This window comes from Zosterops lateralis (genome assembly GCF_965231275.1).
Source record: "Zosterops lateralis genome assembly, chromosome: 21".
Lineage (NCBI taxonomy): Eukaryota > Metazoa > Chordata > Aves > Passeriformes > Zosteropidae > Zosterops > Zosterops lateralis.
Window position 1 is genome coordinate 2451679 of NC_139781.1, and position 142231 is coordinate 2593909.

A 142231-nucleotide genomic window follows, 5' to 3' on the forward strand; every position below is an offset into this window, starting at 1 on the left:
GCCTTGTGTCTCCATTGCACCATATTCCTGAAGAACCAGCAGCCCATTCTGATGAATAGGGCGAGTTACACGGATGGTTGTCAGCTCCATTTCCTGCCCAGAAATCCTGAAACTGCTTCTGAATGCTGCTCCCTTCAGCTCTTGGACACCTACTCACACTGAGCTGGGAAAAAAATCCCCTGGCCACCGGCTTACAAGGTGAGCAATACCAAAGTCAGAGCTTTATCCATCCCTATCCATTTAATATATCTGTACATGGGGTGTGCTTGGATGTGTTTTGTACAGAAGGGAAGGAGTGTGCAAGAAACCTGACTGACACTTCCACTCTTCATGTTCGTTATATACCCATGGGTACAATGGCAGCATGGAAACCCTTGTACAGACAGACTTTTCTGCCCATGGATAGAGACATCCCATCCCAGAGCCCCTGGCACACACAGGCCCTTCTGTCCATGGACATAGAGACATCCCAGAGCCCCTGGCACACACAGGCCCTTCTGTCCATGGACATAGAGACATCCCAGAGCCCCTGGCACACACAGGCCCTTCTGTCCATGGACATAGAGACATCCCAGAGCCCCTGGCACACACAGACCCTTCTGTCCATGGACATAGAGACATCCCAGAGCCCCTGGCACACACAGGCCCTTCTGTCCATGGGCACAGAGACATGCAGGAACCTCTGGCACAGACAGACCCTTCTGTCCCTGTAGGGCGGCTGGGAACGGTTGGTGGGCAGCAAGTGCAGGACAGCAGGTGAGACCAGCAGGGGCAGGAGGGCAAGACTTGTGCCTTGGAAGGGGAGGACTGGGGAAATCTCGTTCTGACACGGTTGATTGGAGAGCAGGGGCGTTTCTAACTCTGCCCTGCCCTGGGAGTGGTTTCCAGCTGTGGCAGTTTGTTCTTTGGCGAGTCGGCAGCGCTCTCGTGTGGTTGTTCTGGTGAGCGCTGACAGTGCCCAGGAAAAAGCCAAGCGCTTTTCTGGCCCGGTCCCGTTCGTGTGGGGGCAGTTCGTGCAGGAGCTGCGGATTCTGGCTCTTGGAGACTGACACAAGGTTATCCTGCATCCAGCAGCGAAGAAAGATGAATAGTTTCATTGTTGGCATTGCAGTTTATAGGCTGCAAAAGAAAAGGCATTTCTGGCACAGCCTCTTTCTTTAGAAGCTTTCCTGTGTGATCAGCGTCTCAGCGTGTAACACACACCCACTGAACTCATCAAACTCCCTGGAGAAATGCACTTTCTGCCAAGCTGTGTGTACCTTCTGACCCTCTCACTCCTGCAGATCCCAACCCCACTTCAAAGCATCCAGCAGCTGTGCCCAAAGAAATAGTCCTGGAACAAGAGGGCAGTGCTGGCTTTTGTAGTCCCTTTAGAGTCTGTGAACTAGGCAAAGCACCCTGGTGATCCACACTTTCCCTCTCAACTCTATACAGAGCATCCTCACACTCTCTCGAGCTGGCAGAGTCCATCATTACAGCGAGGCGTTTCCAGTTCAGGCTGAGAGATGTGCCAGGACAGAGACCATTCGCTGACCTTCCGTCCTCCCTGTAACCTGATTCCCACTGATTCTCCGCTGCATCCACCATCGTGTTCTCTGCATCTCAGCCTCGAAAGCAAAGCGCAGTTTTTTCCACAGAGGGCTGGAAGAGGAAGAGGTGGCTGTGGTTGAACTTCCCCACTTGTGACTGCTAACTTGAATTCAGCAGCCACGCTGCTCTTGCAGCCTGTTCACTGCGCACACGAGGACAGACAGTGCCCTGCAGCTTCTTTCTTTGCCTTTTGGAGCATGTGGTGCTTTCCTTCTGGATGAGAATTTTCTAGTTCTTGCACAGAATAAAGACTGTGCTGGCACTGAGCACCCTGGGATCTGACGGTGCTGGGCAGGATGTAAAGGAAAAAAACTGCCCTGAGAATGTGGTGCAAATTTAATTTTCCAAGCATCAGGGGCAAACTCTGGGCAAGCCTGTAGTCCTGGCACAGTTCTCTGGGTGAGACACAGCCAGAAAGTTTTGTGTGTATATTCAGACTGCAGGAGAGGCTGACTGTGGTGCTGTGTAGGAATAAAGGGCCTGGCCCAGGTGTCTTTGGGCAGAAGCAGCACACATGAGCACTTCACTGCCACAGTGTTCTCTGCAGGAGCTGGACAGTTATTCCTCTTAGTGCTCAGGGGGTGGTGGGCATTCCAGTATCTGCTGATCCTTTTCCCTGTGATGAAAATACTGACTTCACTGTCATGAAAGCACCGTGGATAGCCCTGATTGGAAGAGGCAATTGCAGTTTTGCTGAAAAAATTCATGTGGCAACCAGAAGAGGTGCAATAGCAGCCATGATCTACAATTCACAGGGCAAAGGCAACAACACCCTCCTGATGGCTCATCCAGGTGAGTGAAAGGGTTCTCCTGCTGTTCATTGACACAGGTAGAAAAGCCAACTAGTTTGGATCCTGAGTCTGTCAGAGCAGGTGAACTTTGCCATGTTAAGCCATGACACAGAGTCTTGACCCCTGTACAGTGTCCTGGGAATCACCTTTGTTGCTGCTGTATGTTGTCACTGCTGAGGGTGAAATACTGTGGGAGAACATGCCCTGTCTTTATAACCCACAGCCAAAAGTGCTGTGCTCTAAAATCTTGCATTTGCAGGTTCTTGGTGTCTCCAGCATTGCTTTCAAAGCAAAACAGGGAAAGGGCAAACTGTGTGTAGCTAATGATACTGTAGTGTGTAAAACTTGCCAAGTCCCAGGTCTTTGAGGCAAGATCGGTTTGGAATTGCTGTGATGCAGAACTAGTGCAACACAAAAAAGGGGAGAATATAAGGAAGGGAATTCATAGTAGATGTGAACATCTTGGATTGTTTATTTCTGTTTTCATTTCACATCTGGAAAGCTCTTTGTCTTTTCCAAGACTCTTCACAGTGATGTTTGCTCTTTTCAGGACCCTTTCCTGGAGAACTAGCTCAAGCTCCTGTCACAGGATGTGCCTCCAAATTGCAGCTTCTCTTGGCTTTCCACACTGTCCATGCAGCACAACTCTTGCAGCAAACCATGACAAAGGCTTGGAGAACTTGACAATTTGTCTTTTCTTTTCCTGGTGGATCAGAGGGTTGTGCCATGGGTAAGGTTTTCATTGCTACTGTTCTATGTTGAGAAAACAAGAGGTGGTAGCAGGAATTTTTAGGGAATACCAGCCTGGCTGAATTCAGAGAATCTCCAGAGCCTGCAGCCAGAAGTGGAGAGTTGTGTGATAATTATTCCAGCCTCTCAGTGGACACCTTGCAAGTGATGTGGAATGTGAAAATGGTCTGACAGAAGCTGTTTGTTTATGAGTTCATTGTAGATGATCCCACATCTCGTGTATTGGTGCATCAATCAAGAGTACAGCCTGTTCATTCAGAGCCCCAGAACAAGCTGTGCCTCTCTGAGTAGACAACTGAAAAAATTTGAAAAGGAGAAATGCAGAAATTACTTGGTTAACCTCGCCTGGAAGAAGGGTAATTTTTTCCCTAATAATTACTAATACATTCCCTTTACTTTTGACCTTCTTAACAAAGCCATTTGCATCACAGATTCACCCTGAAGTGAGAACCCTGAGCTTATGTAACTGCGTGAAAGACGAGCTGCTCCTCCGCAGGGACGCTCAGGTGGAAACAGGAGCCTGAGCGTTCTCTGGGGAAGCATCGGGCGAGGTGGAATTTGCACCGTGCTGGGAGACGAGGAGGAGGAGGAGGAAGGGAAGGATGGGCGCTGCGTGGCAGGATCAGGAAGGCGCAGGGCTCTCCCTCCGCGCCGCTGCCCCGCGATCTCCGGGCGTGTCCCCGGGACTCCGGACCCGCCACCGCGGGCACTGAACTCCCGGCACCGCCGGAGCTCCCCGGCCGTGTCACAGCCCCGCCGGCCCTGGGCAGCGTGCTCTGCTCTCACCGTGCTCACCAGCAGTGGAAAATATCTCCGGACATCTCCGTTTCCTGCTGCTGGGAGGAGGCGATGAAGCGAGTCGAGAAGTTCTGGTTTCTCTTTCTCCTGATGGATTTTTTAATTTGGTTCCACACTACAGAGACAATTTCTGTGACGGCCTCTGTCAGTTTATTCTACTACAACAGCACCAGCAACAGGACTGTGTTTGAGCGCTGTGAATGTGGCCAGTACGGCTTTAATTCTCCTCTCCTCGGTGCCCAGGGGGTGGTGGGCATTCCGCTATCTGCTGACCCTTATGCCTGTGACAAAAATACTGACTTCAGTGTCACCGAGGCACCGTGGATTGCCCTGATTGAAAGGGGCAATTGCACTTTTGCTGAAAAAATCCAGGCGGCAACCAGAAGAGGTGCAATAGCAGCCGTGATCTACAATTCACAGGGCAAAGGCAACAACACCCTCCTGATGGCTCATCCAGGTGAGTGAAAGGGTGCAGGCACCCCATCGTTTCTTTCTCTCAAGTTTGTGCTTCAGGGCAGCACAGCCAGGCTCTGAGGAGCCCGGGGTGTCTGTGGGCGATTGTTGTTCCAATCAAGAGATTCAATTAGAAAAGTAACGTGTTATGCAACTTGAGTCTTGACTCCAGTGCTTAGTCAGCAAGACCCTGCTGTATGTTCTGTGCTTGGTACAGTGCAGGCAAAGGGCTGAGTGTCTGAAGTTAGTCCTGCTTTTCACCTGTACAAGTTGCAAATTAATTAAGACTGTGGTGCAGAGCAACTCTTAGTGTTTGTTTTGAAGACACCAGTGTATTTTTCGAGGTGAGAGGACACGAGTGAACCTACAGGTATCTGCAGAATAGGTGTGTGCTTTGCAGATTGCCAGACAGATTTTTTCTTTTCCCCTGGATTTTCCAAATTGTGAGAGCCAGGAAGTTCCCAGTGTGAGATATGTGGCTTCAAATAGGTACAACTGGCAGGTGGGTTTTAAAACACATCAGCCCTGCTGGGGATTCCCAGGCTGAGCCACTCCTTGCTGAGCAGGCCGGGCTGCACAGGGACTGCTGGCCCCTGCAGCTGGTTCCCTGCCAAACCGAGCAGGGCTTGAGCTTCTCCTCAATCAACACCCTTCCTTCCATCACCAATCCTTCTCAGGGCTGCTCTCAATCTGTTCTTCACCAGGCCCGTGTTTGTGCTTTTTATCACACAATGTACTGTAATGCACACATGTATAAGAGACTGTGGCTGAGCCCTGTGCTCACAATCCCCAGATCTGTAGGAAATTTTGTATTCTGAGAGGGGTCCAACCTTTGACTCTGGTCCAGTTTTGTCTGGGTGAAAATGCTAGAGCTGAACATCCCTAAAGTTTTGTAGGCATTTGAGTCTGAGTAGATTGACTGCTGTTGATTGTATAAAGCTTGGCTGTATTTTCAGAGGTGTGTTGAGTTTTTCCCTGCCCCTACATGGAACAGGTTTCACACAAAACCCCATTTCTCTGATTGCTTATGGATTTACTTCTCATTATAGCTGGAGCTATTACTGTTGAAATAAGTTGTCTGCTTAGATGTGGAATGGGAAAACGAAGGTTTGTTTAGGTTACAAAAGTGTTCACTTAGTAAGCAATATTGATATTGAGCAAATTGAGATAAAATGAGCTTTATCTGCTCTTCATTACTTGCTCTGCACACTGTTGTTGCAGCAGCACAACCAAACCAGTCTCCCTGTGACTGAGCTGCTGCAGCTGCTCTGCTGGGGGGTGGATGCTGCTGGAGGGGCTGGGTTTGTGTTTCTGGCCTCAGCCTGTAGTTGCCACAGGTGATGGATGCCGAGATTTTTGGCCTGTTGAGACTGTGGAATTGATTTTGGCTCTAAAGCAGGCTGGGTTTCCGTGCTCAGGCGCTGTTTCTCCTGTACCCTGCTCACTGACCAGCTCAGACACCCGCAGAGCACAAGACTTCTGTAGGTGACTTTTCAGCAGTAAAATGCCGCTTCTAATGCAAGTAGCTGAAGGTCTTTAAAGGTTGTTTTCCAGTTTGCACAGGCTGATGGCAGAGCTCCCAGGAGGTCCGCTCCCGGAGGGGTTCCCCTTGCGGTGCCGGTGTGGCGGTGCGCGATCCCGCGCGGTGCTGCGGTGCGGTGCGCTGTGATGGTGCCGGTGCGGTGTGCGCGGTGCGGTGTGTGCGCGGCTGGCGGTGCCGGTGCGGTGTGCACGGTGCGGTGTGCACGGCTGGCGGTGCGGTGTGCGCGGTGCGGTGTGCACGGGTGGCGGTGCCGGGGTGGCGGTGCCGGTGCGGTGTGCACGGCTGGCGGTGCGGTGTGCACGGTGCGGTGTGCACGGCTGGCGGTGCCGGTGCGGTGTGCACGGCTGGCGGTGCCGGTGCGGTGTGCGCGGTGCGGTGTGCACGGCTGGCGGTGCGGTGCGCACGGCTGGCGGTGCGGTGTGCGCGGTGCGGTGTGCACGGCTGGCGGTGCCGGTGCGGTGAGCACGGCTGGCGGTGCCGGGGGCGGGCCGCGGCGGGGGCGGCCCCGCTCCTCCCCCGGGCGGCGCGGCGGCGCCTTTAGGCGGGTCGGCGGCCGGGCCGGGCCGAGCTGTGATGCCGTCGAGGGCCGCGCTGCTGGCGCTGGCCGCGTTGCTCGGCGCCGTCCCGCCGCTCGGTCCCCGCGGGGCGGCGGCGGCGGCGATAGCGGCGTGGACGGCCTGGCTGAACGTGTCGTGGGAGAGCGGAGCCGACCGCAACCGGAGCGGCTGGGAGGCGGCGGAGAGCGGCTGGGAGGCGGGCGAGGGCGGCCTGTACGGGCTGGACTCCCCGCTGCAGCCGGCCGAGGGGCTGCTGGTGCTGCCCGACAGCCCCGACGCCTTCAACGCCTGCGACGCGCTGACCAACTTCAGCGGGGCCCCCGCGGGCTCCCGGGGCTGGCTCGCCCTGATCCAGCGCGGCGGCGGCTGCTCCTTCGCCGACAAGATCCGCCTGGCCGCGCAGCGCGGCGCCGCCGCCGCCGTCATCTACAACTACCGCGGCACCGGCAACGAGGTGCTGCCCATGTCCCACCACGGTGAGCGCCGGGGGCGGCGGGACCGGCCCCTTCCCTCCCTCCCTCCCTCCTGTCGGGGTGCGGGGACAGGGGACAGGCCCCCGCGGTCCCGGGGCTGTCAGCCGGGAGTGTCGCTGCCTCTCCCGCAGCACAGGAGGTTCTGCCCGGACTGGCCGGTGCTGTTTCGGCCGCTGATGGTGTTGTTTTTTTCTCGGATTAATGAGTAACCGTGTCCGAAATGTGCGGCCGCTGCCGGGGCCGGGGGCGGTGGGCGCTCGGGGTGCGGGAATCGCCACCTCCGCCTGGTTTGTGTTTCTGGCCTCAGCCTGTAGTCGCCACAGGTGATGGATGCCGAGGTTTTTGGCCTGTTGAGACTGTGGAATTGATTTGGGCACTAAAGCAGGCTGGGTTTCCGTGCTCAGGCGCTGTTTCTCCTGTGCCCTGCTCACTGACCAGCTCAGACACCCGCAGAGCACAAGACTTTCTGTAGGTGACTTTTCAGCAGTAAAATGCCGCTTCTAATGCAAGTAGCTGAAGGTCTTTAAAGGTTGTTTTCCAGTTTGCACAGGCTGATGGCAGAGCTCCTCTTCTCTTGCTACAGAAAGTCTCCTACTTGTGGAAGGTTTTCCTGACTTGTCTGTCTTTCAAATGGAGAATGAGATTTGGCTGGTTTAGGCTGATGTTACCTGAGGAACAGACCTGAAAGCTGTGTAAATGCCTTGTGGTGACAGTCCAGGCAGGTGCCCTGTGTGTGACAGGGTGAGTGGCTTTGGTGGCTCTGTCCAGCTGTGGGACAGACATGGAGCCTCCTGGGTGTGTTGGAGCTCTGTGAAGTGACACTGCTTTGGGAAGCCCCATCTTCTGAGAGAAACTGAACAATGAAAATGAATACTGAGTGGTTTGAGAAATAATTATATCCCTGCAGCAACCCTCTTAGAAGGGGTGGAGAGGATTTCTGTTAGCAGTGGAGGCAAGTGTTCTGGTGAGACAAGGAAACAGTAGCTGCCTCTGGAGGTTTGCTGTCTTAGTGAGCTTGCAATCTTAAGGAGCTGTAGGACTGTTGGTACTCTGCTTTAAGAATTCAAAACACATAGTCTGGAAAGGCTCTGGCCTTGCTGAGGCAAGGCTTTCTTATGTAATCAAATAAGCAGCTGACAAATGCTATTGAGATCTGGCTATTGCTGGGCGAGTTCCTCCTGCTGAACTGACAGAGCCTCCCTGCCCTGAGCCCTGTTCCCTGTGCCTGCCTTGTCCTGCAGCTCTTGCAGAGCTCCCCTGGCACTGCTGGCCTGGGTAGGTCACTGCTGAACCTGTTCTGAGGGGCAGGACCATGTGCTCCTGCCCCTCCTCCAGCCTGGCTGCTGGATTTACAGCATCTTAACCTTGCTGGGAGCTGCCTCTGGGAATGAGCCGTGGGCTCCTGGCAGGGTTTGCTCCAAGAGGAGCTCCCTCCTTTCCTGTGCTGTCCTTATGCTTCCTGCTGAGGCATTTACATCAGAGTGGCTCTAGCTGTCCTGATTATCCTGCATGATGGGATGGATACTCCAGGGCATGTTGAAACTTCCCAGCTGAACTGCAGACAAACAGGACAGGGACTCCTTGGAGAAGACAGCTTCTGTCAAACCACTTATTCAATCTGCCCAACTCCTCCTTGCCATGTCATAGCACAATTACTAAGCTAAGCTTGGGCTAAGCTTGTTGCTGCTGTTGCTTTTATTGCTTGTCCTTGTTTTAGTCCCTCACTTTCCTTTCCTGTTCCACCCTCTTTCTTTTTCTCTGGACTTGAGTTCTTTTTCCTATCATTGCATCTGTTTGCCAGTCCCTGTTCTTGGCTCTTCCCACAGTCATGCTCCTCCTGCTCACGGGGCTTTGAGGACACTGTCCCCAGAGTGACCACTGCCTATGCTCGGGCCACCCCTGCCTTGTGGCCCTGCTGGGGCTCTCTGGTCAAATTGGACAAACCTTGCAGGCTTTGAACACAGCATGGCCAAGATGGGTCAAGCCACAAGTCATCAGCCTCACTGGGTTTGCCAGGTGCAGGATATTCCCTGTGCAGAGCTGATGAGCTCAGCCTACAGCACTGCCCCTCAAACCCAGGAGGGAAGAGCTGGTCATGCTGCCCTGTGCTGGGCTGTGCTTTGGGGTGGCTCCCCTCTGCTGGCCTCACTGCTGGCACTGGGTGCTGTGGCTGTCCTGGGGCCAGTGGGGAAGGTGGCTGTGCTCCTTAGAGAGTGGCCTTTGTGCAGAGCTCCTGCCATGGCTGTGATGGCTGTAGCTGTGCTGGTCATGACTTTGCAGTCTGGGTTTCCTGTTTGGCTTCATTTCTGCTCTGACTGGGGCCATGTGAAACCAAACAAGGTCAAACACTTCCTCCAAGCTGAGGCAGTGGGAAGTAGCCAGGAGATGGCTTTGCTGGGGTGAAGGGGAATTGAGCAGCAGCACTGAGCACTCTCACCTGTGGGACAATGGAGCTGTCACCTGCCTGGCAGAGAAGGAAGATTTCTGTGGGTGGGCTCTGATGAAGTGTATGCCACAATACACTTTTCTTCAAAGAACCTTGGTAGTTCTTTGATAGAACTTTGAAATTTGGTAGAACTTTGAGGAACAGCACAAAGTTACTAACAGAAGCTTATCTAAAATTGTAGTATGCCTTTTTCTGGGGAGTTCAAACTTGGCTTTTGAAGCAACTTTCTTGTTTAGAGACTTAAATGGACCTGTATTTGTAGCAGTGTTTGTCCTAGTCATCCTGCTTACAGAGACTTTTTTTTTCTTATAATCATAATGTTTAGTCTGCTGAATTCTTTATTGCATCAGTGCTCCATATAACCTTTTGGTGTGCTAAAAAAAATGAAACAACAAAAACAACCCAACAAAAGCAAGCCACTCTGGCAGTTAATACAACAGAATGCAGTGAGTAACCAAATCAGATGTGATCAAATCCTCCCTAATCATCTTCAACATGTAGAATGTCAAGAATTTAATGGAGTCCAAAGTAAAATTTGCTTTGTGGTTTACAAGCACAAACCCATATCAATTAGCAAACTTGAGTTTTAACTGTGCACATTTTAAGATGGTACCACTCTGTGTCAGGCTGAGCAGGGTTTCAAAGTACAGTTCTGTGTGCTCATAATTGCACCTCTCTGTAATCTCTATTGACCTCCTGAAAAAGGCATTTGATTGGAGAGAACCAGCAGCATGGGGGGAAAAAGTGCAGGGCAAGAGTTGGTTTGTGCTAAAGGTGGACCTTGCCTTAAGGTAGAACCAGGCTGTGAGGTGGCTTTGGCTTGAGGGCATGGTGGTGCCATGGGAGGCATTCTTTGGTGTTCAGTATTTCCTTGCAGCTGGTGAAGGAAGATTCTTTGCAGGTCAAAAAGCAGCTGTGATAATTTTCTTTCTTGTGGTGTAACTCTAGACTGGAGAAGCACATCCCCTGATCTGCAGACAGCTTATTCTGGGGGAACACAGCTAAATGATTCTGGCTCAAGCAGTAGCAGCGTGTCCCAGGCTAGCAAGGTCTGGTTCAAGTGTAAACTTGCATCAGTGGGTGAAAGAGAAAGGAAAGGTTCAATATGTAGCACTTCTACTTAACTTATTCTGCAGGAATTTCACAGAGATGAAGCCTTACCTCCATATGCTTAGAGAAAACAGAGCATGGCAGAGGTGTCTGGATGTGCTCCAGTGCTTTTTGTGAGGTATGATCTTCAGAAACAAGCTAAAACTTTTCCAAGGTATTAAAAGGCTGATGTGACCTGTAAAACCATTAAAGATTGAGTCAGAATTGCAATCCCAAGGCAGGCTGTGCTGAGACTTTGTAAGCTTGTGTAAACAAATGGTGCAGCTCTCTTGGCAGTGAGGGAAGACTTGTGCTGAGGACATGTGAGGAGAGGAATGAGGATGGAGGATCTAATTAATGACACTTCCTCTCTCATGTTCCTTGGCCACGCCAAACGAGCCTCTGCAGATCATTTGGCCTTTCCTACAGTTCCTTTTTGTGAAGGACCCTGCATGCACCTCCTGTGCCTGGATAGTGTTTGCAGTCTGTAGTGCTTGGGGTTTGTAGCTCTTTGCATCCAGAACAGCTTTTTGATGTGTATGTGCTGCAACTTTGTCTTTATGCACTCAAACTCAGTTTGGTTCTCCTGGCTGCCTGGTTTAGAGTAAATCAGTGTCACAGCTGTAGTGGCTTTCAGATAAGCAGCTGCAGTACCTGGGTCTGGCTGGTGACCCTGATCTCCCACTGTCAGGGGATGCTGGGCTGTGACAGTGCCTGGGGCTGCCTCCAGCACAGCAGGCTGTGAGCAAGCAGGAGGGGCACTGAGAAACTGGATGAGACTGTCTGGTGCTACTGACAGCTTCTGATCCCTGCCCTTGCTCTTTATGATATAATTTAGGTATCTCTGTGCTATGGAAAATGTAGGGTCAGCATCATCCCTTGGATAGCCTGGAATAGTCTGTGAAGTGCCCTTGCACTTTGGGTTTACTGGGCTGCTGAAGTGTGAAAGGATGAATTATAGTCCCAAGTGACAGCTGTGGTAGCAGAGGCTTCATTGTGAGGGACACCATGTCACTAAAACAATGACAGAGCTTGTTTGCCTCCAGCCCTGAGTGTGCTGGTGAGCACACAGCAGCAGGGTCAGCACAGTCCCCCACTGTGCCCACTGTGAGCTGTCATCTTTTCACAGACAGATGCTTTCTGCCTGAGACTCTGCCCACTTTACATCATTTCACCACTGGCTTTCTCAAACTTGCTTGTTCCCAGGGAACACTTGGCTGCCACCAGCATGTGCTGAGCTCATTCTCATCCAGAGAGGGTGAGCAATGTATTTACTGCAGCAAAACTGCTGAAAACTGTTGAGTAAACTCACCAAAGAATTCTCATCAGGAATTTTGCTTGCTGTTTCTCCAGGAGGTTTTAGTTGCTGTTTGCCATTCAGGGAGGGCTGGAGAGCTGGGCAGAGAGGAACATAATGAAGTTCAGCTGCACCTGGGGAGGGATAACCCCAGCCAGCCCTACAGGCTGGGACTGATCTGTTGAAAAGCAGCTCTGTGGAGAAAGCCCCACACACCCTGGTGGACTCCTGTCCATGACCAGCAGCGTGTTCTTGTGGCCAGGAAGGCCAGTGGGAGGCTGGGGTGCTTTAGGAAGAGGTAAGGGAGATGATTCTGCCCCTCTGCTTTGCCCTGGTGGGGCCTCGTCTGGAGCTGTGTGCAGCTCTGGGCTCCTTGGATCAACACAGACATGGAACACTGCAGTGAGCCCAGAGAAGCCTGTGAGGATGGTGAGGGACTGGAGAATCTGTCACACAACCAGAGGATGTGGAATACTGCAGTGAGCCCAGAGAAGCCTGCGAGGATGGTGAGGGACTGGGGCATCTGTCACACAACCAGAGGAGGGAGCTGACCCTGTTCAGGTGAGAAAAATGATTGAAGTCCTCATCAGGGCACACAAATGTGCTGAGGATGGATGTCAGGAGGATGGGACCAGGCTCTGTTCAGGGGTGCCCACAGCAGGACAAGGGACAGTGGGCACAAACTGAAACACAGAAAGTTCCATCTGAATAGGAGGAGAAAGTTCCTTTGTGTGAGGGTGACTGAGCACTGGAACAGGGTGCCCAGAGAGGTTGTGGAGTCTCCCTCACTGGAGATACCCAAAACCTGTCTGGATGTGATCTGGGTGAACCTGCTTTAGCAGGGGGGCTGGACCGGGTGATCTCCAGAGGCACCTTCCCAGCCCTGGCATCCCATGGTTTGGTGTGAATACTTGCCCCTGTGTGCTGAGAGGCTTGTGTGTTCAGGAGGAAGAGATCAGACCATGTGCCATATGTCAAGTAAAGCAAGCTGAAAGTAGATTTAATTAAGCTTAGGTAATAGTGTGAGGAAAAAAGCACTTCAGTCAAACAGTTTAGATCCTAAGGGACTGTAGCTTTAAATAATTGCAAAATAACCTGAATGTGAATTTTTTTTTTTATCTTGGTGCCAGGTGATGCTTGGGGTGGAGAACATGCAAGCAGGGGGAGAAGGAGCGAGCCTACTGACTCAGTTTATCCAGGCTTATATTGCTGCTGAACTCTGAGTTCAACCACCCTCCCCCTTGCACAGGGGAGAGCTTATCTCAGGGCAATGGAGGCGTTTCCTCTGACAGTGTCTGCGATGGAGGCTGATTGTGGGGATGGGCACATTCCTGCTCAGGTTTTGCCTTGTGCTGTGGATGACAGCAATCAACACTTTATTTTTTAACCTCACTGTACCGTGGATGAGAGCAGAGCTGGCCTGCAGTGCCTGGTTTCACTGAGGACAGGGAGAGCCCTCAGACTGGGGGGTGCTGCTGAAATTTGATGGCTTTTATGTGCGGAGCTGGCCTGTCATCTGAGGTGAATTACGTAACAGGTAATACCAGCTCAGTCTGTGTACACTCTTAGTTTATTTTTCCTCCTACTGTAACAGATAACAGCAAGCTTGTACCAGCCTGTTTGATAACCAACAGAAATCCCGTTTCTTGCTCCTCAAGTACAGCGAGATAAGCAATGTTCAAGACATTATGTTACTTTTTTTCTATACATGAAAGATAGGCTATCAGGTACCTGAGGAGCCAGGTGTGATAAACTGGTATGAAGTGGTTGGAGTGTGAACTGCAGTGTCTTTTGTGTTAAAGAACAGGAGGCAGCTTGATCTCCTAATGCCTTTTTTGCTGATGGTGGGGTTGGGGGGGTGCCAGGGGAATCCCTCTGGCTCCTTTGACTAAAGCATAAGGCACAACTATCACTGATCTGTGCTGCCAGCACCATATCTTAGAGATAAAAACAGTGATCCAGGCACCAAGGCTAGAGTTGAAGGCTCTTGGAACAGCCTTCAGTTGGCATTTCTGCTGTGGTTAAGGTCAACCTGTCTGTTCTCTGAGAATTCAAACTCCAAAGTCTGCACTTTCCTATTTATTTTTTTTTAAGTCTATGAAACATTCAAAATCAGAAGTAATTTTTGAGTGAGGGCAGAGGAAGTGACTTGGAGTTCTTGAGTTGGCTTTGGTCAGTGGGTTTGTTTGGCCTTGAGATCTCTATCTTGCCTTGATGTGTTTTAATGCATTAATAGATGGTGATTTTATAGTGAGAAGTCAGCATTTTTAAGGCACAGATTAGGTACTATTGCATTCTAAATATTGTGGGGCAAGTGTTCTCCAGGCCCTACAGCTTGCTTGGTTCAGGATAGACTTATCTGTAGCGCACAAAAATGTAGCCCTGGATGACAACAATCACCTTAAATGAATGTGAGAAGGCAGGTGTGTACTATGCAAAAGTTAATGCTCCCTGCTCTATGCCCCCCTTGCACATCTTATTTCTCTGCTGAATTGTCAAAGCTGTAACTTCATGTTTAGGGGCAGAAAGTGAACTGGCAGAACAAGTGAAGTCTTTGCAGGGCACATTTTTGTACAGGTATTGATACTGCTATAAATAGATGCAACTGTGCTCTACATCCAAGTCAAACTGATCCAGAGGGGTGAAACTTTGATCTCGGTCATGCAATCTCCTTGTGGGCCCAGTGTGCTGTGCCCCAGCTCTTCCCTGCCCCAACAAACCCTTGGAGTTCCTGTGCTTCATCCTTTCCTTTAGGTTTTGACCAGCTGCTGCCTTACAATTTGGGAGGTGCCCAAAGAGGCAGGTTGTGTTTTGCTAAAGAGTTGAGTAACTTTCCCTCTCCATTTTCACAGAAAATGGGAAAGAGGCTGGGAAATGTTTAACTGAACAAGTCTTGCTTCTGTTTAGCAATGAGCTCATTATCAGCTAAACAGGCAGTAGATTAATTTCACCTTCTAGTGTCCCTTAAAAACCATTTCAGAAGCTTCAGTTGAACCACAAAAGCTGACACCTGGACAAAGAACTTGGGTTTCTCTGAGGTTTTTGCTGTGTGCAACTAACTGACTTCCCTCTGTTTTGCTGGAGTCTGTGGTGGGGAAAAAAGCTGAGAGCAGCTGCTGTGCCTGAGATCCCTCTGCAGGTGTCCCCTCAAATACATCCTTTCCTGCATGATGATGTCCTGTCAGGAGCCTCTGTCTGGGCTGGTGGCTTCAAGGCCACCATTACATATTTCAGTGCCTGCCATACGGGGACCCAGGTAGCAGCTCAGGAGATGTTGGGTGGGGATGATCCTCTTTTTTCTTACAGAAACACAAAAGCTGTCACAAACATGTGCTGGTGGAAATGGCCACTCACTTCTGCCCTCCTCGTGCCAAAGCCACCAGCTTTGTGCTCGTCTAAAGCAGAGCTGAAACTGCAACAGAAATCTCTGAGAAGAGTCAGTGAGGATTAAAGCTGTCATGTGATCACATCCTTGTGAACTGTGCAGTCTGAAACTTAAATGGAATGTGTTTCTTTCTTTAAGGATAATTAAACCTTGTTCACAATGGATGGCTTAGTAGCTGTGATGGTTTTGCAGGCTGATGGTGACATTTCATTAATAGGAATTAAGGCTATGCTGTGTCTTGTGTTGTGCATAACCACAAGGTAGATTTACTGTGAGACAAACAGAAATATAGATGAATAGGGTAGAGCAACCTTTTCTGCTTTTTTTGGCAGCCTTTTTGTTTTCTCATTGTTGCAGCCTGTTCTTCCACACTTTCTTCTATGCTTATTAAAGCAAGTCTCAGCTTCTGACTTCTTTGCTTGCTGCTAACACCTGACTCCAGCTCATTTTATATATCATGTATAACCCCTAGCTCATCCTGAAGAGTAGTTGCAGTTTGGGGACTGTTTTATTTTCTCTTCTCTGTGTGATGTTGTTGTCTTTACAAGGAGCTTTCTGAATAAAAGATGAGTTTTGTCCCACTGAGGAAAGCTGCTTGCTGTGTTGGATCAGAAGCATTATGTGAACAAGCTGGAAAACTAATAAACACTTTCTCTAATGACAGCCTTTGTGGTTTAACACTAGTTCTAGGGATTTTTTTTGGTAGCTGAGAATTGAATAACTTTCAGCAAAGGGAAATAACTTGAGTAACTCAGACGGAAAAACAATTGGTGTTACCATTAAAGAGTGTTTGGCCGGGGGGGTTAGCTAAAAATAGCATTTTGTAACAGGCTTTATTCTTCCCCATGCAATGTCTACTATGAATGTTGTACAGTTGATGCTTTAATGCACTTGATGCTTTAATGAGACTTCTGATTAGCTGGTCTCAAAACTGCTTTTCTTGTATTTAGTTAAGAGAGAGAGCAGTGATAATTTACTCATCACCCTTTCTCCCCTTTAATTTTATTTTTTTTTCCTCTTGAGAGCCTCTCTGTTATATTGAGACTTTCTAATGTTTCTACAAATGATATCAAGTGTCCTCAAGCCCTTGCATGTCACTGAAAGGAAACCAGCTTGCTCTTGTCTGTGCTTGGTGACTGCAGTTGCTTGAAACTTCTTCCTACCATAAACACCTTTGTTCCTTTGACTTGTTGTGATGTTCAACTAAGCCAATAAACCTGTTTTAACCTGTTGTTAAAATCAAGATAGCATTTGGCATCTTGCCCCCGACTGTTTAAAAGTGGGGCACACCTCCCTTCATATTTGCTTCCCTCTGAATCTGCAGTAGAAGCTCACAAAACCACTTAGAATTCACAATGCAGTTTCCCTCAATCATTTCTTTATTGCTGCTGAAAATACAGAAGTGGAGGATGATCTGTCTTTGATTGCTCAGTGTCTGGGGAAGTACTCAAAAGTACTGTCAAATTTAGAAAAGAGGTGTTAAGAAGCAGCAGTGGAGCATTGGATCCATTACAGGAAGCAATACCTATACAGATATCACAATCCCCAGCGACCTAACTCTGCAGATGATTTATTTTTAACTTCTTGTAGTTCAAAGGCATGCCAAAGTGTTGTGTCTAAAATAGGAGAGTCTGTGTCCTGTGTAGGAGTGAGGAATGCTGTGGAAAGGCATGAATTCTAAACATGGTTCATTCACCTATGCTGCTCTCAGGTAATGGGACATACTTCCAGCTGGATAAACATGTAGTGTGACACTTGTTCCATCAGTTCATATTGAGTCTATAAATGCCATTTAGAAACTTCCCACCCCCATTTCTTCAGCATTTGAAGCAGGATATCCAAGACAATGCCTGTGATACAGCACCTGGGAACTGAGCGTGGCTTCCCCTTCTTTTGCAGGTGCTGAAAAGATTGTTGCAATTATGATTGGCAACCTGAAAGGGATGGAAATCCTGCACAGGATCCAGAGCGGCATGAAGGTCACCATGGTCATCGAAGTGGGCAAAAAGCGCAGCCTGTCCATGAATATCTTCACCATCCTCTTCATCTCTGTGTCATTCTTCATCGTGGCAGCAGCAACTGTGGGCTGCTACGTCTCTTACTCTGCTCGGAGGCTCATTCTGGCAAGGGCCCAGTCCAGGGAGCAGGTGAGTTTTATGTGGTATTTTTATACCCCCATCCCTCTGTGGTGTGGATCCTGAGGTGTTTGTAAGTTTTGGTTAAGTACCAAAATGACTGAATTTGTTTGTTTGATCTTTAAAATGCTAAGAGATATATCTTTGCTTAAAGCTTAAGCTTAGCTGTTTTTTTTTTGTGTTGGGGCTTTTATAGTCCTTAATGTAATTCATGTTTCACATTTGCTTGAAAAACTTCACAAAATGCTTTGACATTACAAGCTCGAGTATCCTGGTAGACTATTCAACATAAAGCTTCTTCTGCAACCTTTCTCCATCCCCTGGAGGAGTGTTCTGCTGTACTTGCCAAAATCAGTGTTAAAGGTGACTTTGCCATTGATGCATTTAATGAGAAGCAATTAAACTGGTGCCCGTGCAAAACTTAAAATATTGTTTCAAGTGAATTATTAACAGTGCAGCCAGTTGGGTCCTGTCTAATATGCTTGGCCTGACATTATATGTGTAGACGAGATACTGTATGAGGGAGTACATTCTTAAAAAGTTCAGTTTTCAGTTAATAACAAGTAGTGAGTGGTGACAGTTCTGGCCATGTATGAGAAGTTCTTATATTGCTGCATTCCTGCTCTGTTGATGTTGCCATGTTTGCTGCTCAGACTTTGGGGGGCCTCAGTAAACAGCTGTATCTGGCTGCTGCTCTGTGGCTTCAGTCTCAAACCTTGACAAGGGCAACATCATTTCAAAGTTAGCTATAAGTGACAAACAGGAACATATACTGATGTCTTCAGCAGAACTTCACAAACTTCCAAGAAAACCTCAATAGTTCTTGTTTCTGAACAAATCTGCATGTTTGCATCCCTCACCTTTGCATTGTATGTGTCTCTTCCTTGATAGCTGTCAGCTATTAAACTCTTAAAATATGTACATGGATACTCTCATCTTAGGGCACAAAAACAATGCTAATACAAAAATAGCTCGTTTTGTGCCAGGATTATTTGGCAGGGTCCCAGGGGGATGTAAAAATGAACTTTTTTTGCTGCTTCAGCACAAGGAATCTTATGTAGATTGAATGGCCAGTACTTGCAAGAGTGTTGGGTGTCAGCAGCAGACCTCCTCCCACTTGTCCTTCTGCACTTGGGCCACCAGTACTGCACTTGGAAAAGTTTCATGTAACTGAGCTAAAATGCCCAAGGAGATGGAATGCTGGAAAGCCAACAGTGCAGAGCTCCTGCGTGCAGCGGTGGGATTGGGAAGAGGCTTTTGGGTCAGCTGCAAGGCTTGGGTCTAGCTCTCACCACGAGGTGGGTGTTGTGTTATGTCTGACACTGCCAGAGCTGCCTGAAGTGGAGTGGGTAGGGACAGGACAGCCCCGTTCTTTGAGTCAGTGGAACAGCACCAGTCTGTGACCTTTAAATAGGGGTTGGCTCCTGGGCTGAATTCCAGACACTGCAGGAACAGCTGGACAGCAATAGTTGCCAGGCAAGCTGTAAAGCAGTGCAAGCAGAGGAGTAGTTCAGGGTATATTGGTGCTGACTGGTAAAGAATCTCTCTCACCTTTCACCAGAATGTTTGTGACAGAAAGGTGTCCTAAAGTGAGTATAACATAAAACAGTTAATTGTTGAACTCAATGTTCAGTCTTCTGTACTAAGTCAGCCTGAAGGTTTCTGTTTGTTTTGGCTGGGTCTAATATGATCAAGGTATTACCTTGCATCCTCTCAAATTAGAAAACCATTACAATTCCTGTGCTTTGTGAAAAGGTTAGGTATAACCAAAGCAGGTGTAAGTTCCATCTTGGTTTGTCATCCAGTCAGTAACCACATCAGTATGTCCCAAAATTCTGTTTCACATTGTCTCCAAATAGAATGGTCATGCTTACTTGGCTTGTTTTGGTAAAATCTGGGTTTTAAAAGTGTTGCCTGCTTGCAGTCGGCGCCTGGGTGAGTACTGGTGAGGGAGCAGGAAATGTCTGTGTCTGACCAGGACTGCTTTGTGCTCTGTCACAGCGGCGCCTGAGGGCCAGGGCCAAGAAGGCCATTGAAGAGATGCAGCTGCGCACCCTGAAGGAGGGGGACAAGGTAGGACTGACCCTGGGGCCTCCCCTGCACTACAGCACAGCCTTTGCCTGGAACCCAGGCGTTCCCTGGCACTGAGCAGGATGCACAAGTCTCTCTGAGCCTGTAACTCTTGGTGGCAGAGACCAGGTCCTTTTCCAGGCCTCAAGATTTATATTCATATAAATCAGTTTTATTTTGTCAGCTGCTTCCTTGTAGTCTTGCTGATGTGAGAGGACCTGATTTGCTGGCATGGATGCTTAAACATAAACTAGACTCTAATCAGCTTCCCTGGCTCTTCTTGTAACTAAAACTGGAGGTAGCAGTTTCTAAACCTCTACACTAGTGCCTCCAGTAATCCAATAACAGTTTCAGCTGGAATTCTAAACCATGGGTTTAAACTTTCAATGCTTCTTTTGAAGTGTCAGCTTGACTGTGAGTAATCCACGAAGTGTGTTTATATAGGATTATATTTGGGAGCATCATAAGGGACTCTAGCTAGAACCCTTTGTCTGCAGTAAATCTGGCTGGGGTTCAGAGGGAGCTTTCAAAGTGTGTTAAAGCTGTAAATTCATTTCACTGTTTTAGGAAACTGGCCCAGATGGAGATTCCTGTGTCGTGTGCTTTGAGCAGTACAAGCCCAATGATGTGATGCGTGTTCTGACTTGCAAGTAAGTTGTCTTCCAAACTGCCCCTTTATCCAAACTTCTGCCATGTTTGTTAACAAACTTTCATCAAGTTGGTGGGCAGTGAGAATTCTTGAATATCTATCAAAACAATACTTGGAACAACAGAACACACATTTGTAGTGTGCCCCAATGGCCTGTGTTCATCACTTCCCCTGTGGGTGGATTGACACACGTAACTTGGCAGACCACAGTGATCCTCAATGGGATGCCAGGACTTTTCGAGGATTTTTTCCTTTGCTGCTATGTAAGAATGTTACCACTAACTTGCAGGTAATTGGCAAAATGTTGCCCTTTAACTTACGATTTACTAAGAGGGTTGGGTTTCTGCTAATTTGTTAAATCACACTGGCTTTTGTAGTTTAGGAGAAAGCATTTCTATTCTTGTGTACATCCTCTGCAACAGAGACCAAAATAGAGCTATAGCAGTTTATTTTTCTGGAATTCTCTCCTATTGTATCTCACTGCTGTGGAAGGCCAGTAGTGAAGCATTAAGGCTTTGATGTGATTGCTCCTAAGGTGAGCAATAAAGCTGCCTCAGGGCATAAGGAAACTTGTTCTGTGGGATTTCCCCCATGCCTGCTGACGGGAACTGCTCTGCCCAAGCTTCTAAAATCGGGGTTGTCACATGAACTGCCCAACTTGTGCAAAGAAAAGGTGTCATAACCCTTAGGGAGGGTTACAAAAAGCACTTGGAATCATTTTGATGTGGGAAAATGAAGTTTTGAAGAATAGAAAAATGAGTAGGTGCTGTTGTGTGCTGAGCAGTTCTGCCAAACACTGGCAAACCTCAGCTGGAGTTACCTGTGCACCAGTTTTCAGTTTTGCAAAAGCTTTCTCTGCTCCCAAGCAGCAGGACCTCTAAAGCTATTTTAGTAGTACAAAGTTGGTCTGCCAAGGTGTTATCAACCAACTCCCTTGATCCAATGCTTAATACTTTAAAAAAAACCACCCAAAGTGAATAACCTTTCAGGCATACATGTTAATGATTTTCCAGTTGTCCTGTCATGTTTATGCTCATGGGTAATTTTGTTTAGTAATAGACTAAGTACCACCAGTACAGAAACTTGTAGACAGGCTCCAGACACTTTGCCTGACAGGAGACCTGACTTCTCATTATTTCCCTATAAACCCTGCTAATCTTGGTATGACCCTGCAAACAAAGCATGACTTATTTGGGTAAGAGTGGAGTAACAGCTGTATATAAGGAACATTGTGTTCCTTATAAAGTATATTGTGTTCTTTTTAAAGTGTAAAGAACATTGTGTTCTTTATACACAAATTTGCTGCATTTGCTATGAGACTGCTTTCATGTACATTTGAGATGTTTTGTTCCTCTGTGACCCAAATGTAGCTCTCAGAGGCACACTAGCTTAAAATGACTACATGGACTTGATAATCTTCATGAGTGGTGATATCTGCCAGTATCAACCATATTAAATTCTCCCTCACATGAGTTATAAATGGATATTTACTGCAAGAACACGCTTGATTTTGGTGGTTGACCTCAACACTGAGACCCTACTTGTTGAAAGCATTTAACTGTGTCTATGAAAGAACCAATCAAAGGATTGTTCCTGTGAGTCACATTGGTGGTATCTGAGTTCCTGGGGTGTGAGTGTTTGCTGAGGACATTCTTGTCCAGAGAGTCAAACTGAAAGCAGTTACAGTTGCAGAGGTTCACAAGTCCAGTGTCAAGTTCATGGACTTAAAATAGGCATCAGGGAAGTTTCAGGTTTTATTCTAAACATGACTTTGGTGCAGCTGGAAGGAAGTGCCAGTTATGTGAGCTGAATTGGAGAATCCTTGGATCCTACTGGAGTGTGGGCTGCTCAGCACTGGATGTGATCTCTGCACTTAGCTCATAAAAGGGTTGATTAATACTGAGCAGTGCTTGTTTGCCTTGCTGTTTCTATTCAGGCTGAGGGAACAGACAGATTACAGGATTCCAAGTCATCCTCCTAAATCTGTGGCCTAATTTAAACCCATTGTGGCATTGAGTGTCTTAATAGAAGCACACATTTGCATCTGTGATGGCTGAGCTATATTTACTTTGAGTGTACAGCCTGCCAACTATCCACTTGGAATACACAGTGACTGCACAGACACAGTGAATGGGTGGGAGTACAGTTTAACTTGAGGACATAACTCTGAGATGCTTTGCCTATGCAATTACAGCAGAAACAAATGCTATTTAGTCATCTGCGTGACAGAAGTTAACCCTAAAGCTAAAGCTGAGATGTCAATAATTGTATCATTTAAATTATCAGCTGGGAATGCATTGTACACAGTTTTGGAAAATCAGCTTTGGACTGTTTAGGTGTAGCAAAAATGATAATGCTGAATTCTAGCAAATTGTATCAGGGTGCTAATAAGCACAAACCAGCTAAAGGCTGAAACATCAACTCTCCATAACTTTCAGCTGAAACTTGTGGCAAAATAAGGTCATCCGTTCTAGAAGGAACAAATTCTTGGTGTTACAAAAGGGTCCTTCATAGCTGGCACATGAGCAGTGTCCCTGGTATGAACCCTAACCTGTTGGCTGCCTTCTTCCACCAGCCATGTCTTCCACAAGACCTGTATTGACCCCTGGCTTCTGGAGCACGGGACGTGTCCTCTGTGCAAATGTGACATCCTCAAAGTCTTGGGTGTTGAGGTAAGCCAGCAGCCTGTCCTGGTGGCAGCTGCCAGTCACAGTGTCACACTGGTGTCCTGACCACCCCTGGAGCTTTTTCATGCTGCCTCTAGAGTGCAGGTGATAAGCACAGGTGTTGCCATGTCGGCCAGATGCTGTAGGAATAATTCCCTTTTAGGGAAGCCTGCAGCTGACCTGGTGTGAGTTGGTATCACCTCAAGGCTTGGGCAGAATGTCAGCCAAAGCTGACTCATGTCTGATGGAAGAATCACTCTCAGCTCTTATGCTCACTAAAGGTGTTTCTCAAACCTTCAGGCATACTTTGACAACTCATACTGGCCTTGAAACCAGCTCCTCTTCAGTTGCTCAGTGCTTGAAGCCTTTGAAAAGTGAATGTGTCAGCATGTAAGGCATTTCTGGAACTGCATGATTTCCTAGGATACATCAGGAGTCTCTGATGTGCTCTTTAATTGCTCATTGTTGCAAGTGCCAGAGGAAGATGCTGTTGCCAGTGCCTGATGCTGCCTGGACCAGCTAAAATGTAAGCCAGAGTGTGCCTGGGGGAGGCAGATCTGCACTGAGTGGAAGGAAGACTCTTGTCCTGATTCTGGGCAAACAATGCAGAAGCTGTGTCTGAACTTCCCACTCAATTAGGCAGTAACTGGTTTTCACCTCCGATGCTGGAGGTTAACAGCTGAGCTTTTATTCCATTTCATGTTTTTCCCTCTGCCTAAAAGTGCTACAGACTCAGTCCTTGCAGGCATTGTTCTCCCAGAAAGATGCACTCTCCTGCCAAGTTGTAATTTAACCATTTTCTTTTTTTTTTTTTTCCCCACAAAGATGGATGTAGAACCACGGTCTGAGCCTGTGCAAGCCACAGGATCCAGTGGCCAGAGACCTCTGTCCACTGTCACTATAGTTAATGAAGAGGACAATCTCAGTGAAACAGCATCATCTGGATATGATTCTGTCCAGGGACCAGATGAATCTGCTCAGGAGGCACATGCACCATCAGAAAGTATGTCTGCTGTTTCATCTGCCTTGCTAGATCATTTGTATTTGGCTGCTTAGGCTGGGAATTAGGGGGAGTTGCCTTCATAGCATCTCACAGGGCTCGAATACTTTGTTTTTCAGGGTTATCTTACTCCTCCCTTTTGTTTTAGCTCTTAGCTCTGACACTTGGTCTTTGTTCTCGAATGAAACACCACCTTAATGTGAATTAAAAGCCAAAGTCTATGAAAGAATAGTTCAAAGTCAGAGGCTTACTATTTCAAGAGCAAAGAGGTTTTTCCAAAGATGTCCTTTATCCCTTTGTCTCTTTGGACATTTTATTTGGATGAGTGAGTGTTGCTTTGCTACTAGATCTGTCTGCTTTAAGGAGTTACTTACAGAAAGCTTTGGGGGAGTCAATCTTGCAGTAGCTTGGATGGTGCAAGATAGAGAAGACAGACCCTTCAATTGAATTTCAGATTTGCCAGGTGTGAGTCATCCTTGAACACTTCAGAGTGTGTTAATTTGGAAAGAATATCAGATTTTCCAAATACTTTATCTTTTTGAACAAGAGCAAACAAATTGAAACTGTCTCTTTAGCGCTCAGCTTCACCAGCATATACTGAGTTGCAGTTGGCTTTAAAAATGAAAAGGTTGTAGGTAAACAAATGAAAGTAACTATCCCCTGAAATGTGCATGGCCTTAGGAAGGAGATACCCTATTTCCCATGGGAAACCTAACTGATGGGAAAATTTGGGATTTGCTGCTTGTCTCCCGCAGGACACATTGCTACAGCAAGTGGCAGGTGTTGGGAGGGCCCTGTTGAAGCACCCCAGTAGAGAAGAGGGCACTTCCTATGAGCTAAATCTCAGAAGTTGAAATTGCATCTCTCTAAGCAACTCCAGGCTAGCTGGGTTAGTTACATGGGTCATTCTGGTGTGTTCTCACTTGGAGTGGGAAGGACACACAGGGACATCAGCCAGACAAGGTCAGTCTGTAGGGAGAAGGCTGATTTCCTCTCCAAATCAGCACAGCCCCCCTCAGTTTATCCTGAGCCTGGTCTCTGGGAGTTGCTCTTGATGCCTGCCTTCAGCAGCCTAAAGATGCAAGACCTGCTAATATCCTCCTGGTTGGATTTTGTAGCCTTCTGTGGCTTTGGCACACAGCTTCAGCTTGCTCAGCACTACTGAGTTGAGCAGGCTTCTCCAGAAAGGACAGGCAGTGGCAAAAATGGGCTCCCAAACTAAAAAAAAAAAAAAGGAGCATGGCCTTGGATTTCCATCTCTGCAGGAAAAGTGCAGTTGAGCTTCCACAAATCAAGTTTGTTTGGTTTGCTTTGAGGTGGTAAACCTTGGCTGTGGCACTTTTTAACTTGTCTTGACTTGGTTTCCTTCTGTACAGGTGACAACATGCATCCTGTCAGTGATGAACCCCAGCCCTCCACTGAGACTGTCCTTTCACAGGGTGACAACCCGGGTTTTGAGGGAGATGAAACACAAGTTTCTGAAGGCAGGATTGTTTGTGAAGTCACCCTCTAAGGACATCCCCAGCCACATGGTGCAAGCCTTCTGCAAGGAGCTGCCTACTGCCATTCCACAGAAACCAAAAGCTGCAAGACTGTTGCAGAAAATACTGCATTGGCAATATTCAGATAAATAGACTTGTCCAAATCATAATTGTATGGTTTGCCTTTCTTAAAACTGTATTTCCCACAGGAGTCTTAACACTCTCCAGATAAAGCTGTCTTAAATATAAAGAAAACCAGCAGATTTTAACTCAAACAAAAATTCCATCTTCAGCAAAGCTTCTCTACCGTGTTTGAGTTAAGTGAGAAGATTTTTTTTTACATCATAGTTGTCTCCACTGGGAATTATTTTGAGTTGGGTTTTTTTGTTGTTTATTATTTTCATTCAAGTGGATTTTCATTGTAAACAAATTTATTTTGATCTGTTCTAATGCTTATTTATGAGAAGTTTTGTTTGAAGCAACATGGTATTTAATGTTTCCATGCACTAATTTGATAGGAGGAAGTACAAACTAATGCTTGTCAAACTGGATTTTGTCCACAGTGTCTTTGGTTCTCTAGTAACCGACTGATTCTCTACCTCTCAACTCCAACCTGCCAACCACACATTCCTAAAAGGGGAAGAAAAGGGAGCTGCAAGCTGACAGGCCAAATCTGACTTACTGTAAAGGGAACAACTGCAGGAACTTTTCAAACCTCGTTCATGTTAGTCTGGAAGATCCTCAAGTGATTTGAGGAGCTCTCACCATCTCAAGCACCAGCAATATGCCCGAGTCCTGGCCATGTGGGAGTCTGGGATGACTTCAAGATAGATTCTTACCAAAGGATCTGCTATGGTTTGTTCAGAGATGATCCAGCCTCTGAGAAATGCTGGACTGTTGTTGATTGTCTTGCTCACAAGCTGCAGGGAGAGCCGATGTCCTGTGAGTGTCACAGAGCTGGAGAAGCTGTCTGTCCTCTGTGTGGAGTTGAGATGGCCTCAAGTAGGAACACTGGGTGCCTCAGTAGTAAGTGATTTGGCCTTGTCCAGTGAAAGTAACTAAGGACATCTTATAAATGCACTTTATTTTTTTACCTCTGCATCTTTGACTGGTTTCTATTGTTTAGTAGGATTTTGTCTTAGAGCCTCCAATAAATAACTTAATCTTGGGGGAGGAAAGCAATGCGTTTTCTTAGCTTCGTAGTGCAAAAGAAATGGTTGTAAATATTTCATAATTTGTATTGAATTTGAATATGAAAATGTAAATGTAAATAAAACTCTATTTTTGATGATCCTGACTGACACAAAATATTACCAGCTCTCATGGAAGCAGATGCTGAATTTGCCCAGTCCCACAACCTTGAAACATATCCTTCTTTTGGGAGGCCAAAAAGAAGCAGCGTTTGCTCAAAGTAATTGTAATTAGGAGTGCTAATTATGTGCAGGATGCTACTGTTTCATGGATTGAGATTGTGTTGAGATGCTGTAACCTAGTAGCTGTACTCCATGTTAAAGAAAATCCAAGCACCTGAGGATGTGTTCAGTGAGCTGCTGAATTGTGCTTGTCGGCACAGACCAGACTGGCTGCATCTCACCTTTCCTTTGTCAGGTTGCTCAGCATCCCTTCCTTACTCCAAAGTCTATGTTTGCTTTGAGGAAAAAAACATTTTAAAAAGTTATTACTTGTCCTTTGTTCTGTTCTCTGCTGTGATTTACAGTAAAAGCTTGTTGCTCTCTTGGCTGGTTTGGGAGCAGTAAAGTCTTGTAAATTTTTATAGCTCAGTTCCAAGTCTAGTCTAGAAAATATCAGTTGGTTCTGAACTCCAGTTTTACAGCTGACTATAATCAGACTCCACTCTGAAGCTGTCATTTGCTGTGATTGCCTTTTTATTCTACCTCTGAAGTGCAGAGCAGTGAAAGGAACAGCCAAGCAGTAAATATGCAGCCCCTGATCACTTCATTCCATTTCCATATGACAAAGCTGGTATCAATTTATTGTGGTGTGTAAGCTCCAGTTTAGTAGTATCTTATGACTCATATGACAGTTTTGTGTTCAATAGGAGCAAAATTTGATGTTCAAGAGAAAAAAAGAAGAGATTCAGATCAACACATCGAAAGGCATTTTTTTGTGTTGCTTTGTTTGTAGAATTCAAGCTTTACATTTACTGCCTTTTAAGAGCAACAAACTTGCTTTTTCCCCAGTACTGGTATTTCTAAGGGTGATGTGAATGCACAGCCCTTTCTCAAGGAATACACTAGTGGAGAACTCAGGGAGAGGGAGATGCAGAAGCTCCCACTGATGAACCTGTACTGCTGTGGGATCAGATGATGTGTATGTGATCTCTCCAGGCAGGGGCTTGCTCAAGGCACTTATGCTAATTTTCAGAGAGAGATTTATTTCAGAAGGAAATTTTCAGAGGGATTCCTACATCAAATGTGACCCACTGCTAAAGGAACACATTCAGGTTAAGTACCTGAGCAACACTGGAATTACTGCTAGGCAGAACTTCATGGTTCCCCAGTTTTGCAGCTTAACTTGCAAGTCTCCCATGTTCTTACCTGTGCAGATTTGTTTGTAACTAGTAGCTATGCAAGGGATTTGGTTTAAAAATGAATGTGTAAATTTCATGAACACCATCTTGATACTAAATGTGGGTCTATCGCTGTCAGATTGCCTTAAAGAAACATCAAAGATCCACTCTAACTTTTTTTGTATTTCCAAGTTTCCATGGGTAGCAGCTGTCCTTACCAGCCCTACTTAGGGGACTGTGCAGCAAAATGTTCACTTGTTTTTGGTGATGCCACGGGCTAGAATGTCTCTGGGTGATGTGTATGTGTGTGTATGTGTGTGCACTGTGCCATGACAGACTCTCTCCTCTAAGCAAGAAGCCAGCAGGAACGTGCCAGGGGCTAGAGTTGTTCCTGAAAAGCAATAAAAACCTGTTATTGTGCAATAGTTTTGGGGTTTTCCATAGATAATGTGTAAGATAATGGAAATGAGCCCACATGTGGTACAGTTGCTAAAATGTCTGCCTGTTGACTCTGTTAATATTCTCGCTGAGTCACACAGACGTGTCAATTGTTCTGTCTCCAAAGAGCAAACTGAACAGGCTCTGGCATCACATCCAAGGGTTTACTCACTTCCCTCAGAGAAAGGGAAGGAGTTTATCCCTCTCTCTCAGGAATGCTCTGATTTAAACACTTCAGTCAAACACTTGTGTGCTCTCAAAGGGGGACTGGGAAAGTTTTTTAACCCTGCAGGAGAGGAAGCCTTGTTGCCTGGTGCTGGATTACTGTGCTCTCTTGTAAATCAGCCTTTACAACAGCAGGGCTTCATTTAAATTTCAAATCAAAATAATACCAGTTTCTCATCTTGAGGAAAATTTTCAGGTGTCCCTATAGAAATATAGTTTCAGATGGGAATTTTGTTTAAAGGGAAAAGCAAGACTTGTGATGAGGGCTGCAAACATATAAATGCAGTTTGTGTCATAAGAGCAGTTGGACTCTTGCCATAAAATTGAGAGAGACAGTCCATCTCAGTCTTCAGAGGGAAAATTCTGCACTTCTCAAGTGACCTAGCACTTGGACATAATAAATAAAGACATCTTCCTTGCCTGTATGATTTATTGTCATTTCTTTCCATGTGTACCACACCAGCACAGGAGGTAGCCCTGCCTTTTCACTCAAGTTTAGACTGGTGCCTTTTCTGTGCAGATGAGAATGGGGCTCCTCTCCTGCAGGAAGGAAAGATCTGCTCTCTGGAAGAGATCAAAGAAAATCTACTGGCTTCAGCAAATAATTTTGGTTTCAAGAGAAAATTGAAATCAAATTGCAGCATTCATGCCGTGTGAACTAAAAATTATGTAATACTCCTAGAGTAACTCTGCACTGGTTGTTCAACTGTTGGTTATACAGAGTAAAGCCAACATTTATTTATATAGCTATTTATTTATGTAATCTTGGCATGGTTGTTTGAGGGGAGTAATTTACAGTTTCTAGGATAAGTCTTGAATAGGTGAAATAAAAATTCTGCAGCAGTAAAGGGATCTGTGTTGCTGTAGAATGCATTGATTACACTGTAGCACGATTGTGCACTGATTAAGAAGGTTTTCAAGTGGCTATAAATAAATTCCTCCATGCCCACAGAGGAGCGCTCTTTGCATCTGAACAGTATTTGATTAAGAACCCAGTGCCTGAGGGAAATGGAAAAGAAAAAGACATTCAAGACCTTGAAACATGGAGAGAAATACAAAACAGACATTTTCCAAGCAGCAGCATTTTACTGTTAAATATTTATCCACTTAACAAAGTTTGAATGTTCCATAAGCAAGTAACACGGTGTCCTAACATGTCCAGTGTGTGTGTGAGTCACCAAACCAGGCAAGCTCTGGGTAGGAAATGCCAAGGGCATCTCTCCTTAAAATCAGCATCAGAATTAGAAGATCTGTGTTAGGTCCTTAATTTCTTGTATCCAGGGGCTTGTCTAATTGGGGAAAATTAAATGGTAAACACTCTCTCTGGGAATGCTCTTAGAGGAGCAGGATCCATGCAGGAAGCACTCAATCAGCTCAGCTGGTAAATCCCCAGCAATGTCTGTTACTTGTGGTTTCAGTATAGAAAACTGAAGCCTCAAGAAGAGCTGTGTGCCAGGGTATCAGGGGCTCTCGTTAATGTTTGATCTGTGTTAGTTACCACAGGCTGGTTAATGGCTTTTATTTTATTTTTTTTTCCTTTCTAGTAAAGCTAGCCCACCAGAAAGTTGTTGCTCCCTCTTCTGTTATAAAAACAAGAATTGTATTCGTTAAATCTGTATTCAGCCCCCAAAGTACAGCTCTTCAATTCTACAGCTTCTACTGCTGTGGTGCAATGAGTGATGGTAAGAAAAGGAAAAAAAAGTCTTATGCCAGTGCAATTCAGCCAGTTTTGAAGCTTCCTGTGAGTTAAATGTGATTGCACACTTGGGTTTGCTTTCACACTGGTGCTTTGGGTAGGTGGTTGCTTATGCAGCTGGAAGTGGATGGGCATTGCCAAATAATTTCTGTGACTGCTTGGCAAAACCACGCTGTGCCTGTGCTCACAAACACACCAGTGCTAGCGGCAGCATTTTTGGTAGTGAAGTGCTATTGAAAAGCATGAAGGAAGGCAGGATAAAGCAAAAGTGCCAAGGCTGCGATCTACAGTTAGTGCATAATATGCATAATTTTTTTTAGAAGGAGCTCAAAGTAGAGGCTAAGTTTAAACAACTGCTGAATTTTTTTGTACGACACACAATCAATAAAGCATTATCCTTGAAAATCTTAGGAAGGTCAATTATATTGGAAATAGAGTGCTAAGGAAAGTGCACAGAAGTTTCTGGGAAACAGGAAGACTTACCCCCGTTGTAGTGAGCGACAGATCGTGTTAGAACAGGAGTGAATCTTGTAGGAGGTGGGAAAAGATGGTAACTAAGGGAAATCCTGAGCACCAGAGCCTGGAGCAGAGGAGGCAGGGGGGTGTCCAGCCCTCTGAAGTTTTGTTTGTGCTCTCTGCCAGCCTGAGGGAGTCTCTGCGCCCCAACCCCCCGCAGGGCCGGGCAAACACACCTGCTCGCCGCCTCTGGGGGCCTTTGTCTGTCCTGGGGGCTGAAAATGGAGCCAGGCGTGGCCAGAGCCGAACACGGGTCCTGTGCCGTGGGCAGAGCGGCCACAGCAGCTCCTGCCCCGCCTGAGGCAGCGACGGGCAGCGCTGAGGAGCCGGACCGGGAATCCCCGGACACGGCTCAGGGGCACATAAACGTCGGGAATAGGAACCCCTAGTCCCCGCTCCAGGACAGAGCAAAGCCAGGACTCCGCACCCCGCTCCGGGGTATACACAGCCGGGACTCCGCACCCCGCTCCGGGACACACACAGCCGGGACTAGACACCCCGCTCCGGGACACACACAGCCGGGACTCTGCACCCCGCTCCGGGACACACACAGCCGGGACTCCGCACCCCGCTCCAGGGTACACACAGCCGGGACTCCGCACCCCGCTCCGGGACACACACAGCCGGGACTCCGCACCCCGCTCCGGGACACACACAGCCGGGACTCCGCACCCCGCTCCGGGAGAGGCCGCCGGGGCTGCGCTGGCAGCTCCTCACCGCCACGCGGCCCGGGGCGCGCAGGGCCCGACGGGAGCTGTAGTCCCGAGGCAGGGGATCGCACAGCCGACGGGAGTTATAGTCCTCTTACAGCAACGACAGCGCCACCCTTTGGCAGCAAGGACTACAGCTCCCAGCATGCCGTGGGAGCCCCTCCCTGCCCTGCCTGGCACCGCAGCCGCGAGCGCGGGGCGGGCACGGCGGTGGGAGCGCTGCGCCGTGAGGGGCCGCGCGATGTGGCTGAAGCCCGAGGAGGTGCTGCTGAAAAATGCCCTCAAGCTGTGGGTGCAGGAGCGCTCCAACCAGTACTTCGTGCTGCAGAGGCGGCGGGGCTATGGCGAGGAGGGCGGAGGCGGGCTGGCAGGTACTGTCCTCGTAGGGTCGGGCCAGGGCTGGGGCGGGAGGACGGGGGTCTGTCAGCCCCGGGACCCCCAGCCAGAGGGGCAGGCAGGGGACCTGCTCGAGTTCTGGGGCCCCGGACCTCCCTGCGTTTCTCATGGGGCTCTTCTCGCCTTCCTTTCCCTGTGCAACGCGGCCCGGGGGCAGCCGAGTCCGGCGGGGACGGGCACCCGGCAGGGCTGGGTGCTCTGGATCCCCGGGTCACTGGGAAACTGTGTGGGAACGGGATGACTCCGGATCCCCGGGTCACCTCCGCACGGGCTGAGGAGCCTCTGCTCCAGCGGAGTCCGGCACAGCTCCGTGGGCAGCTCGGTGGAAGTTGACACGTCTGAAGAACTGATCTGCCTTGCTTTGGCAAGATGCTCATTTCCAAATCCCTTTTTCGGCGTCCGTCTGGGGCTGCTTGGGATGAATTCCTGCTCAGGCATTTCCGACTGTTTGTTTTAAAAGCAGGCAGATGATTTGATGGAGCTTGTCAGCCGTGGTGGGACAGGAAAGTGACAGAGGGGTGGGACAGGAAATTGACCATCGTGTAATAAACTTTATTCCATGAGAACTTCAAGCTATGGAGCTGAGTTTCTGTTTATCATTCTTGCCTGTTTGTATCATCAGGCACTGCAGGAGCCCCAGATATTGCTGAGACCTCTGTGATGGTGGCAGCTATTCTGACTAGAACTGACTCCTTTACAGGCTGGTGCTGTCTGGCACTGACCCTGTCAAGGAGAAATGTACAGGGAATGAAGTAATTCCTCAGTGGGATGTGGTTCTCAAGTGTATTGCATTTCTGTAGGTTTTCCAGGCTCTTCTAATTAGTGTCATCCTAAAGCAGGCTATGTTAAACATGAGGCATAATTGTGGAAGCATTTATTAATTTTACTGAACAAAGCCACAAGGTTCAAATTTCTGGCTGGTGAATTTGAGATGTAGAAATGGCCCTTGCAGGTGGAGGTGGGGCATTCTTCATTGGCATCTGCATGAACCACTGGCAGGGCACATGAAAAGTGTAAAAGAAGGCATCCCAAAATCCCAGGTTACTGTACATATCATAGTATTACAAGCAGATAGGTAATGTCAGGCTTTGGCTTAGAACCAAGGGTGATACACTGCAAGCTTGCAAGTGTTGTGGGGATCAGGCATGATGCCCTCTTCTCTACCTTGATATATTTGGAAGCCTAGGAAACCAAGTTGCTATGAAGGTTGACTTTGTGCATGATAAAATTCATTTAAGGACTGTGATTGAAGTGGAACAATGAGAACTGGAATAAGTTGTTCTGAAAACCTCCTCATAGGCTCGCAGCTGGACAGACAGCTGGGCCCTCCAAGTGCCCTTGGGGATTTGGGGAAGGTGAGGCTGCTGTCACTGCTCTCCTGTCCTTGGTGGCTGTTGACAGTGTGGGAAAAAGCACTTGGGATAGATGCTGTAGTATGCTTTTCTGGAGGTGGCATTGCACATTTTGTATCTGTAACTTTTCTTGTAAATTCTTACAGATTCTTCTGTGCAAGTTACGTTTTTCCCTGGACAGAAACAAAAGGAGTGAGATGTTCTTGAATTAAAATTGTGATTAAGAAAGATTAGAAGACAGTTGCATAAAAATGCAATTACATTTGAGTTTGCAAGTTTGGAAGTATTCAAACCTCCTAGGTATAAGCCAGCATGATTTGCCATGCCTGGGTTTAATTTGATATTGCTGCATGTCACTTGAGAAAATTAGCACTTCCTTTAGGAAAAAGCCAAGCACAGCTGCTGTGTTATGAAATCATCCCAAATGTCCCAGCACAATCCTGTTCTCCTGAAGAGCCTTTTCCAGCTGGTGAGGCAAGGCTGGAGGTGATGGGAGTGGAGGAGGGAGGCAGCAGTGCAGGACCAGAGGAAAGAGAGGGACAATGCCTCGGGACAGGAGTGGAAACAAAGGTGGGCAGTGCTGCAGGGTTTGAACAGCACTAATGGGGACGTGACAAAGGAGTCCCAAAAATACAGGAGTACAGTTGGTAAGACAGGCTTTGAGGAGGGAAGCAGCCAGGATGTGGATAAAGGTACAAAGGAGTAAAAGATAGATGTCAACAGAGGTGCTTATGTGAAGGAAGGCTGGGAATTCTGGTGCTGTCCTAGAAAGGGAATGAAGTCTGCAGTTGGATTTTTTGTATGACCCCTCTGGAGTGATGGGGGCAGGACCAGTTTGTAATCTGTAGATGACACAGGGAGCTGTGATGGCTTTTGTGCACACATACCCCCCACACTTCTGAGTTTGGTTGTTTGGATAACTTGTAAACAGGTACAGAAATACCTTGTGCTGGTTGTGCTCAGCCTTGACTCCCTCCCTGCTTAGCTTTACACTTCATTCTCTTTGGTTTAGAGCTCCCCTAAGGATTGCTCAGCCCAAGTATTGGCTGTGGGTGTCAATGGCAAGAACCTTGTCTCTGACAAAATTTAATGGTGGACCAGTTAAAAAATACCTGGTGATCTTTGTACAAACTTAAATTTATTTTGGTAGGAATTGCAGAATGAGAGTGGAGCCTTGTGATCTTGCTTGACTCAGTCTGCAGCACAAAAGTGTGAGCTTTTCCAAACTTCCTGCTCTGGGCAGGAATCGTTTATCCCTGCTGTTGTTTTAGCACACAGAGCTTTTGGTGTGGCTGCCTTGCTGTGGGTCCTCAGCCTTGATAGGAATGAAATGGGAAATTTGCTGGTTAATGAAGATCTGAAATTAAGTCATCTACATACTGTGTCTAAAATCTGATGACCTTCCAAGGGGACAGGAGCTGTGATGGCATTTTGAGGAGCACTACTTTCTAATGCACTGTGGTAACCATTGGCTCAAGCTGAATGGCATTAGCCTTATAAATGATGAATAATATCCTTGTACTGTATATTATAACAGAAAATGTTATTAGGGGATTTGTGAATGAAATAATGCAATGTTTGCTGAAGCAAAGCCATCTTTGAGATCAGCTCAGTGTCATGACTCATTCAGTAAGCAAAAGCTGCTTCAACAGACATAAATGTTGTTACTTACTCAATGTCTGTCTTCAATCAGTAACTACAAAATAATTCTGCTTTCCAACAGCCACTTACACTTACAGTCTTTTAATTGCAGACAAGACCAGAGATGTAATGTACTGCTCTGGTTGGTGATGTGGGTTTTTTTGGTGTTTTGGGGTTGGCTTGGTTTTTGGTTTTTCCCTGGTTATTGTTTTTTTTTTTTTGTTTTGTTTTTTTTTTTTTTTTTTCTTTTTTTTTTTTTTGTGGTTTTCCATAATTATTTACTTCCGTTTACTTATTTACTTTTGAGGAGAAAAAACAAAAACATTTGAAACTTGAATAGCCACAGTGAGGTAGTCCCACAGGCTCTATGCTGAAAGTGTATCCTGAGGAAAACCATGCTTTGTGGATGAATGTCTAGACTTACCAATTCTGCCTCATTTTGTTTCCTTGCATTTTTTCAAATTTCTGTTTTTCAGAATTTGAGAGGGAGTTAATAGAAAGAAAGTGAGACCCAAAGTACCAAAGCAGCCAGCCCAAAAATTCCAAAATAACTTTTGAGAGATGCATTTGAAGTTGTCTAAATCTAGTGCTTCTTCAGAATACAGCATAAGATCCAGTTGATTGCATTTTTGTTTCTGTTGTAACAAGAAAAGGTTTTATGGTGCATCAAGAACCAAAAGTTTCAATTGTTTCTTCAGTATTGACTTTTCTTCTTTTAGAATTTCCTGATTTTTAGGTTTTAAAGGATCATTTAAGATATCTGGGCTAATATCTTTATTACTGCACAGTGAGAGAGAATAATTTTGAGTCATTATAAAATGCATCCTCATTTTCCCAGACAATGATTTTGTCCTGGTTCTGGAGAGATGAAGTTTAGCTTTTTAGTGAAATTAGTATGTTTTCGTCTGAACTCTGTTTAACGGGAGCTAATTCAATACTTAGTGGCAGGGAGGTGACAGCCAATTATGGTCTTCAAGGGCTCTTTCCTGTGCCTGGAAAACAGAACAACAGTAAATGGCTAATTAAGAGCACTGCTTGTGCTCATTGAGGCTGGGACTTACCTGTTACATTTCTGGTTGTGCTCTGGTTTCACATGGCTGTCACTCCCACAGGGGTCATCTCAAAAAACTTCTTCACCCTCATTTGTGAAAAGCCTTTTGCTAGATCAAAATATCAAATCCCAAAGAAGTTCCTCTGGGAATACTTTGTGCTCTCCTTGATTGTGCTGCTTATTTTCTCAGAGTTCATTAGTCCTGACTTGGGCAGCAGAAAGGAATTTTCCCAAATAATGGATCAGAGGGGAGTGTGCATTTCCATACCTGAGTTTCACCATGCTGTGTACATTTTCTTGGACACCACAGGTCTCCTTGTGGGAACATTGGATGCAGTGCTGGACTCGACGTCGAAAGTCGCCCCGTTCCGCATCCTGCACCAGACCCCCGACTCCCAAGTGTACTGGTCCATCGCCTGCGGTACGTACGGGGCCCTGCCACCCCACAGGGGCTCTGCCAGCCCCACAGAGGGCCCTGCTGGCCCCACAGGGGACCCTGCCACCCCCACAGGGTGCTCTGCCACCCCACGGGGCCCTGCCAGCCCCACAGGGGCCCTGCCACCCCACAGGGTGCTCTGCCAGCCCCACAGGGTGCTCTGCCAGCCAGCTGGGGACAGGGAGTGCCAAAGGAGGCTGCAGAATATGCCATCCATTGTTGGCTTAATCCTCTCACATCACTGCTCATTCTCATGACCTCTGAATGGTTTAAGAATATTTGCCAGCCTGAGCTCAACAGCAGAGTGTGGTGCCAGTTTTACAGAATACATCTTCCTATTGCACCTTCTGATTTCCTGCTTTCTGCAGGAGTCCTTCAGGGGCCAAAGCCTTTGGGCACAATCTTTGCTTTTGTGAGCTGCAAGGATAACTTGACACAGTTCAGGACTCCTGGGGTCAGCTTATTCCAAAGTGTGCTATAGGTAGGAATAACAGTAGATGCTTATCCTAATATTTTTGTTTACTTTCTCTTTGCATGTTAAAACATGCAGGTTCACAATCATTGTCAGAGCTGAATTCTTCCTCATATCTGTTGCTCTTGTAGTATAAAAGTTCTATCTCTTTCTCATGTTGCATTATTAATGAATAGGGAATGGAAAAGTAAATGCAGATTTGTTCCTGCAGCTTTAATTTAATGTAATTGCATGTCACTTTAAAAGGGCAGCCTTAAAGAATTTGAACAGTTTGTGAATTGACAATAAATGACATCAGGGCCACTTCTTCAGAAGTCAGACTTGGTGAGAGGCTATCAAAAATGTACTTTAATATGTATGTTGGAAGTGTGCTCTGGGGAATTCTACTGCCATCAGGTCAGTAGAAAATACAAAGGGTAATCTTCATTTTGGGACTGAATTTATATAGATTTTGTGCTGCACAGATATGCTTTACAACAGAAAGCTACATAATATAATTGTCCTAATTGTGTTACATTGTTTCTTCTGTGAAGAAATTGAAGGGATGACACTTTGTTCCTGCTATTACTATTAAGGGTCTGAAACAGTGCTCCTAAACCATTTAAACAATTACAAAAAAGTTTCATTATTCCTGAGTCACTTCTGTGCCTCTGATTCCCATTGTGATTCAGATAATTGGTCTACACGTGTAGTCTGAGAAAAAGAATTACTTTTGCTATGTAATTGCTGTGTTAATTACTCTTCATATAATTTGTTAAGTGTTGTTGCAAATCCACCCAGTGTAATGCAGTCTGACTATTTAACTGTATTTAGAGCAATTTCTATTCATTCACAGGGCCACTTTAATTCTGTGGAGTCCATTGAAAGTTGGTTAATTACCCTTTACAAATTAAGCCGAGAAAAAAGCAATTATTCAAGGTGTGTTCTTGCTTGAGGGTGTCAATAGTTTGTGATGACACTGCCTGCTTTGATTGGTGAGCATTCTTGTGGAGGATGAAGCTGCCAATTAATTTATATTCTAGAATATTCAAACCTTTGTAAGTTCTTTCACTCTCCCTGTTCCCCAGCATCTGATGGGGAGTGTCACTGTCTTTAAAGCACTGACTCTGTATTGAATTTGCTGAAACCCTGTGGGTTCACTCTGGCATTTCAGTCCTTGCTGCCTCCCTGGGTGCAGCAATGTTTGCTTTACATCCTCACACGTGTTAGGGATTTGGCACAGCAGGCCCTAGTCTTGAAGTTCTGCTCTGGAAACTGTTGTGGGCCAGTGATCAAAGCTGAGGCTATCAAAGGCACGGATTTAATTTCCTGCTGAGCCTCATGGGTTTGGTCTCACGTTTCCCACATTCTGCCTGTTAAACTGGGGCTGTTGCAGTGGTGCTGTGCTGTCCGTGCTGGGGAGGTGCTGCTGAGAGGGAGGAGTGTCAGTCCAGCTCAGGCTTCAGCACTGAGCCACATAATGTTGGCAAAGCTGAGATGCTTTTGGATTTAAAGGCCAGAAATAAAGCTGCATAAATGACTTGAAAGATAAAAACACAGCAGTGCACATGTTTCATGTACACAGGATATGTTTCCAGTGTTCACAAGAGGTAACAAGAAATTTAAGACTTGTAATTTCGTTTTATGTATCTAAATTACTCCATGACTCAGGAATTTGCTAAGTATTCTCTTGATTAATAGTTTTGATGAAAGGATTGAAGTCTGTCCTAATTTAAAGAAATGCTTTATTTTTCAATAGGATCCAGTAGAGAAGAAATAACAGAACATTGGGAGTGGCTAGAACACAATGTTATGAAGACTTTATCAGTATTTGATTCAAATGAAGACATTACGAGCTTTGTCCAGGGGAAGATAAGAGTAAGTAACAGGCATAATTGGGAAAGGCTAAGTGTTCTTTTCCTTTAACTGTACACAAATAGTACATCATCTGTAGAATATTCAAGGACAGCATTGTAATTCTGCATATTCTGATTGAGTAGTATGTGACTGTTAACTTGAACATGTACCATTGTTCCTGTTTCTCTGCCCCACAACTAAATAAAGTTGTTTGACATAAACTCCTCTTGGTAAATGAGGCATCAAATGCCTTTAGAAAGTGGTCTGAAACTGTTGATAAATTATTTCACAATAATTTTAACAGTGCCTGGGAAGCATATGATCTATTTTTTTGTTCACTCTGTATATGGTAAATATTTAGCCCAGGAACTCTTGGGATTAAGTGAGGAAAATATGTCTGTTTGAGGAGACACAGGAATATGTGTCTTGTCTAAGCTGTGTGGGAGACTTGGTGGATGAGTCTGAAATAGCGCATTTTATTTGTGAATTATGATTTGATCCTCAGACTCTTCTTCCCCTTCTAAAACTTAGAACACTGTGCTGTGTGCATGCAGGTGCATATATGACAACCACAGATGACACAGGGACACACGCATAAAGTAATGTGATTTGTTGTTGTAGGGTTTGATTGCTGAAGAGGGAAAAGATTCTTTTGTAAAAGAAGATGACCCTGAGAAGTTTCGTGAAGGTCTTATGAAGTTTGAGAAGTGTTTTGGATTACCAGAGCAGGAGAAGTTGATCACCTACTACTCCTGCAGTTACTGGAAGGGCAGAGTGCCCTGTCAGGGTTGGCTGTATCTCAGCACCAACTTCCTCAGCTTCTACTCATTTTTGCTTGGAGCAGAAGGTAAGTAAGCCTTGATGCTAAGCTGTGTCCCCTCATGCTTCACTGCTCATCTTTCAGATGAGGAGGAATTCTTCCTATGTGCTAAGGGAGCTGTTTTGCCATGTGAGCAGATGTCAACAGAGATCAGCAGAAGCTGCCACCATCATTTATGGAAATGCATATGTTTGTGTAACATACTACACAGTACACATTATTATGCTTCCTTAATTCAAGCTTCAGAGATAAGGCAGACTTCCAGAACTTGATTGTAGCTAAAAGCTGTCCATCATCTTTAGTTCATGCTGCATTATTAACTCTATGAGGATTGCAGTTATTTCTTCACACACAGGCTTAATATTTCACATGGGTGCACTACACACTGGTGATAATTGCACATATATCTTTCTTTCCCTGTGTGCCATTAGTTTGAAGTGCCCAAACAAATGCCTCTAATAGTGTGTATTGTAACAGTATTTATGTGAAAAAAATGGAAAACATACAGAAAATAGGATCCTTTCAAAGCTGATTTTGATCTGTATTGAGAAATGCCATAGCTAAAAGGCACAGTTCCTCTACATGCCAATACATGATGGATTTAATTTAAGAAGCCCTGTTGGTGAGCTGTTGAAAAGGGTGGGCTTGTATGATGGTGTTTGTTTGCTGTTTGCACTTTCACATAAGAGCAAGGAAAAGGTGATGTAAACTTGTGTTGTCATACATGGTGTATGTTTTAATGTTTTTCTATAAAATTCTTTCTAATGGAATTAATTTTTAGGAAATGTGAAGAGAATGCATTTTGTGGGTATTAATTTGTAGTCCTTTCCAAGTGTGTTATAGTTTGACTATGTTGTTTAATTATTTTCTATTAGTGCTGCTACTGCTGCATTTCTTCTTTAATACAGGCAGATACTGAGAACTCATATGTCTCAGATGTCCTTACATTTTTATTTTCAGTAAAACTTATCATCTCCTGGGATGAAATATCAAAACTTGAGAAAACTTCCAACGTGATTCTGACAGAGAGCATTCATGTGTGCTCCCATGGGGAAGATCATTATTTTTCCATGTTTTTGCACATTAGCGAAACATTCCTTCTCATGGAGCAGCTGGCAAACTATGCTGTTAGGAGACTTTTTGACAAGGAGACATTTGAGAATGATCCAGTCCTTCATGACCCTCTGCAGATCACCAAGAGGTAATGCCTTGCTTTTGTTTATCTGTTCTGGGCTTAGTATTTGCTTAGGCAAAGAGGAAGAGAACCCTTGTCTCAAGGAGATGGTAAATATCAGCAAGGCTGATATTTTCTTAACCAAATGTTGGCCCAAAGCCATGTGAGACATTGTAATTTGTTGTTGCTTGGCAGGATCTAAAGTCTGTATGAAGGCAGGAGGTGATCAAATCTTCAGTGCTGGTCTTCCAACTAAAAGGTTTATATTAGTTTGAATTTTGGGAAGGTGTTCTTGCAGCATTTAGGATTAGAAAGTTCAGATTAGAGCTACAGTGTCTCCAGAGATACCTGATGAGGAAGGACAAGGTGGGGAAGAAATAATTTAATAGACGTGTAAATGACAACTGCATGGCTTTTCTGAAAGCCCCTGGAGGTGGGTGTTAAAATCAGTGAGTTGCAGATGGGTGCATGGCTTTCCTGAGGTACAGCATTATTTTGGGTGGTGGGAAAGACATGAATATCAGTAACTTAATGGTTAAGTTCCTTCCTTTTCCTTTGATTCCTCAGTTTGGTAGCAATGCTTGAGAAGGGTACTGCTCTATAACCAAAATATTATTTCTGGCTGCAATTATCTGTGAAAAACTAGCCCATGGCAGATATTTAAACATGTGCTACATTTCTAGCTAATTAACCCTTCATCAAGCCAAAACTTGTTCTTGTTTTAAATGGATTATTCAATGTGTGGGGAAACAGAGCACATTGTGCTATTAGTATCTTTTCTGCACTACCTGTAGGCCCTGTAATGTTTTACTGTGTAAGAACATTATTGAATCTGCTCCTGTTTAGTGACATATTGAAATATTTTCTTAAGTGGATGTACAGGTAGGTGTGGTCCTGCCCTTTGTTGCCTCTTCAGGAAAAAACCTTGAACCGTCCAGATTGATCCCATAGATTTTGGGAGAGGAGAGCATGATGTTTGACTGTCTTTTCCCAAGATATTTTTTACTTTCATATTTGTAAAGACATTTAAAACTTATTTAATTTTTCTTTTCTCTTCTCTACCAATGTGTTTTGTTTTTAATCCAGAGGCCTGGAGAGCCATGCCCACAGTGAGCAGTTTAGTGCATTCTTCAGGCTACCTAAAGAAGAGTCCTTGAAGGAAGTTCATGAGTGCTTCTTATGGGTTCCTTTCAGTCATTACAACACCCATGGGAAAATGTGCATTTCAGAAAACTACATCTGTTTTGCTAGCCAGGATGGCAGCCTGTGCAGTGTAATCATTCCACTGAGAGAGGTAATGCTAACTACAAATCAGTTAGACCAGCAGTTTTGCACTTGTATAGTTTAATGCCAGTTTAGCAAATTTTCATTAGAATCTCCTTATTTTATGTGTTGTCATGTATTTCCCCTTACCCTGGTACTACATTCAGGAATTCAGGTTTCTGGAACTGCTTTCATGTTTCTGATTTGTTTCTCTATCTTCTTTCCCTTTTCTTTTTACTCTTATTTTTGTAGCTCAGTACGGAATCTAATTTTTAAATACTTTTTTTGTTAAATGAAAAAGCTTTTGCTTAGTACTTGTAGGTGAGTTAATGAGACCACCATTGTCACCTTTCAGTCTTCCAGTGTTAAAAGCTTTTCATCAACACCAGACACATTTTACAGTAGCCTACAAATAAACCAGGTTCTATAATTGGTCTGTAATTAATTGCTTTACATGCTCTATGTACACACTGCCTAATATAAGATGCCTGACACAGGAGGTGAGCTGTACTAATTTCAGCAATACATTTAGTGTTCCCCACCTACATAAAACAATTTATTTGATTATCTATGAATAGTGCTGCAAACAACAGAGATTTCCATAACATAAGAGGCTGTTTTAAAGGAGCTGGCTCTAAATTTATTCTTTTGAACTGTCAGACCCTCACTGTTCTACAGGACTGCAGTTACCTCATTTCAGTGGTCTTTCCTTCTTTACCTATAACAATGTGCTCAATGGTTTTCTGTTCTGTTCCTTTAACAACATGAATACATCAGCAGTGCCAGTCAGTCTAGATTCTCCTGGTTGTCACACTTGAACTTGCATGATTAAAGTGTTTTAACTGCTCTAATCTGTAACTGTTCCATCATGACAATTAAAGTCAGCTCTAGCTGTCGTCTGTTATGACAGCTGCTTTGACAGGGTATTCTCAGTGGAAATTCAGTCTTGTAAAACTTGTTTCATTTGATTACTTACAAAAGTCATGTTTTCTCTGCTTTTGGATGGTAAGAAAAAAAAAGCAACTGCCTCAGTGGGTAGAAGGAGACAAGGTTTTCAAATAAGTTGAGCACTCACAGCTGGAAAAACCTTTTTAAAGATTTCTGGTACTCTGTCAAAAATCTGTTGCATAATACTTAGTGCCTTTTGGTAAAATAGCTACAGGCAATTGAGCTTTCGGCTTGTAACTTGTGTTACCTAGTCTGCTTGTGTGCTTCAAAGAGTTTCATTTACACATATATTCTTAAGAGGTCTTCTCTTTTATAAATAAGCAGGTAAAATTCCTTGCTTAATTGATGTGTCCTTGGTTCCATAGGTCACAGGGGTGGATAAAACAGATCCAGCCAGCAGAGGAGTCAGCATTAGTACCAAAGGGAAAACAGCTTTTCGTTTCACAGAGGTGAGAGATTTTGAGCTGCTCGTGGCAAAGCTCAGGATGAAATGCAATGCAACTGCAAGTCCACAGCACATCATACCTACTGAGGTAACTGCTCTGGCAATTCTAATTTCTTAGAATTTGTTTATAGGAATAAGTCCTGTACCTCTGGTCTTAAGGTTTGGAAAAATAAATAACTCTGCCCATGTGAAAGAGAATGAGTTGGACAATGGTGCTACTGTGAATGCATTCTAGTTTGGGTCCTTATACTTTGTTTTTCATCAGGTTTTGAAAAACAACTCCAGCTGTAATGCTGGTTTTTAAGTGCTCTCAGGTTTTCTATATAGGTCACTGTATGAATGGGGTTTTTTTTGGTGTTGATGAATAGTCAGGCCTCCCTATCCTCATATTCTCAGTTCTCATTATGAATATTTGTCCTTCCATAATACTATTTTTTTGCTTGAGAGATGGCTTTTTTTTTTTCCCAAGTGCAGCCTCCTGAAGCCCAGCTGTGCAGAGCAGGGACTGCTGTTTTTCATTTATTTCAGAAGTCTGTATCTGGCACCTGTAACTTAATATCATAAACAATGATGGTCTGGTATCAGTGCTGCTTCTTGGAGGATTGTTTGGTATTTATGAGTACCACTGTTAATTTTTTTTCAAGGTTGCAGCTGGTTCTGCTGCTGACAGTCCAAAGGATTTTGGTGCAGGACAGTCAAAGATGGGCCAGAGAGATAACAGCAAAACTGTTAGTACAGAAGCACTGATGACTGTCTACCATCCTCAGGATGCTGAGAACCTTGACTCTAAAATGGTAAGGGATAAAATGACCAACAGTTTTTGGGATCTACTTGGAAAGGAGTAAAATATATCAAAATGAATTCCAGCCAGGCTGCTGGTTTCCTTGAGGACCTTTGCCAGTCTTCTTTCACCTGCATTTTCTGTATTTGGAGTCCACAGGGTACTTATTCATAGTTACATTCAATTTTCTGCTCATCTTGTTTAATAATGATATACCTTATCTTCATGGAGGTAATTTCTCCTGCTCTTCCACCCCTCAGAGAAGAGTTGGCTGTTTGTTTTATGATAGTGAACACATTGCTTTTCCATCTGAATTTTTAAGATGCAAAGTCACTACAAATTTTCTAGGAGCAAGGAGAATGTTCTAAGAAATTGACTTAACTTCTTCCTTGTTTCCTTTTTCTGCACCACTGTCTAGCAAAGTTATGCTCTGGAGAATATTTATGTAGTTGTTTTTGCAGCAGAACATCCAATTTTTGCTTCTCCATAATGTGTGCAAGAAGACAGGTTTTATTTCAAAATAAGTCTTCCAGCAGAATTGAGTAAATTAAGATATGTAATTATTTATGTTAGAAATACCAGAAAACAAATACCCTTTAGGCAGGACAAAAAGGAGTCCAGCTTTTTAAATCCTGCTTTTTTATAGTATGTTGAACAAAAGTGAACAAAATCTCCTTTTCCTTTCAGCACCTTTAGTTTCTTTAACAATTTTAAATCCTAGTGCTTCTTCTTGCACAGAAATTGTAGTGGTGACATTCACCCTTGAGCCCTGGAGCCTCACACGAGCTGGAGCACCCGATCAACGATTGCTTTGCTTCAGAGAAGTGTCTGTGTGACCTTCCTGTGCTGTGGCAGTTGTTGGTTTCTGTCAGATGGGATACTGGATTAGATCTGCCTTCTGTCTCATCTTATATAAACATACTTTAAAGAACAGCAGGTCATGTATGAGGTGGCATTTTATGCTAAATTTGTGCTCTGCATAGGCTGGATTTTGCTCTGATTTGCTTCAGCACTCATTTCACACATCAATATGGATGCCAACGCTGAAGTTCCCAGTTTATATGAATATAACTGGGAGCAAAATTTACTTTTGTTCTCTGAAACCTGAGGAGAATCTACCAGTGTACTTAATGCTTATTATCCTCTGCTTTTTGTAGTTGAAAGAAAAAATGAAGGAGCAGTCGTGGAACATCCTGTTTGCGGAACGGGGCCATGGGGTCAGTATGTTTCGAACAAAGAAGACTCGAGACCTCGTTGTAAGAGGCATCCCAGAGGCATTAAGAGGAGAACTCTGGCTCCTCTTCTCAGGTACTGCATAACAAGTATAATTGGTTCATTTTGGGAGTCATCATTGGCAGTTTTCATTGCTGAGTGATTCTATTAATTTCAGTAGAATTACTCTGACACATTACTTCAGTAATAGCTGGAGATTCATGAGGTACCTCAGTAGTCACCAGAATTTTTATAAAGAATGCAAACAATCAAATTACTGCTTTACTGCTGTCCTCTAATACTGTGCAATACAATGTATTGGCAGGTGCTGTAAATGATATGGCATCCAACCCTGGTTATTACACTGAGTTGGTGGAAAAGTCCTTAGGAACGTGCACTTTGGCTACTGACGAAATCGAACGAGATTTACGCCGCTCCTTACCTGAGCATCCTGCTTTTCAAAGTGACACAGGAATTTCTGCCCTCAGGAGAGTTCTTACAGCTTATGCATTCAGGAATCCACAAATTGGATATTGTCAGGTATGGGAGTTTTGAGAGTCTTAGTGTTGGTTGTTGAAATATTAGCTTATGATGGCAGTATGGTAGCACCTCATAAAATCTGTCAGAGAAATGTGAAATAATTTCTTGCTAAGTGGTTCACTTACTTTGCTTATTTCATGCCATTGTGTAAAATGAGTTTTTATGTTGTACTTGAATTAGTTTATAAATGCTGTTATGTCCACTTCATATATGCATTTGCATTCTAACAAAACATATAGCACTTTAAAATATTTCTTTGTGCTTTAGATACTCTGTTCTGTATTTAATAACATAGAGGTAAAACTCTTGTCCTGGATATGGCTGTAGGGGATCCCAGCACTTCAAAAATGTGCTGTAAAGTGCTTTCAGAAATACGAATTCTAAAAAATAATACCAGTTGTGTTTTCACTGTCTTTTCTCTTAAATGTTTCCTTTCCTGTTTGAATGTTGCAGGCAATGAATATTCTGACGTCAGTGCTTCTGCTGTATGCTAAAGAGGAGGAAGCATTCTGGCTTTTGGTTGCTGTGTGTGAAAGGATGCTCCCTGATTATTTCAATCGCCGAATCATTGGTAACATCCATCTGCTTTTTTATCTATTTTGAATTGAATGTCTGCCTATATTGAATGTCAGTGATTATTCATTAAGAACAAATGTAAGGAGTGGGCTGAAGACTGACCAGTGCAGAGAAACCATTGCATTTGTTTCTGTATTGTTGAGTAGAAAATGGAGAATACGGAGAACATCCCATGACTCCTTCTTAAATAGGCATGGATGTGATTTTCAGATATTGTCAGTATTCTAGGCATAACTACTCAAGAAATAGCCAGTTAGACTATTATACTGTTTTTTTTTTTTTAATATAACTGCAATTCATACTATTTATTTGAAAGCAGATGAAGGAAAAGGAGTTCTTTCCGGTCCAGACTTGGACTTTGATCTCAAATGCAGTTCTTACAGGTGTATATGTTAGAAGCAAATGGGGTGTGAAGTTCCTCTCTGGTTGCAGAGGGAGTGTATTGGCTGCCAGGAGAGTCACTGGAAGCAGCCATGGCCTCACCAAAGTGCCAACACACTTCAGGCATGGCCAAGGCTCTGGCCCCATGCATGGAGAGCACATTGCCAGCATGGGGGAAGGAGCCAATGGTTCTGTGCAGCTGAGCCTCTGTGTGTGTGCTTGTACAACAAAGCTGCACTGGGACAGGACAGGAGCTCTGTTTCTGGCTGGTGCTCTGAGAAGTGTGCTTCTCTGTGTTAAGATTTGGGTGGTGGTTTTGTTATCCTTTCCCTGCAGGTGCCTTGGTAGATCAGGCAGTGTTTGAGGAGCTCATCAGGGTTCACCTGCCTCAGTTGACAGACCACATGACGGACATGACTTTTTTCTCCTCGGTCTCTCTCTCCTGGTTCCTTACCCTTTTTATCAGTGTGCTGCCAATTGAAAGTGCAGTCAATGTGGTGGACTGTTTCTTCTATGATGGAATAAAGGCAATCTTGCAGCTGGGCCTTGCAGTGCTGGAGTACAACATGGAGAAGTTGCTCACTTGTAAGGATGATGCAGAAGCAGTCACTGTTCTCAACAGGTATTAGTGTAACTGTTACTCTTTCAGGCTACGTAGCAGCTGCTATAATTGCATATAGATAAGTCATTCTGAGGTAGCTGAGAAGACATCTAGCCAAGACTTCCAAAGGCTTCAAAGGAGTTAGTGTTTATCTCAGGCTGAAATTCTGGAAGAGGTGGCTGGAAAGTGGGCTTGGATCCTCTGAAAATCCCATCCTATATTCAAGTTCTTCTAAAACCAGAGCTATTTTGTGAATTTTAAAGAAAAAGCAATGTGCTTTTTACCTTGAATTTATATCATGTATAGAAGGCAGCTTCCCTTGATGAGATTATCTAAAGCGCATTATGATTGTTTTAGACAGTTCAGGCATCAACTTAGAGGCAGCAAATTCTTCAGCCTTCTTCTTGTAATTTAGGCTGCTAAATCCTATGCTGTTCATGGTTTAAAAAGAAAAAACAAAAAGAAAAAAAAACACCAAAAAATGTGATGAGTTCAAGCATGACGAGATGTTTATTCTATGTTAGCAAGTGAAATGTGCTTTAAACTGACTTACTGCAAACAAAACTTACAGTTTTTTTCTTCACTAACTAAATTCTCTTGTTGATGCTGTGGTTGTGTATCATGGAGTATTAGAACAGCAAAATTGCTATGCTATAGGAGTTAAGTTACAACTGTTAATAACTGATAATAAGAATCTCTGTTTAGTGATGCTTTTATATGTTGCATGTTTGAATGGGATAGGAGTCACAGAATTATTGAGGAAAATGTAGTTTTTGTTATGAGACCATGCAATCTGGTATTTATTGTAAAATCTGACCTTCCCACTGGATCTATTTAGGTTGGTTATGTAGGTGTGATAAGCAGGTACAGATCAGGCATTAGCTTATACATCTGGGGGAGTTAAGATTGTCTTGTTCACAGTTTAGGACAAGCCTTTACTATGTCCCAGTTAGTGCAACCTTGCTATATGGATTAGAAAACCAGGGGAATGCCAAATGGAAGGGAACTTGGAAAGAGTCTTGTTTAACTTCCCACTCAAGAGAGAAATAATTACTGCTAGCACTAGATCACATAAGCTCAGTCTTAAAAACTCCCAAGGCTAGAAACTCTACAATGTTCCCTGGGTGGGCAGTTCCCATGTTTGTATATCTTTGTTACTACTACAGCACATTTGTGCTACTGACTCTGATATTATTTGCTTTTTCCCATTCGCTACACCCTTTTTCTTCAGTAGATGACAATATTAATTGTTTCATTGTGACAAACTGGTTCCTGCTGATTTCTCATGTGTTTGCTTTGTGCAGATTTTTTGACAGTGTCACTAACAAAGACAGTCCTTTACCTCCAGCTGTGCAGCAGGGCTCCAGCCTCAGTGACACAAAGAGTGACCATCCCAAAGTGGACATCACTGATCTGATCCGAGAGTCAAATGAAGTATGTGTGTTCCTGTGTGCGTGTTTTTGCATCCCGTGCAGTGTTCATGTTTCATGGGCTACTTTCAAACAGTGCAGTTGCATTGTACACAAACTAAGGCAGAAAATCTGCCTGAATTGGTAGAAATATGGCCCTGTATTTTGTGGAGCCTCACTGAAAACCTTATAGATTATGGCACAGGTTTGCTTTTCTGTTGTTTTGGGGTTTTAACTGCTAGGAAAGTGCTTTCTAGTCTGTCCTGAGTGCAGTTCCCAAGATTCATCCCAGGTCATGTATTACCATCCCTCATTCACATTATTAGTTTGCTAACTGAATGACAAAATGCAGCAGAAACAGCCTTTGTGGTATACTAATTTGAGACTGATTACTGCACATTGCCGATACTGGTAAATTTTGACATAATAATGTATATGGGAAACTGTTGTTCATGAGAGAAATGAGTTTATGAGTGTATATGGGAAACTGTTGTTCATGAGAGAAATGAGTTTAAGTGAAAAGGTTTGGACTTTTAAAAGTTACACTGGTTAAGGAGAATGTTAGTGCTGTAATAAATTATTTTTTCTCAGAATTTCTGTGATCTTCCTTTACGTCCATGACTGTATTGTGCTTAGATGCAAGAAAGACAAAAAATACTTGTTTAGATGTGTCTCCCCAGGAGTTGATTGCATGGAATGGTGCTTTTCTTCTCAGAGGTACGGAGATATTCGCTATGAGGATGTGGAGAGCTTGCGCTGCAGGAACAGGCTTTATGTCATCCAGACCTTGGAAACTACAACCAAGCAGAACGTGGTGAGTGACTTGGAAGAGTTTCAGCCTTCTCACTGAAAAAAAATCATCCCCTTTTGGAAGGTTCAGAGAGGAGCTGTAGTTTCCAGGGCCAAATACATGATTTTATACTGAAGGCCCTCATGCCTGCAGGGTGTCTGTGAACTGAGGCTTGGCCTGTGATGTTTTCAGGCTGAAATCACAGCATGACCTTCTGGTCTCGTTACAAGTCACACCACTAAGGGCTGGCCTATCTCCCACACTCTGTGTGCATTGGAACAGGCTGACCTATATTTCTATCTGCTGATGTTAATACTTTTCTCTTAGAGGCATAGAGCACTGTGCAGAAGAACAATTAAGCACCTGCATTTTTACTGCCACTGAAGAGGTTATTGTGGTGCATTCAACAGGGGTTGTTTTTTGTCTGTGTTTTGTGTGAATGTCTGGTAATGTGGCAGCTTTCCATCTGCCCATCTCAGCCTTTCAATTCAGACTGCTCAATGGAGGTGGAGGTTGTGAGGAGCTTCCTTTGTTTGCCTTTTTTTTTTTTCAGTGGCTCATTTCCAATACCTGATGATAATACCAGTCTGTCCAGCACCCAGGGCTTCTTTCTGTAGTAAATGTGGCTTGCAGCAACAGAAACTATATGCTGGTGGTTATGCTAAGATGATATTGTTGTATTTCATTTTACAAAACATGTATGTTGTGAAGTTGGAAGCTGATCTTGTAACAAACTTTGTTTTTTTTTTTTTACACTGTGAATTTTTTTTTTAATTAAAAAAAATGAGGATTCAGCTTCACTGTTGAGAGCTGAACATGCATTTGCCCATTTAAAGGAAGCCATATGTTATGTTGTTATAAATAATTGAGTTTTATCTCCTGGGTTTCATAGTGTAGGCTCCGTGTATGCTAGAACATGACTAGCCTTAAGCTTTTCTCTTTTTTTTTGAGAAATTATTTATTTTAATCTATAATGTTCTGATTACTTTTTAAAATAAGTGCTATTCTTGCTTCTAATTATAATATACCAAAACCTGGAATATGCAAACAGTGCCTCTTAATGAAATGTTAAGTCTCCCATAATTTTATTCTACAGGCTTATTCCAAAGAGGGAAGAGACATTAATTAATTTTTCTTATTTTTGTTTCAGCTACGTGTTGTGTCTCAAGAAGTAAAATTCAGTCCTAGTGATCTTGAGGAGCTTTATGAATTATTCAAGGTAATGTGCTACTTTCCTCACTTACTAAACAGCCACCATAATGGTAGACTTTGAAATGGTTTTAATAAATAGAGATAAAGGTTGGACTTTATGTTTTACATGCCAGCTGTACTACTGATTACATAACTCTTCACATCTTTCCTCCAGAGAAACTTGTTGTTTCCTAAAACCTCATGTTCTGCCCTTGCTTTGCAGAAGGAGCATTTTCTCTCCTGTTACTGGAGTGTAAACAGTCCTGTCCTGCAACACCATGACGCCAGCCTGCCCTACCTTGAGCAGTACAGGATTGACTGCCAACAGTTCAGGGTTCTGTGCCACCTCCTGAGCCCCTGGTCACACTGTGCTAACAGAGACTCCCTGGCCCTCTGGACATTCCGACTGATGGACGACAGCTCCAGCTGCCTGATAAACTTCAAACAGTTTGCCTGTGTTCTTGGTATGGCAACAAAGTACACTGAGCACATTCACCAGGCTTCTGGGGTGTGTCACTTTCCATACACTGTACAAAAAGCTGAGGAGACTTAGTCTCTTAACACAGGGTCAAATAGAGTGATTTTTATTACAGGCAGAATAATTCCCTCTTGGAGATTAAATTTAAATATGGCTTAGCCATCAAAATATCCAGAAATTAAGAATGGTCTGATCTCATTGGCCTGTTTGGTTTATGATGACTCTTCATACTAAGTCATCTTATACACGGATTGTGCAGGATGACCAATGCCTTATACCTCTGGGGAGCTGAAAGTTTTCTTGGCTCACTGCTCTGCTCCTTTCATCTTGTTTTCAAAGCGGTGTTGTTCATGAAACAAAAAAATTAAGGGAAATGCTGAGATGTTAGTGCTGTATTTCTTTGGTGCTGTGGTTTTATTTTAGTAAGTCATAGACATTGTTAGTGTTCTTCCATCAGTGTAGGCTAAGCCCAGGCTCAGCCACAGGTGACAAGTGCTTTCCTTAAGCTTCATATCTAATTATACTCCCTGTAAAGTAGGGCCCATGTCCAGTTCCAGCCTCCCTGGGTTGTATTTGTTTAGGTTAAGAGAGTGTTTTAAAGTTTGGTCCAGTTGAATAGACTGTCCTTTCCCCTCACAGATACGATGTATAATGGAAGCTTCACTGACAAACTCAAGCTTCTTTTTAAGTTGCACATCCCTCCGGGTAAGTGAGAAACAGGGGCATTTGGGGAGAGCTGTCTCTGGTCTCATCATGAACACTGCTTTGTTCATGCCTGGGCACCATGAACCCACTTTATTCAATCATTTATTGCAGCTTTTACTGAAGTAGAATCTCTAAGCCCTTCCAAAGGGGATGATCTTTCAAAAGAAGAACTGATCCACTTCAGCCAACTCAGTGGTAAGCTCCAGAGTGTGAAGTGTTGCCTGTAGAACACTAGAAGGAATCTCTCCTGTGAAAAATGGGGAGCTTTCTTTTTTTGATAGCAGTTTCATTTGTGATCTGCCTCACAGTAGCTTCTATTTTTATAGAAAATATGCAGATTTTATCATGTGGTTTCTTCTTGACCTAATCTGTGCTGAGAACATTGAGGGTCTTACCCCTTAAGGAAGGAATTTTTGATAAGGGAAATGAAACATTGGTCTTCTTTTCTGAAATAAATAACTTTTTTTTTCTTTCCCTAAATCGTAGTGTCATCTGTTGGGGATAATCTTGATTCTTTGAAGAGCAGCCCAGAAAAAGGTAACAGAATCCTGGTGGCACATTTGGTAACTGTTGTTCTTTGGGGGAGTGGAGCTGGGAAAGTGTGTGGTGACAAGTATATTAAGTAACATCAACCTTACTGTGTAGTTGTGGGAACAAAAGGGCAAAAGTAAATTCTGATCCTGTGTAGTCCTTGATCCCAACACTCTTGAGAAGGAATGACATTGAAGATGCCAGTTCTTTTTCTTACCATCCCTCATGGGAAGCTCTTAGTTCTTGTTTGTTCACTATTTTTTTTCCACTTCTTCCCCTTTAAAAAGGGAAGGGGAAGGTTGATATTCAGACATATCTGAAGCAATGGCAAGATGAACTTCTTAAAAAAGAAGAAAACGTCAAGGATTTGCCAAGAATGAATCAGGTAAACTTGTCTGATCTTATTTAAGTCTATTTTGTCTTGGAAGTTTTACCGTGTAAATCCTGTTACAATATTTCTAAAGGATTTGTAGGATCCCTTTAATTTCAAATCTTCACATCAGTCATTAGACTGTGGCTTTTTAAAACTGCTGTAATGTGTAAAGAGAGGGACTTTGAGACACACAGATTTCTCAGGGCTAGTCCATGCTGTCATTAGAGCAGCTGCACCAGGCAGCAGCAGGCACTGGACTGAGAATACAACAGGCAGTGAAACAGTTGTGCTGCTCTTCTCTGAACAGTCTCCTCTGTGTCTCTCCATAGTCTCAGTTCATCCAGTTCTCAAAAACTCTCTACAATCTGTTCCACGGGGACCCTGAGGAGGAGCTCTTGTATCGGGCCATCGCGGTGGTCACCAGCCTCCTGCTGAAAATGGAAGAAGTTGGCAGAAGACTGCAGAGTCCCCTGTCACCTGTCAAAGGTCCAGGTGCTCTTACAGAAAAGGCTGCTGAACTGCCCAAAGAGAGGCAGGAGGGAAGCAGCTCTGAGCAGACTGAAGGCAGTAGGGCACAGAGTTTGGAAGGGAACCATGAATGGTCTTTTGCCTTTGAACAGATTCTGGCATCCTTATTAAATGAGCCAGTCTTTGTGAGATTTTTTGAAAAACCTCATGACATAAAAGCTAAAATTGAGAGTGCTAAAAATTTACAACTTAAAGCAAGAACCAGAGTGTAATTTTCTTTACATTTGACTCTGAATTAATCACATAAAGTGCTTACAAATGAAGGCTAACTCTGGAAATCAAGTCTGGTGTTGACATAGGGAATGAAGTTTGAAGAATTAGCTTTAAGTATCAGATTACTGGTATGTAATGTAAATAAAAATAGTTTGAAGCACAGTCACTTTCTTGCATTGTTCATAAGTTTCACTCCAAAAAAAAGGACTGAAAAATAAACTGTCTTTCCATGTTACTAAAACATGCAGCATTGCTTGGAGATACTGGATGTGTACCTGCTGCAAACCTGTCTGAATGTTAGAGAAGGTGTTCTCCAGGTTCTTTTCTATTATTGTGATAAAAGGAATGACTTTTTCCCATTTTCACTTTAAAGGAGTGTCAACAGCTTGGAGGTTGTCTTCCACATTAATTAGTTATTTCCAAATTGCTTGTGGACTGGGTTCAAAGCAGAGTGAAGACTAAGAACAGAGGCTGTGGTAGCACAAGACCATGAGATTAGAAAAAGAAGCTGCCCTGCTCACAATTCCTCTCCTTTGATGTTACCCATGGGTCTGGACTCTAGCAGATTCCAGCCCCTCTTTTTCTCATTTTCCTACCATTCTTCTTACAAAGAAAAGGTGAAAAGGATGGAAGCTTATCATCCAGGCTGCACAGGGATGCAGAAACTAATACTGTTTGTTTAAAATCAAGGGAAAGCAGTGGCTAAATCTGCCTGGCCACATGGTGATTGTACTTTATCTGGCAAGAGGAGCCATTGTTGGCTTCTTAAGAGCATGTTGATGAAATGAAGAGTTTTGCTGGTGTTTGGAAAGCCCAAGCACAGGCCATCTGTAGCTGAGTGTTGACTGTTGAGCTGCCTAGAGACAGATTGCTGTTGCTCCTTTGCCTACCCTGAGTCTGTATCTCAGCCTGGTAATTACTGTTGCTTTTCTATAGCACTCTGCATTACTGCTGCTGGAATGTTTTCCATCTGTCAGGTTTCAAGGCAACAGGAAAACCCCCTTGAATCTGACTTGAAATTTTTAATATATAAAATATGATATAGTAGAGATCCTGTGGAGGAAAGCTCTTCCAGTGTAAAAGCTGAGAAATGTTGACCTTGAATCTTTGGTAGCTGGTGCTAGGAGGCATTTAGAGAAGGGGGGTTAGGGGCTTGTATTTGAACAACAACAGCAAAGTAAGTGGGGAGTCTGTGCTAAACTAGTATAAAATGTCTGTTTCTAAAGCCTGTGTGACAATCTTTCTCTGCAGAGCAGCATTATTTTTGTATTGTGCATGTATTTTTAAAGAAGCAGAATGGAGATGGTATCTTTCTGAGGCTTTTGTTGCAATACTAGTGTGAATGAAGAATAAAACGAATTTCTGACTTATTTGTGAAATACCATCATTGCAATTGGTGGTAAATTTATGAATTATGTCTTACACTCTCCTCAATACTCTCAGGTATTAATATAAAATAAAGTTTTACTGAAGAAGTCCAAAAGCTATATCATATATGTGGAAGATGAAACTTTTTTTCAGAAGCCTTCTCAAAGTAATTGCAGTTGATACAATATAGTGCTGATTTTTTATGTATAAAATATAAAAACTAATTTATCCATTTATGTGGATATGGATATGGCCACACTGTATTACTTTTTAAAAACGTTTTCACATAGTTGTTTAGAAATCACAAAGCAGATGATAATGTTTTTCTAGTCCAGGATGTACCCAGATAAGGTTTGATCAGTGAGTAATTCTGCAGATAGCCATGATGAAACTAATGGAGCTTCATGAGAATAGATACAGCTGCCCATACCAAAAGCTTTTGTAGGTTTATGAGAGATACTGTTCATGTCAACAAGTAGTCAAAGCTGTGAACTATTTGCTAATCAAGGTGACAGAGATATGAAAATCTTAAAACTCAAGAAACTCAAGGACTTCTTTGATTGAGAGTGAAGATGTGATCTAAGTACAGAAGAAGGTGAAGGAACTTGCAAAGTACAACAGCCTTCTGTTGTTACCTGGTTGTAAAAAGGTGCTCAATAAAAAGGTAAAAAGTTTGTACAATACCCTTTTCTATTAGTGCGTACCCAAGAGACTGTGGAGCCTTTGCCAGCTGGGCAGTAGCTCTTGTCAGATGTCCTATCCACGTATAAAGAGTATATATATATATATATAAAAATAGATTTAAGATGAGAAGTTGGATATATAGGGGAACACTAACTTGTATTAACTGCATGGATTTTTGTTGTTGTTGTTGTTGTTCAGTTTGTTTATATTTTTTCCCCAAAAGGGGGGTGTCTTTAAATTGTTCCTGTAATAGACCTGCAGGCTGATCCAGGAGGACTGATCACAGTGACCAGGCAGCCAGTCTCAGCAGGATGGAGGGTGGAGTGAGGTCACTTCCAATAGACTGAGGCAAAGTGGCAGGTCCCTCCTTTTGGAACCTCTGGATCACAGGCTGATTGCTTGGGGACATGTGGATGTAGCAAGTGCCAGTGATTTCCAAGGAGTGTAACCCAGAGTTATGTTTGCTGAGCTCTGCTTGTGACAAAGGAACTCTGGAGTTTGTCTGGCTTCTTTCCTTCCCTTTCCTATGCCAGCTCCTTCAGTCCCTATTCCAGACAGGCTGGATAACAAATAGATGCAGGTTTAGCTGGGACTGGCAGAGCTGGAGCATCAGCAGCTCGTTCCCTTCACTCCTGAGGAGTGATGATGCCTTGACTTCAAAGCCCTGCACAGTCAGGACAGAGATCTCTGTGCTGCTCCTTGGCCAGGTGCAGTTGGTGATGCAGAGATGGCCCCAGACTCCCATCACATCACTGAGGCTGCTGGGTATGCACACCAACAGGAAGCAGCTTGGTTAAGTGAATTCTGTTCTGTCACTTCACTCACCTGTGTTACTTTTTTTTCTGTAAGTTTCAATGAAGTTTTCTGCCTTTATTTTCAGGTTCAGTCATAGGAAATAAATGAAGGTGCATCATTCAGTACAAAATAGCTGCAGGTAGGCTGGAGATTGCTACAACAACTGATGGTGTTTATGTAGTTTGATCATTGCAGTGTGACCTGGCAGCTGTGACACTGGCAGTGGCTGTGGGGGACACTGCACAGTCCTCCCTGTGGCTGGGCCCTTGTTGCTGTGTACTAAGATGCCTTTTGTCAGGTGTAATTAGTAGCCTGGGGACACAGCCAGCAGAGCTGTGATGTTCCAGGTCTTGCCATATGGAATGTGTGACAGCCCTGACCCCCACAAGGAACTGGCTGCTTGGCTCTGTGTGCCCAGCTCAGGGCTTGGGCATGTGAGGGGAGGGAATAGCTGAAATAATGAAAATACCAGCTCTTTCCACCATAGGGGACACTGATGGTAATTAAACCAGTAGCATTTGCCAGGATGTGGAAGTGGCTGCTGCCATGTGATACAGAAAAATCACTTTCTGTTTTCCATCCATTCCTAAAACAAGCCACCTGTTCATCACTCTAATGGCTGAATAATAATGTCATTTTAGAAGAGTTTGCTACCATAGTGACTGAAAAATAGATGTGTGTCGATTTTATCAGAAGTTTCTCACCCAGTTGTACCATATGAGGTTCTTGATTGTGATTGCTGTTGTTATATGGACTAAACCAGAAGGAAATACTCAGATTTGTTTCCAGAAAAATAGGCTAAATTGTCTTTGTCACTTTACCAATAGAGCAGCACACGTTTGTGTTGACAGATTGCCTTTTATACAATGTGTTGTATGCAGAGGTACTGTAAGACAGATAAAGTGTTAAATAAAATATTGTTTACCTTAAGAAAAAAAAAAAACAAAACTGTGTTGGAGGCACTGTTATTGTTATTATTATTATTATTACTATTACTACTACTACTACTATTATTTCCTGGGATGGCCCTGCTGCAGGAGTTCCTTCAAGAGTGTTGGTCATGTTAAAGCCATGTTTAGTCAGTGCTTTGAAAAACAAGGAGCAAACCAAACAAAACAAGGACAGCAGCCTCCCAGAAGTGGAGGAAAAATGGAGACTGTGACAGGTAGAAAGATTTTAAAATAAAAAAGTCCTGCTCTATTAAATTATTAAATTAATAGCTGGCCTGTCATCTTGTCTAAGTGTAGTTAAGCAATTTGCGGGTTCCCATGTGAAAACAATCTTGTTAACACAACAACCTCTACCTGAATTGAAAAATAAATCTGTGTCAACAGTAAGATCTGTTCCATGAGAAGCCATAAAGGAAAAATGTAAAGAACCTGAATCTTAGCACATACACACAAATCACCTTCTCATCTAAATGAATAAATGAATGAAGTAGGAAGAAAACTACCAGCCAATAGGTGCTGCACATGAGGTCTGTGAAAACTATAAAATAAGTGATGTGAATAAAGAATTGGCTTTTCCCGCATGAAGAAAATGGAGCCTCAGCTGCTTTATTACATCTGATGAGCCGAGGCGATCGAGGGAGGGGGAAAAGGAGGCGGCCGAGCCCAGACGGGACTCGAGAGACGGAAAACACCAAGTCGGGAACGAACAGCCCGAAGCGAAAGGAAATTCAATCAGTAGCGAAAGGAAATTCAAGCAGCCGGCCGGGCAAAATACACAGAGACAAGAACCGGCAGCGGAGCGGGGACAGAAACTAACACAGACACAGAGAAATATGCATAGAAAAAAGCACAGAAGCAAATAGAGGAATAAACACAGAAAGAAGCCCAGAAACACGCCCAGCTCCCGGGAAGGCACCCCCAGGGGTGAGGGAGCATGGACCGAAAAATGCACTGCGGGCACTGAGCCGGGGGAAGCAAAGAGCGCTCTCAACACCCGAGGGGAGTGTCAGGAACCGGAGATGGGGGAGACACCATCCCGAATGGTGGCAGAGCACGGCCGAGAGCCGGGAAATACATCCTGGGAGGGGAGAAGCGGGGAACGGGCTGGACAACCATGGAAACAACACCGAGAACCGCGGAAATAGATGGTGTGAGGAGAGAACGGGCTGGAGAACCGCGGGAATAGCACAGATCCAACCCTGAGCCGGGGAGATCAGCGGCCAAAGAGTCCTGAAAAATGCGCTGTGCGAGCTACGCGCCGCGGAGCGTCACAGCCGCGTAACTGCGCACACAGGCCTGAGGAGTAAAGCCAGGGCTTTTGCGTTCAAAAACTACGCGGCGGAAAATACGCGCCGCGGAGCGTAACACCGGCGAAATTACGCGCCTACTCCGCGGAGAAAAATCGCGAATTCTGAGAGCAAAAACTACACGGTGGAAAATTCGCGTCGCACCCGCGTAACTACGCACATACTCCGCGGAGTAACGCGCAGAGTGAGAGATAAAAACGGGGTAAAAAAAATCTGAGCTCGCGCATTTCAGCCGACAAAAATCGTTACCTACGTGGTATTTTATTACAAATCCGTTTTAAAAAATGACAATCTGCTGAAGGGACCGCAGCTGCGGAGGCTCCAGAGACCTCTCGGTCACTATCTCCTGTGTCCGTTTCTGTTACCTTTTAATTCCGTTTTTCGTGTTTAAAAGACAATTAAAGAATGTTATATCCACTTTGAGACTGTTTTCAACCTAAACAATGTGAGGACAAAAGCCGGGAGACGCGAGCTCTAAAATGGTTCCGGCGGGAAACAGTGTGCTCAGGCGGTGGGGTTCCGGCTCCCGCTACACGGGGGCCGCGGTCGTCCCGGTGATCGCGGTGTCGGGTGGTGGCCGCGGTGGCTCCGCGCGGGTGAGTTTGATCCTCCAGAAAACCCCCGAGCCCCGGTCGGTTCGCAGCTCCATAACGGAACGCGCGAGCTCGGCAGAAGGCAGAAACCGGAGCACATTTCCTGCAACACAGCTCCTTCAATTAGCTGAAGGTCCCATTGCCGTTCCCTCCCGGAGCTCACAGTTCTAATGTTTTTCCCTCCCGGAGCCCTCAGCTCCATTGCCGTTCCCTCCCGGAGCCCATGGCTCCATTGCCGTTCCCCCACAGAGCCCACGGCTCCAGTGCCGTTCCCCCATAGAGCCCACGGCTCCAGTGCCGTTCCCCCATAGAGCCCACGGCTCCATTGCCGTTCCCCCACAGAGCCCACGGCTCCATTGCCGTTCCCCCACAGAGCCCTCAGCTCCATTGCCGTTCCCCCACAGAGCCCACGGCTCCATTGCCGTTCCCTCCCGGAGCCCTCAGCTTCATTGCCGTTCCCCCATAGAGCCCACGGCTCCATTGCCGTTCCCCCACAGAGCCCACGGCTCCATTGCCGTTCCCCCATAGAGCCCACGGCTCCATTGCCGTTCCCCCATAGAGCCCACGGCTCCATTGCCGTTCCCCCATAGAGCCCACGGCTCCATTGCCGTTCCTCCACAGAGCCCACGGCTCCATTGCCGTTCCCTCCCGGAGCCCTCAGCTTCATTGCCGTTCCCCCATAGAGCCCACGGCTCCAGTGCCGTTCCCCCACAGAGCCCACGGCTCCATTGCCGTTCCCTCCCGGAGCCCTCAGCTTCATTGCCGTTCCCCCATAGAGCCCACGGCTCCATTGCCGTTCCCTCCCGGAGCCCTCAGCTTCATTGCCGTTCCCCCATAGAGCCCACGGCTCCAGTGCCGTTCCCTCCCGGAGCCCTCAGCTTCATTGCCGTTCCCCCATAGAGCCCACGGCTCCATTGCCGTTCCCTCCCGGAGCCCTCAGCTTCATTGCCGTTCCCCCATAGAGCCCACGGCTCCAGTGCCGTTCCCTCACGGTCTCGCTTTCCAACAGCCCCGGCCGGCCCCTGCATTGGCGGCAGGTGGGAGCCACAAGCGCTCTCTGCCTTTTTAACCTTTCCTGTATTTTTTTTTTCCCGGCTTCCCCCCTTTTGCTACATGCGCTCTTTAGAGGGTGTGGGGTTTTTTTTTTGGTGTGTTGCTTTCCCCCCTCAGCTTTTCCACCCCCGGGGTTTGTTTGGGGAGCGGTGGATGCAGCAGCCCCGGGAGCGCTGGGGGCTGTGCCGGGCCTTCTCACCAAAAAACGGAGTAGTAACAAAACTACCGCCCAATGGGTGCTGCACACGAGCTCTGTGAAAACTGTGTAAAATAAGTGATGTGAATGAAGAATTGGCTTTTCCCGTATGAAGGAAATGGAGTCTCAGCTAATTTATTGCAATAGACCTATTCTGAAGTCTGAGGTGGCTCCAGTGCTGAGCTGGTGTGTACTGGCACTTGCTTTCTGCATCCAAATTCGATGTACAGACCCTAGTTTTTTATTTTAATTTATGCGTTGCTCCTCTTTCCTCTGGCACTGGTCACAGAAATCCCAGTCCTTGTCCCGAGCGTTCAGCTCTCCCTGCACACGGACACAGTGTGTGTCCCTCCTGGAGAGCAGGATCACACCCTGAGCCCCAACACACCCACACAATAACAAGAGTACATAGTGTGTAAGAGGTCCTACAAGTATTATTTTATTTCTTCTTAATTTTTTTTCTTTTTAAATACTATGTACAATCTGTTTAAAGCTTGTCAAAATGCATGGGCTCCCATTCAATGGAGCTGTGCAGGGACATAGATTCAAAACAAGAATAAAATCTTTACTGTTCATCTTCATAAGACACTTACTTTTTCCCATTACAAAATACTTTTAAGAATAATAACATTTATAAATGTATTTATATTCAACATCATATAAAATAAACCAAGATTTATACTCAATTCTAGACTTTTTCTTATTTCTTTTTTCTTGCATGGACTATATACAATATATACAGTAACTTCTCATTGTGTTTGTCAAATCAGCCTGATTGTACCCACCAGGCTTTAGCTTATATGTACAAATATGCTAAAAGTGCAAGACTTTATTATTTAAAGCTGCCTGTGTTTTCAGAGGTCTGGAATTGTGTGGAATTGTGTGTATTTCTATATAGATATACATCTGCATACATAGAAATGTATATTAAAAATACGTATATCTGTATATAGTTATAGTATATAGGTACTTGTGTACCAGAAAACCTCAGAACATTTATTACTGATAGGTCAACACTGACCCTGGAGGCCAACCCTGCTGCCATCAGTCATGTCCCTGCCCTCTGCTTGTCACTAACGAGTCACACTTAGATCTCTTGTGAACCAAACCCACCAGCAATCCTCAATTCCAAATGAGTCATAAAAGCACAGGTCATCGCTAACACCGAGGTAAACAAATACAAATCAACCTGAATAAAGATTTTTTTTTTTAATCCATCTATTTTTTTTTTTTTTTTGGAGAGTGACAATTTAAGGCAAAACGCCCCTGGCCCTGGTTCAGCCTTGCCCTTGGCTGGATGCAGACTGAGCAAAGACCAAGCCATCCCCAGAAAGGGTGGGTGGGATTCTGTCCTTTGGAGCATGTTGAGAAAACAAGGCTCTACCCGTGGGCAGTGCCTGGGACTGTGCAGCCCCCAGCAGCAGCAGCAGCAGCAGCAGCAGCAGCAGCAGCGAGGGGGCACCTGGGGGGGCTCTGACAATGAGGGGGGGCACGGGATAAAGTGCATTTTTAGGTCTCTGCTTTTAGCAAGGCTGATCTAACATGTAAACATCCTCACCAAGCTCCTGTGCTCTTGGCTGTGAGCTGTGAGCAGGGGCGGTGCTCCTAGCCCTCTATCCCTGCAGCCCAGGGCCAGGGCTGTGCCCATCTGCTGCACCCACCGCCCCCCACCTCCCCTGAACCCCTTCCCAACCCTATTTTTTTTTTTTTTTTTGGACTCACTATCAAAGCCACAGCAATGCCAGAAAACTGCTCTGCCTCAGCTACCTCCCTAGCAAGCCCTGTTAAAAAAAGACACCTCTCCCCAAGCACCACCAGCTGTGAGATCCATTTGATTGCCAATCCATGGCTGGGCTGTGTGGTGATGGGACATTGTACACCAGCCATGGGGATGTGCTGGGATGATACAGGTTTAATGGGGAAGCCAGGGAAATCATGGCCTTTCCCTCCAGCCAGCCACCCTGAGCCACAAACTGTGCAGTGCTGGAGCACTAACACAGATAGAAGTGTTAGCCTCCCCTCTAATGTTATGTGCCAAGGCTATGGTGAAAAAATCCCACAACCAACTCCCATGAGCACTCCTGCTGCCTTAGGATGGGGAGAGGGAGACCCTAAAAATATGCATGCTTTAAAAACAGAAGTTTCCTACCCTGAAGGCTCTGTGCTGGCAGCACAAACCTGCAGAGCAGGAAAGGCCCAGATGTTTTATTTCAGCTCCAGATTGCCCCACAGAGGCAGGTGTTCCAAACCCCACTACCAGCAGTGAGCTGGCCCATGGCTCTGCTACAGCCACGATTTCTTGTCATGGTTTGAGATGGAGGGGCTGACTCAGGCTGTCCAAGAGCTGCTGCTTGGCTGCCCAGCACCCAGGGGCTGCCTGTGCTGTGTGGGTCCAGCCAGGGACTGTGCTGACAAGGCACAAGCCCCAGTACTGGACCTCTCATTGCTTCCATTCTGTGGCCAACTACATTCCCCAAAATGCTGCAGGTGGCCAGCTCTGAACCCACCATCCAATACTGGACCCCTCATTGCCTCCATTCTGTGGCCAACTACCTTTCCCACAATGCTGCATGTGGCCAGCTTTGAACCCACCATCCATTCCATCTGGCACCCCTGGCAGCTGTGCATTAATATCCCAGTCAAACTAACCCCTGCAGCTGCTTTTGCCCAAGGGAGGGGACCCATGAACAGCCAGGGGTTGGCACAGGTTTGTTCATAGACCCACCTCTGCCCTGGCCAAAACACCAAAGCACCCTAAGGGCCTTGCACCAGTCCCTGAAAGCTCCTGGCTGACCCCATCTCCAGCAGCCTGTCCTCCCACTGCCACTCCCCCACGCAATGTGGCACCCCAAAAAACTCCATCCCCTTCCCCAGGAAGAACTGCTGGGAAACAGACCCTGGTGTGCAGGGCTGGAGGAGCTCTGCTGTGCCCTTTTCTTGAAACACAGGGCTGCTGGCAGCTGCTTGTGCCAAAAGCTGCTCCACCAGTAACATCAGGAACACCAGCTGCTGCAGTGCTGCCAGGGGCGCAGAAAGTGGCTTGCAGAAGGAAAAGAAGGGAACAACAACAACAACAAAAATACCCCAAAACATAACTAAAAAAGGAAAAAAAAAAGGCAAATCCAAGCATTCTTTGCTTGGTTTCAACAGACATTAGGAACTAAACATTAGGAACTAACTCCTCTCTAAACCTTGCTCTGTCTGCCAGCTGGAGCTTTACTGCTAGATGGACCTGGTCCTAACTAACCACTGCCTTGCAAAGTTTATAGTAATGGCCAAACCCATCTACATTTGGGCCCTAACAATGCCCAAAGTTAGTACTCAGCTACTAACACTTCAAAAATGTACTTTTTAATTTTTCCTTTGGAAAGACACAAACAGTAGGGACACTTAACTATACACCCACTGAGGAATAAACTGGTTTTTCAATTCATAAATATAAACTTACAGTTAAAAAGTGACAATTTACAAAAATACAATTTATTGCTGACCCTATGGGCTTTGTAACATTGTGTGTTGTGATTATACATTTTGGGTTCGCCAAATTGAAACATGACCTAGCAAAACCACAAAGTTTGCTGTCATCTGCTGTTCTATGCATGTTTGTTTGGTTTTATGTATAGAAACATATGCACCTACATCACTTGAAACAAAGCAAAACAAAATAAAAAAAAAGGAGTAAAGATTCTTTGTCTGTAACCTGAAAAATATTTGGCTACAGGGAGTAAAAACCATACAAATTTCTCTTCACTTGTTAACCAAAAATAAAACTTGACAAATATTGTACTAGCTGCGATGTGAGCTGGTATAACAACAGTAAGAAATTCAGGCAAAAGTGGTGTTATGTAAATTAGCAGCATTATCCAAACTCCTGGAAAAAAAAACCTGCGGGACTGAGGTATAGAAAAGGAAAAAAGAATTCACAATGGACCTACTACAGCAAAACGAGTTATGTACACGGTAATCCAATGGTGTCCTGCGGACTGGTACAGTCTATGTGCTCCAAATGCTGGGCTTAAATTCACAGTGACTTTCAGCATTGAAGTCCTGAATGGAAAATGGTTTTTTTTTTCCATTGCAAACTGAGCTTCATGTCGGCCTGATGCCTCTCCTCCCTGCAGCAAGGAAGTTATCACTTCCAGCAGCACCACGGCGCTGGGCCAGGGTACTGCATCATGGACTGGCTGCATGGAAATCCCAACAAACAGGGCCCTTGCAGCCATGCATCCCTGTCAGGGATCATCCCTCCAGCCACCACCTCCGCACGAGCCCGACCTCTTCGGGGCCGTGCTCCGACGGCGCCGTGCTCTCTCTCTCTCTCCCGCGTGCACCCAGGCGCGGGGACTGCAGCCGTGAGCTCCTAGTCTCCCAGGACACACCTTCAGGGCAGCTGCATCTCGGGCAGGTCAGGCAGGTTGCAGGGCTGGCCCTGCGTGTGGTGGCTCTGCTGCTGCGGGTGGAGGAAGTAGCTCAAGGGGTTCTGCTGTGGAGTGTGGGGCGGCTGGAAAATGCGCGGCGTCGGAGTCCTGGGCACCAGCTCGGGGCCTTGCATCTGTTGGGAGACACAAATCCGAGCAGTCAGAGCTGCCCAGAGTCACCCAGCTGTCCCTCCCCTGCTGCAGGGCTGACACTGAGACTCGTGGCTACGAGTGTGTGCACCAAGTCCTAAACTTTAGGGTAGGAGCTGTGCTCCTCAGGATGCTGTTGCTGTCAGCTCTGGAGAGCACAGAGGGGAAGCAGGACCCATCTGTTCTAACAGGCTCATTGAGCCCAGCAGGAACGGAGACCCCCAAAAGCTACTTGTCCATGAGGTACAATCTGGAGGGTGTGCAACTTTCATGGGAAAGACCTTCAAACAACCAAGGAAGGTCCCTGAGTAACCATGTACCCACCCATGGCTGGTACCTCAAAGACCCAGGCTTACTGTTTTACCCCCTGGTAGAGGCACTGTGCCACCAAACTCTGGTTTACTGTGACCCTGGAGCTATTTATCTGTTCCAGCATCATCACTCTGCTGTCCACACTAACTGTAGTGCAGCCCATGAGGACACACACTCAAAGCAGGGACAGTTCATGCCCACATGTGCTGACAACAGCGATTCATTTCTCACTCTAAATCCAGTCCTGCTGTGTGGCTGCTTTCAGCTGTACCTACTCCTCTCACTTTCTTTTCTCCTATCTTTGCCTGGAGGACTGTAACTTAACCTCTGGCATCCAGGCAAGGCTTGGAGAGCGTGCTACTGATGAATTATTAGTGTCAACAACCTCTTTCCTTGGCAATGTCACTGGGTCAGCATGTACTGATGTAAACTGTGTGTTAAAAAAACAAAATCACCTTGTTCACAGATGTGTGTTGTGAAATACCCATTTATTAAAAGAAAGCTGTAACAGCAGCTGATAAAAACCTTGCTCTGATGAGATGTAACAGCAGGAAGTACATTTTCCAAAGAGCTTCTCTCTTATAATTTTTCATGACTACAGGAAGCTTCCCACCAGAGCTCCTCTGGACGAAAAGCTGCGTTTGAAATCTGGGTACTTCTTCTGTACACTATGTGATAACAGAATTTGTTGGAAAATATGGCCCTGAGTGGGTGCAGAGTCAGCCTGGAAAGGCTGAGCACCTGGCTATGTGGAGATACAACAGGAACGCAAAGGCTTGATCAGCCAGATAAGCTCCATTTCTGTCACCCTGATCTTTTTCAGCCTTCTGAGGCTTGCCTTCTTGTAGTGGAGTTTCTCACAGATTTCATGTAAACAAAAGTGATGTTACTGTAACTATCCTTTGTGTTTATCATTCCTCTCTTGAGGAGGGACAATTGATAAACTTCTAGTTTCACCATTGTGGTTGGAGAGGTGGGAACCTCATCCTCCAATCCATGGTCATTGTCCAAAATCTATATAAACCCAAGTAAGAAAATAAACTTCCCTCTTTTTGCCCTGACGACCTGACTGCATGTGTGTTGTTCTTTTTGTCCTATAGCGACACATTTCTTCAAAAAACCCCAACCCATCCCTGTGCCTCCTCAGAAACCTCCTCCTGCTCCATTACCTGAAGGTAGAGGCGGTGCTGCTGGACCTGCTGCTGTGGCCACTGGTGCAGGTGGACTGGGCTGCTGGCCTGGTGGGCAGTGAGCCCGGGGTGTGGGATCATCAGGGACGGGGAGAAAAGGGGCGCTGGGGCTGGCGGTCGCGCGGCGCTGCAGGTCACCGGCTGCACCTGGGCTGGGGGAGGCAGGCTCTGCTGCTCTGCAACAAACCTGTCACAGGGAGGAAAACCAGGGCTCAGAACACACCCTCAGCCACCCTCACTGGGAGCCCAGCTGCTGCAGGAACCAGCCCGGAGCAGGGCTGCTCAAACCGTGCAGACCTTGCTGACAGGAGGCCCCAGGTTCCCCTCTGCCCACAAAGCACGGACTGGAACTGCTGAAAATTAAGGTTTTTTAAAGCTGTACATTTTCTCTATGTCTTGGTCAAGAATTTTATGCTTTGCAAAAGCCAGAAAATGGTTAATATTTTTAAATGCACCTTATTTATCATAAAGTTCTTTGTAATTAAAAAATATTCTCATTTTTCTCCTAACTGGCTGAACTTCTGTTTCATTTCAGACTGAGTCTGTCTGTGTTTGCATGACCAGGTCCAAGTCTTCCCATGTCTTCTGCAGTGGCATAAAGTGTCCTGCTAAGACACTTAAGGAAAATAAGGGCAAGCAGAAAATAAGGGCAAGCAGAGACTCACTTTCCTTGCTGTCTGCTGGCACTGCTCTGCACGGGCTGGCAACTGCTGTTGGCTGTGGGCATCATGGCCTGGATGGACTGATCCAACAGCATCCTGTGGTGGAAGGAAAAGAGAGGATCAGGGAAGGGAGAGCTCTGAGCTCCAAGGTCCTGTCAGTCTGCAGAAACAACTCCTTGAAAATCCTCCATGAGAGCAGGTAAACCACTACCTTGAAAACAAGCTAATGAAATAGGATGCTTCTTATCACCTCACATCTCTCCTGTGAATACCTCCTGAGAAGATTGGGATTGTTGAGACTGGAGAAGAGAAGGCTCCAGGGATATCTTATACCCCCTTCCAGTACCTAAAGGGGCTAAAAGAGAGCAGGAGAGGGACTTTTGACAAGAGCATGGAGCAACAGGATGTGGGAGAATGACAGAGGGCAGGGTTTAGATTAATTTATAGAAAATTTAAACTGACAGAGGGCAGGATTAGATTAATTTATGGAAAATTTAAACTGACAGAGGGCAGAGTTAGATTAATTTAAGGAAATATGGAGAGAAGAGGATTTAAGGCCCCTGATGATACAGCAAGATGTGCACAGCACACTGGGCTCATCCCTGCACAGGGAACATCCTTACACTAGCTGTGGGATCCCAAGCCCATCACTCAGCCATGCCTGCCCTCCTTGCTGCCCAGGTGCTGCTGTTTTCTGTCCCTGCCCCCAGGATGGTGGCAGCAGGGCTGTGGGTACCTGAGGCTCCTGTCCTGGCTGTACTCAGCTGGTGGCTGCCTCTCACTGCTGTCCGTGGGCACCTGTGCAGCCACAGCAATGGGGTGTGTTTGGGAGAACACCATGGGGTTGCTGTAGAAGGGCACTGAAATGCTTGTCTGCCCTGGCACACACGTCTGCTGGCCTTGGCTTCCTCTCACTGGGTGCTGCTGCTTCTGCTGCTGTGCCTGAAATGAAGACATAGGTACCCATGTAAGTTTGAAAGCTCCTTGATGGAAGGATAAAACAACCACTTACAGTGGGCAGATGGGAAAATGAGAAGGAACAATAGGATATTGTCCCTGAACACAGCAGTAGGAACAGTATATCAAGACCATCACCCCATTAGCGTTTATTCTCCCTGCAGGGCAGGTGTTGGCATCCCCAGACAGTCTTTTGAGAAATTACAGTACAAGGGTAAGGCCACAAAACGCTTGAGGAGGAAGAGAACAGCTTAAGAGGGAAAGTGCAAATCTGAAGTCTCCAAGGAAAGCATCTCATCTGTCCTTTAAGGTACAGTTTTGGCCCTTTTTGGTTTTGAATAACTCAAGTCTTTCCTCATCTTAATAGTGGGGATTTAGGTCTAGTGATGACAAAATTGTTTTTCCAAGACTCCTCAGGTAGAACAAAATTAATATTTTAAAATGATACCTACTCCCATTATACAAAACCACAACTTTCCCAGGCTGTGAATGAGCTGATGAGAGCCCAGACCTCCCATTCACTTCCTCCCCAGTCACCAGCAGGGCTCCAGCAGTCTCTGGGGTTTAAATGCTTTTTGGCTACCTGGTTTATCATTTTTACAGCTGAGTGACATTGCTTCCAACTGACTCCTGACACAAATCCCTCAGTGCCAGCTCTGCAGTAGAACCAGCACAGAGGGGATGGGGTACCATGGGGAGGAGTGACATGGAGTGTTTGGGAGCTGGGAAAGGGGATGATGACAATGCCAGCGACCTGGGGGACTGTGCCACAGGGGTCCCTGAGGAATGGGTGTGGTGACAGCAGGTGGGTGCTGCAGTAGTGCTTTGTCCCCATGGGGGCTGGCTGCTGTGACTTCTTGGCTGTGCTCTGCCTGGGTGTCCCCTGCGGCCTCCGGGGGCTCGGCTGCTGCACCGTGTTAAAGACGACAGGGATGGGCTGCTGCATCAGCATCTGTGGGTGAGAAAGACACAGGAGATGGTGGCTGTGCTGCCTGCCAGGAATAACACTGCAGCAGCAGCACTGTCTCTAAATTCAGTGGCAAAATGGACCATGAGTACATAAAATCAAAGCTTGTGTCGAGTATTTATTCAGAGCCAGGACTGCTCCAGCTCCATTGTGCCTGCTGTGCTGTGCAGGAGTGGCAGTGGTGATTCAGCAGCATTAACCAGACATGAGACCACCACGCTTTTTGTGCATGGGGGACTCTGGATTAATTTGGGATTGCTTTTTTTTCTAAATCACAGAAATTACTGATGCAAAACTCAGCCAGATATTGACCTCACTCATCTCTCAGGTAACACCACTCCCACATCTGCAACCAAGTTACCAATTTGTCAAGAGTGCTTTTGCCACAGACAATTTTGTTACTGCTCCGTGTGCTCAAAAGAAAAGCAAATGGCTGGTGAGTTTGGGAGCACCAGGGGCAACAGGTACCTGCAGGTTGGAGTCCTGCACGAGCTGCAGCTGCTCCTTGATGACATGGAGCTCCTCTTGCTGTGTTTTGATGTCAGCTTGCAGGATGCGAGTCCTCTCCTCCAGCTGCTCTTTCAGCTGGTGCATCATCCCCAGCTGGGTGGGGAAATGGTACACTGGCTGCAGAGAACACAGAAAAAGGACCACAGGGTAGGACCAGTCCTGCTACTCACACCCATAGCAATGCTGGATTCAGAAAAATGAACTGCTTTTTGGCTTTTGCCATAAAAAATATGATGCTGACAAGAAATGGCAGTTGCATATTTAACCAAAGTGCCACTGTAGCTCCAGAGCAGCAGCACATCTGGCTCACATGCAGCGCCTCCCTCCAGGTGTTGGTCTTTATAATTTCTGCATAGATGAAGTGTCTGTACACAGGACTCTCCTGTCCTCCAGGATAACACCCAGCTGGTTTGGGCCCAGTTTTATTTTGTGGCAGACATTGCATCCAAACCTTTGCCACACCTCCTGGCTGGGTTTTTAATTGTACTGCTGCTGTTATTTGGCAGATGCCAGGCTCAAGTTAAGCTGCAATTCCACCTAGGGAATCCATTGTTCATACCCACACTGGCCATTTTCAATCTCTGTTTTATGGTCTGGATATTTACTGCACTGGCATCAAAGCCCTGGAAGGACAGACCTTGTCATTATGGTTTATGACTCACTTTTCTTGGGTTTTTTGTGTTCATTTCTTTTCCTGGCCTCATTCAAACCTTCCATGACATCCCCTTCCTCTAGTACAACTCTTCAGCAGTGTATCAGCCTGTAGTAGCTGCTGAAGATTCAAGGAGAAACCATCAGCAGCCCACAATGCTTTTGACAAGTGTAAACCTTCTCCTATGGTATTTCTTTGGATGTCCCACCTGCTCTCTCTGCTCACTGAAATAAGTGGTTGAGTAAGGTTGTTGCAGATAAATCTCAGGAACAGAAAGGGCATAAAAACCTTTGTTCCCACTCTGGGATGAGCCAGCAAGGATGTGAGAGCAGTGAACCAAAGCCACCTAGGCTGCCCTGCTGACAGGACACACCAGTGCACTGAACAAAAACAAACCACATACCATGACAGGGTGCTGGGAGGGCACTGCCAGCTGGGCCACGGGGTGCTGAGAGAGCTGCTCACCAGGGGCCTGAGGAGTGCCTAGGGCCTAGAAATGAAAACTTTGCCTTACTGTAGGTCCACAGCACCTCTAGTGCAGAGCTGCTGCAGCTCATACCAGGGATGAACAAGTGCAGGGAATTGGGACAACTGAGATTGGAGACCTGAGGATAAGCCTGAAGGGAGAATTTAGGCTCCTGCACGCCCCTGGTAATTTCAAGTCCTTGGTGTCAAGCACCCATTTTGGATAAAGGCCATCTCATGCGTACAAACCCCAAGAAAAGAGGGTTGGTGGTGGTGTGAAAAGGCATTTTGGCTGGAGGAGCCAACTGAATCCTGAAAGAAGGCACCAGAGGAGCCCCTGGCATCCCTCCAGTGGCTCTGCACTGCGCAGGGAGCCCTAGCACACCCAGACTGTGGCGTCCAGCACCTCTGACAGTGAGACCAAAGCTCATTTTGCTCATTCCCCTACAGCCTCGGGAAGGCTCCTGCCCCTAGCCCCACTGACCTGAGAGCTCCCAGCTGCTGCCAGCCTCAGGGCTGCCTTGTCCCCCGGAGCGCCCGGCGGCCGCGTGGGAGTGCTGGTGTCTGTGCGCCGCACCGAGGACGTGGCTGCAAGAGAGACACCCCCTGTCACACACACACCCTGCCTGGGGGCTGCAGCCCTGGGCACTGAGAGGTTCAGCCTTTCTGTGCTCACAGCCACTGACCCCCAGGGAAACACTGTGTTTAACCTGAGGCTGTGGAAAAGGCTTCCAAAATTGAGTGACAGCACTGGGATTGTGGGTGTGGAGTTTGGATAGAAGCGTGTGATGTCACAGAGTGGAAAACATAAGAGTTTAAGGTTTTAGAATATAGTAATATATATATAAAGCAAGATGGAGGTTTTAGGGTGGAGGCTAGTCCTTTTTCACCTTCTTCATGGGTCTGGGTGGTATTTTGTAATTGGATAGAAAAGTCCACACCTGGATACCCTGGTTCAGAAATTCACACATGCAGATGGGGAGTGACCCAAACAGTGCCAAAGTGGGTCCTCAAACGCTCCTTTACAGGCAGTTTGGGTCTCTGCCCCTCTGTGGTCCCTGTAGCTCCCCACCTGACTTGCTGGGTTCCCTCCTGATGCCAGCCCCCTGTTCAGCCTGCCCTCTATGGGCGTATCCAGAGGAGAGCCCCACTCCCCCCATGGCAAGTATCTCAAGAAAAGTCCCCTCAGTTTCCTGCCCATGACCCACACAGGGCACTGCAGTCATCTTGCTGCCTCCCCCAGGGCAAGGAGGGCACTGCTGGGAGCTGGGATGAAGCTGCCAGCAAGGCAGGCATCCTTCTGTGCTCCTTCTGCAGGGATTTCACATGAGACACCCCGCAATAAAATTATATTATCCCAACATAAAACTTTTGTCAGTGAGCTACTGAGTCACCTCTGGTCCCCAGACCCACAGCAAACAGCCATGACCCCCAGCTGGTGACAAGCCAGGGGAAATCTGCTCTCACACAGGCAGTGGGTTAAGAGGGAGGAGGTGGCAGGTGGCTCTGCTGCTGCTGTGTCACTTGTCATGACCCGGTTTGCAGGTCCCAGTGCTGAGCACTCCCCTCCCACCCCACCTCAGTCCCTTCCAGCTGAACAGCAGTATTTTGGAGGCTGCTCTGCCCTCCATCCCCCTGCCTGCACTCAGCTGGGCTGGCCCTGCACCTACAGGTGGAGTTGGAGAGGGTGGTGTGCGAGGAGCAGCGGGAGCTGTGCGATGACAGGGACACTCCCTCCCGGCTGGCGTCCTGGCTGCTGCCACACTGCCCCACGTCCAGGAAGCTGCTGTGGCTCTGCAGGGAGAAAAGAACAAGTGGTGAATGAGATCCTCAGCAGCAGGGAATGGCCCTGGAAGGGACCTCTGTTGGAACCCTGGGCACTGAGAATTTCAGGCTTTCTGTGCTGACAGGCACTGACCCCCAAGCAAACACTGCACTGACCTGAGGCTGTGGAAAAGGCTCCCAAAATTGAGTGACAGCACTGGGATTGTGGGTGTGGGGTTTGAATAGAAGTGTGTGACATCACAGGGTGTGAAACTTAGAGTTAAGGTTTTAGAATATAGTAATAGATATAAAGCAAGATGGAGGTTTTAGGGCAGAGGCTGAGTCCTTCTTTTCCACCTTCTTCTTCACAGGTCTGGGTGGTGTTTTGTAATTGGGTAGAAAAATCCACATTGTGGGCCATGGGTGGTTGGTTATTGGGTTAAAAGCAAAAACAGTTTAGGTGTCATTTCATAATTGGACAGTTTGTGCTTAAAAGACCTTGTAGAAAGATAGAGATGGAGCCATTTTTCACTTTTTTAGCCAGAACTCACAGCTTGTGAGACTGCAACATGGATAAGAATTAATGAACAACTGAGTCCAAACATGAAACAACATCTCTTGTGCAATTAAGCCTGGCTCTAACAAGAAAAAGAAGATAAAATGCCACATTTTAATGGTGCCCTGTGTGAGGATGGAACTCACAACCTTCAGAGACCTCGACCTCCTTGAGCTCTTGGAATGAGAAGGGAATAAAGAAAAGGGAGAAGAAAGAACAGATATTTCCCTAAGGTTGGTAAGCTATTTCTCAGTTTGGTTTAAACATCTCCTCATTCAACTGTGAAGGAACAGGGTACCTTTAGAGAAGAGGATGCCAGTTCAATTGATGACTCTTCCAGGCCAAGATCTCGCCTTCTCTCAGCCCGAACTTCTGCATAACTAAAAAAACCCAAAACAAAGATTTTACAGCTTCTGTCCAGGTAAACTGCCACAACAAGAGTACATTCATTTTCTAACCTGATGATGATGAACAAGAACTGGGGTTTTTTTGCATGGTATGTGCAAAAAAAATGCCAGTGCCTTGGGCAGGATGAAGTCAGGTCCCTCCTTCTGAGGGTGCACAGAACTGTGCATGCAGCAGAGTTAACATCCTGCACTCCAGTGCAGGCTCCAAATACAAACAGGCAGCTGCACAGGTGCAATGTGAAGTGCAGGAACCCCTATGAGGTGCCTCTCAAAGTGTGTATTTTCTTTCCTTACTTTTTTTCCCTCCAAAATAACGAAATATTTACAGTAACCAACATGATTCACGACTGGGATAAATTGGAGAGGATGTTTCAAAGACTCTCTGAGTGCCCATGGATTGTGGGCACTGAGAGGTGCCAGACTTTAGGGTGATGAAATATTAATGAGCTGCAACCTTCCTGAGAAGCAAGAGAAGCTGCTGAACCGACCTCACTTATATCATCGTGGCAATGAATTTTCCTGAAACAACGTTTTTACCTTGTGTGCTTCAGCAACATATTTTAAGCCTGAACTATCTGAGACAGAATTGAACTTGAAAATTTAGGACTACATCATTGGGAAAGAAGGAACAAGTTCATGCACAATAAATCCAGTCCTTAGAGTGAAGCTGAATTCCCTGGAGGATGGCAGAGACAAGACAACTGAGAAGCAATCTCTCTCTCTCTGTAACATTTGCTCATGTTAATATTTCATATATAGTTTATACCACAGATCACAGAATCAGAACCAATAGAATTTGGGTTGAAATCAACCTTGAAAATTATCTGGTTCCAAGCCCTCTACTGTGGGCAGAACACCTTCCACTAGACCAAGGTGTTCAGGGTCCCAGCCAGCCTGGCCTTGAACACTTCCAGGGATGGGGCAGCCACAGCTTTTCTGGGCTTCCAGTGCCTCACCACCCTCACAGGAAGAATTTCTACCTGATCTAAACCCATCTCTGACAGTTTAAAGCCATTTCCCCTTGTTCTACAACTCCATAACTCCTTCTCCAGCTCCCTTGGAGTTCCCTAAGGCACTGGAGGAGGCTCTGAGGTCTCTCTGGAACCTTCTCTTCTCCAGGCTGAACAATCCCAGCTCTCTCTTCCTGTCCTCACAGGAGAGGTGCTCCAGCCCTCTGAGCATCTTCATGGCCCTCCTCTGGCTCATTTCACCAGACCCACATATTTCACATTTACTAGTGTTTGCTCTCCCAGGTGTTTGACAGAAAAAGAGGGGGACCAAAAAAGAAAAAAATTGATTCCTGACAGTAAAAAAACCACACAGTGAGCAGTAAGTTAACAGAGCAAACCAGAGTGTCACTATTTTTTCAAGCCCTTCAGAAAATACATTCTTACTCTTCACAAAGGCTTTTTTTTGAGAAGGCTGTGGTAATCCAGCAGATCCCCCTCCAGAGGGTGCATCCACAGAGCATCCCACACATGCTCTGCCTTCCAGCACAAGGCTGCAACTCAGCACAAGCAGCTTTCCCACTAGGGGGGGATCCAGGGCTGGATTTGGGTGAGGAATAAGGCCAGCCAGCCAGCAGCTAACTTCAAATCACAAATATTTAAAGCTCTGATCAAAAGGTCTTGTAGGAGTTACATGATCTCATTCATGCCCAGAAAGATGTCTGATTCCCAACAGCTTTAATTTTTTTCTAAGGCCGTGTCGGCTCTAGGGACAAAAGGGGAATGTAACACACTATGAGATTTGGCCAAAGGTGGCTTCCAGACTTTTGGCTCAGTTGCCAAAAAAAAAAAAAAAAAAAAAAAAAAAAAAAAAAAAAAAAAAAAGAAAAAGATAGGTAAATAAACCACATATTCCCTGTCAGGATAGCTTCATGGAATTACATATCATTTTAGTGTGTCAGTTGGCACAGGAAATTTTTGGTTATCATGAAACAGAACCAGAAAAAGCAAAGGCTGAGCCCTGAGACATGACACACACTGGGAGGAGTTTGGTGCTTGCTCCTACCTGACCACCAGGTGAGTGCAAACGATGAACTCAGGCTTGGAGTTCCACTGGTGGTAGGTGATGTAGTAGTGTGTCTGCAGCCAGATCCACTGCTGCCCTTTGGTCAGGAACCGGTAGTAACAGGACTTGCCTTTTCCAAACTGCATCACTGTTACACAGAAAGAGAAAGGAATTTATAGCAAACAGGGATTTTATGGTGCAAAGGCGATTAGAAAAATCACTCAGCCCCTCTCCCAGACTGAGGCAGTGCTAAAATGAGCTTTATAAACAAGACAGATGATGCACAACCAGGTACTCAGCTCTTGTTTGGGGTCATTCCTGCTGATTTTCAGGAGTTCCCTTTGCTATTTTGAGATTTCTCTTATAACTGGAATAACCAAATAACTAGCTACATTCTTATAACTTATGGGCTCCCTGTAATTAGCATAAATAACATTAATTAAACAAATTCTTTGCCTTTTATAAGTACATGATAATGCATTTCAAAGACTGAAGACGTGAAATAAGAATCCTTAAAATGGCACAAAACAAGAACATAGTGGAGTTTTAACTGAGAGTTTTCTTCCAAGACCTGGCCTACTCCAACCTGGTGTATTTTATCAGGCTATGTCCAGAAAAATCCCAGGTGCAGTAATACAACTGGAAAATAATGAGGGGAACTATGTTAAATAACCACACTAATTGTTCCAGACTGCTGGAACAAAATAAAACATGCTCACTTAAAGTACCCACAATTAATGCAAAGTAAAATACAAACGTGCTTTAAACAAACTCATTTCACTTGACAGGAGGGAAGATGTCTGCCCTGGCTTCAACAGGCCACACTATTCCTCCTTGCATGAAAATAAACTTCATGGACCTACTTTGGTATTCACACATTAGCCTGAACCTGAACTTGACTCTTCTGCTTTGTTGTTTTCCTTTCAGGTCACCAAACATGAGCCACCTTCACCCACAGGAAAACTGTGTTCACTACTTTTGTATGTAAAATGATTCTGAATCTCCAGAAGCATTTTCCTAATGAGTGAGTGAGGTTCACAACACCTAATTGCACAGGCAAGTGATCCAAATGATGCTCTCAGAAGGTGTTTTGGTGAGCTGCACCTCCTGGCTAACTCCTGAGCCCAGGGGAATGGCAAGGACTGTGACAAACCAACAAAACTTGTAGGGCAGAGAGGGGATAGCTCTGACTCCCAACCTTTTAATCTCATTTCACTCTGAGGCAACCTGTGCTCAAACAATTTATGAAACCTACACAAACAGCTCCTGATCTGACTGAACCCTACAGATTTCATCCTCCCAGGTGTCAGCAGTGACAGTCTGTCACGGGAAGGGAGAGCTCCCACGTGCCCCTGAAGAAGAGCCTTTGGCAATGACAGTAAAAAGTTTTGCTCAAATGACAAAGGAAATCAGAGACAGACACACTGCAGAGGAAGGGCAACTTACAGTGTTCATGGCACCTAGCAAGAAGCTCCAGGTCATCTGCATGGTAATAATCATACCCCGATGTTCCCAGAACCTCAAAGGGTAAATATCCTATAATAGGTGGAGCCCTAGAAAGGAAGCAAAGGTCAGGCAGTGAGCAAAAAACTTGATGCTTTTGACATCCTGGCAGATAAGGTGTGATACCAGCAATAAACACCTTGTTCATTCACTTGGCAGGGAAATCTGGAGTGGATTTTCATATAGGCAGTGATGTATTTTTATATACAAAAAAAAAAAAAAAACAACCAACCAACCACCCGACAGCGAGGAGGAGGTAAAAATTGAGAAAATGAAAAGGTGTGTGTTTACTGTTTCACAGCCTATTCATTATGTGGGTGTAGAGAAAGGCATGTACATATGTGAGTGACTCAATTCATTAAGGATGCTTGTGAGACACAGCCTGACAAACGCTGTGGCTGATCCTGCACATAACTACTTGGAGCTGGAGTAAAATTATCCAGTAGGTTGGATGTAAGTGTCATCTGGGTAGTGACTGTAGGAGAGAGGATAAGTGGGAAGCTGCAGTGTGTGTGTGTCAGGACCAGCTTGGGAAAAAGTAACTGCTCCCCTGGAAAAGCTTGGGAAACTATGGCAAACAAACCTTTCTGTGCTGGTAGCACTGACAGCAATAGGGGCTGATTTAGGGCTGGTTTTGCTTTGGTTGGTAGAGAAGGAATTGGTGAAGTATTTAGATAGGCACATTGCAATGACTTACCTCACTATTCTCCTATCAATTCTAGATTTTCCTTTTTCTAAGCAAAATGTGAGATTTTTTTAAAGCAGATGAAACAACACTGAAATGTTGAGGGAGAAAACTACTGCTCCCTGTATCAGCACGTCACTGTCCATCTCCCAGCACTCAGGTACACTCCTGCCTGCACCAACTCAGACACTCAGGGAGGCAGGAGCTGTGCTAATGTGGCTCCACCTGATATTCCTGCCCAGGAATAGGGCAAAATGGTAAATAACTCAAAATGGGGCAGGCTGAAGGTGATGGTGCCTATCAAACCTGCCCCTCCTGCTGCCCCTCTCCTGACAAGCTGAGTGCTCTAAAGGAAGAAGGCCATAAAGTGGCCCAAGCCTATAAGGAAAAAGTTATTTCAGTGTATAACACGTGAGTTTGGATGGATCTGTCATCCAAACTGAGTTTTTTTGGTTATTACTGTGTGGAGTTCTCTCTTGGCTGAGCCACCCAGCACCAGATTTTCCTGTTGACAAAGTGGACACAGGTTATTCAGCCACAGAGAGCCCAGGCAGGTCTGTAAGCTCCCAAATGGGAAATGGGGGGAGAAAGACAATCCAAGGATCTGCTCAGCAGCAGTGCCAGGAGGAGCAAGGTGTGAGCAGGAGCTGCTGAGCCCCAGCACAAGGGACAGCAAATCCCTTGAAAACAGAGCTGAGCACACAGTGCTCTCTGCCACAACACAGCTTTATTTGTTCAAGTAACTTTTCATAGCACTCTGTTCCTTTTCCTTATGTGACCCAGATTTCTGTTAATGATGATAATACATGTATTTACTAAACTGTCCTTCCTTGCTGTCCCTTTGGCAGGATGCATGACTGTTTCTCCTATTTTTAATGACATGCTTATATTCAAGACAATAATGTCTTTCAGATGCACATCAGATAAACATTTAAGCTGATCAGGAAAGTATTATGCTTTCCTGAGTATCACCAGAGCTCTTCATAAGAGAAAGCAACCACAAAATGCTTCTCATCTGTCATTTAACAAGGAGATGCCTTGTGGAGCAATTTAAAAGTGTCTTGTTAGCTTAAGTTTCAGCCTTGAGATCTGCAACTTGCTGTGCAAATGGGAATGCACAGCCTTTAGAGAGCCTTTTGGGTGCAGTCTTTTAATAAATGAAGGGAAAATAAGAACAGCACCACAATGCAGAAGAGAAACAGATCGTTATCGAAGTTGATGGGTTTTTCTTCCTCTACACATATTTACATATAAACCCAGAATACAGATTTTTCCTATTTTTCTCATCTTTAGCCAGATCTGTGGAATGCTTTTATCTTTACTCTGATTTGAATTGTGATCATGACAGCAAAGGATAGTTTGATAGCTCCTGCTGTGTGCCCTCTGCCCCTGCTGCTGGCACACCCCAGTGTGGGGCAGCCTGTGGCAAATCAGCAAGAAACAGCAACATCTCCCAGTGTCTTGCAGGCTGTACTGGGGAGAGCTTGGAATCAGTGACTAAATGAGACATCTCCCACATCTCCTGCTCATTCTTGGGTCTGAGCTCACTGCTTGCATCTGGGGCTGTCACAAACTCTGCCTCATCATCTGCATCATCCTAATTTCCTCTCAGCAACAATGGATTCCTCGCTGGGGATATCAGTGGGACTGGAGTGTCTGCAAGCACCCAGCACAGAGATTCCTCTCTGAGTCATAACCCAGATTGATCAAAAGACTCTTTGACAAGTTTCAAAGTAGCTCCTACTCACCTTTTTCACAGGAGCTGCTGGGAGACAGCCCTGTGGAAAAGCAGCTCACTTCATTAGTGACGTGAGGGGCTTTGGGCTCTTTTACAGATCTTAATCAGCTGATTCTAAAAATGTGCATTATCAGACAGGCCAATTAAAGTCTAACAAAGCCACTCCAGCAAGATCTCAGCTGAATGAATAATTATCTGACTGTCCCAAACCACCACGATCAGCTGTAGGGCTGTCACAGGGTCAGTTCCTCCACACTCCACACCTCGTGTTCTATATAAATGAAAGTTATTATTCATTTCTATTTGCTCTCTCTCTTTCTTGCTCTAAATGTGCAGATGGTATTTAGATTTTTTTTCCTTACCAGTATTTTTTTTTTTTCCTTAGAGCCTTATTTACTAGTCTTCTGTTTTTAGTAATGACTACCTTGGCACAGTTCACAAGGAGGGGGATAATGAAAAGGGTAGGATTTTGCAATGTGCTTATGCACATATGTCAAATACAGAGAAGTCAAAAACATGAATAAAACCCTCCAGCTTCTTTTGAAGAAAATTAATCCTAAATTAAGCAGCTTAAAAAACTGGTTCCAGTCTGTTTCATTCACCAAGCTGAATTCTAGCCCACCATATTCCATTGTCAAAAACTAATCTACAATTAAGTAATAAAATCCACTGTTTTTTTATTTTGTTTTTAGAAATTCTATCATTTCTCAAGGTGAAGTCTAAAGTTTAATGACACAGCAAAAGGTTTAGAAGGATTCCTGGGAGCTGTAGTTGTAAAACAGAGGAGTTAAAACAATACAGAGAATGTACTGGGATCCACAGTGCTCACTTTCAATGACTTATTATCGTGGTTAGGAGATTAGACATTTTCCTAATGTCTAAATGGAAATATTTAGACATTAAATATGTCTATTTTTCCATGGTTGCTTGCTTGCCTTAAATATGGAAAACAGTGAAGCTTTTAAGGATGCCTAACAGCTAAGTTCAGAGTACTGCTACTTACTGAGTTGCATTTAATTAGAACTATTCCATTTGGGATCTCAGGCAATAGGTATACAAAGTTTTCTATTTTCAAACTACAATTTATTCATTCTTCAGTGACTAAGCCCAAATCTCTTACCTGTGGTCCAAGAATAAAAACTTCCATTCTAAACTATGCCTTGATGTAAATTCTTCACATGGCTCTTCAACATTGCAGAGCTCCTGCAAAACAGAGGGCACATTCAGACATTTAATTCTATGAAATGACAAAAGGAGCCCACCATCAAAACCTAGGATACATCTTGTTGACATAATAAACCATAGCAAAATAAAGGGCTTTTAAAGCACTTGACTTATTTTCCTCTAAGGAATGTGTAAAACTTGTTCTATAGATGCATGAACTGATGAAATATGGCTGAATAGTTTCACCTTGAGCTGAATTTCAGTGCTAGGATTAACAGTCAGAGAGTCTTATCTTGCACTCTCTAGGCAAAATTCCCCAGCTTTTTGCAAATCCTGGTATTTGAATATGGATGACAGCTCCAGGTCCAGCCTCTGAGGTGGCCAATGCCCTCTTGGCAAACAGCACGTAGGGTTGTTATCCCTGTCATCAGTGCACAGCCATGGGACATTTACAGACCAGCAGAAAGAGCCCATGACACATATTTTCCATGTTTCAAGATGCTGATGGCTTCCTTACACAAAGGAGTGGTGAATGCCCACCTTTGAAGGCTGCAAATTCCCAAGTGGAATCACCTCATCCTAGAGCTCCCCAGGCTGCCACCTCCGAGACAACCCCATCACAAAACCACCTCTTCCCAAAAGCAGCTCCTGCTTTGTACCTCACCTTCCCAAAACACATCCGTGTGCATGTGTGGGATGCTCGGTGAGTGCACCTTCTGGAGGGGGATCTGCTGGATTACCACAGCCTTCTCAAAAAAAAGCCTTTGTGAAGAGTAAGAATGTATTTTCTGAAGAGCTTGAAAAAATAGTGACACTCTGGTTTGCTCTGTTAACTTGAGTAAACTTATTGCTCAATGTGTGTTTTTTTTACTGCCAGGAGTCAATTTTTTTCTGGTCCCCCTCTTTTTTCTGTCAAAAATGTCACCTCTCAGCCACAGCCACATCCTCTCTCCTCTGCCAATCCTGTGCACAAGCCAGCTGTGCTGCTGACCCTGCTGCTGGCAGTGCCCCAGGGCACAGAGCTCACCTTTAGGAACTCAGAGCTCACCTGTAAGGACTCAAAGCTCCCCTTTAGAAACTCAGAGCTCACCTTTAAGGACTCAGGGCTCACCTTTAGGAACCCAGAGCTCACCTTTAGGAACTGCGGCGTGACGAGACGAACAGTGGCTACCAGGCAGATCTGCTCCTCCGTGGCTGACCTGAAAGCTCGTGCAATAGCTGACTCAAAGCCATTACAGGAGGGTGTAGGCACTGGGAACAACCAGACAATTTATTTTAGAAGAAGAGAAGGAAGGAGAGCTCTCTTCCTCTTTTAGGATAGGTACAGTGACTGAGGAAACCCAAGCAACAGACTCCTCCTACCCACGGGGTGATGCCAAACTGATTTTATTTCCAGCAGGACCCTTTAAGTTTCACAGCTGTAACCATCTACCTGTGGCATGCAGGGGAGCTTTGTAAGACAGCTCTGAGCAGCTCCCAGTGTGCAGCAGCAGTCAGCCTTTCTCCAGGCCAACATTTGCAAGGTTCAGGATTTTACAGGCACCTCAAAGTATTTGATCTCTGTAAAGTGTCATTTCACTGCCACGAGTGAAAGAGAATACTGTATTTTACTGGCTGTTTCAATTTTACAATTGGCAGTGGGTCAAACAGAGGCATTTTCAGTCTGGTGTCAGCTTTGCAGGAGCGGGCATTCTTCTGATCAACAGAGTTCCCACCACTTTTGTATGAAAAATACATCCAGTGTATGCACAGCTCATTCCATCCCTGACAATTGAGGGGCATTTTTAGCAGAAATAGAGCCTTTAAGATGCTACAGATCAAGACAATTTAAAGGAGAGAGGTGGTGAGGCAAAGATAAGCTGGAACAGTAACTTACCATGAGTAAAATATTTAAAATCCACTACAAATTTCACATATTCATACATCAGGGGTTCATTTGGATCTAAGCTGCCTCTTGCTAAATGGCAACAAAACTCTATTTGTTTTTCCACTGAAATGAGAGAAAGAAAGGGAGACACAGACAATGTTATTAGAAGTCTGCACTTTACCTCGCTCACATATTTAATTTATCTGCCAACCCTGCTGCTGTGGTATCTGAGCAAACCCTGCTGGGGAGCTTCTGATACCCAGAAGTAAATATATGACTACTGGGAGCAATTATCAACTGTTTCTGCTTAAGGAAATGTATTATCACCCTTTTTTCTTGTCTTTGCAATCACCCCAATAAGCTGAGGGGAAGCCCTGGCTGTACTGGTCAGCAGGATTTTCCCCTGACCTCCTGGATGGAGGATTTCATACATTTCCATGGTATTGCAGTACTCTGCTCTGGTCCTAGGACTTGGACCCACAGGGCACTGAACTCACCCTAAGCCTTCCCATTAACAGGGGAAGGCACTGTGCCAAGCTCTAAAATCCAGTTTTCTGCCCCAAGTTTGAACTCAATGGATTAAACCATACGGTTTTCAGCCAGAGGGAAACCACCCCCAGGGCAGAGCATCATCAGGGTGCTCAGAGCATCATTAAACTGCTCAGAGCACCATCATCCTGCTCAGTGCATCATCACCAGGCTGTTTAGAGCCTCATCAGGCTGCTCAGAGCCTCATCAGGGTGCTCAGAGCCTCATCAGGCTGCTCAGCTCCCACTGATGCTTTTGGAGCAGCAGGGAGGGGAGCCCAGAGCTCCTCCTGGCCTTGCCAGACCCACTGGGAAAGGGGCTCAGCACAGGCTCAATGGAACACAGGTGCTGGGAAGATGCTGCTGCCTGCTCTGGTCCTGGGGGACGTTTTCTGTGGGAAAGGGACATGGGACAGCAGCCAGCAGTACAGATCCAGATAGACTAGTCAGGTAGAAAGGCTCTTGTTTAAGTTATATTTGGGTTTCTCTTGTGTCCTGAGACATGAAAGCTTCTTAAGGAATAATGGCTCTGCCAAAACTGGGATTTCTCAATTTTTTTTCCTTTGAGCCCTCACTCCTTTCTCAGGCTTAGTCTAGCATCCCCCCTTGTGAAAAGCATCTACCATCCAAGGGGCAAAGCAGGTGGCAAAACAAACACTGTCCTAATCAAAGAGCAAGTACTGGGAGCACACAGGAACACTGGAGCTGTGATGCACTAAAACCCACAAATGCAGCAAAGCAGAAGTGGCAGGCAAGAGCATTAAGCAGCTGGAGAGCTCTGTGCAGACCTCTCCAGGAGCTCTTTACTTTTGGCAAACTTCTCTGACCGACAGACAAGAGCAGAGGAAATTTCCTTACCATTGAGGAAATCAGCTGCAACAGGATCTGTCATGAGCACGTGTGGGGAAAGGAGCTTGTACACCTCGCTCTGCTCCCCCTCAGGCAGAAAGTTTAATATATTTTGGTCCACCAAATCTGACTGATACAAAAGAATGCTTTGTCATGTTCAGCAGTACAGCCTGATACAACCAACATGCCTTTTCACCCCTTAGCAGAGCACAGATGCTGCTGGTCTGGATGGCCAAGACAAGGAAACCCAGTCATTGTGCAGATGGATCTAGGGCAGAACATAACCCTCAAACTATCTTACCCCAGGATTACTATCTATTGGTAAAAGGTTGGATGAGTCCCAAAGGTTGCCCTTCAGTTCAGACAGATTTAGGATGGAGAAGAAACCCTGGGACCACAGGAATATAACATGATGAGAAGTGAAACATTTTTCTTTGAAAGCATGACACAGAAGAGGGAGAGCTCTCCCCACATCCTCCATTTGTCTTCTGGGCTGAACATCTGGAAAAATCAGCTTGACCCACAAGTGATTCAGTGCTCATCAACCCACACATCCTGACTAAAGGGGTTCTACCAAAATGTCAGCACAGATTTGTTCTTTGCACATGTGAGATTCAGGTGATTTGCCCTCACATAGGGCATCCTTTGGTGCTCCATGCTTGGCACCAGATAAAGAGAAATATGTTTTTTTAGGGGCCAAGCTGAAATTTCTGCTCCTGACAACTAACTGGTTTCTAGAAGTTCTCCCTGAGGCCACACATTTGTTCTTAAAGACTATATGGACTCAAAGTAGAAAAACTCAATGTCATTTGAAGGGCACAGATTCAGTTCTGAAATAACATTTACATTCTCTAAGAAGAGCTTCAGCATGGATTTCACAACCATAAGATTTTCTATTAACCTGCTGGGTCAAACACCTCCCAGACCTTTAGATGCACAGCCATGTGATGAGCTGTGAGAACAGTGATTTTGCACAGTTGGGGATTTTTTTAAGCAAACTCATAGACCCTGGGAGAGAATCTGTTATTCACAGCAACTTCAGAAACTCCACAAGAGTTTGTTGGTTGACCTCCCACCCACGGTCAGTTGCCTCTTTGGTTGGACAAAACCAATTCCCAGCCCTGCATTGACTGATTTACATTCAGGAGGGGAATGAGCCTTCAATGTACTGGTCAGAACTTACCGGTAAGTGTCCTAGCAGAGATGAAACACTATCAGATACATAAATAATAATCCCATCAGTGGTAAGAGCAATGAGAAAGCCATCTAGTGCCTAATGATAATAGAAAAAGAAAAAAAAATCAAAACAGCATTATGCAAGGGAAAAACTTAAAATAGTTTAGCTTAAACCTAGCAGAAATTAAGCAAAGAAATGACAGTTCAGTGTGGAAAAATAAAAATTACACATGCTGTCTAATTCAACATTCTTTTTATATCCTTATTTTCTCACCCTTATTATTATTAAATTGACTTGTATTTTTCACTCAGTGAGTATTTATTTAATGTGAAGTGAGACAGTGATGCTTAGAATTTCAACACCCACACAATCCTGCTGACTTCAGTCACTCCATTATGTGTTCTGAATTACACAATAGTTAACAAAGTCAGTGCGTAAGGAGATGTCAGATATCATCATGGCAAATCCAGCATTGTGGATAGATTGATGGATGGATAAGCAGAGAAAGACAAATTATAAAATTTATGTATTTTAGCAGTTAATGGACAATATGAATAAGTTCTAAAGCCTAATTTATTTTGCTTAAAGCACCTGATTTGTTAGGTTAGTGACAAAACAATTTTAAGGCTTGTTTTGTTTCCCCTTTCTCATTCACAGTGGTTTCTGTCCCAGAGTTAAAGCTCTCTGTCCCTTTTAAGTCACTGCCTGTGCTTTTCTCCTTGGATGTTGTGTTCTTCCTGTTCCTCACAATACCTCCTTGTACCATTTACCCAGTGCCTGTCCTTATTCTTCTCTAACATCAAGATCTGGGAGGTTCAGTAGCTGGTCAGCACTGTGGACAAAGCCAGCTCTTCTACAGACACTGAGGCTGTTCTGCAGCTGAGCTCCAGAGATGCAGCATCCACCATGTCCCCCACCTCACTGCCAGGCTCTGCCTTTGCTCAAATTGAGTCCTCTCAGGAAAAAACCACTGATTTCTGCTCAATGGACCAGAGTTCAGCAAGGCAGCAGTTATTACAGGGCTTGCTCTCCCCCACCACTTCCAGTCTGAGGGGGGGAATTTGTTTTGATTCAGCTGGAACAAGCCAGCTTGTTTGGCAAGAGAGATTCCCAGAAAGAATGAACAGACTTTTCCAGAGAGGTGAGTCATGACATCCTGATGAAAAGGAGTAACTAAGACACAGCAGCACCTCCCAGCTCAGCCCAGCATCCACCCTGATTTTGGTGGGGCAAAGAGCAGCAGCTGCCCACGCAGGGCAGGAGATGTCCCTGCCACAGGAGCATGCAGCACAAACCCAGAGCCACATCCTTAAAAGAGGAGAAATGAAGGCTTGGGGGATGTTTCTAGATTGGCAAAGCATTTTCAGAGGTGGGAGTATAAGAGCTGTTTTCCTGAATGCACTTAAAGGCAATTCAAGCAGAAGAGGCAGCACTCCCATCAGGAGGACAGCAGCACACAGCCAGCAGCTGCACAGGCAGCACAGGCAGAGCTGCCTGGCTAATGGGATGTGGGAGGAAGAGAGATGCTCCGCTTTTTTCAGGTCCTTTCAAGTTTTTTCCTAAAAAAAGCCAGCTCTAGCGGCTCTTCTGAGAAAAGGAAATTCTCTTTTTCCTCTCTCACCAGGCCAAATCTGGGGCAAACCAATCTTCATTGCCAAACAAAAAGCCATTTACCTTTAAGGGGAAGAAATCTTATTTTTAATTCTGTGTCTGTAAAGCATTCAGTAAAACACTGGTCTCTGACAGGTTTGTATTGTATGTGCCAGCAGAGCAGAAATCATTAACATTGGGACCTACAGGTGAAAAAGAACTGTACACCTCTGGTCTACTCCACTGAACTGATTATTTCTGACTAATCTATTTAATTTCTTCTTACCTCTAACATCAACTGGGTGAACTCCTCGTTGCTAAGAAATGAAGGCTTCCAGTCTTGTCTAATCTGACAGGCTTCTGTCTGTGCTGTGATTTCTTAAAGAGAAAATATCAAAAAAGCAACATGACTCATGCTACTTGGGATTTTTTTTTCATTTTCAAGTAACACTAGGTTTCTTTAAAGAGGCTGTTAGAGGAATCATCCTCATATCATTTTTCACACAAAGCCTTCTTGCATGCAACAGTCATTTTCCACACCATCATGATACAAACACATTAGAAACCAAGAAAGGGAAATGGAGACATTTTAGGGGCCCTAAAGAAAACCTTAAAAAATTAAGTTCAGTGGGCTAATTTCAGAGTAGTAGAGAGTCTCTGTGAGCAAAGGGTGACTGCAATTCTGGAGCTGTTTCTTTCACTCTGGAGCTGTTTCACAAGCTGCTCTTGTGCGTGCCCAGAGAGCAGGACAGGTTTATCCTCTCCTAATCCAAGAGACCTGGGAAGATGGGATCGGATCCCCTGTCTCCCTCCTTTTGTGATGGATGCTGTTCCTCAGCTTTTCCCTCCTCATGCCCTGTTTGAGAGTGCACAAAGCAGGCCAGGGGATGTGGAGGCCAGTGAGGGTAATGATGTAAAAAGCATCCAGCCCTGCATCTTTTCAAATCTATGTTTAACTGCTCAGCAATGCATTCAGCTCTGGCCCATCTCCTGAGGCCAACTGCTGTGCCTTATTCTGCCCCTCACTTAGGCTCATGTCCTCTCTGGGTGGCTTGGGAAAAAAAACCAACCCCAACCAGTTTTTATTTTCTGAGTGGGGACTGGCTGCTGGGCAGATGCAGAGCCAGCACCCTCCAGCACCTTTCTGTTTCTGCAGGAAGTCGATGGTCCTCTGCAGTATTGTGGACTTGTCCATCTTGAGAGGGTGGCCATGGCCCTGCAGCATGGTGCAAAGCTCTTTGATGAGGACATTGAACTGGTCTCTCCTCTTCTTCTCAGATTTGTTGCGTGATGCCCTGGGTGACAAAAACATAAATGCCACTGAGCAGAATGAAGGGCAAACCAGGGTGAGGTGATCCACCCTGCCCCAGCAAAACACTTTTGCTACAAGGCCCTAAGCACCAGCAAAATCCTTGTGTGCAAGCCCAATTTTAAACAAATAAACACTCCCAGCAGAGTTTAGATTCTTGCATTTAAACTGCAGCAAGGAGCACCTGGAGGTAACACAAATTTGTGTTCATTTGGGAAAGACCATATCCTTACAAACATTTCAGCAGCAGCTCCCACTCTTTCAAAAGCAGTGACAGGGAAGGTGCCACAAGAGAAATTCCTCCAGTAAGAGTAGAGTATGTTCATGCATGTTCATGTTCTCCTCACTTCATTTTTATCAACTTTTGTTTTGCAGTCAGTACACACACATCCAAACATCAGAATGTGAAGGATTTCTCTGATTTGCACTTGCAAAAGGAGCTTATCAAGAGACAGCACTGTGCAGAGCCAACTGAACTGCAGAACAAAATCTTGTATGTGGTCCTGAAAATCTACTGCTGCCATATATGAAACTGGGAATGTTAGGAGTCTGGCTGCAGAACCACAACTAGTTTCAGTTCACAAATTAAGAATATTTATTAGGCTTTCCCCCTCCATTAAAAACAATGAAGGAGAAAAGCAAATCCATTCAGTTTCTTCCAAACACTTTTCATAAAACCTCATCCAGTAGTAATTAATTTGCTTTACAAGTGTATTCATGATGATACATACTTCCTGTGATCTAGACTGAGGGTGGGATGCAGAAAGCATTTCCATTCATATTCAGGTTGGCATTTGGATGTTCTCAGATCCAAGATTGATGCTCACAGCCACCTCTGCTTTGGCACTCGTGTACAATGACTAAACACAAGTGAGCCAAGAGCTTCTCTGACAGGAGACTAACTCAGACCTGTGCTAAAGCAGGACTGCCAAGGGAACTCTACCCCAGGTGGGCAGCACTGCTTGATAAATAAAATAAAATCACAGGTCAGGACTCCTGCGTCAAGATAATAAATAGCCATGGGATAGCATGTCCTGTTAGAGAAATCATCCTTGTATCATTCTTCACACAAAGCCTTCCTGCATGCAACAGTCATTTTCCACACCATCACAATACAAACACATTAGAAATCAAGACAGGGAATGCCTCATCCTGAGGGCACAGCAATCAAATTTAAGGATCACTCAGCCAGATAACCCATTGTAGGGGTGGCCAAACTCTGTGACAAGCCTGACTTAAATTTTGCTGCTTGTGGTCAGCTGTGCACAGCCTGTAAACTGTGTGGGAGCTTTGCCTCTGACACCAGTGGGGTCAAGTTCATTGCCAAGCCCTGGACAACACAGCATTTACAATTCTCCTCCAGGAGTGCATCCCATCATACCTCTTTGCCCTGTCCTTCTCATCTTCATCCATCAGTTCGTTTACACAACACAGGGCTCTGCAAGGGAAACACAGAAGTGCTTACTGAGAATATTCCCTGATCTTGCTAAGAACTCAAAACATGGAGCATAGTGGTTTGCACTTAAAGGATGTTTCAGTCTTCCCTTTCCTAAATTCCACTCTTGGTGTGTCTTTCCTTGCTAGTTGAGTCAGCTATTGAGGTATGAGGAGCGAGGCTGCTGCTACATGCCCAGACATCCAGCTACAACAGCAGGGCTTTAAAGGGAAAGATCTAAAAGCCCCTCAGCCTGCCTTTGTCCTGCCCTCTAAGCCAGGATAGGGAATCCTGCTGAAGCACCATCTCTGCACAGCAATCAGCATCTTCCTGGCAAATGCAAGAGCAAAAAGGAGAGAAATGTGACCTGGTGTCTGCAGCAGGCAGCACCACAGCTGCTCCTGTCCTGGGAAATCAGATAGGTTGATCTCAATCTGCCTGCCCTGCTTGAAACATACCTGAGATTTCTTTTCCAGTGGAAAGACATAGGAGAAAGAAAGAAACTGTGCTAATCCCCTAAAGGATTAGCATTAGGCAACAGCAGTGTATTATCAGGATATCTAAGAGATGATATGAGACAGGTTCATCCAGAGCATCCTGCAGCCAGTGACTGCTGCCTGCACTGCTGGACTTCTCCCACATTATCTCAGCAGAGTCCTGGGATTCATACCCAAGGCTTCCATTTAAAATATCCTCACCTGGCACCAACCAGGGAAGGAGAACAGCTGGAAACAACTCCCAGTAAAGACCCAGGAGTCTCAAACCCCATTAAATGATGGAGAATTCAATGCAAGGGTAACTTCTTCACTGGTGACTTGCCTTCTGTGACTCACTTGGGCTGAGTCTGAGGGACACAGAGCCAGGGAGGTGCAGGTGAGGCAGCTGCTGTCACTCCACACCAGTGACAGGTGCCCAGGTCAGCTCTGCTGGATTGCACCTCCTCCAAAGAGGAAATCACACCCATCCCCACCGCCAGAACCAATCGGCCCCCATCTCCTGCGAGCACTTTCCCTGCAAACCACCTCAGGCTGCCCAGAACTCAAGGGGCATTTTTCAATAGGTACATCCAAAAGATTTTCTCTGTTTAGAGACTACTCCAAGCTCAGACAACTTGGTAGCTATAAAAATAACACAAAACAGAACCACCCACAACTGTCAGGAAGTCAAAGATGCTGCTCACAGCAACAGCTACAAAATTTTATCCTTCCTTCCCTGCTCCAGGGCAAGGAACTCCCTCCCTGCAGATAACCTGGGCAGAGGAAACTGTATGAATTTTTTTGTTATGAATACACTCCATAGAGGGGGAGTGGTTCTCTCTGCCCAAGTCACCAAAAAGCTATGAGCCAAATTAGAAATTACCTGTTCTATTCCTCAGATTCATCAGTCCAGACTGACAGAGTGGGATTAGCACTTCTTATCACCATGTAAATAGAGATGGAGAAAAATTAATCCTGGAAGGAAAAGCAAGTCCAGTTAAAACACAGTTGCAGGCAAGACTTATCCCAGACAGCTGCAATCATTTCAGGCTGAGAAAAGTCTACCAGCATAAATTAGAAATATGCTCAATTATGACTGAGGAGCAAAGTCTTCAGCAATAGGAGCTGGACCAGGTTCTCTTGGCTCTGTGGGCACTATCTATTGCCACAGAAGGAGCCTGGGAAGGCCAACAGGACCTCTCATGTCCCAAAAAACCTGTGAGACCCAGCAGGGTGGCATAATGGCCCTTCTGGCTTGGAGCCCCTGAGGATCACTGGAGTTCTCCCCAGGTATGACAGTTTGCCTGGTGTGCTGTGAAAGCCAGAAGTAGGATCTGTACCTCATCTATCAAACCTTGCAACTCAAATCTCCCTCAAGACAAACATGATGAGCAAAAGTCAGCACAGGCCACAACCACCCACCTGTGAATGGACTCAAGGCCTCCTTTTAATACTTACTGCTGATGGGACACACAAAATCTAGGGGAAATAAAATATAACAAAATCTAGGGAAAATACCAGGTAACTCCTGACACCCTCAGTGAAGCTGCAGCTGGAAACACCTGCACAGCAAACTTAAACTCAGTGGATGTGCTCTGTGTCTGTTCTCACAGCTGAGAGAAGTGACATGCTTTTATTCCAGGTCACAAGGAGCCTGTGATCTTGTTTGTTGCCCTATTGAGCTGAGGCTCTTATCGCTGCTGCTCATCCCTCAGTGCTGCTCTATCAAAATCACACAGTTGTTTCTCCTCTAGAAGAATGACCCCTACAGAAGATTTGTTGACTGGGGATAAGTTCAGAGACACACAGGTATAAAGAAAAGTCTCTTTAAAGCAACAGGTTAAATGATTAAAAAAATGCTTGTGGACGCACAGAACTACCAAAATTTTTCAGAGAATCTTCTTTGCATGCAGACTTGACCATGCAAATATTCAGCTAAAGGAAGGGATTTTTCCCCAGCATGGAGTGCAAGGCATTATTTTATAGAAACTGTATTTTAGGGAAATTTTGCCCACGGCTCCCAGGAAGCCTGGTGGGTTTTCTGCCTCACTGGAATGGTTGGCTGGAACTCCACCCAGCTGGAACAGCAGCCTGCTGAGGGAAGCTGCTTGGTCACCAAGAGAGTCAAGAGTCCAGCTAATGCTCACTGAGCCTGAACTGGGAAATGAAGGCTGGATTCTCCAGCCTCCAGGAGTTACCAGTGCTGCAGCACAACAGATGTGAGCTACCAGGGGCAGGGGGATGAGGCTTCCTAATAATGAACATGAGCAATGCCATCAGCCAACACCAGACTTGGAGGAGCTCACAGAATAAATAAATGGCCATAAAAAAAAGACCCAACCACACAGAGCAGCTCTTTGCATGATGCAGCAGGATGGTGAGCTAGAAAAAGTCTGAGTAGAAGACACCTAAGGACAAAATAATCCTAACTGGATTAAGCACTTCAGGACTGCATTTAGCTAAGTGCTTTTTGTCTTGTTATAAGACAGAGCTAAATATAGTAACCAGAATACTTAAGAATAGTTTCATAAGGGTTGTATACACTCCTCAGCCAGTTAAGGCACTTAGCACTACTGACAGCAGTATGTCTGCAGGTTAAGGGTACTTTAAATAGATCCAGATAGAATCTCTTTGACCTTAACTGCATTAACCAGAGGGATCAAAATTTATTTATTGCCTCCTGAAAATCCCCTTCTGTAACACTTTGAGAGAGGGATTCCTGAACTCTGTGGGCAGGTAAAGAGGAAACTTGTCAGTGCTGCTGGCACCATTTCTCACCCCACCTCCGACAGGTGAGAATCAGCCTTCTCACAAAGCAATGCACATCCATCACTGCTTAATGCCCTCTGTAAAGGGAAATTATTTTTTCCTTCCTTTGTACAGGGAGTCTCAAAACCCACTCATAATGTTTTAAGGGTACATTACATTTCAGACTTTTCAAATATCACAGTATTTGAGGTTGTTTCCAGGGTTACAGAAAGGGTAATGTAGCCAAATGACAGCCTTAACAAGACAAATGGACTTTGCAGACAACAACTAATAGTTAAATCATTATTCCATGCTATCTGCTATATTCTGGCACATTTTTTTACTGAAGAGAGAACGGCAGAGGGAATTTTCTGTTTTGCAGAACTATCCGACTTCAGGATCAATCTAAAACTGCAAACTTGTGAGTAAAGAAAACACTTATTTATTGACTTGCTGCAAACCACCAAAGTATTAACATTACCTTTAGGATAATTCTTAATGGAACAGTCAGATTTGTGTCCTAAAACCAACAGTAACTATGAATGTTTCATTATAGGCTAAATTTTAATTATTTGGTTATGTCACTCATGGCAAGGCAAAGATATTTCTATGAGAGATGTTGCCCTTTTCTTTGTGATCAACAATGAATAAAGCTTTCATCCATCACCTAAAAATGTCCCTGAACCCAGATGATTTGATTGCTTTTCCCAGCTGGAAAAACATTCTCTATGCATAAAAACTTTGCTCTGCTCATATTTAAGTTTTCATAGAATTTTGCACTAAAGTAACATACAGCAGTTAGGGAGTCTTCAAATCTACACCATAGGAAACACTTTAATTATGTAAATGTGCTGTACCAATAATTTCCACAGACTTTGCATGCAATGAATTCATCAGAGAGCTCTCAATTACAAGATGCAGCACTTTGTGGTACAATGCAGCCACAAATAAAGAGAGATAACACCATCTCCAGCAATATGATTTATGTGTCAGTGTGCCAATGTCTCATTATTCTTGAGGCAACAGGAGGGCACGACCGTGTTTGGCAGCAAAACAGCTGATTTCATTTTTAAAAGGCAGAATTTAACCTCTTCAGCAACATGCTGCTGGTTCAACTATAAGATGCTTGTGTAAATGGCATTTGAAAAAACCAAAGAGTGTGGCTGAATCCTCGTGGCTGTCCAGCACAGGAAGGAGCTGTGGCACTCAGCCTGTGCTCCCTCCTGTCACACAGACACAGATGTTTGCCCCAGTGTCACAGTGAGTGGCACAAGCCACAGCTGTGACATTCCCCTGTGCCAGAGCTCCCCATAGGGCACCACAGCTCTGCCCCAGCCCAGAATGAAAATATCACACAGAAATGCAAAGACTAAACCAGGTGTGGCAAAGGACTTGCATACTTGTGCTATTTGATCTGCTTGCTTCATTTTTTTTCTGCCTCTGTTTCACCCTCTCCTTTTCTTGCCCTCTGTTGTTGTTCACTCTTTTCTGCCCTTCCCTCTCTCAACCCCTGCACTCAACATCCACTGGATCACAATTCAGAGAATTGCATCTCTCTTGAACGTGGTTCTCCCCATCTTGCTGTTCCTTACATCACCTGCCTTCATCTTTCCATTGCTTTTTCTTCTCCACATTCATCACCCTCCTCTTCTCCAAAAAAAAAAAAAAAAAACCCAAAGAAAACATACAATGATCTCAGTTTTGGCATTTCACTGAGGGAGCTTGGCTTGCCCTGTCTGAGGCACACAGGACTGACAGAGAAGGTTCCCTCCAGGGACACACTGCCTGAGCAGTGATGCTGCTGGGGATCTGATGAGTTTTGGCTCCCAGGACACCTCTGTCCAGCTCCAGCAGCACAGGGTCCTGGTCAGCTCCCAGTCCCAGTTCCAGACCCTCTCTGGAGGAACTGGGCTCTCCCCCAGGTCAGTGGTGGAGCTGTGAGCTCCAGGCTTTACAGAAACACCTCTCTGCACCCAGGGGGAGGCTGAGGGAACTGGTCCAGCCCAGCACATCCATCCACAGCATTACCCTGGAACTTTTTGTGGGTACCATGACTGTATTTTCACACATATCTTTGTTTGCTAGAAGAGGGGTTATGGTGCTCACTGAGGGAGGGAACCAAGTGTTCTGTGTTTTCCCTTTGTTAACTTGCCAGAAGTGGATTTTTTTTGTGCTACTGCTGTAACTGTTGCATCTCAATGCCCTCACTTATCTACAGCATACTCTCCCCCTGGTTTATTGAGCTCTAAATTTAGCTTGTTACCTGTGACAGATTTATAAGAACATTTATTAGAGCAGTAACAGCTTCAGACAGAAGCTAAAAAGTGTCCAAAGAAAATGGATTATACAAAACAATTACACCATAAAAAAAGGCTGTAATGGAACACTGTGATTCAGCACAAAAGTGAAATGAAAGATACAGCAAGGAACAATGGTGGGGTTTGGGGGGGGCGTGTGTTTTTGGGGTTTTTTTTGGTTTGTTTGATTTTTTAACCAATATATGGTGCTTCAGAAAAAAGAAAGGCGGAAAAAGATTTAAAAACTCACGGATACTTGAAAAGAAAAGATGATTACTGGAACATTTTGTTCTCCAGGATTTTTTATCAGATCCTGGAGAAAATAGCTGGCCAAGTTTGCTCTGTTCTAGCAAATTGCTGAACCTTGCAGGGTGAAGATACAACAGTGTAGAATATTATTCAAAATGTCTCTGGGGTTTCTCTAACAAGAAGAGCATGCATCTAATTAATTATACCAATTTGTCTAATGGCCCCTTAAAATTCCCAAAACATGGCAAAAAGCAAAAATGCTGATTCACAGCCCTAAGAAATATAAAATTGTACCTCTGGCACAAGCAGTGTAGGATAAGAACACAAATAATATTTCTTCTGCAGTTTTGGGTGAACACCTGTGTTCATTCAGTTACTACAGGAAAGGGAAATAAATGTGTGTTGTAGTAAGAAACGATGACATCCAAGCTATAAACAATTCTTTACCATACCTGACTCAGACAAAGAGCCAAACAACCCTCAAATAATAACGTGGCTTTCCCTCATGCAGGATGAGAGCAAAAGTAGCTGTTCACAGTCAATCCTTCAGCAGCAGCAGTTGGGATTGTGTGTTTTCAGGGGACTGCTTCCAGAAAAGGTACACAGAGCTGAAGAGGAGTCAGGAATATTGAAAATGAATGGTTAAAAGTCTTTTGAACAGAATGTTCTTCAAAACTTCCAGCTTTTAAAGCTGTGTTTCTGTTCCTGGCTGATCCAAATGATGCAAATGCATGTGTGTGGGGGTGAGTGCATAAACACATATTTTACTTCAGAGCAATTTGCAAAAAAAATACCAAGAGCAATTTCTACCCAGGAAAGCAGTGGTGACATTCAGGATGACTCCTGATGCTGGGAGTTAGGTAACCATTAATGCTGGGTGCATGGGGAAGGAGGTGAGCAGAGAGCCCTCACTCCTGCCCCAGGCCACTTCCTATCAGATTCACTTCTCTGGCAAATCACAAAGGAGTGGGGGGTGTGGGAAGGTTAACCCAATAAATTTCAGCAATGAAAACAGTGACTTAACAAGCTAAAAAAAAAATCCCTCCCAAAACTCTCGATTCTCCAGCTTAAAAAATTGGAACACTATCATTTGGTGCTCACCATCTGATTACAAACCTGGTGTTGAAACTCTGGCTCATTTCAGGGGTTCATTCAGAAGAGTTTTAACACTCTCAGAGACAACCACCAAAGGACATTTTAAAAGAAGCCAGCACTCTGCTCTGTCAGCAGTGTCATCTGCAGAACTGCCTGTGGAGCTGGTGCTGGGCACCCTGAGCCCTCCTGGTCCATTTTCAGGAATTGCCAGCTGGAGCAGGGATCAGCAGGCTCCCTGGGAGAGGCTGTGCATTACTCCCACCAAGAGGACACAGCTCGCATTGGTGGCATTAGGGGAGGTCACTGGGTCCTTTCTGGGGTATGGATTTTGTTTTGGCAACAAAGAAGGTATGAGGACAAACATGTCAAAGCTGCCTGTTTGGACGCATCACCCTGAAATCCCTCTTGTAATTCCTCTTCTATTTACTACAGGTGGAACTCACCCTGAGCACGGAGCTACATAAAGTCTCTGTGTCATTAAAAACTGCCTACTTGTATGCCTTGAGCTCTCCCCGTGCACAGAATAAATGTAATCATCAGGCAGCAAAGAAAATCAGTGATCTAATTAAACTAAATACCTTCTCCTCTACTTTTCTGAGCAAGAGAACACCCCCAGCAACTACCAGCTCATTGAAAGAGGCAACAGTAGCATTCATGTCCTTAGCTGTTTTCTTTTTCTCCTCAAACAATATATTTTTTTTGCTGTGTTTCTTCTTTGCCTTTATATAAAATGCATTTCAGATGCTTGAGGATGGTACAGATAAGGAGATGAGCACTGTGCTTTGTGTTTGCTTGTGCTGGAGGTTGAACTTGTATTGCAAAAATAAAATGTGAGGCCTGAGGGACAGATTGCTCTGTACAGTAAAAGCAGGGACCTTCAGCTGGGTCAGAAGTGGGTCCTGGGTGGTTTCAGGACCACCCTGCAGAACTGCTCTGCTCCAGTGGGGCAAAAACACTGGGTGTGACTTGGCTTCATGATGCATCTACCCCCAGCCTGCAGGACCAGCAGATGGTAGGAGCTATTTGTGGACTGGAGGATTTTCTTTCAAAAGTGTCTACAAGCATTACTCCCCTGGCCAGGGCTCTATAAATGTGCCTCAGCTCATTTTAAATCCTGACAGCAGCCACAGCGGGCACTGGAGTCGGGATGCAGCCATGGGTGTGATGAACTCACCACTCCTGAAACCAGGAGTCCAGCAGCTCCCAGAAATATTCAGGAAAGGAGCCTGACACTAGCAGGACTCTTCTCTTCCCCTACCTGAGCAGATGTTTATAGCAGAACTGCTCCACACCTGCCCAACAGGTCAGCCCCTCTCTGCCATGCTCAGACTGACTGTGTGTGACACAAATCAGACTCTGTTAGAAGAACACACCTCCCTACACCTGCCTCACCCTGGCTGTGATCAGTCCTGTGTCTCTGCATCCCCCTTCCCAGAAAGGGCAATTCCTCTGCTGCTGTTGGGAGCAGGTGGGAAGGCTGAAAATGGGCTTTGGCCCCATCATTTCTGCACTTCCTTACACCTGCTTGGTCCTCTGCACAGCCTGGGGAGCCCTTTGGCTGCTGAACTCTTGGAAGTTGAGTCCTTGTTCAGCATTCTTTAATTTCTACTAAACACTGTCTGCTTTTCTGACAAGCAGCTTGCTGCCATCCTTTCTCCTGTCTGATGCTTTTACCTCTCAGCACACTCCACAAACACAGTTATCCACCCTTGTTGTACAAATGAGGAAACAGGGGCACACATTTTACTTCTGTCTCCTTTTCACAAGTGTCCCAGTTTTGGGAAGCTGAATTTGAATCAGTTCAAATGCAGTTACAGCCTAATTTTCAGTAATGCTGAAATCCAGCAAAAGGCACCTACAAATACTGAACATTTTGGAAAAACTCGACCTAAATCACTGACCCAAGGTCATGCAGCAGAGTTAAGAAGTGAATCCAGATGTCCTGATGATTAGCTCTGTCTATTGGCATTCAGTCAAGTCCTCCCTCCTAAAATAAGCTTCCTGAAGCATCTAAGTCTTAGAACTCCCTTAAACACACAGCACTGGTAAGACCAGATTTTCAAATGAAGAAGGGGGGGAAAACCCCAGTTTGTTATTTTTTCCTCAAGTGGTCACTGAATGACCAATGAAAGGGCAGCTCACAGTCACTTGATCTCAAACTTCTTCCTATAAATAAAAAAGGGAAGATTCTTTCTTTTCAAACAACATGACAAGAAAATGTTCTGCCTGAGTAATTCTAGACCTGAGTAATTAAATCTGCTCTCTGTTGCAATCTGTTTCCCATGTGTATCACCAATCTGGAATTTCTGGAATTCAATACATAAGGAAGCTATTCAATAAAAGGAAATACTACCACAAAAGGATTAGAGATAGGTCTGAACCAGACTGAAAGACTCCCTGTATCACAGAAGAATCCAGTTCCTTATCCAGAGTTCAACTTTTCCAGTATTTTGACCAGTATCTCAAACCAAACACTGCAAACACAATGGATCTCCCAGAGCCAGACCACCTCTCACCTCTGGCTCAGAGGCAGAAGAAAAGAGGGAACAAGTTGAGGAGACCTGTGTGGTATTGCAGCAGAAGTGGGACAGCACTACCTGTCTGTACAGTTTAACTGCTCAGCAGAATAGAATAAACCAGAATATTTCAGTTGGAAGGGACCTACAGTGACCAGTTTGTCCATCTGCCTGATCACTTCTGGGTTGACCAAAAGTTAAAGTGTGCTATTATGGGCATTGTCCAAATTCCTCCTAAATGCTGGCAGGCTTGGGGAATTGACCACCTCTCTAGGAAGCCTGTTTCAGTCTTTGACCACCCTCTCCTTAAAGAAAGGCTTCCCAATGTCCAGTTTATGTAAAAGATCTGTGAGGAAATTTTAAAGAGCTTTAGTAGTTGAAATTCAAAGTCTTCCCTGTGAGCTCAGAGTTATATCTACTAATCCATTAAATGAATATCAAAGGATTCACTTGCAGCTGAGCTAACTGACCTCATTTTACATCTTTGGCTTTAAGCATTCAAGTTCAAGCATAAGAAACTTCCTTCCCCTCTTGGTGTGTTTAATTCTGGAGCATCCCAGGTATAATCAGTCATATTTTATAACATATAACATATCAGTTATGATTCACACCTAAGCAAAAAAGGCATTTAAACAAAGCCCTCGGATTTCAGAATTTGTCTTATCCTCATTTGGCTCCCAGAATTTCAGCTGCTTCCCTTAAATGATCTGCTCACATCTGCTCTCCAGCTGAGCCACGTTCATGCCCCACTGACCTGACCACTGCCATCTCTGTAATCTTGCAGCTGAGAATAACCAGCAATGCACTCAACCCCTGCCAGCACCGAGAGCCTTTCAAGAAGCAGGAGGCAGAAAAGAGGCAGCCTTTATATAACAGGGAAAAGTAGGATTGCAGAGGAAAAAAAACCAACATTGTTCAGCTAAGGTGAGTAATGGGAGCTGCACTGAAGTGCCCTGGTCCAGTTCCCTCGGGCAATGCAGACTGGAGGTGTCAGCATCTTGCAGGATTATTCTCTGCAGTGGCAGCTGGCAGATATTTTTCTAATAGAGAGCACAGCAGCGTGGTTCACACTCCTTTGATTCTATTTGCTGCTGCTCCTATTCAAACTCGGCTAATCCGATCAAGTTATTTCTTGGCCTGTGCCTTAAAGCTGAGTAAGTAAACACCTTTCATAAGGTCTGAGCCCACTTGTTTCAAGTGCATGATTAAGGGCTAGACTTGAGCACTATTGTGAGAAAACCCACCTCTCATTACTGGCAATTTCCAAAATCACTCACAGGTGTCTTGAAGTGGCACTTTTCCACCCAGTGTTTTAACTCCTTGCATTGCAAATATAAAATACGGTCTCCAAGGGACAGAACACCAAATATCCAAAAAATCTGTGTTTCAGCTGCCCTGGAGAATGGCCCTTTGGGCTGAGAATAGCTCATAATAGCACCACTTAGAGACTGTGATGCAAAATATTTTCTGTGGCTACCAGACCTTCTCCACAGATGTCTCTTCTTGTTTACTATGAAGGAGACAGATGACAAATATAGCCAGCAAATGTATTTTGGACAAAGTTGTACTCATTTGTAGTATTTGCATTAAATAACACGAGTAGACTGATGTGACAGAAAAGATGTTGGCCCAACTGCAATTCCTTCTCTGGTACAGCAACTATTGAAGTTTACAAGTTTTTATCAAGAAGGATTGTTGCCACTTATGCTGGCATTGCTAATAATATAACTGATCTTGGTAATAAAATAACTGGGGTTTTTCTCCTTTTTTTAAAACACCCCCACATGCTTTTCTGTCTCTTCTCCGAGTCACTTTTAACTTCACATCCAATAGTCTCTTTTGCACTATCTTGCCCACATCACTTCTCAACCAGCTCCTCCAAAGATGGTTATTTGTTTTGAAAGCTTCAGGAATAAAGGAACATTTAAACAATTTAATTTAAACAATTAAACATTTAAACAATTAATTTAAACAATTAACTGCAATAATATTCATCATCCTGCATGGTATCATGGAAGTATAATGAGAAAGTAAAACTTTCCTTCAGGAAGAAGAAAAGATAACACAGAAGATCCACAGATCTCTTTCTCTCTCATTACTTTCTTATCTTTTTTAGGCTGCAAATATGTCAGTCACTGGAACACTTTCATACTAGGTCATTGTTGTTACACATATTATGCACAAAGACCCAAGGCCTCATTCTGTCGTAGATAAGCTATTCACACACATCCTTTTTTCCTCCCTTACAGTCTATTTGCATGGCTGGCTGGATAATCAGCCATAATAACAAAATATGACTCAGCATGGCTGAATACCACCAAGGCCAGCAAGATTCCTGACAAACATCTACACAGGAGCATGAAGCCAGCAGCAGGAGTTAAAAATGCCCATGACTTTTAGCTGGCAGTCCCAGGTTCCTCAGAATTCCACACCACGTTTGGGAGGTGAACATCATTTGCACCCCCAGCCTCTTTCCTCATTGCACTGCTTAAGTGCCCATCTGCTAAAAATCACAAGCAAACTACACAGAGGTTCAGCTGAAACTCAAACAGGGAAAACATTCAATTAGGCAGAGAGAAAAGCTAACTTCCTCCTTCCTTTCCTTCATCTCAGCAGCTTTTCTGCAGGAGATCAGTAGTGAAGCTCTTATCTACTTCAAAACTGGCATTACATGCACCCTTGATTTAAAGTCCAAGTTTCTCCCAATTTAATTTGGTTTTAGCAAGTGAGAAGTGCAAAACAAACAAGAAATTAAAGCTGTGTCCTTAATTATTGCTTATGTAGAGCAAGCACTTCAAAGAGCCAGCAGAAATGTGAGGCAGCCACTGCCCGAAGGGGCACAGGGCACCTAATCCTGGCTCAGCCTCCACACAAGGGCTGTGCCCACCACCACACCAACCTGGCAGTGCAAAGCCAAGGTGCTCAGGCTGTCCTCTTCCTCTCCAAGCCAGAATTTACTCCAGGAACATCTCTCCCAGCGGCAGAATCTCCAGCTCTGAGCTCATCCTGAATATTGCAGGCTAGTCTGGGGCTGAGCTGGCCATGTCCATCAGGGTGGGGGATGTCAAAGATTGTGCTTCTCCCCTTCCACTCTGCCCCCATGAGAACCCACCTGGAGTTCTGCATCTACCTCTGGGGTCTTCAGCACAAGAAAGACATGGATTTGCTGCAGGAAGTCCAGAGAAGGGGCACAAAAATGATGAGAGGGCTTGGGCACCTCTGCTATGGAGACAGGCTGGGAGAGCTGGGGTTCTTTCAGCTTGGAGAAGAGATGGCTCTGGGGAAACCTCACTGTGCCATTCAAAGACTAAAGGGAGCTTATAAAAAAGAGGGAGAGATGCCTTTTACACAGGTAGGTATTTATAGGACAAGGGGGAATGGTTTTAAACTAAATGAGGTTAGATTTAGATTAGATGTTAAGAGGGAATCCTTCACTCTGAGGGTGGTGAGGCACACTTTGCCCAGAGAAGCTGTGGATACACATCCCTGGAAGTGTTCAAGGCCAGGCTGGGTGTGGCCCTGAGCAACCTGGTCTGGTGGAAGGTGTCCCTGTCCAGAGGGGTTGGAATTAGATGATCTTTAAGGTTCCTTCCAACCCAAACCTTTCAATGATTCTTTCTGGCTGTCTTCAAAGTGAGCCCCTGGTTATGATCAGTGCTGTCACAAAATGTGACCCAAAGCACCTAAACTTATTTCTTCCACACTGAAGTTAAAATGAATAAGAAATCAAGTACAGTGCCACAAAATGCTTCTCTTCAGCCTCAGAAGCTTGTTTACCATTGCTGTAGTAGCTGAGCTGCTGAATGAAATATTTACAACTATTCATGCAATCAAACTCATTTTCCTTAGGAAATAACTGATTAGGTATCTCACATCTGTTCCTGACAAGGATTTAAGCCTCTGCTGATCCCAATCTAGACCTGACATGAATGTTAATGTTTTGGAAACCATCATCCTGGATGGGAGGGTGATGACAGCCTCTCTGGGTCTGCTGGTGGTTCACTGCAATTGGGAAAGCTCTGCTGCACCTGCAGCTGCAGGATGACACAACCAGCCCACAGTTTTCTCTAACCTTGTGACCCAGGCCTTGGGAAGCCTGGCAAGAGACAGGAGCTAGAGCAGAGCTCAATGCAGAATTATCTTGAGAATGATCTTCTTATCCCTGTCAGAAGTTTTTAATACCTCTCAGCTGCTTGCTTCCTTTATGCAGAGCAGCAATGCTGCTCCACCACGCTGCAGCACTGCATGTCATCCTTTCAACAAGGTTTTCCCATCGGGGCCCTTTGATGGAAGTTGCTGCAAGTGTTGCAAGGTTGTGAGAAAAATCTGCTGCTAATAAAAAATCTGCTGCTAATAATTATACCCTTATAAAGCATGATGCTCATGTCAGGAAAGACAAAAAATAATTCCAAGGTTTTTTTTCTCAAATAAAAGCTGTTTCAGGCGTAAGGAGTCAATGCCAATGTACTACTAGAGAGAGAAATCTAATGTTTAGTTAATCTAATTCTCCAGCAATCCTCTTTTCCACAGGAAACTTATCAAAAGAACTTACCAAAAAAAAAGTAAGGAAAAGAAGCATTTATCTCAATATACTCCTTATTTCTGTAAGAGCAAGGGAGAAATTTCCATTCCTTGTAGGCCAACTGCAAAGCTCACCTACATTGGACCAAAGATTCCAATGACACAAGAGTTGGTCTCTACTACTCCTCCTGGTAAGGGTGATAACTAAGTTCTGACAAGATCAACTAGGTCAAAAGAAAACTTTTGGCAACGATTATCAAGTCTCACCTCAAATTCAAGGGATGAAAAAAAAAAGTGAAATAAATGAACTTTGGCCTGCAAATGACCTTGTAGAGCTGTAATTCAAATAGAAATGAAGTCTGTCTAAATGTCTGAAGAGTAATCTCTGAAACAGTCAGAAATGCTGCATAAAAGTAGATTTCAAACACAATCCAAAGAAGATTAAGCTGGCAATTCATCTCTCTCAGGACTTCTATACATCATAAATAGGCATTATGCCTTCTATGTAAAGCAGCTCATTATCTGATTTATTCACCAATATCTCTTCCTATTCAAACAATTCAAACCAGACTTTTCTATATTAGAAAATCCCAGAAAAATTTCCTCAGCACTGCAACTTTTGAAATAAGTTGATGCTTTCACTTACTGTACAACTAAACTCATGTTTCTTAATATAATACATTATCTCTGAGGACAGTTTTAAAGAAAGATGCTATCCCAGCTGGATCATTTATTAATATTCACATGCTTTCCTTAAAAAAAAAAAATCAAAACACAGAAGTTGTTCTTGCTGGCATTAGTCTTTTTTTCATCCCCCAAGTGAAAACAGAAATTCTGCTCTAGTCACAACAGTGTACTACCAACAAACTCATCATTCTAATCCTTCAGACTCCATGTGAATACTCCTTGCCCTTTTAACTATGAATATATCCAATATAAGGAATTCCAGATTCAGAACATATTCCCTGGATAAGACAAAGTTCTGACCCAGCCTTGTTTCAGGTTTACAAATGGCTTAGTGGCAGTTTTAGCCCATTTTTTTGTAGTCATTCCTCTCCCATTTTAGGCAATGGACCTTTGCCCTTTCCAGACAATACACCAGGATTATTGCAGAATCACATACACTTTCCTTCTAACAACCTTCTTCTGGGAGCCTCTCCTTCCACACTCTGAATTATTCCCAGAAAGTCAAAAAACAGAATTGCAGACAATTTTCCCATGTCAAATAATTTTCAGCCAGGCTTCCTGACTTGTACAAACTTCCCCAAATAATGGACTTCAGCTCCAGTCCCAGAGAGACACAGATACCAGGAGGTCTTGCTGTTGAAAGCCCCATGAGATATGAAGACGGCTTGGATAAAAAAGTGCTTTCTCAGAATTGCATGCTGCAGCAGAATGAGCAAGAGGAATTATCTGCCCCAATTTGTCAGGAGAGGCACCCGAGGGGCAGTGTAAGCTCCCTGTGCAATCACAGAGTTCCACATCACCGCTGCCGTGTGGGAGGTGAAGCCCAGAGTTTATGACGGAAGGAAAACGCAGTAACTCACTTTTCCTCTGTTGACACATTGTCTCCACTAATGAGACAGCTCAGCCTTTTGCATCAGCAAAATTAAACAGAAAATGGAGGTGTTAAGATTAGCACCAAGAGTTTGTTTTATTAATACTTCCTGCTGTGCCCTTTCCATGCAAAGCCTGCCCCAAAAGGAAGCCATTACAATTATTCAAGAGAAAAGGCAAACTATTAATACTCATATTTAATAAATACATCAGTAGCGGAGTCAACCCAAGTCCCACCTTTTTGTCTCGTGTGACTCATTTAACACACACACATTAATACTTCACTTAATAAAAATTGATTGGAAGCAGTTTGATCAGAGTGAATGTTTTTAAGTCACTGTAAATTGAGCCAGTGTACATTGCACTTAGAGACAGGACAAACAGGTTTATGGTCAAACTTCCCTCAGCAAGGGGTGTAACCCTCCCCAGCTATTAGAGCCTCCCTAATTGCTGCCTTTGCTGTGACAAGCCAACAGTGGACCAAACACACAGGATGCTCCTCTATACATAAACACCTATTTGCAGTTTGTGCAGCAGAGCTTTGAACAGCCTAAACCCAAGGACTGACTCCCAGGGACATCCACTCTTCAGCTGATACTTTGGGAGAGGTCCCTATAAAGAAGCTGGTGGAAATTCAACCTTTGTCTTCATCAGGGCCAGGGGTTCATCTCATCCCCTTCAGATAAAGCCTCTGCACTGGCTTGAAAATCTTCCTATAATGCTGCCATGCCTATGCAAAATACCAGAATACCTATAGGCAATGGGAGCTCCTATCATTGCTCATTAATTATCCAAAAAATGGCTCACTTAGTATGTTGTTTATGATCAAAACTTTATTGTCCAGAAGCAATGCACTGCACTGTGCTGTGCATTAAACCAAGATCAAAGTAGGCTGAGCCCAGAAGAGAACCAACAAACCCTATTAATTTCTTTCAAGCATCTGTGCATGCGTGTGTTTGTGGGCTGAACAGATGAAGCAAGAGAGGAGATTAGCATTTTTATGGATATGATTCCTGCCATTGCTACATACTTGAAAATCTTGCCCAGGCTTGGGCAGTTTGTAAACAAGAATAAACACACCTACAAATATCTCTGCATTTATCTATTAGTCAATCAGTTAATCAATCTGCCTATAAGCAACACTCAACAAAGCACCTCACATTTACTTCTGGTTGAGGAGAAACACCTTGATGATCCTTCTAGAACTCAGAATATTCCATAACCATGGGGAAACAGAGCAGGTCTCTGCTGAGCTGTGATGCTGCTACTGGATAAAGAGGGGTGAAGCCTCTGCCCATAGCCAGGACACAGAGAACAGTGCAGGTACCACACAGCAGCCAGCCAAACCCCAGGAACTCAGTATAAAACTCTGAAAACATATTTCTATGTCACACAACAGGCCTCTGCCAAGCAGCCCTGAAGAACTGAGGTCCCAGAAGCTGATGGAAGGTGATGTGCAGGGTGGCAGAGCTCTCCATGCCATGGGAGAGGGATGCGGGAAGACTAAATCCTTTGCTGTACCTGCCTGCGTGGGATACCAGGTGACAGGGATCCAGCAGGAGGGGGGGATAGTGGCCCCTAGTCTGTCAGCTCTGGACAGATCAGGTAGTGAATGTGCTGCAGGCAGTTGTTAGCCAGAGTCACCTCTTTGATCATACCCAGAACATGCACGTGGCTACAAACCACCCGACGTTCACCTTCCTGTGGCAGGAGCCCAATTCCAACTGGCCAGGTGTGTGTGTTTGTGTGTGTGTATTGTGTGCATCAGCCCTCCAAAGCCTGAGCTCCAAGGCCTTGCTCTGCTCCCTCCCTCCCTCTCTCCCAAAGAAGGATGTTTTGCAGTTCTCCGTGGCAATGTTTAGTGAGCCTCTCGGTTACCATAGCGTTACGCGCTACAGGAATGTCAGCGAATTAATCAATTGTACAATTGTGTTTGCCTAAGTATACAAGTCATTCAGATGATTCAATGCATTTCAACAGCTCCATGGAGTTTGGTTAACACACTTCCCCTTCTGCTATCTCAGTGTTACCCTCATTGGTGCTGACGTTTTTCAATATTTCAATTTCCCTTTACAGGCAGATTGGCAGGTAGGCGATCTCTGCTGCAGGCTAAGTGGAGCTGTTTTCCTTCCTTTCCTTTCCTTCCTTGTCTGCTTCATTTCTGTCCTGTTTTATCTACTTCCTTTTCTCTTTCTTGTAATAAGATGGACCTCATACATTCGACTTTACACTAACCACACACTGTGTTTTTAAAGTTACTAATTCATCACTAATGGTCAGCAGTCACTTCTTTCTTCTAGATTTTATCCTGCACGATTTAGAGAATTTTGCTCTGATCAGCACCAGAGCAGAGATGATACCAAGTCCAGGTTTCCAACTTATTTTAGGAATATCAGGTTAAAAGGGAACATCAACCCAGCACTCCAGTCTTGGAAAACAATAACATCTCTTCAACCTGCCAAGCAGCACCAGGAGCCCGAGAACACATCCTCACGTCACACAATAAACTTATGACACACATCAGAAGCATGTCAGATTAAACTGTTCTGTGACACAGCAAAGGGCAGGTGAAGATCACTGCCAGTACTTCAAGTCCACGGAGCCACACATTTACACCAGCAACAGATCCCAGAAAATACACCATGAAGTAACAATACGGTTACAGGCAATATAGCCTGAAGGAAAAATGTCTCTGGCCCAAAATCTGATAAACAGGTTGAACCAGGAGCATGCCAGAAAAATCTGCAAGTAATTGTGCCTGTCTAATGCTACAAGGAGGCTGCACAGCACGTTTTCTTTTTCAATGTCTAGTGCTCGAGATGAACTCAGATGTGGGAGAAAAAAAGATTCAAACCCGCAGCAACAGAGAAAATTATTTTTTGCCTCATCTCCCAAGAAAACAGCAGAAGATTCTGCATGGGGTTAAAAGTGCAAACAAACAAGATCCATTCTCCTTTCAAGCATACATTAAAAATATGACTACACTGCAGACCAAAGAACTAACTCTGCAAATGTAATTTCCTATCTCCAGGAACTCTCTAATTTAATTGTATAATCTCTTTCATAAGATTATCAAGATCTATCTCAAAACTACCCTAATTGAAAGACTCTTATGCAACTTCAGTCCTTGGGTAGCTACAAGCTTTCTTCTAATTCCCCACCCAAATTTATTCATGACCAATTTAGAAAATTTGACCTAGTGCAGATGCAATCTTTTAGCTTATTTTTTTCTGCCCTCTTGCTATATAGTGCCAACTGTGTGTAAAATATCGCAAAGTAGACTGTCCCTTTATTGTTCACCTGGCCAGAGCTAAACAAATGATGCTCTTTAGCCTCACTTTGCACAACAGATGGTCTGTTTGTGTAACCATATCTCTAGCCCTCTTACCACTGTAATTTAATGGTTTTTTGACAGGGTGTCCAGAACTATGCAAAACCTCAGTAAACCACTCCAAAAGCAATGTGGAGCTCTTGTATTGACACCCTGAATGATGATTTGTAGAACATTTCCCTGAATTTCTCAGACTGTTTTCCTTCGGTATCCAAGGATGTCAGTGGTCCCCTTCCCAGCTGTATCTCAGTCCTTACTCCCAGGTATCTTCTGAGCAGCCACTTCTCTCCCTTCTGTCATGGACAACTGATGAGCTCCTATTTCACACTGGAAATTCTTGTTACTGGTCTCCATGTTTACAACTTGATTTGACTTTGCACTCAGCACTAATAAATGCCATTTTATGTCTATCACTCCCAATCAACAAAGTCATCTAAATTCCTCTCGTGTGATAATGTGACCCTCCTCTCTTACTGACAATACCTCCCAAGTTTTTGTCATCCCACACAGCTCCTGGGCACACCCCCAGACCCTGCACACAGGTCAGAGGAATCCATCCAACAGGTCCAAGCCTGGTCCCAAGAGAGCTACACCACCAATCTCCCTCCCTGATGACTTTGTCTGAATAGCTCTTTCCATTCAGACAACTTTATTTGCATTCAATGGTTGTATCTTTTCTTTCCTACCTTTCAATTCTCGTCTTGAACCAACATCTTCATTTTAAGCCATAACAGCCTGTGGGCCATGGTATCAAATGCTTGGCTTTAGATAAATAACATTCCTACCCTACCCCACCTAAATAATCTGTTATATGAAAAAGATGTTAGATTAGTCCAGCACAATCCATCCTTGATAAAATCTTGTTGTAATTTAGCCTAGTTCCTCATTATTACCATGTCTAATTATTCTTTCCTACAAAATACGTCATGAGACGCTGGGCACTGTTGTGTTCAAACCAGCTGGCCCAACATTTCCTGCATAGCTTCTTTATTTTCTGACTCTCTAGGGACCCCCTGTAAAGGACACAAAAGCTTCCCCTCTTCTGCATCTGAAGAGCCATGGGAGAGCCTTGCTGCAAGCTCTGCAAGCTTTGTGCCACAGTATTCCAGGATTATTGGCACCTCTTCATTTGTCTCACCAAGATATTTAAGTTTTGCCTGTTTTCCCTGGGTTTTTTTGAAACCTTTGCTATGAATAGCTTTCTCTTGCCTGCAGATTTGTCAGTAATTACACTCTGTTCCAGATCCTACAGAAGGTTCTGCTTTCATGAGAAAGTTGTGTCATTATTTAGAGACATCAGTTCCCCTTCCAGTTTAGGCATGTCTAATTTCAGTTCTGTGCAAATTGACTAAGTGCAGGTTTTGGTTGAACCCAAATAAGCTCATTTGAACCAAAATAAGAATGTCCTTATATAAGGTCACATCAGGTTAATCAAATCACTTTAAAAACAGACTTAAACTAAATTAGTGCAATTTCCCCATGTAGACAAGGCCAAAGACAATAAAGGAATATGAAGTAGGTCAAAGTCTCTCACTAATTGTACAGACCTTTGTGGTTTGACTGAATCTGGTGATTCTGAGGCTGGGCAGATGTGCAGCCAGCAAGCCCAGCTGTGCACAGAGCTCTTGTTGGGGCCTGCCAGTACCTCATCTCCCTTAAATCTGGGCTTAAGTGAGACCAGACTAACAATAAATAGGGTCTTGCAGGACTTTTCTACAGGGACATTGCTCCTTCAGCTTATGGGCCACAGGGCATAGAGGCCATACACTTTTGGCCACACCAAAGCAGCAGTGAAACAAGGCAAAAAACCACAATGGCCTGAGCCTGGGCTGAGGATGGGACAGAGCTGGTGGAGCTCCAGCCAGGTAAGGCCATCACCAGGGCCATGCTGGGGGCACAGAGCTGCTCTCACATCCAGCAGAGCACGGCCTCAGCTGGGCCAGGACTCACTCAAAAGAAGGGTGTCATCCTTCAAGGTCCTAACAAATCAATACAGTTGTTGTACCTGCCTGACCTCCCTGACAGAGACTTGTAACTGAAGAGATGGAGAGGTCTATCATTTCAATAATACCAGAAGACACTGGTTCACACTATTTTGGGTTTTGTAAGTTTTACTGTTCTGTTTAAAGCTGTATTATTTCACTAGGATCTACAACTGTTCCAGTACAAGCCCAAATTCAGTTGTTCTGATACAGGCACAGAGCTTATTTCTGCAGACTTAAAAGGATGATCTGTCTTGGCATTAAAACCTTTTTATCATTACATGTGAATCTTGAGAGTTGATTTAGGATAAAACAAAGCAACTTCTGTGCATAGACAAGCCCTGGCTCCAAACTGTAAAGACATCCCAGCAATATTTTGATAGTACTAATGAGGAAAAGTTGGATTTGACATCAAATCAGTATCTCCACAATGTAATGCCATTTCCTCCATCACGAGACTTTAATTATGAACTACTCATTTGCTAATTTTAATCTGTAACTCTGAGCTATTTTTGTGTACTTGATGTATGTCTTAAACCAGAAAAATAATTGAACACAGATATAGTTTCAATGGCTAAAATCCAGGAACCATCACATATCTCACTGAAGTCTGCAGTTTATAAAAGCACTTCAATTTTACTTTCTTCTCTAAATCAAGTTATCCACAGCTTGGAACAATTAGGATAACTGAGCAGCAAGCAACCACTCCTAAAGCCATTTTCACTTTTCCTATTGCCTCTTCCATAAAAATTCTAAAGATTCAGTAGAACACACATTTAGCCCAAGAGATATGAATGCCTCCCTTCCAACACAAATCGCAACTTTTGGCTTTCTCTGGAGCTTCCTGTCCTCATTAGTGCCTGCTCTATTTGTCAGGGCTCCATCATCTGCAGAGTCCCGAGCGTTGCTGTTCTGGTCCTCCCTGCTGCAGCACTGACACACTGGCTTACTCTGATTAGCACATTACAGAAAAATGATCCACTTTTTTTTTTTTTTTTTTTTTTTTTTTTTAATGGTTTCTTAAGCAACCCTAAATCCAAATGTGAATAACTACGGTGAGGGGTTGCAGCCTAGGAAGTTTACAAAACCCCCACAAATTCCCAACCAAAACATTGTCAGACATTCACTATCAGGGCACTGCGTACTCCAAGAAGTGTCTGCTGCTTCAAACAACATCCATCAGATCTGTGAGGACTGCAAAGCCTACACATCAAACCCATGAAGAGCTAGCTGTCTCTTTAAGCCAAATTCACATTTCCAGAGCTAGGGATTAGCCAGCAGTGATCCAGCAAAATAAGGACAGAGGAGACTGCTCAAAAATGAAGTGACTCCTAAGATTTTTCTCATATATTCACCAGAACGTCTCGTCCCTCCAGTGAAATCAGCACCGCAGCTTTCACTGCACACAGCAAAATAAACTCCAGCTAATAAATAACCCTACCCTCCTCAGGCAGGTAAGGCATGGGGCGTTTTAATAGCTTTGATTTCAGGGACATTATTTCCGGGGCCACTCCCGTGCTGAAGGAAACAACTTCATCCAGGGATGGAGGGAGTTGGCACTCGGGTACCAGTTCTGTCCCCAAAAAGGGACTGATGTGCTGGACTTCTCCAAAACGCGCCGAGCTCTGGGCTGGCTCGGGAGCCTCCTGCCTTGGGGAGCCTCCTGTCCTGCCCTGGGGGTTTGTGGCACTCCACAAAGGACTGGAGCTGTCCGGACCGCGTGTGACACTCACTGATGAGTCACACAGGGCTCAGCTCCGACCTGCGCTTCCAGTGCCAGCCAAACACAGCAATGACAATTCCTGCCACTGAGGACCACGGCGTGGGGTTATCATTCACAAATCCGTGTCTGAAACAGGTGAGGGACCTTCAAAGCCTTCTTAATTCCCCACTTAACACGTAAACATCCTGTAAAATCAAACGACACAACAACCCTGGTGGGAAGAATGACTTTTCAACCCGGATTTTAGATGCTATCTTAGGGCGCAAGAATAATTTCGGAGGTTTTTCTCCACACTGTTTTCAGTCATACGCATTCCCTGAATGACGAACTTCAAGAAACAACGAGACGCCTGCGATCAGACCCATAAAAAATGTTTAAAAATCGGTTTTCCTCAATCCCAAATCACCGCAGCGCTCAGCCTGTAGCTACTCTCGAGCGGCTCCGTGGGCGCTGAGGGACGGGGATGTCACTACCTGACCTCGGGATGCTCCTGCATCCCGGTCCCCGAGTCCCCATCCCGGTCCCAGGGTCCCCATCCCGGTCCCAGAGTCCCCATCCCGGCTCCAGAGCCCCCATCCCGTTCCCAGAGTCCTCATCCCGGTCCCAGGGTCCCCATCCCGGCTCCAGAGTCCCCATCCCGATCCCAGGGTCCCCATCCCGGTCCCAGAGTCCCCATCCCGGTCCCAGGGTCCCCATCCCGCCCGCTTTCCACAGCCAGAGCCCCCGCGCACTCTGTGCCCGTCTGGACGGTACACAGACTTTTTAAGGAAAAAAAAAAAAAAAAGAAAATCAGAGGAGTTGCGGCTGTCAGTTTTCCTTTTGAGAACTCACCTGGGGCGGTGCTGGCAGAGTCCGCGCTGGCGGAGCGGAGCGGGGCTGGAGCAGCGCGGAGCCCCCGCAGCCTGACCCCGCTCGGAGCCGGGCCCCACGCACCGTCTCTAGGGGGATGAGGATGAGGATGCGGGTCCCGGAGGCGCTCTCAGTGCCATGCCCGGCCCCGGCGCGGTGCCCCCCCGGGCGCAGGGGTTGCCGTGCCCGGCGGGGACATGGCACGGGCGCGGCGGGCGGGGCGGGGGTCGGCGCGCTCGGCGAGGGCTGCGGGGCGGCGGCGGCGGCGGCGGGACTTGTGAAACTCGGGCTGCGGCGGCGGCCGGTTGTGTAACGCGGCGGGCTGGGCCGGGCCCGGCCCCCCGGCACTGCACAGGCGCGCTGCTTCCCCGCCCCGCCGCCACCGGCACCGGCACCGGCCGCCGGCACCGCGGGCGCTGCGCGGGGCGGAGCGGGGCGCTGGGGGAGCGCCGCACCTCGGCACCGCACCTCAGCGCCGCACCTCGGCACCGCACATCACTTCAGCGCCTCACTGCAGCGCCTCAGCCCCGCCGGGCCCCGCAGCGCCGGGCAGGTGGCGCGGGGCAGCGGCGGTGTCGGTGCTCCGGGAGGAACCGGAGGAAAGTAGGTCACCGCCGCCGATCCGCGGGTACCGGCCCCGGCCGCCTTGTCCCGCCGGGACCGGCCCGTCCTGGCCGCGCTGCGGAGCGAGGCCCGGCCCGGCTGCCCCCGCGGAGCCCGGGCTGCGCTCCCCGAGCGGCACCGGCTGCACGGGCTGTGCCCGGCGGGATTAGTCATCCCGCACCCTGAGTCACCGCTTAACATTTGCCGCTTCCTTCCTCACAGGTTTTTTGGTTGTTGTTTTTTGGTTTGATTTTTTTTTTAATTCCCTTTCTCCGCTGAAACTGTTTATCCTCCTGTCCCAGGACAGCTCCTTTCCCTGTGCCCGTCCAGCCGTGCGGAGCCGCAGCCGCAGCGGGCGGCAGGAGCAGCGGGTCCCGCCGGGCAGTCGGGCTGGGGCCGCGGCTCGGCCGTGCCCTGTGCTCCTGCCCATCGCCAGAGTTTGGTTTGTGCTCCTCTTGTATCTGGAATGCCCCAAAGCTGGGCACTAAGGCTGTTCTGGAGTCTCCTCCTCTCTCTTCTCCGGGCGCTGCAGGAAGCCACAGCTGGGACGGCTTGGGAGAACATCTCTGGGTCCCTGACTCCGGCCCCGGGCTGCTCCAAGCGGCTTCCAAAACTGACTGCACTCCCTTACCAACAAGTTAAATTTTTTGGGGTGCTTTTCCCCCCTCTCCAGTTCAGCTCCTCTTGGAAAGCTGCTCGTTAACTTCTGCAATGCTGGGAGCTCTGCTCCCTCCGGGAGCACGTTACTGCCCAGCAGCCCTTTCCCACAGCTGGCATCCTCACCTCTGGCTGTCTTTGCTCAGCCACAATTCCTGTTCCTCTTCCAGCCCTCGTTCTGCTGGAGGAAAGGGGCGGGCAGCCGGGACGGCCCCATCCCCACAAGTGCCAGTGCCCCAAAGCACAGCACGGGGGACAAAAGCAGAACCACAAACGGGACAGTGGACAGAAGACTTGGCTGTGAGGTTTTTAACATGAACCTGCTGCCAGTGAGGAAAGGGAAGTGGCGTTGTCACAGCAAGAACCCTGAGGAACATCAGCTGTTATTGATGAGGACAAGTAAAAGGGAACCTTTGCACGCAGTTAATAAATTTCTTATTTGCTTTCCTATCGGAGGCAAAGAAAATAGCTTGGTTGTGCTGCCTGCCACGAGTGGCAAATCTCTTTTTCTCACTTCGAGTGGGTTTTCGAGGCAGGCGGCCTCATCGTGTGAAACACAGCAACCCTTCCCTCCTTCATGTGGTAAAAATCCTTCCTGCTCACTTTCAGAGATAAGAACAGGTATCAAACACAGCGTTTCTCCCCACTTTTGCTTGGGTTAAGGTGTGTTTCTGCAGCCCTGTCACAGCAGTGCCATCACCTGTGACAAGGGGATGTCACTGCCTCCCCACACGGGTGTGCAGACACATTTGGGGAAGGAGAGATAAGGAATGGTGAGAACATCAAACTCTGTGACTGAGGCACTTCAAGATTAAGCACCCACAGACGGATGGGTGGGAAGCACAGGCAGGCAGGATGTGGTAGGTTTCCCCTCGAGGTGCAAGTGAGTTTTTGAGGCCACAGCCCTGAGTTGTGCTAGCAGCTGGCCAGGGGTGCTGGGACACTTCCATGGCCACCCTCATCCCACAGGCCTGACAGGCACAGGAAACAGCATCAACAGTGCATTCTAATAAAGCAAACTGTTCAGAAATACCACTTTACCTCATTAAAAACCATTATTTGCTGAGCAGAAATCATGTTTTATTTGAAATGTTCCAATCAACTCCCCTGCAGCCCCTGGGGAGGGGAGGTAGCAGGCTGGGCAAATACAGAGGCCTCTCCTCCTGCAGCAATGGTGGAGGAGTTTTTGTATCAATAACTTTAATTATCTCGTTTAGAATAACACACTTTCTGCCAGGATCTTTCCACGAAAATCAAGAAAGAACAGGGAAACAGACATTTCTGCCACTGCAAAATTCACACATTGCTCAGCAAGTTGTGGTGTTGGGCAGCTTTGGCTCTGCTCAGCGATGGTTGGCATAGCCTCAAATTCATTTATATTGTTAGTTTTTGACAGTGCTCCATTGCAAAGACATGCCATGAACAATAAAAACAAGAGATAGCTGGGTTTGGCCAGAAAATAAGAACATCAAATAAAAATAAAATTATCTTTGCTGTTCCTGTATATATATTCTTGTGAATGTTTTTATGTATGTTCTTGTGTTTGAATATAATATATATAATCTATACAGAATTTATATATAATATATAAATATACATATATTATATTTTTATGTATGTAATGTGTGTATATCTATAAATATGTACAGACATGTACATACACATTATGTATATGTATATAAACCCCAGCCTGCCCCTGCTGCACTCACTCAGTGGACTGGGAAATCCTGCAGCCTGACAAGAACCACTAAGGAGCAACATAATCAAATGAAGAACTAGAAGGATACCTTGGGCTGTATTTTGGAGGATCACACTCCCATCCACCATCTATCATCCCGAGCCAAGGGTTGTCCAAACTAGCTCTTAAATTACACGCTCCAAAAAACTCCTACCCAGGAAATGCTTGCATTGCTCAGTGCTAAGTCAACAACCAGCCCCGGCTCAGGATCAGGCACCTCAGCCTTGTCTCCCTCCAGAGTGTGCCCAGAAATTCACAGAACTCACAGAATCACTGGGCTGGAGGAGACCTTCAAGATCATCTGTCCAACCCAGCCCCAACACCTCAACTAATCCATGGCACTGAGTGCCACATCCAGTCTTTCTTTAAACACATCCAGGGATGGTGACTCCACCACCTCCCGGGCAGACCATTCCAGTACTTTATCACTCTTTCCGTGAAAAACTTTTCCCTAATATCCAAGCTCTGTTTCCCTTGGCACAGGTTAAGGCTGTGTCCTCTGGCTCTGTCAGCGCTGCCTGGAGAAGGAGACCGGCCCCACCTGAGCACAAGGTGATGTTTCCCCCTTTTCGCACAGCAGTAACCGGGAGGCTTTGGGACCGCGCGGACGAAAAGAAAAGGGAGGAACAGAGATTACAAAGAGGAAGAAGCAGCCTTGCCTTGGTCCGGAGCGGCTGTTTGTGCGGAGGTCCCGCGGTGGCCCCGGGATGCGGCAAAGAGCGGAGAGCTGGGGCAGAGCCCACCCAGCGCTCGCCATGGGAAGGTGCGGGCGGGAGACCCGATCCCGGCTCTGCCCAAGGCAGGGACACGGCGTTAATTGTGTCACCGCTATTGCACAACGCTGTTGCCTTGACACTGTGTCATGTAAAGATTTTAAACTGCCTCTTTATTAGTCATCCTCTATTCATTTTAATTGCGCCTGATAAGCGGGGCCATTTCACCTTTGTGTTTTCTGTACGCGCTTATCGCGCGTATTTATGTCGCCCAAGAGACTTTCAATCTCTTCCTGTAGCGTTGGTAGGTGCAGAGGAATGAGGAGGCATTTGCCATCACAGCCTGCTGGGCTTCTCACCTGTTTGCTGGCTGCCTTTTCTGAGCCCTTTTTGCTCTCCTAGTGCAGCTATCTCCTCGATCCTGGCACCAAAAATGCTACGACAGAGGCTTAGCTTAATGCATGGGAACCAGTAAGAAGGGATAGGCTGATTGAAACCTGCACCTAATTTTATTATATTTTTTTTTTTCAGGATCAAGTGCTGTAGGTGTGTGCTTAACACCACGGGACTCACTTTGATCTTCTCCCAAGACAGAATTTTCTATGGATTAAATTCTTGCCTCTGAATTAGGGTATTGGTTATTTAACAAAATCAAAGCTGGGAGATGAATAACTAATTATTGGGTTTAATGCAAAGAATACAGCGAAAGTTTATGGAATATTTTAGTCTCACTTACTTGCAACATAAAAATATACTGCCTGCGAGTTTACCTGTGTGAACTCTGTCCCTGAAATTCCTTATCTAGCCTTATCTTTGTGAAGCCTGAAGTTTCACTGGAAGTTCTTGGAAAAAAGTGCACTTTCCCTTGTGTGATATTATGACCCTCTGCTCATGGCAAACAGCCCCTGGGTTGGTGGTGGGAGAGGGAAAGGCCCTTTGGCCAGGGACAGCTGTGCCCACCTGTAGGAGCAGCGCACTCAGGTGGCACAGGTGCTTCCCCAGCACCTGCAGCACTGCTGCCACTGCTGCCACTGTTTGCTTAGAGCTCACTGCAAAGTTGTCAGAGTCCTTCTCCATCTGGAGAGGGATCTGTTCTCTGGGTTTATTTAGTTTCACCTTCATTTTCCCCATTTAAAAAGGCTCAAAGCTGGAATTCAGGTTTGAACCAGAATTGTGTGAGGAGATGGGGAAAATCCCATTCTCAATTAAGTTCAGAAAAAGGAACAGAAATGCCATTAAAGGCAGAACAAAAACCACATTTACTCCAGTGTGAACATGATTTCCCCCCTAGCATAAATCTTGCATTCCTGTGGGCTGAAATGAGCTACCCAGCATCTTCAAGGGCCACTTGGAATATTTATGCAACTCCTTAAAAGGATTATGAAAATATATGGATGAGTTTATTACCATTTAGGACAAAATTCCACCTAAGCTTTTGAGAACCAAATGGAATATTTTCATTTCCATCATCCAGGACCTTATTTTGTAGAAAATGGTTTAAGATGGTTCTTATAGATACAACAGTATTACCCAAATTTTGTGTGTATTGAAGATCCTGTATTGCCTTGTGTTGGAGTAATACCTTGGCCAGATAAATGAATGTATTTGTTTGAAAAGCTGAGAAGTGCCCAAGTCATATTTTTGGCCCAGAAAAAAGATTAAAGAGTGCTTTTCATGTGGCTGATCGTGCTTCCAAAAATAATAATTATTTTTGTAAAGGAAAAAAGTGTTCTGTCTTAACTGCAGTAAAGTATTCTCTGATAAGTATTCTTGTGATCTGTTATTCTGCCTAACTCAAAGAAGGGAGGGGGAGAACAAACAAGAGCAAGGCTGCCTTCCCTTGCCCTTATCCTTACATGAGAGCACACAAGCTAAAGCTAAAGCTCTTTGACCACATTTTAGCTTGATCCCACAGGATAATGTACCTATGAATTAATTGTCTTTGATGCTTGGTTCATATCTTCTGGAGACTGTGCTGAAGACAAATTCAGATTGCTGCATTTAAATATGGGTTAAGTCACCTCTGATTAGTTTAATCAGCTACCAAGGAGCCTCTTGAACAGGGACATAAAATAGAGAGTTAATAATAATTATGTTAAAGGCACAAATCCCCCTGAATTCAGCAGGCAGAGGACAAATGAGCAGAGGGAGCACCAGGCAACAGCAGCAGCTGCAGGGTTGCCCTTGGATGAAGCACAGAGGGAGAACAGTCAAGTCAGTGCAGAATTACTGTCCATCATCTGCTACTGCATCTTTCCTAATAAATCACAGTGGTTACTGCTTAGCACATTGAATCCACATTGATAAACATGAATATTTCCTATTAATATCCAACAGGATATTTCCTATTAATACTTATGTTGAGCCTTATTCATACAAGGTGGTGCTGCTTTGAAGTTTCTCTCTGGTACTTGTCCATTCTTAGTTACCTGATCCCATACACAGCAGTTGGGAATTGTGCAGGTCAGCTATTCCTTGCACTGAAGGTTTCTACTTTCCCTCTTGGGCCTTCACTTAGGGCACATGCAAAGGTAATATTATCATCTCACAGTTTTCAACATATTACATTAGAGCAGCAAGTGCTGACCCCAAGACAAAACCCAATGGGCTTCGGGCCAAACATGCCAGATGGAAAGTTCCCCTTGTCACCTGGAATTCCTGCTACACCCCAGGCTCTGCCCAGACCTCAGGATGTACATGTGGGTGACAAAGGACACCCTTGTTGGGGAGGCTGTGCTGGTGCAGGAGCTGCCTCAGTCCATTCCTCCCCATCTATGTCACAGCTGCTGTCATTCTCCTCCTCTGTTCTCACTGGGCTATGGCCAGAGGGCTCCCAGCTCTATCCTAATCTCCTCCCCAAACTGGGTAACTGGGTCAGAAAGTGGCATTAGGGTGGCTGTGACTTGCAGGCAATTCCAGAGGCCCTATTTGCTTCCTGTGCTGGTGGGAAAACCTTCCCTCTGCAGAGCCACCTGCAATGGCCTGCTGAGAGAAGCTACTGCTGATTTCACTAGGGAAAGCAAAATCTTCCTTTTCATGACCCGTGTGGCCCTTTCCCAGCTTTGTACAAGAAGACATTAAAAATCAAGACTGTTTAAGATGGATCAGGATGCAGCAGGAAGCTGCTGTGGAGAAGACAGTGGGGTTGACACTTCTACCACACCCTGATTGGCAAACACTGGAAAAAACAACACAAATATATCTGTGTATGGACCTGATACCATGCAAACTCACCTCCAACAACCACTAAAGGCCAGGCATAGTTTGACAGTCACATTATAAATGTCAAGCAGTGGCTTTTTAGGCATAAACTGTACCAATGGTTCTTTAGAACTGAGCAGCCTGATGGTCTCGAGGGACCACTGACAACAAAACCCAGACACTGGAAAGGACAGAAGCCTGAAGCACAAGCTCCAGGGCAGAGCTCTCCAAACACCTCCTCTAATGGTCTTTTAGGATACACAGGAAAGAAAATGTGTGTACTTCATCCCAGGTGCACCAAAGTCAGCAGGGCTCTTGGGGAATTTCCATTCCTTTCCTTCTGTCTTTCTTTAAAAACACTGAAATTTTCTAAATAGTTTCCTGAATGCATCAAACAGGTGGACTGATATTCAACAGGGATTCTGCCCAGGGATCAAGACAGACTGAAAGCCCCACACGTTGCTGAGGCTGTGCCACTCTGCTCATACCTAAACAAAAGCAAGTTAAATTGCAAGTCTATGAGATTTTATCACTGTTTTACCACAAAATGATACTGAAATGTGAAAAAATAAAAAATCAGAACTGCGTGGGATGTTACTGCACTCTACTCACAGAAAAGCACATGGGTTTTTTTTGGGCACAGGGGAGGTGCTGAGCACCATCAGTGAATTGATTATGGTACTGGAAACTAGTATTACGTGACAGATTTTGTCTACAAGCAGTGTTGCAAAAAGTCATCTCTAATAAGAGGAAATGAACCTCTGACTAACCTGGGGAAATCGGGTTCATTGTGCAGCTCTAAGTGATGCCATTTTTTGTGTGTCTATAGAAAATGAGTGTATGGGACAGTTGGAATTTCCTCATCTAAATGGGAATATCAAGATCAGTTTTGGTCAGGGTTTGTGAATGGGAGACTGGGGTTGGAGAGCAATCTAATGAGCATGTTTTCATGAAACTCAGGAAGTGTTTTGCAGAAGTAAGACCCGTGAAAAACAGATTGCGTTTCTGGTCTTTGGACTTGGCTCTTGACTTGGCCCAGATCTGGTGGTGATCATGAGGGCAGTTATGTACTGTCACACTTCCCATCCTGACCCCAAACCTCCACTGCACCCCTGGCTGTCTTAGAAACAGCTTCTAGTTCTCCCCTCAATAAGAAACCCCTCTCACTTCTTATCCCAGGAGAGCACCCATCCTGTCTGGCAAGCCAAGAGGCACCTTCCCAGCACATTTGCAGGCAGCCAGATGAGCCTGATGAGGTTTGTAGTGTGGATCTAATTTTTTTTTTATTATTTTTTTGGTCTGTTTTTTGGACTTTTTTGGGGGGAGGGTTTGGTTTTTTTTTTAATTTCAGCACAGTATGCAAAAAACATAGTTCTGCAGAGCAGAGCCTGAGGGTTCTCAGAACACTGAAAACCACTTTTAGGAAAATGCTAGCTTACAACAAACTTCATTTCAATAAAGCAAAAAGCTGTCCTCCTTTGGACCATCATTGCTGTCACAGTGACATCTGAGTTTCTCTGAGTTTTCATCCTTCCCTTGTCCATTTAATGCACATGCCTGCCCTTAACCCTGGTGGTGGTGCTAGTTTGCAGGACAAGCCATTTCAGCTGAGGAAAAACACGAGCAAGAGGCTCCAAAAGATTATTTAAAAATGCATTGTTTCTTCTAGAGCTTCAGTAATTTCAGTGGCAGCACTTTGGGTGACCTGCATTAAACAGCACTCACAGAGAGCACTACAAAAGCAGAACTCACTGTGGGTTTGCTGCCCTGTCATCATCTCCTCCAGTGAATTCAGGCACCATGCAGTACCAGCACAGATAGTGTCACTAGCACAGCAACTGGTGGATGAATCATAATGAAACTATGAAGAGGAAACCTGTCACAAGCAGAAGGAAACACTTGCTTTTCAGTGGAGTGTTTAATCTTCATACAAGGGCTGAAGTTCAGGATGTTGGTGAGAGAATTAACTTGTGCCCTGGTCAGTAAATGAAGCTTTTTATGCGGTTATTTACTGCATAAAAAGTTGATGGTTCTGTTGCCATGGGAAATATGAATACTTGCCATGACAACTGGAGCAGAATGTGGCACATAATCCACTTCACACAGAGCATCTTCCAAAACAACAGCTCCCATTCATACATCCTACAAAATTCTGTGTCCTGGAGAGCAAATCCAGTCTGTTTTTCAGGCACAGAGGTTAACCTGCACTTTACCTTGGCCTATTTCCTTGTGTCTAATATTATTTACTACTTGGTTCTTATATACCCCTTTCAGTAATACATCTGAAAGCACTTTGCTAAGGTAATCTCTACAAAATAAACTTCTCTGTTTTACAGATGAGAAATTCAGGAAAAAAAAATAAAATCAGAAATCCCCACAGAACAGCAGATGTTTGCACCCACATCACCTGAGCCAGTAACAGGAGCATGGCTCTCATTGCAAGAAGGTGGGATGAAGCCAAAATCTGCACTATCAGGGCAGAAAAACTGCTGGGGAAAACTTCAGTGAGCCCAGTGCATCAGTTCCTCTGATCAGACAGGAACACAGTGATCTCCCTGAGCCCTGGTTTGGGATGCAGGACTGCTGGACCCCACAGGCAGTTTGGGCATGGAGGGCTCTCCCTGTGCCAGCCAGACCCTGCAGAGAAAGGATTGTGCTCCCTGTAGCATTTTGTTCCAGAGGATGCTTCTGAAAACATCTTTCCCCATTCTCACAGAGGAGCTGAGCATGCTGCTGCTGCTGCTCAGAGCTGTGCACACTGAAATAAAGCACGGCCTGTCTTTGCTGTGCTCATCCTGGCCAGCCTGCAGCTCCAAGCACCCTGCACACCTGCACTGCCCTTTGGCAGATTTGGCTTCCTCATGCCAGACCTGGTGCTGCTCCCCAACAGGCACAGGGTGAGCAAACACCACCAGTTTGGGTGGCCAGGTTGCACTTATTTAATCCTAAAAACCCATTGAAGCCCCACCATGCCTGGTGCACTAGTGGAGCACAGAGTTTTCTAGAATTATTTGCCTTAATGTCTGGAGGGGGAAAAGAAAGAAAATAAAACAACATATTGTGATCAAGAGTTATGAGTAACCTGGAACACCAAGAATGTGCTTGGAGTAAATATGTGACTGAGAAAACCATTACTAACCCAGATGATGATTATTCTGGCTATTTACCTCTTAACCTTGCCAGACACATTCAAAATTGCATAAAAAGTGACATCCCTCCTTTATCACAAGATTTAGCCCAGAGGGAAACTCTCTCTCTTTGAGTTACCGACGTTAACGATGTTGCTTTTGGCTTTGGATCTATTTCCCTACTTTAAAAAACAGCATTGACAACTTTTTTCCACTGGTTAATTTGCATAGTCACAGTAATTAAATATGAATCTTCAAATATTGCTTGACATGTTGTGCATTTATCATCAGTGAAACAGTCTCCTGCCCATTTTCATAATTATTGCTGTTCAGATCAAAATGGTTATGTGCTGAAAGACTGACAATTTTCTCCTTTTAGCTGAGTTCTCAGTTGTTTGCCCTTTTGGCAGCACTGCATAGAAGTTGTGTTTCATAATGAAATTAATTTCCATTCGCATATGGAGGCAATAGTTTCCTTTCCAAATTTTTTTTTTTCATTTTACTTTAAATTGTTTTTTAAGATTTGGACTCCAATCCGTCCTGCAAGGAGCCAACATTTCCTTTAATGATGTCTTAGGAACCACTGCTCATGTGCAGCCCTGGATGAATAACAGGACCATATAAACCCCCTGGATATGATTGATGGTTGGTTATGGTGGCCTTGATGGCCATAAAGCATTGCCTGATTGGTGTCTTTAACCCTTCCTGCTTGCGTGGGTGGTAAATTTTGCAAGGAATCAACAGTGACTTCAGGCCTTTGCTCAGATCGGAGGGTTGGGTTTTTTCCATCTCCACACTGAGCACTTTTACACAGTGGCTGCCCCCAGCACTGTGTATTTCTTTCACCTTGTATTCCCTGGCAGACCAGCTTTGCACTAAAGAGGAAAGAGGACAGGAAAAGTACTTTTAGGCACCCATAAAGCCTGGAAGGAGCAGCCTGTGTGATTTCCATGCCTCAGAAAATTCTGGGTGAAGTGCTCTCCATCCCAACTCCCCAGGCAGGTGGCTGACTAAGTGTTACCTGTCCATCAGTCATGCTGTCACACAAGGAGTCCTCAGAGTCTCTGCCTGACTGGACATGCATCTGTATGTGCTCAGAAACCCTGCTGGCTGTCTCCTCCTCAGTAGATAAATATGTAGCTTCTTGTGAACAACGTCTTAGCAGATTGAAGGAGCCTCTTAAGAATGATTGAGGTACGAGAACTAGTTCAAAAAAATCTGCAGACAGGTTGAAATCCTTAAAGTAATAAGAAGCCCCAATGATTTTTTTTAAACTAAAAATCAGTATTTCATTCTAGAGGCCAGATTACACTTTCATCTATAAAGGTGAGAAAGGAACAGGCTGTTCCTGTTGCATGTGCCTTTCACAAACCCTCAGCAGGCACACTCTGTGTTCCTCACCTCCTCTCTGTTTCTGGGTGCTCCCAGGTGGGATTCTGCATGGGCACTGCAGCTGGAGATGGTGCTGAGAGCTCAGGGGCCTCAGTGATGGGACCAAAGGAGAGGAGAGATTAAAAACCTGACCTCTATGTTGGGAGGGAACAAGGAGTTTTCCCCAGCCATGATTAAGCCCAAGCTTTTCACTTCCTGCCTGGGACTCACTGCTGGTGCTTGAACTGGAGGAAAAACTCTCTTGATTCACTCAGGCCTGCAGCTCCCGCTCTCCTGGTGGGAAGATGCAGCGCATGGTCTCATGCAGCTCCTGCACTTCTCATCACAGGTCTCAGGCTTTCATCACAGCCCCTCAGAGCTAGGAGAGAATTCCTTCATTTCACAAAAGTCAAATCAGACCTTTTTGAAAAGCAGCTTTCATCACAGATTAGTGCATGTGAGACTACAGCTCTGGGTTTGTTTTTATTTTAATCCTCATACTCAGTACAGGTTGGAGTTACAGCTGCTGGTGAAGATGGGCAAACCTCAACTTTTCAGCAGGTTTCCTCTAAAAGAAGGACTTACAGTTTGAGGTGCTGAACCAAGTGACTTTGTGATTTCCTGGTAGCCACAGGAGAACCCACTGCCCTGTGAACATCAGGCCCTTTGCTATCACTGATCAAAGCACACAGGGGCCAGGGAGCAGTGAAATGATCTCTGAGGAACATCTCCTCCTCCTCCATGAGGGCCTGGGGATCTCCCTGTGCATGGCCAACATTCAGCTGCACGTTTCTATTTCAGGTCTCGGCTGCTGGAGCACTTGATCAGCTTACCCACTGTCCTGCAGGATCAGGGCCTGAATGAGGGCAAGCTGGCTGTGACCCAACCCAGATAAGTCCAAGGTTTTGCTGACAGGTTGGGGAAGAGAGGGAGCTGGGAGAACTTCTGCTGTCTATGACAATAGCTGGCTTTTTATTGTTCAGATTTCCAGACCCAGAGACATTAGCGTGTACTGGCTTCTGCCCATCAATTAATTATAAGAAGAATGAAAGAGGGTCTGTTTGCTTTTTGTTGGGTGGCTTTTCTGGACCAGAAGCTGGAGCCCATCCTTTTGAACATTCTTTCCTGTACCAAGTCATCTAGAGAGTGGACTTCCAAGTGCCCTTTTACCAGGAGCAATGCAAGCTTTCCTCTGCCCAGGCCAAGGCAGGGGTTTGATGTGCAGCTTCCCCTGCCCACAGGGGCTGCAGCATTGACACACTGCCCAGTAAACAGAAATAAAAGCATTTGTATCCTGTGTAGTGGGTGCTGGAAATGTGGGTATCCACAGGACAGACTCCTCATCCTGAGGCTGGTTGGCAGAGCCAAGGCATTCCAGATATTGCTTAATTGTCACCCTTGGAAGAATAATTTCCTCCTTTATGTAGCTTTTCTGCTGTTCACAGCTACAAAGGGATGGCCCTTTTAGCAAGGCCTGTTGTGATGGAACAAGGTGTAAAGGCTTTAAACTGAAAAAAAGTTGATTTTGACTCCAATTTTTTTATAAAAGGGACAGTGAAACACTGGCAGGTTTCCCAGAGAGGTGGTGGATGCCCCAGGAACATCCAAGGTCAGCTTGGACAAAGCTCTGAGCAAACTGATCTAGTTGGAGATGTCCCTGCTCAGTACAGGGAGGTTGGACCAGATGACCTTTAAAAGTCTTCTCCAACCCAAAACTGTTCCATAATTCAGTGATCCTATGACTTAATATTGTGACCTTTCCTCATCCAGACGAGTGTAAGCAGATGAGCATTTTGCCTGACTTGACACACAAGAGCCCAGATGCAAATGCTAGAGACAAATATGGAATTTTGTTGCTCAGAAGTTGCTCCCTTCAGTCACTGGGTACCATCAACCCAGGGGATTCTCCACCAGACACAGCTCAGGAACTTCTGCTGTTTAACATCCCTTCTCCAAAGGCAGGAGCCCACCTCTTTAGCCAAACCAGATACTTTCCTGCCAGCAGTACTGGAATTGGATTTCCCTTTCCTTTGCCAGGGCTCTGGAGGTCTCCATCTCCCTGTGCCTGATGTGTCAAACTTCCTCCCCAGTTCCACTGAGAAAAAATGATTGTTCTGCATGGGGAAATCCTCCTCCCTGGGTGCCACTGCACTGCCACAGGGGTGGCACTTCCCTTCCTCCATCTCCTGAGCTGGTTCCCCAGCCTGGATTGCTGCAGCTGTCACCTGAAACCTGTGGCACAGCATCTGCTGTGTGCAGGGTGCCAGGGAGGGAAAGGGTTTGCTTGGTGCCAAAAAAGTCAGTTGTTTTTGCAGGCATTTTAAGGCAGGGTGTGCAGGTGGGGTTTGCAGTCCTCCACCTGTGCCAAAAGGAGTTTGTGTTTGGATAGATCTATATGGATGACAGTTTGTGTTTGGATAGATCTATATGGATGACAGTTTGTGTTTGGACAGATCTATATCTGCAGGATGAAACAGCAGAGTGAGGGACTGTGGACAAACTACCACAAGCCATCATCAAGTGGCTGCCAGCTTTACATATCACAATATATCCCTCACTGACAGGCAAAACTTCCCTCCCAGGGCCATTTATTCTCCAGGATAAACTCCTGTCCTCCATGAGGATTCTGTAAACACTTCCTGGGTGGGGAAGCAGACATCAGGAAGAAAACGATGACACAATATAATGAAAGCAATTTGGGGATTGCTTAGCACAGAGTGAAGGACATGAGAGCTCAGCAAATTTGAACCACTATTGTAATAACAAAGAACACAAGTCAGAGGAGTCTTTTCCCTGCAGTATCACTGCAAAAGGCTTCTCAGATGGCTCTGTTAAAGTCATTTTTGCACTGGGAATAGCCACTGGCAGGATGACAGCCTACATTTTGCTCCTTAATCTTATTGGCACATTTAGTTGGCCAGGGTTTAATTAATGCTAGATCTATTTATAGCGGCAACCATGAAGGATGTGAAAGTTCTAAGAACTACTTGCAGAGTCTAGATCCATGAGATTTCCTCTCATTTTTTTTGCTGTCCAAAATTTCCTCTGAAGCCTTCAAACATCTCTGTGACCTCTCCGGGCTGAAATTTGGAGGAAGGATGTTTCCATAAATGCATTGGGAAATAATACTTAGTAATGGACAAACCTGAACCAATGTGTCCTCTCAGCTCCTTTGGGATGTGGGTTGGCCAGCAGGGCCAGAAATTGTGCAATCCCTGGACTGCCCAAGCCCAGCATGCAGGGAGGTGGCTGCTTGTGCCTGTGCAATGGGGGAAGTGTCCACTCTGAATCAAATTTAAAAACTCTTTCTCAGCACTCCTGGGACACATATAGCCATGACTGTGCCTGGTGGCTTCAGCTTGGGAAGAGGGTGGGACAAGCCCGGGGAGGAACTGACCCTCAAGAGACTTTGCACCATTGTGGTGTAACATGAGCCCTCTTCTCACCCTGACTGTGCATCCTGATGTCTGATAGAAGCCTTTTTTCACTAATAAAGCACACACAAACAGCCTGTTGAAGGTGGATGAGACTGATGAGGGCCCAAGTACACCACCCCTACAAACAGAAAAAAACCTGAAGCTGGTTCTACCAGGCAGCAGAGGTTACAGCCTGAATAATTCATTTAACTACAGTGCAGCTCTACCATGACATGGATTTCAAGCCAAAAGCAAGTGATGTTTTGAAGGGCCTTAATGACAAAGGGAACTTGGGTTCTCTCTGTAAATCACAAGGGGCTGTGTCCTTCAGAGGGCAGGGCAGTATGTGCTTCTGAAGAAAGAAAATTGATGCTTTTTGGAAATGTCACATATTACTTTTGCTTTTTCAAGCACACTGAGATACAGCCAGTACTAGGTAGGAGGAAAATGATGACTCTGTTGAATAACTGTCTGGCCAATAGGATCTCCATAAACAGTTATTCTGATGTGCCCTGTTCACACCTATCACCAGCTAATTGCAACATGACTATAAGATCACCAGGGCTGTATTGACATGTGAGGAAGTGATTATGAACACAGAGCTTCCTCAGAAGCAAGGGCTGTCCCACTTTTCACAATGATGTTGGAGCACAGAAATCTCTGCGGAGCTCTAATGGGCTGCAGGGGTGAGCTGACAATAAGCACTCTTTAATTAAGCTCTTTGAGAAAGTCAGGCTCCCACTGGGCTTGTTGTGAGAGCAGCAAAGCTCCTGATTTATAGCAATTCAATGCCCAAGCTTCCTAATACTGATGTAGGACACCAAATCACCAAGACCTTTTCAGAGTAATTAAAGGCAGGATGTGCTCCTGGCTGGCATATCCCAGCTCTGAATGGGAATGCAGTCAGGGGTATTCCAGGAGCTTGCCCTGTACTTTATATGGTCTGTGCTATACAATGGGTTGCACTGGTGATGGTAAAACTAAGAACTACTTGCAAAGTCCAGATCCATGAGATTTCCTCTCGTTTTTTGCTGTCCAAAATTCCTTTTAAAGCCTTTCTCATTAAATTAGAAAGCGGGAAGAAGTAGTGATGGGGTGATAATTCAGGATCTTCCAAGTTCTGACCACAAACTTGCTGCAAAGTTTTGAGAAGTCCAAAGTTTATCTTTTCCTCTTTTAAATCAAGTGGGAAGGAAAAAAAAAATTAAGCCCAATGGCATGCAGGGTTTAATCAGTTATGGATTGATTTTCAGAAATAATAAGGAAATATCAACTCATTCTTGGCACTCTTTATCTTTGAAAAATGAGGCCACGGGGTGTTACTTTTCTTGCAGCATTTCTTTATAAAGACAATATTGCTCTTATAAGCTAAATCCATCTTGGCCATGTCATCAGGGCTCTGGGCATTGATGCAGCACATACAATTACTGCAGTAGCTCCTCCTTGAGCTGGCGTTTGAGCACACGCAGGGCTTTGGAGCCTCTTGGGTGGCCTGTGGCCAGTCTGTGTTGTCCCTTCTGAGGAGGTACCTGAGGAGGTGCTGCCAGTGACCTTGGCTGGAGCACAGGGACATGCCAGGGACATCTGAGGTGGCCACCAGCACATAGAAAATCTGTCTGCCCTTGGAACTGCCCTGCACAGGAGGATCTGAGCTCTGGTGAGCCACAAAGATCTGTGCAAACTGAATTGATTTGAGAACTCCAACTTCCAGACTCTCATAATGCCTTTATGTGCTAAACAGGAGCAGTCCTTACTCAGAAATGTTCCTTGTAGGGAGTATTTGAACTTTCTAGACTGCAGTCAAATCAGCCCTAAGCCTTTTCTTTGGCAAGGGCAGCTGGTGGAAGTTGTGGATGCTTTACCAACTCAGGCATTTTCCAATCCCTCTGTCACTCTTGTTCCTCTGCACACTTTCATCACCCTTCTTGAATTAAAGAAATGCTTGTATGAACAGAAGTAATATCACTGAAAATCTCTGACTATAGTCCTCCTCACTAATGCATTGTGACTATTTAACTGTGACTCCTAAAGTCTCATCCAGAGTCATTACTTTCAATCCTGTGGGCCTGCCTTCCCATCTGTGTCTTTGGTGCCTGATTCTCCATCAGCCCACACCCATGTGCTTGCCATAGGCAGCTATTCCCTGTGTATTACCTTACAAGGCTAAATACAAACAGGAAACGCCCCCCCCAAACTTCACAATTTGAATCACCATTATACTTGCTTTCCAATCAGAAGAAAAATGTCAACATTAAAAAAATAAAAATAAATTATTTTTTCTGCTTGGTGCAAAAACACCATAGGAAAGGAAATGCCAACATGAAAATCGAGGTACAATTACAACCCTCAAGGTCACAACAGTACTGTGGCCAGTGGGACTCTTGTGGGTGAAGTTGCTCCCTGTGTGGAGGCCAATTTTAGGCCGTTGTCACAAAAATCCTTCGAAAATAGGTTCTCTGCAGCAGCTGGGTTGCTCTTTTACTCAGGATTGAATTTCAGTCTGTGTGCATATCAGATGAGTAAGATTTGGTTCAATGAAAGAGTCTGAAGGGAATTTTTTTTTTCAAGCTGTGTGATGTGCAAAAACACCCAACCCATCAAGAAGAAAGACATGAAAAAAACAATAGAGATACCAGAAGCATAAAGGAGGAATAAAGACATCCTTTGGGATAAGGGAATGGAACACGTGTGGGTGGAAAAGCACACAGGAGAGATATGGAAAGTATTCAAAGAGAAATTACTGTATGCCAAATGTTTATGTGTGCCATTGAGCTATAAATACTTCAGGACTGGAGACAAGGGTAAAATTTATACAAGAAAGTGGGAAAAAAAAATCATCTGATGTAAGGTAAAACTCACTAAAAGCAGAGGGAAATTGAAAAAGTTGAGGTGGAAAATGGAATGAAATGCCAGTTAATGATGTGAAGAGAGCAGGACCAAACCCACACTTGGTTCTTACATGGGTGTGTATGTTTAGTAAAACCTTACTGTTTGCAACCCTGCTGTCACTGTTTCAGAAGCAGCTGCATCATAAGAGCTCAGACAACCCTCAGAGTCACCCTGGCAGCACCTCCTGGTCATCCTGCCTTTCTCCTATTGCTTCCTGGGTCCACCACCGCTCCCAGCACCTTCCTGCACTCCTGTGGGTCATTCCTGCTGCTCTATTCTCTGTTTGTTCAGCAGCAAAAGTGCCTCCATGTGCCTGGGACCAAACAGAGCTACAAATCACACCCCCAGTGCCAAGGCTGGCTCTCAGAATCACCACTGACTGCACACACTTGTGTTTGCCCAGCAACAAACACCTGTCTGTTGACCCTTATGACCAGGAATTTGGTGTCCCCAGGTGATGGAGGTGAGTATACAAATAAAATGTTGCAAGTCCTGTGACTACCACAACAGGCTGAGAGCCACACACCAGACCTGCGGCCAGAGATGTGAGTAACCTCCAGCAAGGGCAACCATGCATGACCTCAAGGAATTCAGGCTCCCCAGGGCAGGATTCCTCTCAACCAGACTGAATTATTTAAGAACTCGATGCTTACTCCCAGTTAATTGTGGTGACTTGTTTCTAGAGAGAGTGGAGGGAGAAAGGCTCCTTCAGAGACTTTGACTCAGAGGAATGAACATTGCAACTTCTCCTGCCATGGCAGCTCGTTGGGCAAGGTATGGGAGGCTGCCCAGTGACTTCAACCTCACTGCAGGAAATTCTGTTTTCTGGAAATGGTTGTGCTGTTGCAATGTTTTGGGGAAGGGTGTCAAGAGCTGAGAAGGAACATTTTACAGAAGGAGTTGAAATATAACTTCAAAACCCCTTGGACCTACTACAAGCAGCTGTACAGTGGGGCCCTGTGAAAGTTCATCCCAAAAAGAGACTTTGCCATCAGTGTTCCCTAACCTTGGGCAGGTACATCCCCTGTTTTGGCCATGCAGACTCTCTGGGTGGGATCAGCCTATTTGCAGAAGGAACACCAGGCACACATCAGCTCTGCCTTGCACTGAGCAGCAGCAGGAGAAAGCTGAGCTTGGCTCTCTCCTCTGTCCTACTTGCTCTGCTGTGATTATATAAGCAGCATTTGCCTGGCTCCTACTTTCTCGTTTCCTTTGCTTGTTTTCTGATTTTTAGGACACTCTTTTGCTCGAGTTACACTGACCTCTTTTGTCAGGGAGGGTATGATATTTTCTGACTAAAGCCTCTTATCTTTAATAACCCGGCACATTTACTGTCCAAATCAATAGTTAGACTTGGGAATTCTTTTAATTAGAAAAGCAACCACTCTAATCAATAGAGAAATCTGAAAGCCCCATGTAACAGAGAGGGAGCTGTGCAGAAATCTAGACCATCTACAAGCAAGACAGACACCTACAACAAGTATCACATTCATCTTCTCCTTTCCATTCAGCAGTGGAAAATACGTGAACATATTGCAGGGCACCCAAACCACCCTAAACACAGTCATCTGTGAGAAGTTCTGCTTTAGTTATGGTGAAATAAAGAAAAGGACAGCATCATTCAAAAAACCTGGGTACCAGTTAATAACTTCCACAATTCTCCCTCTTTCCACTCTGGCCACTGTGGTTAAACCATGCAGCTGTGGGAGATGGTCAGCAGCACAGTGACTTATCTGCCTTGATTGGAACTTATCAAACACAAGCTGAGGGTTTCCTTCTCAGATATGTGGCACAGGTGGCAGCTGATGCAATGGCACAGATAGACAAACTCCCACCCCAGCCAGCTGGCATGGAGATGGGTTTTCTCTTTAAATCATGACATGTCCAGGCTCATTCAAAAGCTATTTTACCCAGGATATAAAAAAACCCCTTGTAATGTGGAGGGCAGGATAATGTGAACAAGGGGGCAGAACACACAGTGAGGGGACACAGGACAGAAATGGGTTAAAGCAGAAGGTAACAAAATGCACAGCTTGGTCCAGGGCTCCCCTGCTCACCCTGCACAGGGACACAGCACAGTGAGGGAACACTGGTCGCTCTGTGTGTATCACAGGTACATGTCAGGATACCAGAGAATTGCTGTAAAATCTACTTTTCATGGGCTCCTATGGAAAAAAAAAAATCTGTTCCCCCAACTTTAAACTAAGCAGCTGCCAAGCTCCTGAGTGGCAAGGCTGAACACCAGCCCCAGGGATTTTTTTTGCAAGCCCTCACAGAGGATGACACTGGGTAGTGAGACCCTTCTGCATCTAGCCCAGCATGACGGTGCTTCTCTGCTCAAACAGAATGGAAGATTAATCAGATGTTAAAAATTACTATTCAAAAGATCTTCTCTGACATAAATACCCAGACTGACAGCAGAGCATTCAGCAACGTGTCCAAATCATCTTCCTCTTCAGGAGAGGAACAGAAACAGCTTCTCAAACAAATGAGAAAAAGACTTTTGTTTTGCTTTGTTGCAAAGAAGAATCAACTGATGACAGCAGACATTTAAAAAACAAGCCCATGCTTAATTATAATCTTTCTGGAGCAACCAGGATGGCTTCAGATTATTTTACATAACTGTGTTAAATCCCCCCTGAGAATTATTCGCCTCCTACACTCCAGGGTGCCTGAGCTTAAAAGATGGCCAGTTATTTAACAGGCTTGTCAGTAGCTTAAAAAATGTACCAGCACTTGCTGCAAAACAACAATTGCAAGTGGGTTTATTCCATTATCTTCACAGACCCTCTACAATGGGCAGGAAATTGTTCTTTGATGGTGCATTTTATTTTGAAGTGTGTATTGCTCTTGTGTGTTGAAATGGTAATGAACATAAAACATATATATATATATATATGGCCAAAGCTGGGAGTACCCTTTTGAGCAGTAACAGCCTAGCATGCACTTACTTTGTGGATTCAGTGTTATCACTTTCTCTGTGCCCTGACACTGCATTTTCTGTGCTTGTGGCAGGGCAGAAGGGAAAATACAGTCCTGAGCCTGATGACTGCAATTCTTATAATCCAGCACTGATGTGAAACCTTCAGCACTGTTCACTAAGAGAATAAAAACAACCTCCTGCAAACTGCCAGGAGGGAGTGTAGATCTCAGTGACCAAGTTACAAACCAACTGAGGACAGAAATTCAGCATGTCCCAGGCAAGCCTGGACTACCAGTCAGCATCTCCCAGCAGCAGATGGGCTCCAATGCTCAGCAAAAGGGGGAACGGAACAATTGGTGCAAATCCAACTATAAGGGAACCTGCAAAAGGGGGAATGGAGCAGCTGATGCAAATCCAACTATATGGGGAACCTGAAAAAGGGCAATGGAACAGTTGATGCAAAGCCAGCTGTAAGGGAACCTGCAGGGTCACATCTGCTGCCACGAGTCCCTGGGCTCTGCAGCACTGCAGATTGCCTCCGTTCATGCTTGGTTGAAGCTGTTCAAGAGGATGTGCCAAAACATGGATCTCTAAGCTCAGAAGGGAAAGGGTACAAGCAGAGTTCAAGCTGACTGTGCCACAAGAGCTGAGATGAGCACCAGGATGAATGGAAGATGGGATGGAGCCAGAGCAGCCTTGCAGTGGCCAGAGGAGCAGGCAGTGGCTAAAACACAGCTGGTTGCTCATGAAACCTCTCTGCAGAGCTGGAGGTTGGATGGATGAGCAGCACAGAGGGATTGATCAAGCCAGCACTGGGATTTCCACTGGGACCTTGGGCCATGCCACTCTGGGCTCTCACCTGCTCAGTCTCTTGGGGTTATGAGGTAGGAAAGAGGAATTCTACTTCCCTCTCTCTCTTTTTCTGAAGAACCTCTCCTTATTCATGGGGAAAATAACAAAAGAACATTTTTACTTGAAACTTCAAGCTGAACTCTATGAAACCTTTAGATTGCATTTCTCAGTGAAAAGTAATAAGTCCATTTGCAAATGGCACTCCTGCTCAGTTTAATTTGTCCCCTTTCCCAGGGGAGCTCTGACCTCAAAAATCCCTGAGGCTTTTGGAATTGATCAGGATCTGTATTTTCCAGGAGAATGCCTTATTTCAAAAGCATCTGAAAAGCTGACTCTCAGCTAATCCCTTCACAACAAAAAGGCACCTTCTTTCCATCTTTTCATATCCCTGCTACTTTTTCCTATCTCCCTGCCATTTCCTACACTTTAATGTATATCTAAATTTTTCTCTCTGTCCTCTTCTGTGGTCAGTTCTTAGTAAAAGATGCATTTTTATGCTCCTTGGGAAAGAGCAGATCACAGGAAAGAAAGAACTGGGTGTGTGAGCCATGTACCCTTCTCTCCATCACCAAGCATTTGAACAGGATGGCATCTCTAAACTCAAGAGTACAGAAATACCAACAGCCCCTGTCTGGAAAAAGTGAATTTTCCTAAATGCCTGGGCAAACCAAAGGTTTGGAGCTGTTATTATTAGACTGGGATAGCTGGAAGAAAGCTCACTGTATCCACTAATGAAAATGTGTCTAAATACTGCAGGGCTGTGAATTTCTATTTTGAGAGGATGTGGGTAGTTAAGTAACCCCTGCCTGCTTGTGTCAGAGCACAAGTGGCAAGTGCCCTGCCTACAAAAAAAGCCCCAAGCCACAGAGGAACGAAATAAAGTCCTAAAAGACTGAAGCAGAGCCTTTCATCTGAGGGAGACCCAGAGGGCAATGAAAAATCTGGATGAAGAGACAACCACACATCACCAGGTTAAGCCCAGCCCAGGTATCCAACCCTGGGGCAAAATGCAGCAGGGCAGAAGCAGAAGTGCAGGACACAGTGACCTGGGGCAGGAGGTGCAGCAGAGCCCACCAGAATCACAGGGGGCTCTACAGGTGGGTATTGTGCAAATATTTCCACTGAGATTCAGGAGTGGAGCTGGAATTATCTGGCCCCTTCCTCAGCCATCAGATCCCACAGCAGTGAGAGAGCCCTGAGCTGCTGCACCCCTGTAATGTCAGCCCCATTTCAAACCCTGCCAGCAGGTAACAAAAAGCTGAAAGGGGTGAGAACAAGGAGTATGATTTCTGTAATTTCAGGTGAAATGTAGATAAAAAAGCAATTTTTGTTGCCACACAGCCCAGGGAAGAAGCTGTTCAGGGCTCACTGTGCTCATTTGTCCACAACCCCTTCACTGTTGGCTTTGGCAAATCTGGGGGCAAGGTCATTAAATGCTTCAACCACGCTCAAACTCTCCCTGAAAATGGCTGATTTTCTCAATTTCCAGCTAACCTACCTAATGTGGTGCTTCATGGGGGACAATTAAATAGCCAAAAGCAACAGGCATGAAGATAGCCTGCTGTGAGCTCTTAAGAATTTTATATGAGCCCAGTATTTAAAAGGTTAATTACTTCCTATGGTGGCCAAAAATATGCAAATAAGCCCTACTCTAGAATTAATTTGCCTGCTCTGGAATTTAAATTTTCTCTCATATTTTGCTTCAATTAAAAAAAAAGTGGCTAATGCTCAAGCTTGACCTTGTCCACTTAGTTCACCTGGAGTAGCACCACTGAGCATCTGGGAAGCTGCTGAGAAGTGAACATGCCAAGAGCTGATCTAAGGATTTGATCTGTATCACAGCCTTCCCTGACCTTCAAAAGCTGAACATTTCATTAAGGGCATTCAGGAGGATGCTTGTGATCCTGCTGTGTACAGTACATGTGCTAATCTTAATGGCATCTCTGTCCATCATCAGCTCAGACTGTTCAATACAAGAAGGGCAAAACACAGGAAGAGTCTAAGCAGAGGCTGTATGGATGGGTGGATGGCAAACCCACAAAGGAAGAAAATTCAAATCTCTAGTTCATTCTAGTGGTTATTCTTCTTTTCCTCTCCTCTGGCAAGTTCTAAAATTTGAAACAAAAATATTCATTGAGGAACTGGAACTGTCCCTGCAGATACATTAATCATATCCTGATGTAAACTCTGCAAACCACCTCCCATGCCACAGACAGGTAATTCCAGGAGAGGCTGACTTGCATTTCAAACACCAGAGAGGGAATGGACACAGTGGGACTACTGACAGCCCTGGGCTCTGAGTGAGGAATCCATCAGCATCATTCCTGTCTCAGGAGCATCAACTCTGGTACCCCAGGTTTGGGAGTCACCATGGTGATAGAGGCAGTAGAGCTGATGTCTGACCAGGATATTTGGATCAGGTTCAGCTTCACTTCTTTAAAGAATTTGGCTACACCAAGTGCAGAGTCCTGGGGTGCAGACAGAGAGGTGGAACAGGACCTGTGAGTGCAGTGCAGAGAACGAGGGGGGACAGAGAAGCAGCATGGATTTGGAGTGGCCAAATTGCCTGAAAAGCAAGGCTGAATCAAACCTTGATTTCTGCAAAAGTTTCCCAGTGAGTCCATGATTCCTTCTGGGAGTCTAATGTAGGGCAGGGCTTCTTCGTGTGAGAACAGCTCTCACAGCTCCAGCAGTCACTGTGCTCTGCACATGAGCTAATCTTTCCACCTGGATCTGGGAGCTCAGGAAGGTGCACCAGGTCAGAACTTACATAAAGAGATGACCTGAAGGAACTGGTTACAAAAAGCCTTCTACAAACTTAGATTGTACTATCAGCCTTCTCCTGGTATAAGAGAGGTCCTCCTTACTAACACAGAGAGAAAACACTTGCCAGTTTTTGGGACATCACAATATGTTATAAATCCATGGGAAAGAAAGAAATCCCCAGTTCTCCTGCTTGGTTTTCATGAAACAAAAGATTCTGGGACAAAAGTTTAGATCCTGAGATGGCTAAAAGGTAACACGTAAATAGCTGTGGAGCTTCCAGGGACTGCTGTGCCATGATTTCAGTTGGTGTGAAGCACCAGCATCAGACCAACAGCAACACACATCAGGCAGCAGCCTCTGAGTCTGCATTTCCTTCCCAGCAGATAAGGGCTGTGCAGATGGATCTGTCAGTGGTTGTCCAAGAGGGGTAAACTCTGAGGAAAGAATTGAAAGCTCTCAGAGATGCTGAGAAAAGGGAAGTAGGAGATTTCTACCCCTGCTGTCCTGGCCACACCATTTGGCAAATGTTCCTCAGGATCTATATTTGGGAGTAGTGCACTTTTCAGATCAGAGGAAAGAGGAGCAATGTCCTACCACTGCAATATTTCCCAATGGAGTGAATCCTTCCAGGACCCAGATCTTCACCAAGAGAGACATAGCTCAAGGGCAGCTTGGAAGTGGCAGTCTTTGCTAAAATATTCCAGGCAATTAGGGCTCACTTGTGTCCTCTCCTCTGCCTTCCATTTTCCACCAAAACTGGTGATGTTTTACAAGAGCCTGAAGGTGGAGGGGGCTGGTGGGGACCACGGCAGAGGCTGGCTCTGGAAGGCTGTGGTCTGGGGAGCACTGAGCCCTACAGGGGAGGGCAGCCATGAATCCTGCCTGGTGCTCCCAGCAGGGTGAAGGGAGCTGGCAGAAGAACCAGCCAGTTTTCACTTGGCCACACACGAGCACCAAGGTGGGGCTGCTCAGCCCCTGAGAGGTCTCAGGTCCCATCACTGAGAGGGGACTGCTCAAAGCCCAGCTGCAAGTCACAGACCTGGCTTCAGCTCACAGAGAATTTGAATTCTGTGCTTGGCCAGCCATTGTAACCATAGTCTTTCCTGCCATAAAACTCTCTCAAACAGAAACACCTGTGTGTAGCCCTGGTTTTGTGCCTGAGATGTTTTGGTTCTCTGAAATTCTTTTCCTAGGGAATTTTCTGTAAACAGGAGAAATATTTTTGTAACTGGAACTTTGTTATTCATTCCTTTCCCTAGGAGGGACTTCTTCTTGATGTCCCTCTGTTCTAACCAATCTGAGTGAAGAGGTTTGTCTTTGTGTCACCAATCCAATCCAATTGGTCTGTGTGAAATAGTATAAAAGGGAAACACATCCTAAAAATAAAGGAGTAATTTTCAGCCTTCTGAAGTTTGGAATCTGTGTCGTTGTGGTGTAAAACAGCGTCACCTCTGTATGGACATTAGTATGGGCTTGTTTTGAGGACAGAAAAAGAGAAAACCTCCTCTCCCACAACACTTTTTACAATGGATGGTAACTATGGAATCTTTCACACTTGTCATTGGTTTTCATATGAAAACAAAAAAAGTCTTAGTAGGTATAAATAAATGGGAAAGATATAAATATATAATATAAAGTCTCACCATAAATTAATGGAACACAAGCATCTCTGTGTCTGAATGAAAATGCAGCAATAAATAAAGGCTTTCATCTTTCTTTTCCATTTTTCAAATACTCTTGAAAACAAATATTTGGGGTATTTTTCATATAGACAGAAAGAGAGGAAACCCATGAATCCTACTTTATGAGCTATTATTTTTATATGTCTAAATAGCAGCTGTATTAAGATGTCAAGAAAAAGCAACTGTGTATTTAGTCCCAAAACAAACTCAGTATGAGTAGAGCCAGGGCTGGCTGCTCTCCCAAGGGTCTTGGTCTAACACACTTCAGCTTTGGTTTGGAAAACCATCCTTAGGGAGGGAAAACACCACAGCCCCATGTTGCCTGCCTGCAAACAGCTGGTCATGGTGCTAAAGAAGGCAGGGATGGGATTGAAAAAGACACTTTCCTCCCTTCAAAATAAAAAAAGAAAAGAGAGAGCGAAAAAAATAATTCCAGCCATCTAAACCCTGAAGAGTTTATGCACTGACTGCTGAGCTGAGGCTCCTTTTGCACAGGTCACTGGACAGATATCAGATGGTAAGACCTTTTAATTGCTAATGGCCTGGTCTGGATTTCAACACATGACACAGAGATAAAGGACTCTGTATCCTATTATCAGTCCCCTGAGCAACTGTTACATCTTATTAAGTGTAGCTATGGATTCATAGATCAGAATCCCCAAACATGGAGAGTACCATGGAACCACAGAACAGTTTGGGTTGGAAGGAACCTTGAAGATCATCTAATTCCATCAGTCCTTTGCGTGGAAGCAGAGTATTATTAGGGCATTCCATTGCTGTAATAATGGTTTGTGAGTTCCAAAGCAGAAACCAAATATCAGGCTTTATTTTTGCTTTAATGCTACAGATGTTGAGGTGACAAAGCTGGGCTGGAAAAGAGCAGACACAGATTCCTGGTCTTTTGTGTTACTTCACACTCCAAAAAAAAAAAAAAAAAAAAAAAAAAAAAAAAAAAAAAAAAAAAGGTAAAGCATGAAAGCATTCAGATAGTGCTGTCATTGCTTTTCTGAGAGAGAGAAATCAAGGCCAGGCACAGCTCCAGGCTTTGCATAAGATACACCCCAGAGCAGTGCAAGGGCAGAAGCAGAAGTGGCACATGTGGTGTGGCAGCCCTCTCTAACCAAGAGACCATCACTTCTTTGCTAACCCCACATCAGGGAGGAAAAGGCAGGATGGAGCTGGGCAGTGCCTGCAAACCCACCAAGGACAGCACACCAGAGAAAAATGTGGATTTTCATACAGGACAACTGAATATCAACACAATCCCCTAAGAAACAAGGCGAGCAAGGACATAATTTGTGTTTTAAATGCACACTTCTCCTTAAACCTTTAGCATCTAAACAGACACCTGGCCATATTCTGCACCAGCATTCATCAGTGCAGCTCTGCTGAAGTCAGCAGAGCCAGGTCTACTTTTATCAGCTAAAAATGTGATCCACCCTTCTAAGGAAGAGGGGAAGATGTTCACCTCCTCCCTGCCTATTGTAATGCTGCTTCCCATAGCAAACACTCGGCACCTAGCAGGACTGGGGTCTTTGGGGTGAGGTTTAACATATATTCTCTGGTAGTGGCTGAAGTGATTGCCAGCAGAGAGGGAACTGTAAGTCAGCAGTGATAACCAGGGCCCTGCTGAGCCCTCACCAGTGGGGAACCTTTGCAGCTCTGAGAGCTTGATAGTCTCATAAATAACAGGTCTTCTGTGAGATACTGCAGTCTGACTGCATTTCATTAAAGAGCAAGGAGATGAGCTGAGCCTTGCTTTAAAACATGGAGATCTGTGCGTTTATATTATCTGCATTATCCACCTCACTCGTCTTTGAACAACACAGTTTTCATCCAGTTGCAGATATTTTGAAGTTGTGGGCAAGGAACACAAAGAGGAATGTGCAAAGCAGAGTGCTGAGGGTGGCTTCTGCAGGCTGCACAGACCATTTTCTGGGAGTGCTGCTGATGCATAGTGATTAGATGCCATTTTAACTCGGCAATGAGCATTAACCAATGCTGCTCTTTCCCTGTCCTGCTACAGCTGGTCTGGCAGCAGAAAGCTCTCTGTGATTTAAGACAGAGATTTTGTGAGGTGCAATCTCTCTTCAAATACTGTGTTTTTTTAAAACTTTTTTTTTTTTTAACTTTAATTTCTTCTAGATGAGTTTTCGGAAGCACTGAAAGTTTGATGAATCACTTGACTGAATGGCCCACATAGTTTCCTCTTAAGTCAGCTTTGGCAGAGAGCCACTGAACACATCTTGAGGCTTTGCTTTGAGTAATATTTTCATTGGTGAGATTATTCAAATATTTGAAGCCAGGCCACCCATACCCTACTCCTTGCATTTAACCAGGGGGAGGAGAGCTGCAGTGCCATGCTCTGGAAATCTGGGCACAAAGGCGCCGAGCAAGAGGAAAACTTGCCTCCAACCCAAAGGAATTTCCCTTTGGGTATAACATTGTATGTCCAGCTGCGAGGCTGGGGCAGTGCAGCTGGTGTTGATGGCAGCTGGATGTGACCAGGACTAGAACGGGCTCTTTGCCAGCCCTGCAAAAGAAGGAGCCACTGGTGCTGACTTCATGCTCCACTGGTGGAGTGATGGAGCCCATGGCAGCAGCAGGATGAGGGATCTGCTCCAGGCTGCCATCCCCCAGCACAGGAGGGGCTTGGGACAGGTACACACCCACGTACAGCCTGAGTCAGCTTCACCTCTGCAGGCACAGAAATACAAAATCATTGCAGGTCCAGATTTTTAGACCTTTAAGATCACCAAGTCCAGCCATTATCCCCCTGGCCCTGTGCTCTGTGTGGGAATGAGGCTGCAATTCTCTGTCAGGTTTCCCTGGCACTCCACTCCCCTGCAGGGACTGGCAGCAGCTGCCCTCTGTCCCCATGCCCTGCAGCCGGTCCTGAGAGCTTTGTGGAGGCATAAAAGGACAGTACAGGGGGTGGGGTGTGAGGGAGGGAGGAACCAGGTTTGGACAAAGCAGTGCAAACAGCCAGAGGTGTTTCAAACTGATCACAACCAGAATCAAAACTCAGCTATCCCAAGATTCACCGTGGTGAGCTGGATTCAAATCTTCCAGATGTCCCAAGGGATCTTCTCTAACACAGTCCTGGATCTGGGAGAAAATTCTCCTAGTACTGAATTTGTGAGCCCACATCTCTTCACTCTCCAGTGAGTTTAGAAAGTTTTTTGGCTTCAAGCTAATAATTTAAAAACGACTGTCTTTTTATCGAGCCACTGGATTCCAATTAGCTTCACTTTTCTTTTCAAAAAGGGGAGCCCCCATGCAGCAAGCATCCTGCAGACTGATAATCAGATGCAGCTCCAGAAGGACGAGCTCAATCAAACCCACCTCGCTGGTCTGAAGCAGAGCTCCTGTTCATTTTAGACTCATTTCAGCGTGGCAGGTCACAGCAGTATAAACATCACGGGGAGAGAAAAAAAAAAAAAAAAAGGGCCGAGCTGGCAAACAGTCAGAACTTGCTGTTCCTGACCCAGTAACCTACTTTTTGAGCACCACGTAACATGAAAGCCACCCCTGGCTCAGACTGCGACGTCACCTCTTACTTAACTTCTCCCAGGCAAACAGTGGGTCTGGTTGGAAAGAGTTAGACCAGACTGGTCATCGTTTACTTCATGCTACTGACCACAAAGATCTGTTTAGTTTAGACAGGAAGACACAGAGTAAATGGTTTGTAACCTCCAGTTGTT

The 142231-nt window shown here is 45.3% G+C and overlaps 3 protein-coding genes and 1 long non-coding RNA gene across 10 annotated transcripts; 3 read left to right on the top strand and 1 right to left on the bottom strand.

The window, feature by feature from the left end:
• Nucleotides 1-3949: 3949 nt before the first annotated feature.
• On the top strand, nt 3950-26464 carry RNF128 (ring finger protein 128; the record flags this gene model as incomplete). 2 transcript variants are annotated; one of them, XM_083876509.1, is made up of 7 exons in its annotated part: nt 3950-4386; nt 17072-17319; nt 19309-19380; nt 19945-20027; nt 22602-22698; nt 23518-23695; nt 25069-26464. In XM_083876509.1, 7 exons carry the CDS (start codon nt 3981-3983, stop codon nt 25203-25205), a joined length of 1221 nt encoding a protein of 406 aa, XP_083732635.1. In that variant the 3' UTR covers nt 25206-26464. The 2 variants fall into 2 exon arrangements, with proteins under 2 accessions (XP_083732635.1, XP_083732634.1); XM_083876508.1 differs by lacking the exon at nt 3950-4386 and adding an exon at nt 6499-6958.
• Nucleotides 26465-31480: 5016 nt separating this feature from the next.
• TBC1D8B (TBC1 domain family member 8B) lies at nt 31481-57210 on the top strand. Of its 4 annotated transcripts, XM_083876533.1 has the most exons (21): nt 31481-31659; nt 36039-36149; nt 38375-38493; nt 39094-39319; nt 40253-40493; nt 41553-41760; nt 43043-43210; nt 43767-43916; nt 45061-45211; nt 45441-45655; nt 46109-46226; nt 46949-47234; nt 48518-48647; nt 49338-49436; nt 50563-50631; nt 50827-51067; nt 51721-51786; nt 51898-51981; nt 52273-52323; nt 52605-52702; nt 53020-57210. In XM_083876533.1, the coding sequence occupies exons 1-21, from the start codon at nt 31530-31532 to the stop codon at nt 53428-53430; spliced, it is 3372 nt and encodes a 1123-aa protein (XP_083732659.1). In that variant the 5' UTR covers nt 31481-31529; the 3' UTR covers nt 53431-57210. The 4 variants fall into 4 exon arrangements, 1 of the variants encoding a protein (XP_083732659.1); XR_014591523.1 differs by lacking the exons at nt 50563-50631; nt 50827-51067; nt 51721-51786; ... (2 more) ...; nt 52605-52702; nt 53020-57210 and having other exon boundaries at nt 48562-48647; XR_014591524.1 differs by lacking the exons at nt 49338-49436; nt 50563-50631; nt 50827-51067; ... (3 more) ...; nt 52605-52702; nt 53020-57210 and having other exon boundaries at nt 47079-47234; nt 48562-48642.
• A 3417-nt stretch (nt 57211-60627) lies between these two features.
• PASD1 (PAS domain containing repressor 1) lies at nt 60628-95540 on the bottom strand. Of its 3 annotated transcripts, XM_083876284.1 has the most exons (22): nt 95467-95540; nt 90604-90695; nt 89191-89247; nt 87641-87795; nt 86787-86878; nt 84917-85006; nt 83743-83863; nt 82367-82480; nt 81623-81741; nt 80447-80529; nt 76847-76953; nt 75401-75548; nt 73279-73360; nt 72331-72454; nt 71145-71248; nt 70599-70685; nt 69502-69660; nt 68821-69018; nt 67846-68051; nt 67113-67205; nt 66427-66634; nt 60628-64929 (listed from the first exon to the last, which is right to left on the bottom strand). In XM_083876284.1, the coding sequence occupies exons 3-22, from the start codon at nt 89220-89222 to the stop codon at nt 64759-64761; spliced, it is 2493 nt and encodes an 830-aa protein (XP_083732410.1). In that variant the 5' UTR covers nt 89223-89247; nt 90604-90695; nt 95467-95540; the 3' UTR covers nt 60628-64758. The 3 variants fall into 3 exon arrangements, with proteins under 3 accessions (XP_083732410.1, XP_083732412.1, XP_083732411.1); XM_083876286.1 differs by lacking the exon at nt 70599-70685; XM_083876285.1 differs by lacking the exon at nt 95467-95540 and having other exon boundaries at nt 90604-90837.
• A 16013-nt stretch (nt 95541-111553) lies between these two features.
• Nucleotides 111554-117913, top strand: LOC310917717. Its single transcript, XR_014591474.1, has 3 exons — nt 111554-111874; nt 116070-116138; nt 116831-117913. It is a non-coding gene; the product is annotated as an uncharacterized lncRNA (long non-coding RNA).
• Nucleotides 117914-142231: the final 24318 nt, after the last annotated feature.

What these genes read in the sequence shown, in the direction of transcription:
- TBC1D8B (XM_083876533.1), top strand. Translation starts at nt 31,530, where the DNA reads ATGTGGCTGAAGCCCGAGGAGGTGCTGCTGAAAAATGCCCTCAAGCTG. An exon ending in CACAAATTGGATATTGTCAG is followed by an intron (nt 45,656 to 46,108) that starts GTATGGGAGTTT and finishes TGAATGTTGCAG; the next exon opens with GCAATGAATATTCTGACGTC. An exon ending in GCAGTCACTGTTCTCAACAG is followed by an intron (nt 47,235 to 48,517) that starts GTATTAGTGTAA and finishes TGCTTTGTGCAG; the next exon opens with ATTTTTTGACAGTGTCACTA.
- PASD1 (XM_083876284.1), bottom strand. Translation starts at nt 89,222, where the DNA reads ATGGATGAAGATGAGAAGGACAGGGCAAAGAG. An exon ending in GCCAGCAGACAGCAAGGAAA is followed by an intron (nt 66,635 to 67,112) that starts GTGAGTCTCTGC and finishes TCCCTGTGACAG; the next exon opens with GTTTGTTGCAGAGCAGCAGA. An exon ending in AGCACCGCCTCTACCTTCAG is followed by an intron (nt 64,930 to 66,426) that starts GTAATGGAGCAG and finishes GTCTCCCAACAG; the next exon opens with ATGCAAGGCCCCGAGCTGGT.